General features: G+C 42.3%; 3 protein-coding genes across 9 annotated transcripts; 2 read left to right on the top strand and 1 right to left on the bottom strand.

Moving 5' to 3' along the window:
• Positions 1 to 27,721: 27,721 nt before the first annotated feature.
• LOC116794106 (UAP56-interacting factor-like) lies at positions 27,722 to 39,655 on the bottom strand. Of its 2 annotated transcripts, none has more exons than XM_032702471.1 (9): positions 39,530 to 39,655; positions 37,274 to 37,417; positions 33,496 to 33,638; positions 32,071 to 32,195; positions 31,148 to 31,229; positions 30,681 to 30,724; positions 30,525 to 30,599; positions 29,758 to 29,869; positions 27,722 to 28,997 (listed from the first exon to the last, which is right to left on the bottom strand). In XM_032702471.1, exons 1-9 carry the CDS (start codon positions 39,609 to 39,611, stop codon positions 28,902 to 28,904), a joined length of 903 nt encoding a protein of 300 aa, XP_032558362.1. In that variant the 5' UTR covers positions 39,612 to 39,655; the 3' UTR covers positions 27,722 to 28,901. The 2 variants fall into 2 exon arrangements, with proteins under 2 accessions (XP_032558362.1, XP_032558363.1); XM_032702472.1 differs by having other exon boundaries at positions 30,681 to 30,721; positions 39,530 to 39,627.
• An 8,093-nt stretch (positions 39,656 to 47,748) lies between these two features.
• Positions 47,749 to 94,097, top strand: LRCH2 (leucine rich repeats and calponin homology domain containing 2). 6 transcript variants are annotated; one of them, XR_004359691.1, is made up of 23 exons: positions 47,763 to 48,031; positions 62,596 to 62,740; positions 64,731 to 64,857; positions 66,348 to 66,453; positions 66,556 to 66,692; positions 66,901 to 67,034; positions 67,640 to 67,727; positions 67,910 to 68,021; positions 68,333 to 68,430; positions 68,524 to 68,591; positions 68,807 to 68,911; positions 70,770 to 70,847; positions 72,858 to 72,926; positions 74,336 to 74,384; positions 75,364 to 75,480; positions 77,856 to 77,900; positions 78,287 to 78,337; positions 79,348 to 79,405; positions 80,675 to 80,787; positions 81,863 to 82,000; positions 82,284 to 82,361; positions 83,481 to 84,006; positions 94,079 to 94,097. XR_004359691.1 is itself a non-coding variant. In XM_032702464.1 (22 exons), the coding sequence occupies exons 1-22, from the start codon at positions 47,764 to 47,766 to the stop codon at positions 83,598 to 83,600; spliced, it is 2,304 nt and encodes a 767-aa protein (XP_032558355.1). In that variant the 5' UTR covers position 47,763; the 3' UTR covers positions 83,601 to 89,551. The 6 variants fall into 6 exon arrangements, 5 of the variants coding, with proteins under 5 accessions (XP_032558360.1, XP_032558355.1, XP_032558357.1 ...); XM_032702464.1 differs by lacking the exon at positions 94,079 to 94,097 and having other exon boundaries at positions 83,481 to 89,551; XM_032702466.1 differs by lacking the exons at positions 78,287 to 78,337; positions 94,079 to 94,097 and having other exon boundaries at positions 83,481 to 89,551.
• A 5,362-nt stretch (positions 94,098 to 99,459) lies between these two features.
• On the top strand, positions 99,460 to 121,621 carry LOC116794105 (interleukin-13 receptor subunit alpha-2-like). Its single transcript, XM_032702470.1, has 10 exons — positions 99,460 to 99,639; positions 109,438 to 109,587; positions 113,024 to 113,175; positions 115,238 to 115,391; positions 115,918 to 116,038; positions 117,381 to 117,565; positions 118,635 to 118,792; positions 119,605 to 119,749; positions 120,223 to 120,325; positions 121,251 to 121,621. Exons 1-10 carry the CDS (start codon positions 99,630 to 99,632, stop codon positions 121,291 to 121,293), a joined length of 1,221 nt encoding a protein of 406 aa, XP_032558361.1. The 5' UTR covers positions 99,460 to 99,629; the 3' UTR covers positions 121,294 to 121,621.
• Positions 121,622 to 129,155: the final 7,534 nt, after the last annotated feature.

Here is a 129,155-nt window from a genome sequence, read left to right on the forward strand (position 1 = left end):
TTCGTTGGGTGGAGGGTTGGTGCTGGTTTCCAGAGTACGTGAAATAATATTTCAACTGCTGGAGTCCAGGCAAATAAACCTCGAAATACATAAAGTATATCTAGTAGATCTAGCTATCTACCAATGTTTTGAGCCTTCTTGTTTTGTAAAGTATTTTATACGACTTAAATTTATTGCGTAAACAAGCTGTGCACAGCAATAAATTCAAAACACTTGGTATGAAGTGAAACATGTCTCAGTGCTGCAGAGCAAGATATGCAATCATTGCTGAGGAGGAAAGCACACTGATTTTTTTAGAAGTCACATCTGAAATTAGCCATAAAATAATTCCATCATACTAGAAAGCTGCTATGGGTTTGATCTGAGCACAGCTCTGGCATTTTAGTGAGGCCATAATTTCTGTAATTTACATGTGAACTTACAAGGAATACTTAGAAAAAACCTGAACTAGGACATTAAAAATACCAGAGTTCAAGCAACAGTTGCAGAGAAGGTGGTGAAGAACCTTCTAGAGAAATAAGATATTAGTCTACAAAGCACTGGGACACTCACATTAAAATTCTTCAGTGATAGCAGAGGGTATGCAGTGCTTGCAGGAGGCACCCAATTTCCAGTGGAGAATACTTAATATATAAAAAAACCCCTAAGAACAGTATATCTGCTTCTGCAACAGAAATCATTCCAGTGAAATAGTATGATTGCTAACAGCTCATTTTAAATACAGAATACAAAAGAAAAAAATAATAGGGCATATTTTATCAGGTGTCTCATCTTCCAGAAATAAGCATAAGAAGATCTGGAAAAAATGAGGGATTTAATACTATTCTAAAAAAGTACCTGGAAAGGTATACCAATAACATTTTTTCAAAGTACATAAGTTTTGTAAAACATATCTGAAAAATACTGTTTTGTTTCACAAGACATTATTCCACCTCAGCTGAAATTCTACTGTTCTAATCTTGCACCAGAACCAAACAAAAAACTATGTTGTTCTAGTATAGGTATCTGAGGATTTTGAAATAAACAAATTAAAGTTACTATGGCAAAACAAGCAGCTAAATTAGATAAACTGGTACATTTCCCTTCATAGACGTATTGCCCAAAGTATGTAAGTCCAGATAAATTTTACTTTTTATTTTTTTAGTTTACCTTTATTTCAAAAGTATGCTTTCTCATTTTCACCCCAGTTATCTTTTTTCAGTAAATCTAAGAACTCTGCTTCAAGACACATGAGTGAAACACAAAAGTTCCTGTCTTCTTGCAATTTTAACCACTACTCACACTTCCAAGAGCATGGGCACCCTAAATACAGCATTATCTTTGAGGGGGTGAGAGGAATTAAACCAAAATTTTGCTATCAGCTTATCTTTCTATGCATAAAAGCTCAGTTCCCTCAACCAAGCTCACAGAACTCCAAGATACCAGCTTTAATTTTGCTATATGTAGGCAAATCCCATAACAGGTAGGAAAAGCAGCAATATGGAATAAGACTTGAAGACAAACTCAAACACACACAACCCTATGAATATATACAACAATCTATGAAATCATAACACTGATGGTTTAATTAGAATTATATTATATAGCATTATATTATTCTGCTCCATCCCTCCAACAAAAGATGTTGTCTGATGGATTTTCAAACCATGAAAATCCCCTGAAAGATCAAGAGATCTGAAATATGGCAGCCCTGCTACGTCAATTTAGGTAACAAATAAACCCAGTTCTATTACAGGGTCATACACTGGCAATTTGTTTTCCCATTCCTAAGGGCTTTTATTCTCATTCTTCACAAAGATACACTTTTAAAGATCACTACCTTCAAAGGCATATTTGTAAATAAAAAAATATAAATTTTAAATGGAAAAACACCTGTGCCTTGCCACAGTTGAAGTGAAGATCACACTCCATGTTACCTCACTGGGGTCTAGGTACAGGACAACAAGGTTTAAGAGATGCTGTGAGTTACTAAACAGGGAGCAGGCAGAGACACTGAGTTTACTCTAAACTTAATTATATTTTCTGAAAGCAAGAAAAGTATAAAATTGCACAGCAATATGATGCATCATAAACTACACACTACCTTGGCAAAGTTCCCCACAGAATCACAAACCTCAAGTGTTTTAAAACCAGCTATGGCTGCACCAGGTAAAGCAGTCACTGGGAGGGGCATATTTGTCATCCTGACACTGGGAAGACTGTGCAGATACTTCCACAACTCTCTGTAAAATGTCTCTGCATAAAGGAGAAAACAAATGTATACAGAAAAATACTTCTAGGAAGATCCAGACTTCTTCCTGAGCATGTCATGTGTTTTTAATAAAATGCCAAGTTTAATCCTAGAGGCTGTTAATCAGAGCCTTCTTCAACGTAATTTAAATATATTTCATTTCCTAATTTAAAGTTTGGTACTACACGACTTTTTAGACTAAAAACCCCTGTTCATCTTGGTATGAAATATTCATTATGTGTTAATACTATTAACAGCAAATTTCAGGGCTTCCTTGAAATATTACTAAGCTTGGGAAATATGCAGACTCTGACAGAAAGAGGCAGGTTCCCCTTGTAGCCTGGGAAAGAACCAGGTGAGAAAGAGGCTGCACTTAATAGTCCTGGCAAAAACAGAAGTCCAGAGACAGCACAACCAAAATTCCCCAAAGTCCAGTTTAGCCTCTCATAAGCACACGTGGAACAACAAAGTGACAAGGATGCTTCAGGGAACAAGATGTGAAATCTTGTGCCTTCCAGTCAACTGAGCAAGCAACACTCACTGAAATATTTGCCTATAGATTAGCAACTTTCATTAAAACACATAAAATCCAACTGTGCTGTGACAACCCCCCCGTTTCAGAGCTCTCACAAGGACTGGAACAGGCTCCATGCACCTCACACTGCACTGAAAACAAAAGCAACAGTGCTGCTGAAAAATCAGAGGGGATTTGTTGTCGTTGTTGTTGTTGTTGATGTCGTTGTTGTTTTGGGTTTTTTCTCACAGCACCAAAGCAAGACAAGCTCCACTTATAACCTGACACAGTAGGAGTAATTGAAGAAGATTATGGGATTCCAAAGGTTATGCTGAAGTCAGGAATCAGTCAAGTCTATTTTCCTGTAGCAGTGCAAGGAGGTTACTTGAAATAACAGACACAAGGTATTATCAAAAAAAAATCCCCCAAACGCTAAAATAAGCTGAACAGTCATGGCTCAGAATGCAAAAGTCTGCCAACTATGAGGCAATCTCACTTATTTTTTGAACAGAAAATCAGTCATTTGCACACACTATTCAGAGAGGCAGGTGAGGCAGTTTAGCATAATGACAGCCAGAGGTCTGATGGTTTTGTATCCATATCTGTGTGCATCTACATTCTGTTTCTGATATAGCTGAAATTGTTAAAATGTTATACCTGCTATTCATATTAACAAAAGCTAACCTACACACAGGTAACCTAAGTCAAACTGTACTTATTTAATGAGTTGTAACATGCTTTTGTCCTAGACTAGAGAGCATGTTTTATTATGGGACATGTTGGAGTAAGGAATAGTATTATAAGGTTTGATTTTGTTCACTCAGGGGACTTCCTAAAATGCTAAATGAGATTAAGAACGCGTGGTTCAGAAACAGCTCTCTGGTAGCATTGCTTTAGCCCTGGATAACATGCTGCCTTCACTCACTTTTAACCTAGTGTGCAACCTTCAAGCAAGACCAAAATCAAATAACTAACTAATCTTTTGAAGGCTTTTGAACATTGTATTTTTGCATTTTGGAATGTGTGTCTCTAGGTTTTCTGGGATCAGCATATGCCCTTGAAACAGGTAAGTTTAATACTGCAATAATTAGTGTACTTTAGGCTATTTCTTTTGTAGTTGCTACTTGGATCTTATAAAATATTATACAAAATAATTGCATCAGTAATAAGTAGCATTTGGTTGTGCTCAATTTCTTTTTTGTTTGCATTTGGTGACTACTTGAACTATTGAGTTTTATTATATAAATGCTTTGGAACGTGATTGTTCAGCTTAGACAGGCAACAGCTTGCCAAAGCAAAGCTTAAATTTACAAATGTAAACATTATATATACAGGAAGTATTTCTGTATATATAATTGGCTTAAAAAAACAACGTACATTGTTTGACTGATAACAATGAGGCAAGAAACCTACATTTTCCAAGGTCATTGGCAACATACGGAGCTTCAAACTGATGTTTTTGTAGTAAATGCAACTATTACATACAGAAATAAACCTACCTCTGCATTTGTGAGAATAAAGACAGAAACCACATTTCAAATTTTTCCTGGCATGTGATTCACTCAAACTCCTCTGTTCACTGAGCCTTGAGGTGCTTTTGTTGTGATCCAGAGAAATTATTCCTATGCCCTCTACAAACACATCAGGGCTTGGAAATGTTGCTACTCCTGCTTCATCTCTGAACTCTTCTCTGATATTTCCATTCAAAGAGAAATTGTAGCAGATATTCAGGAGCACATTTACACTTATTTTACATGAAGCCAAAACAGCACAGTTTCCCCATTAGTATGAGAACCACAGTCTTTGTACTAGTTGTGATTTTCTCTTTTTCAAGCCAGTAAAATCTGGGATTTAGAAAGTAGCCTCTTGCACTGTGCCTTGAATACAGTTAAACCGTATTGTTCCACTGATTCATTGAAGTGTCTGTATTTTATGTTCTATTCACTTTGACCCTCCACCCACATTTTAATTCTGACACAAACATTGTATGCACTGCATAATACATCACATAGGCAAGAGGTCTTCCATTTTAAACAGCTTAATGCAGCTGTTGCTTTTATTTTACAAACCAGAGCAAACACGCAGGAAAATGCTATATTGGTCCTTTAATTTCTAGTCAGCTAATATTAACTTTAGTTAAGGGGCAGTATCCCATTGTTTAGTTTAGAGGACAGGATCCCAGTGCAGTTTCTCTCTGAACTAGAGTGGGAGTTTAATTTCAGAAGGCTGCTGGCACAGACACTGCAAATTTCTTTTTGTCAAGTAATGTTTCCAACAACAGATAATACCTCTGAAATATTTTGGCATCAGCTGAACATATTCCAATGGCCTTTCCTTTTTTTTATTATGTCTCAAGCAGCTCTAGTTCTAAATGTTTATGAAATAATCGGTTTATTTCATGGTGCAACTAATTTAACAAATTGCTTTAATTTTTTTAGTCAAAAAACTTTTTCAGCACCATGCAGCAAAAATGCAAGACAGGTTTCTCTGGACAGGTTCTGCTCTTGTCTTCTTCAGTAATTAATGCAAATGTTGCTGAGAACAAAATGTCCCCATCAGTTGGAAGTCTCATAACAGTAATGTCATTCATACATAGGAAGAATTTTGAAATGTGTCTTCCTCCCATCAAACTGAAACTGAGTGTAGTGTTCTGCTATTATGAGATTAGTAATTAACATAAAAATAAGTTACAATACAGGATGTGAGTTGTGAGCCTTAATTTATTCCTCCTCAGCCTATAGCTGGAACAAACTCTGTGAAATATCCTGTATTAATTTATTGCTACTGTTTAAGCACAAGGTGAGTTACAGCTGAACATTACCAGAAAATTACTGATCTGATCTTGGATACTGTGTAAGTTCCAATCACTCATGCTGGGTAATGATGAATAAAGGATGAAACAGGCACACAGAGTTCATGAGATTTTTCAGAAGTAAGGAGACTGTCCTGTCTTGGTTGGGTTTTTTTTTAAAGAAGAGGGTGATTTGTCTTGACAAAAGACATAGTCATTCTTTAAGGGCAGAGGAGAATGGAGGAGAATTTAGGGGAAAATGTTGGCCCAGAAGTTGATGAGTGTGAACTGGCTAGAAATTAGAAGTCTGCACATCAGAATGGTGAGAGACACTGCAGGGTAGCAGGTTTGGGAGGAAGAAACTACTTGTTTTTAAGGGAAGGCTTTCTAAAAGTGTTGTTGCCCATGACTGGCTATGATACAGCAAAATATTATTGATCTGTAATACAGCATCACCATTTGAAATCCCAGTAGTGTTTTGCAGTGAGCCTTGACACAATATTCATGGTTAGGATATTTGAAGCAGAGGTAAGTTCTGGCTGCTTTCCTCTGAACGAATTGCTGTTTCATTTTGTAGAGCTTTAACATGACTTGACCTTCTTGTACTCCTATTAATATACTGCTTGTACTTAAAGCATAGGGAAATGTTCAAAAAGCTGGCCTGCAACTGGTACAACAAAGTAATTAAAAGTAACACCAGATGAGCTGAAATCCGTCCTGTTCATTGACCATAATGTCAGAGGTTGCTCAGTGACGAGAGCAACTGCAGCAGAAATGGTGTTTTTCCTCTCCCTTGGGAAAAGGGCAGCATGAGTAGGATGAGTGTGACTGGAATGGCTCGGGGTTATGTTGTTAATTTAACTATGCTGGGTTCTTTTGCTTGTGATAAGAAGGTCCATTTATGGAAACTTTTGCCTTTGATGGTGTCAAGTTGCCCAGACTTCTAATTCAGCTCCCTTATGATGAACTTTATGCTGTTCTGAGAAGAGCAGCAGGAGTGGGCCTAAAGCTTTACTGCTTTATTTAATTGGTTATTATGAGGTCACTTATTGAAAAAACTCGAGGTATTTTTTTTTTTTCCCAAAAAAAACCCATCTATTTCAAGATAAATATTTTTCCCCACAGTTAAGTGTAGAATAGCAGCAAGGTCACTTAGAACAGCAAGCCCAGGTGGCCCTGTCTCTCTCATTGCTAAATCTTGGGTGAAATATGTGCTGTCGGCCACTGAGATTAATGGTTCTATTTGCTGTTCAGTATATTTGAGAAACTCCTATTATTAATGTAATTTGGGAAGAATTTAAAGTTCTCAAGGCCTTTTTTTCAAAGTCTTCTCTGTATGTGTGATGGTAAGGCTCTTTTTAGCATCTTATAAAAGGCAACATAATGTGGCAAATTTATCCTGGTGTAATTGTGCTCAGAACTATCTGACTGACATATTTCTCATTCAATAATTGTTCCTTATAGCTCTATTTGCTCTCACTTTACTTGCTTTAATTAAAAAAAAATTATCTGGAGATCAGAGATGCATAAAGTCTTGCTTTGGAATTTGTAATATATTCCCATTATCCTTGATGAGTCATGTATTATTTTCCTCATTAAGCAGAAACATGATTTTATGTCACTAGCAGTTTGAAAGCAGTGTTTGTCTTGCCTTTGGGTGTTCTCATAGAGATTGTACAACTGTAAGGTATCATAAAAGTTTCTCATGTCTCCTTTTAATGGGACAATGTCTATATCAGTTTATACACTTTTCACTTCCAGCAGTAATGTTCGCTGAAATTTTAACTGTTTAATCCCTTTGTTATGCTGGTGTAACAGGCAATTGCATTATACTCCAAAAACTGTACCTTAGATTACTGAACATTATAAACACAAGATAGTATTTTAGTAATTTTAGTGAATTCCTTTAAATTTGTAATAAATGCATTATTACGAAGTATGCTATAAGATTAAAATCTCATTAAGAACTAAATTTCCACATGTGCTGACATTTTTCAGTACTCTCGTGTACCAAAACAGCAGGTGACAAGGGTAATTTGGATTTATTTTTTTTTTACATATAAATTGGATATAATATATTCCTTCATTCTTAAGTTTGTGGTTTGGCAGGTTCTTTCACCAGTTCCCTCATTACTCTGGGGTGGATCCCATCAGGGCCACAGACCTGGGAGTGTCACAGCACATCCATAAATACCTCCTGGATTACAGGGGCTCCGCTCAGCTTCCCACCCCAAACCTGCAGCTCTGGGGTCTGGGTATCCTGAACACAACTGGTCTTGACATTAAACACTGAGGCAAGGAAGGCATTAAGTACCTCTTCCTGTCGAGTTGATATTAAATAAGCAATCTTTGACCCTTTACCTGTGCTTTACAGCTCAGATCATAGTCTAGAGCCACATTTCTTATTGCAGCTTGTGGACAACCTTCCAAATTTTTCCACAGTGCTGCGATATTCAAAGTAGGATTCTTTTTTTTTTTTTAATATATTACTCAGTGTAAAAAGTTATTTTTCTTCTTCCCATTGTAAGTGAGCTGCTTAAAAGTTCTTTACTGCTATGGGAGAGTTTGGGGGGAATTAGGAATGTGGCCATATCTGACTATGCCAGAAAGAGAGTTCCACCTTCTAAATGAGTAAAGTCTTGGAATCAAAAAATCAAGAACCCACATTTCCCTGCAGCAAATTTTGAGTTGGTTTTGAGTTGGTAATTGGACTAACGTTGAGATGGGACTATTCTGGCCCTCAGCATTCTTTTTTGTCTGTGTTTGCTCTGTCCTCATCTGAGGCTCTAAACATTTTTGTGTTGCTCAGTGTTTGGTATTTAGACAATAAGTCCTAATGAGGCCCTTCAAGTTCTGCTGTAAATGAAGTGTCAGAGCAACAAACACCTTTAAAAATATGTTTTGCTTCCTTCACTCTCAACAGAGTAGGAGACAAAAAGTTACCACCTGGGTTCTGATGCATTTACTGCCTTACACAAGATGGTCATTACTGTCCATCAGAGGCAGCTTTTTCTGAGTTTGTTCAATTTCTTTTTAATATGTTGTTGTTTACAAAGAGATAAGCAGTCTGTAAATGTAAATCCATGAGTTTTTTTAGAATTCTTACCTAAACAACTAAGGCTTCTCAAATCATTGAAGGTCATTAAAATTTAATGCTGTGTAAAGTTCAGTGATCAATGTATCCATTTAGTAAACATACCTTTTTGTACAAGCTTTTAGCCCTCATCTCTTGTTAGTATTCAAGTGGTAGCATTACTGAAGTATTCTAAATATATGTTTTAAATGAATCTTTTAAAAGCTTTCTCTGGCTTTTAAGTTTATACTCTTTAATAAGAGATCTTCTATTATGTGATGCCATGTTTTGCAATGTTTGTTTATATAATGCTTTTCTGTCATTGTATTCTGTACTTTTTTTCTTTTGATGCATTAAAAAAAATGAATTGTTAAAGATGTTTCTAAAATGGAAAGCTTTCTTTTGTTTGGCCACAATATGAAGAGGACACGATGAACAAGTCAGATCCTTTTATAGCTTAAGTTTTCTTAAAATTTAAGTCTGATAAAGCTAATTTTTTGCACAGCAATATTCTCATTAGTTCTATCTGTCTCTTGTTCCAGATAGACCAGTCTACCCTTATACCCCTCTGTAATACCCATGGCCTTTTTAAGTCTTGCTACGTAGACAGTCTTCAGCTTTCCTCATAAAAACATTATCAGGCTTATTCCAGCCTGATGGATAGGTAGCCTGATATAGGTAGATGTTTTCTTCACAGACAGTCTTAGCATGATATTGGAGCTGAAAATAATGTGTAACTGTCCATTTAAATCTGTCTTATCTCTTTTTTCATGAGATTCTCTGTTCTCAGGGTTCTGTCCTCGGTTAAGGCTTCTCAGCACTTGTGATTGGACTCCATGAGTCAATGTACCCTATGACACTACCATGCTCTGTGGAGAGAATGATCCAAGAGTTTGTGTGCTTTGCTGTCCACACCCTGTGCACTATGAGCTTTAGGAGTTGTTCTTCTGCCATCCTGCATCCTACAGGATCATGCACTATGCAGCACTGGGGAATGAGCACCCCCTGTGAGGGATGTGCTGGTGAGAACATTCTCTGCAGAATGGTCTATCCTGTAGGTAACACTTCCTTTAATCTGTGCCCAGGCTGCTGCAGGCACTTGTTTACTCTTTCTTCTTCTACATCTGACTTTTTGTTTAGGGTTTGCTTCTACTGAGATCTCATATTCTCTTGGTTGGGTTTTCTTTAGCAGCTCAAAATAGTGGAGGCAGCAGTGCCTGGAGCCACCTGAGAGCAAGATATCTTGTTCTAAGCTTTAGAGATAAGCAGCACCTGTATTCTATCCATTCACTTCCTTACATTGCTTTCTAGATCAAAATCTGTGCATTTGAAGGTCATGAATTACTCTATGTGTGAATGTGCAGTTGTTGCCTCTCCCTCTGCTGCTGCTGTTCTTGCTAAATAGAGCACTCCTTGCTTGCTTGAATTTGAGAAGCTGTATCAGTGTTTGCAACATGGGTAGGATTGGATTCCCTCAGAAGGAGCTTTACAGAGATATAGACCAGGCTACAATCCCTGTGTGGATATATTCTGTCAGTGAGGAATGCCTGAGGAATCTCAGTCCTCTATTTGTTTTCGTTATTATTACCTATCTCCCTGGGTCTTGCACCACAGACAAAACCTTGCACTTGCACAAGCCAAAATCTTTTTCTAGATGAACTGATGTACAGGCCCACACCTCAAAGAAACAGCTTTGTACTGAAGGCTAAGAACTTCCTTCTGAAATATTTTGTGCCTGAGGCTGCTGCGTGCTTCTAAATAACTGCCTGAAGAGCTGTTAAGCTGCACTGCTGAGGGAAACAAGGAGGAGAGGGAGACCTCAAGGGAGAAGATGTGAGATCTTGCCAAAATTTTGTTTTTACACGTCATTCTCCAGTCAGAACTCTGTTGCACCATCATACCACTGGAACCCCTGTGTTCCAGTGAAGACTCCTGTGTCTTCAGACCAGAGATAGGTATGAACAGACTGAGACATTTATGGTTAACATTTCAAGTCAGCATCAGGATAGTTTTCCAAGAAAAACAATATTTTTCATTTATTATGCAGAATAATTGCTGCAAGTAATAACTCGCATTTTTTTGTGTATGCTGTTGTTCTTGAACTGGGCAAAGAGATTCAGTGGCAGAAAGGTTTTCTCCAAGTCCTGTGTTGCTTTTAGGACCTGTATGAAGACTGCCATTCATGATCAGTATAGGAACATTTATCACCACCTCCAAATGAGTTTTGGCTGATTTTCTGGCTCATCTCTTAGGAGAGGGTTAAGGTCATCAGTGTGTGAGGGTTAATATAGTGGACGTTTTCCAAGATGGATATAAAGCTCTCAATAAAATAAAAATGCAAGCACAAATAAATAGAGGTGATCAAAAACTTGATGAATTCTACCAGTTCTGTTACCTTCAGTATCCAGCTTCATAAGAACTGTCCTGAAAATTGCAGTTACGCACTGGGCAGTGAGTTGTTTATCCCTGGGTGGTTTTCAGCATTTTCTCCTAAATTTTTAATAGTCCTTTATAGACTCAGGAACATGTTAGTGGCTAGTTTGATTTGGGCTTATCTCTGCTTTTATTGAACTAATACCCAAACAAGTGAAGTTTCTGTACACACTTCAAACAGCAATCCATAAAGGAAGAAAGATCCAAACAGTTTTATGCAGCTTACTATAACTGATAGTCCTTGGGAGAGGACTAAATAAATAATAGCAGACTGAATCACTTTGTAAACTTCATTCAAGAAACTTTAAAATGCTAAATAAATCTCGTTCTCTCTGAGTTGATGGTTTGTTTTTTCCCCTTGCCCTTGCAGAGGATGTAAGTCTTTTCTAAGTACAGCAATAGAGTTAGTCTGCAGATTACTTTACCCAAAACAAACAGCCTTTGTTCTTACCTTTTAAGTCTGCAATCTGGTAGGGTAGATGTGCATGACAGATTTTTGATAAATAAATGCATAATAAAATGTGGCTAGACTTTATTTTTCCCCAATGCATTGTAGTATCAAAAAGAGCTTGGCAGATACTTTAACTTTGCTCTGGCAGGTATGCACATAATTATTCATCATCCTTGCAAATGTAAAAGAAAAAAAGCAAAACCACAAACAAATCCACTTTGTTGCCAGTCAGGATTAAAATTGAAGCTTTCCCTGTGGTCAGGAAGAAAGGAATTACCTTTGCTGGTATGAATTTCATCACCTAGCTATTCTACACATTTCATTCACTCAAATTCTTCAACTGTTTTGAAAATGCAATGCAGGGAGGCAGAATTTTTTTGAAGCCTCCATAGCTCTCATTACTTTCTACTGACCTTTCACTCAAGGACTGTATCTCCCTCTCTTTCTTACTGCTGCTGCTGTAATGGGGACTGTCACATACTGAGAGCAGAAACATCTGCATTGCTGTTTTCTTTAGAATTCTGCATAACCAAAATTTAAAACTGTATTTCAAGGACTGAACAGATCATTAAAAACAGCAGAGAGGGAGAGAGAGAGAGATGGGAATGGCAAAGCCACGAAGGAAGCTGGAGTGGAAACTGTTGTTGTGTGAGGAAATCAAGAAGAGAAAGGCAGAAGGATGTCAGGAAGCAGCAGTGATGATCAGGGGGGTGGTCAGAGAAAATGGAGAGGAAAAATCTGATGCAACAGCTGCATGAATGGCTAAACCTACAGTGAGCAACAGCCTACAGTGACACAGGGCTGAGAATCAAGTGTAAAATAGCAGGAGAAGGAGACTGAGAGTTTTAAAGGATGACCACCAATGTCCCAAAGTAAAAGTGTTGTTATGATAAATAGAAAAAGAAGAAGTAGGAGATCAAACTAAATGAAAATAAATGGGCATTCAGCAGATTACCCAAAGAATTTGGGAACTTTGGAAAAGAAGAGAAGCTTCACTTAAGGGAAGTTGGAGATTAGTACAAGAGTTAAAAGAAGGTGGGAGAAAAAGTCGCTGTCATAAGAATCAGGCAACAAAAGAAGGGACGGGAAGAACACAAACCTGTATGCAGAGTGGGAGATGCAAACAGCCTTGGGCCACAGCTGCTCTGAGGATTCCAGAGCAAAAGGAAGTGTACAGGTCAAACTGAGGAGAGACAACTGGCAGAGACTGTCAGGATGGATATTTTGTGACTTACTGCATTATTAGTCCAATTCATGTTACTTCACTTCTCTTTGTCCTTCATTTTAATTCCCCATTTTACTCCCTGAGGCTCTTAAACCAGATGCTTTTCCTTCTCATCTTGCCTTAGCCCAACATTTTCACTGACTCAGCTAGAATCCCATTATCTGTACTGTTTTAATTTGGCTTTTTAGCTCTAAAAAAAAAGCCTGATGCTATTTTATGATTTCACTTTGTAATTTTGGGGTTTTTTCTTTCTTTCTTTCTACTACAGAAATAATTACCTTTTTCTTCCAGTAATAGTGAGACTCCTAACTTTTTATAAATCAAAGCAGGCCTGTGATACAATAGAGGAATCCAGAAAATGCTGTTGGCAAATACAAAAATCCAGAGTTTAAACAATAAGTATTTTTTTTGTTGGCAATAGTGAAACCCTTAACTTTTCATGAATGAAAGTCATCCTCTCTAATACGAGTATCCTTTTCATAAGCAAATTACTACTGATATGCAGTTAATCTATTAAATGATTTGCTTTAGCTCAGAGACTTCATCTTTTATGGCAAATTATTTTTGTAAGAGACCAAAGCTACTTCATTAGCTTTCCAAAATATGAGGCAATTATTAATTAGCTACGTCTTTTCTTCCCTTACCAATAAATAATCTAATGCACGTTTGGTTGCAGCAAAGTCTCAGCTATGCAGTGAAACCTTCTAGCTTTGATTTCAGAAATTAGTTTTCTGTGTAGAAAAGAATTCCTGGGAACTACTGAGCAATTGTGACCTCTGCTGGAAGCCTTAAAATGGATTCTGATAGATAGCAACCACTGGAAATCATCATTATTTAGACACTTTAGGCACTAATCTGCACTGTACTAGGCACTGTACAAATGGATTAAGAGATTGTACCTACTCTGAAGAGTTCACAGGATATATAAGAAAGGAACATTTCACACAAATGAAACCAAAGAGGTCATCATTGGCAATGCCTCTTAAACTGCTTGTGCTCCCTCTGAAATAGTATAAGATACTGATGAATATTCAGCATGCTTATGGACATGGTTAAAAGTATTCTGATAAGCCAAATACTCCAGATAAGAGTCTGAAACAATATTCCTTTTGGTTCTGTATTGTTATTTCTAAATACAGCAGTGAAACAGAGGAAAGCTTTTGTTCAGGAAGAAATTCAGTACTGAGTTTCTGATGGAAAAAACATGACAGTCATAAGTGTATGACAGAAAGAGGCTTTTATGGAAGTACAAGGAATTATATAATCATTGATCTGGGATTGCCTTGAGCCACCATTCCTGATTCCAGCCCAGAGCAAACCTTGAGGTGCTCACGCCTCCAGTGCTTTAAGTGATGTGAGTTCCATTACGTGCATCAGCATGAAATGTACAATAAAACCCAAATTCCATTTATATTCTTGGAAGGAGACATTTACATTTGACAATTTACAGCGAAGAACGAACTGATTGGGGAGTTTTGCAAAATGCAAATGAATTTATGGCTTTTCTTAGAGCGGAGCATTTGCCATCCTGAACATATGGTTCATTAAGGCTTCAGCAACTGTTTACTGTGGTTAAAAACAGGGTTGTGGGAATTCTAAAAAGCAGTGCTGTAAGATCAGAGCTCTTGATGTCAGAAGGCCCTGAAGCCAAGGCTGTCTTGCTCTTCCCAGTGCATCCCTGCCTTCTGTGATGATCCGTACAATACTTTGACTATTATGTTTCAAATGTCTTTATACTGTGATTGTGTCAAAATACAGGTGTACTCATAAGAACTTTTTATGTGCAAGTGTCATAGAATGAAAAATCGACCTGCATGGAACTGGTTGGGAAATAGCATTAATTTAGCACAAACAGTGGCCCACTTCTTGGATGCCCAGTCCTGATTGCCACACTTGAAGGAACCAGTTCACCATCCAAATTAAACCTTTAGGCACTCTTTGAATAAATGGGTAAACTTCTATTGCTTTTGGCCAAGTGATGAGTTTAGCCCTAGACAGCTCTTTAGCAGAAGGGGAAAAGAGGCAGGGAAGAGTTGAGACATGGGATGTCTGTCTGCAGTAGGGAAAGAGTACTATGAACCCTCTGCCTCTTCTTTATCCTTCTAGCAAAGCAACTGGGAACTGGTGGTGTCATTTCTTTAAACTCCTGGAGAGAGAAAATATTTCAGAGAACACTTAAAGATGACAGAAACAAACAGGGAATGTTTCTCTTTCCTCCAAGAGAGTAAGTCTTCGGGTAGTCCTTTTGATGAACTTAAATGAAATATAAACCAAATGCCAAAATAATCACATACTTTATTTCCTATGGATTTTAATCTCTTCTACATCCTTAGTTTTCTCAATGTGTCTGTTTAACCCTTTCGGGCTTTTGCAGGGACCTTCAAGGTGCTTTTTTTTGTCATACCCTTAGTAATCATGCTTCAACAATAGGCTCTGAATTATTCCAAATCCTTTCAGTTCAGGTGCAGAGCTAATATAAATCAGGTGATGAAACTGTGAATCATGAGGAATGTTAAATTATATTCTTGTTTGTTAATTTGCAGATCATACAATTTTATTTTATTTTTAAAAGATTCCTAAATTTTCCTGGGGGAGAAGTAATATCCTTTACATCCTCGTGGAAGAGCTGGAATAGAATTCAGTCTTGTAGGAACTCATTTCAATCTACAAAGTCTGTATATAAAGTCTTAGTGAAGACCTAAATATCCAAAGTACATTTTGAAATGGTGGGAGTGAAATATTCACAATTGAGAAAGCTTTATGACTGTCAATAACACAATTGGCATTCAATCCTAAGCAGGTGAGAATGAGGGGTGGAAGGAAGTGCATTTCCCAATTTGTGGGTGCCTTGCCTGAAGCTGAGTGCTGCAGGCAGTAAGTACAGACTCACCTAAGTAATATTTTATACATGATGCTACTGTCCCTAGTTCCAGTAGCTTTTTTATTACATTAGTATTCTGAGTCCTCTGCACTTCCTTTGTGGAGGAAGTGCTCTCTAACTTTGGCAACAGCAGTTTCCCAGCTCTAAGCCTAATAAAAAGGGAATGCGAGAGAAAAACCTTTCATCTGTTGTGTTTCTGCTGCTGGAGAGCCAGCAGAGGGAGCTTAAGCAACAAACCCTCTTCCCAGGGCTTATTAATAATACAAAGGTACATAAACAAATAAAGGAAAGTCTGCCATGATAGCCTATTCCCTGTAGGAAAAGGGAGGAAAAAGCTGTTGATTAGAAAATGGTAAAATCAGTAGGGAAAGGAAACTTTTCTAGTAGACAAGAATGCACTAAAACTAACAGCAAAAAAAAATAGTGTTTTAAAATCTATAAATCTCTGTCAAATTCACAGAGAATAAATGGTATTGCTATGTTTTTAGACTTTTCTCCATATCCAAGAAACTCAGTCTTATTTGCTTTTGCTTTTCTATGAACGCTCAGAATTTTAGAAAGTGAAGTATCAACTTACTTTACACATCATTGTCTAACAGGTGCTGGACTTTAGGAAAAATAGGTTTGAACTGCGCTTTTTAACGCAGCACAATAATGTCCAAGAAAGTCCTAAGTCCTTTTATCTCCTTACCTATCTCAGCAAGACAATCTGAAAGTAAGAGATGAAAAAACAGGGAAATAATGTCCACCTGTCTTCTTCAAGGGGCTACATGAGGCCCCTCAGTTGACTTGTCAACTAAATTGCCTTTTTCAATTAAGGCAAGGAAATACTGTGCTCCAGGGTGACTTGGCAGAGCAGTGAGAGGTGAACTCCAGCTCAGTTTGTGTGAGCTATTAGAGAGTGTCTAAAGGAGGGCAATGAGGATGGTGAAGAACCTTGAATCTGTGTGAGGAGTGGCTGAGGGCACTTGGTCTGTTCAGCTGGAGGAGACTGAGGGGAGACTTCACTGCAGTTACAGCTTCCTCATGAGGGGAATGGGAGGGGCAGGCACTGAGCTCTTCTCTGTGGTGACCAGTGCCAGGACCTGAGGGACTGGCCTGAAGTCATGTCAGGGGAGGTTTATGTTGGATATTAGAAAAAGGTTCTTTACCCAGAGGGTGATTGGGCACTGAACAGGCTCCCCAGGGAAGCGATCACAGCACCAAGGCTGCCAGAGCTCAAGAAGCATTTGAATAATACTCTCAGGCACATGGTGTGACTCCTGGGGGTGGTCCTCTGCAAGGTGAAGAGTTGGTACACAGTGATCCTGGTGGGTCCATTCCACCTCAGAATATTCTGTGACTCCATGATTCTGTTGACTGGCCCTGCCAGTCTCCTGTTCCCCTGGGGAGCCTGAGGCACTTCTTCAGAATGTCATGAGCATCTTATTTCACATGTGTACATTCTGCCTATTGCTGGCATCCTCGAGGAATCTGATTTTGGGAAAGGATTTAAGGTCTGGAAAAGACATGCAAAAAGAATCACAAGTGTGTTCCCAGGTGCATTTTTTATCCTTGTTTTGAAATCTTTGTATTTTTGTGCTCAATATTTATGGCACTATCTGTTATAGAAAGGTTGGAGTTTTAATCAAATTGCATCAAGGGTTTGCTAAGAATTGGTGTCTCTCTAGAAAGAATGGTTAGTATTGAAGCAGAATTTTCTAATAACAACTTTGCTGTTAGAACCCAGCATTGATTCTGCAGCTTGTGGCAGAGCTGTCCACTGAGCACATAGTGAAATGATGTCTTCTAACCCAGTTTCTTTCACTGGCAGCATATCAGAGAACAGTTGCTGAAACAAGTGTCAGTGATCTATGGACTTGCTGAATGTATGGTTTATTTCCAGCTACACACACATCTATCTCATGTTGCCACTTCTAAGTGCCAGGTTTGGGGGTGCTCTCCTTGAAAATGCAAACCTTTCAAGTTAGGTATGCTGTTCTGATTTGGTTTTCATCTCCATAAATAAAATTGGTTTATGGCTTTGAGAACAGGAAGGTAGACCCCTCCATAGAAATTTTCTGAGTTCCTTTCTTCTTCTTGTGGGTCAATACAGCACTTGGCTGCCTGCCTCTCAGCAGCCAGGCAATCAATCCCCTTCAGAAAAGACTTAGACCAATTTCACACTTGCTGTGTACTTAATAATTGGCCCAGTTCATTCCAGTGTCAAAATTATTTATTTTGCTGAGATGATAATTTCTTTCCAGTAGTCCTAAAGTGTCACCTTGTGGCTTATACTGGTTATGATTTTATAACTTCAAGAGAAAACACACCCAAGCATCAAATATAGAATATCTGTAAATTTCTCTCTGGGTATTGATGGGATTAATTTGTGAAGACAAGCTCATTTTATTTTAGCTGAAATTGCATCACTGGGATTTACTTTTGAAATAACTAATGATAATTAATAGCAAAAATCTACTAAGAAGTTCATAATCTCTTTGGAAGTTACTGATAGATTTTTCTATGGTTAGACATAGTCAAATGACTTCAGGATGCATGAAAAAAACAAGACATAACAAATTATTAGATCTTTAAATGCTGATGTCTGAGTAATACATCTTATTTTCACACTTTAATGAAACAAACAGAAATGTCTATTAGGAATTGAAACAGTTTTTCCATTAAACTTTTACAGTTTTTAAGTTTTGATCTAGGAAATTAAAAAATTCTGTCTTAATCTCAATTCAGAATTGTGGTAAGCTCTGGAAATCTGAAATTTTAAATCCTTTAAATAAAAACCTTCAGTTGCCTACACTTACATGTAAATCATTCATTTATAGCATATTAAATCCAGTGCAAAGGAGGCAAACCCTTGTCACTTGGGTTAAATAGCAAGTTGCCGGACTACGTGCCAATATCTGATGATCTGTCTTGCAAGAAACCACAACAAAACAACAAACTTTTCTCCCACTCTTTGATCTCTTATTTTAAACTAAACGTGGAACCTTCTAGGAGGTAGGGAATGTCAGACATAAGTATCCTCTGCAAGTTTACAGCACCAAGGATTTTGAAAAGTCATGCATGTTCTTAGGTGTGTCTGCAATAAAAATGCATTTATTTACATTGCACTGTACATTGCTATAGTTGCCAAATTATTTTGAGTGAAAAAGTATGCACTCCCTGCCCCAGAGCACATGGGAACTAAATTCATTTGCACAAAGGGCAGTGTAATTAATGCACAGACAAGATGATCTCTCAGAGATGAGAGTTGCTAACGAAAAATATTCGTGTTGTTTCAAGGAAAGTGTTGACTGTAACAAGCTCATTTGTGTGTAATATTTTGTACTGGACAACATGTCTTTAAAATAGATTTTTGAATTATGAGCTGTGAATGAGCTAGCACAGATACCCACTCTAGTGATAACTTCCAATGAATTCTGCTTCTGAAGTACTGCTAAGGTAAATTAGATATTGATTTCTGACAAAATGGAAGATTTGTCTCATTGCTGAATTTTGAATCTTACATATTAAATAAGAGGTTGATATCTGATGCTAAAACTTATTGTTCTCTGTGATATATCTGGAGTCCTAAACCGAAAGATTCCACTGCACAAAGTGAGCACAAATGCTCAACTAAAAAAAAAAGTAAAGACTCCACAAAAGCAAACAAACAAAAACCAACAACAACTAGAAAGAGAGGAGGGGAGGACACACTGAAATATAAAACTTCTGGAAGTTTTGCTCCAAAGGCTAAAACTTCCTGGGTTGAGTTTTCTTTGCCTGTTGGTGCAGGAGCAACCAAACAGAAATATGGCCTTGGTTTTCACTAGAGATAATTGTTTAAATATTTAGCCATGTCCTGCTTACGTTAAGATTTCTTTATGATTTCACCCAGGCAAGTGTGCAAAGTGTATATTTGTACCATCTTTCATGATCTGGCAGTTGAGATGCTATGAAGTCAAAGCACGATAATCACATGTTAATGGTTTTTTATATCAATTACAATTCTTCAGAGAACATTTAAGCTTTTTTTGTTTGCGTGGTTTTTTTTAATCGAGTCTGACCGAGGGGGCAAAAAGACCTGATCTCATCTCACAGGCAGGGACTTTGCAAATCCTTCAGTCAACAATTACTTACTAGAATTAATTACCACAACTGTTTCCTCATTGCCCTCCAGAACCCCGATATTTTTTTACAGTTTCCACAAATGAGACAGAATTCTGCTCCTAGAATATTTTACTCTTGTAAACAGGTTATCACTGTGGTTTACACCCACCTGGCAAATAGTTTATTAGCATTAATACCATGTTAAACGTAGTATTAATTACAAGTTCCATGTACTCTTCACAAGCTTTAGGTGTTTTTCTTTATGCTTGACTGTATTCAAATTTCTTGCACTCAATTCTGCTTTTGCTGCCATCCCTGAGTATCACTTGCATTTTTGTGGGTTAGTTGATTCAGATATTTTCATACCCTATATTACAAACATGACCAGGTGCTATCAGGCCTGGCCTAGTGCTCTCTGAAGCCAACAACTACTCTGACATTGGCTGTAGTTCTTTTCATTCTAAAAATCCAGTTATATATGTGTATCTCTTTTTTTTTCAGTTTTAAGTATTTCAGTTGATAATATAAGGTTTGGAACAGTACGGCTGGATGCAAATTGCAGCCAATTTTAGCCAAATTAAGTGTGCCTTTTTAATCTGAGAGATCTTGAAGGATTTTCAATTGTTCATTTAAGTGTCGGTAAGGGATTGAATCAAGTCAAATGCTGTGAATGTTCCTTGTGTTTAATTCTGCCACAAGTCTTGTTTCAGATATTTGTTGTGATAAAGCTAAAGGTTAACCTTTTTATCATTTTTGTGGTGAAAATATGTTTCAACATCACCGAATAGCTCTGTGGCCTCAGTAGTTAACAATGGTCCCAAATAAGTCTTGCTGCTGACCACGGAGAACCTATTTGTTCTAGGATGCTACCTCCAGGTTTTTACCTTTCTGTTGCTTACCAGACCAGAGTTCTTACTGCATTTTAGGTGTTTTCTTTCTTGTTCTGCTTTCTCTTGACAAAGGAATAATGTGTGCACCTATAAGACAAATATGACAAGATATGGAGTTAAAAACCGTTCTGCATGACATGTTTTACCTCCATCCAGCAAAGGCACTTTAAAATTATACACATTGTTTCAAAACAAAAACATTTAGGGTTTGCTTTCCAGCTGGTTCTGGGTATGGGGAATGGTTGGACATAAAGGAGAAAATGACATTGCCCATTTTCTGCTCTTTCCTGTTGAGTAAAAGACCGTGTCACTGCTTGGGTAGATGAGCCCTCCTCCGGCGCAGACTGCAGGGCTTAGGTGTAAATAGATGTTCACCCAGCCAGCTCTGCTCTTCTGGTGCCTTGAGTGACGACTCTTGAGTGTTTCTCGGCTTGAATTTCCATTTTGCCAAACCAGGTGTCAGGTTATTTCTACTGTGAGCAGCAAATTAACGCCGGTTGTGATCGCTCTGTGTTCACACACACGTGGATTCCTCACTGGCTGACATGTTGAGGTGTTTTGAAGCTGGCTCCCTGCCAAGTCTCCAAACCTCACCACAAGGTTTCTCCCTCCCCCCCAAAACCAAGGGAAAAGAAAAAAACCAAGAGAACCAAAATGAGAGGTAGCTAAAGCAATATATATAAATATATTTACACTTATATTACATTTATATACAATTGAAATATATGTACAATTTCAAAAGGAAAAGGGAAAGGGAAGGGAGAAGGGAAAAAAAATAATAATAAAAAAAATAGATATACACACGATCAGAAACTCAGGATCTAGCAAACTAAAGAATTAACAAAAGAATATCTTACTACTCTCCTTGGGACAACAGAAAATCGCGCTGGAATGACCACCGGCAACCTCCGCCGCCCCAGGTCGACAAGGCCTTACCAGGCCTCACTAGGCCTCACCAGGCCTCACCAGGCCTCACTCCCCAACACGGCAGAACCGACAACAAGGAACCCGCACCCTCAGAGCCAAGGGAAGGGGGTGAAGGCCTCTTCTCCTTTCTTCTTATACTCCTGGCTTACATAAAAATCATAGAGAATACCGAGTAATATGGGCACTTCCTTGGTTAAAAACTGGTCACTAAGGAAGGCCCAGATTAAACTACTACACATCCCACTTGCTGCGTGGCTGTGGCTGAAAGCAACACAGAATTCATTGTGACTAAAAATCTGCAAATCTCCTTTGTTGAAACAGGGTTTCTGAAAAAAACAAGAGATATTTCTGAATCAAGAGCTGAAAAAAAACCATTACTGATAGTTTAAGAGGAACGACTTAAAAATTAATGATGTAGCAAAAAATAAATCTCTTTCTTCGCTCTTTTGTATTCATCTTCTTTTTTAGCATTAATATTATAAACCCTGTGTCAGAATATGTTATAAGATTCTGCTGAAAGTCATTAGCAGTGGTATAACAATACTAAAATTATTTATGTCGAGGGACACAAAGTTAAATGAGATAGACCTTGGGTTCAAAGAGAAGATGTGGGTTTATGTAAATTAAAACAGATTTTTACTGGCCACTAATCAAGAGTTTACCTGTTTCCATTAAAACTACATTGAGTTTAATCAGTATGCTTTCTAATGCACGCATTTCTCCCTAAATAAGAAGCATATTTGTCATGAATATTTAAATTGGATTTTAAATCCATGAAAGTTTAATTTAAATAAATAGTGAGGTGGCTTTTTCAGGGTTGAAAGTTAGCATCCTCAAATCCTATCCAAAAGTTGTAAACAAATTTTCAAGTTAATGGTCTCCAGAGGCTTTTTCTTAGCATTTGGGATTAAATGTCTTTAATTACAGGAGGCTTAAATGTAACTACAGTTAATGTAATGCTATCTGTACATAAAAATTAAGTTTTTGTTTCTTGTAACTAAATAGAACTACTAATGAATAATGCAAAAATGGGAAGAGTATGGAGTATTTTAAATATAAAACATGTTTATAAGGCAATAAGTTGTCGGACATGTTTTACCTTTCTCGCTGTAATTACTGAGTAGGATATGGGAGTAATTTTCTTTATATATAAATCTGTCATGATATATTCTTGACTTTCAATGTGCATGCAATATAAACTTCAGCTTTATTTTTGTAATTCCTATTCTTATCTCACAGAGGTTTCTAGCTTGTTTGTTTTTCATAATAATAAATAATGAATTGCATTTTCGACACTGGTATGAGTATAGGTTAAGAAATCAGACTTTAATAAAATTTTTCCATTGATTTTAATTTAAGAAGAGAATAATAAGTTGTTTTAAGCCAAAAAATTATATGCTTACTTATTTGTTGAATTAATTGGAGAGTGTGAATCCTTTTTGTAAAACTGGGCATAAGTAGAGCCTCAGCCCTCATTGTAGTTCCTTATCAGTTTATTGATAAATAATCCCATTCTTGCTAGCCATCTGTTTATTGTTCAGACAGCTGTGCTCCACTTATTTTCTGACATTTTCCAGATATTAATGATTCAGACCTTTTCCTTCCTGCTGATTTTGTTTCACATGTAGACAGCTTTGACAGTAAACCGCACTTGACTTTATTTGTTTTCAAGCAAGCACAGGCAAGTGAAGCTTGAACCACATATTTGATTCAAGTATTATAAGCCAAATAGATCATTGTGGGAAATTAATCACGATTATCTTATTTTTAATATTAGTCCCTGAATAATTTTCACACATCTTAAAACAGAAGGATAATAGATGTGCACATTAAGTACATATAAACCCTCTTAGCCAACTCAAGTCCTACTTGAGCCCAGCACACATCCAGTGAGAAGTGGACCTGCTACTTTTGGCAGAGTTTATCCTTTATGGTGACAATAGAAAAGGCAGCAAATACTCCAGTCAAGGTTGTACAGGGTGAGATGGGAGTTCCTGATGTTTGACAGCAGTCATATATACACCACATATTTGAGGGAGGAATCCCCTTGCTAAGCTTTGGTGCTGGACCAGGGTTTTGGAAGAGCACAACACAGGCAGCTTTATTCCCTTTGGACTGGGTTTTCCCCGCTGTCCTGGCAGTTGTCAGGACCAAAGCTGGTTTCTAGCACACTTCAGAGCAGTGTTTGAGCAGCAAGAATTCGTTAACTGAACCCAACCTTTTTCAGATCTCTGTGGAAAAAAAGCCTTGTGTATGTTGATTTCTGTGACTGTATACATACACAAACACACAAAAGTGAAGCAGTTCATGCTGTAAAGAGAAACCAGGATACAATAGGCAAGGAACTGGAAAATAATGAACAAGTATATAATTTCATCTTTTCCAGCCGTTTAGAGCACATACTCTCCTAATTCATCCTGTTTTTTCACAGGAAACAAGACACACCCCCAACAGCTCAAATTCCTGTGAGTAGCTGATGTTTTAAGACATTTGAAGCAAAGCCCTTAATAAAATCCTGGTTCTGTTGAAGTTGATTTGACAGTTATCGTGGACTTGAATAAAGCCAGAGAGATACCCCTATTATTCCAAAAAAAGAGCTACTTTCTCTTTGACCTTCAAGGTCTGCCTAAGATAAGCCAGCAGCAATGAGGCTGTATTGAAGATGTTGTATTGCTCATGATGTTCTTTAAACAAGCACAGCAATGCACGTGGAAAAGGCTGTCAGCAGGCTGGTTATCACCACTTGTCACTGTCACAGAGGTTTTGCATTGCTGTTTAGTCACTGAGTCAGTTAACTGCTGCTGAAAGATGAAGGGTTGGATATAAATGATGTAAATGTTCATGAATAGATGCATTGTACCGTGATACTGTCTGCCACTCAAATTCACAGAGTGTAGAAAATGTTATTCCTTGCTAGAGGAGCTTGGTTCCAGCAGTTTGAGGGGATTTCTCATTGTTAAATGCTAATGAATCCTAACAGACAAGATGAAGTGCAAAGATTTTACCTGAGGAGAAAGTAGCAAACATGGGCAGGGATGAACTTTGAGAGAGGACAATCACACTACAAGCAAAGGAGATCTGGAAAGCCATAGAATTGAAGGCAGAATTCCCTTAGGCTTTAATGTAACCAGGGTTTCGCTCTTGATTCCTAACCTGGACACTGGCTCCTTCCATGTTTTCACACGTATTCTTTCCTCCCTTTCCTCACCTTTCAGCAGTGGTATTTGCACATCTTTGAAACAGAGCAGTACAGCTGCTTCCATTCCACGGCTGAAGGATTTGGCTTCTCATGAAACCACAAGCAATGCCATAAAATAGGGGGTTTGTAATGTGAAAAAGCAAATAAATTGTAAGTCAGTGATCTGAGTCAGACTATCACCTCAGCATAGACAGTAACTGCACCTGTTTTAGCATCCATATGAGAGTAAAACACTTAGTTTGGATTTATTTCATGCAGGACAATGCAGTGGTTGATTAGCATCTCTCACCACCTCTCTCCATCAGTCTTCCTGCATTTTTAACAGTATCACACAGACAAATAAAGTTTCAGGAGAAGAAACGAAAAACATTAGCTAGTGTGTTTGTTTACAACCAGAATGGCAGAAAGACTTCATCTTCCAAAAGGGATTTTCTTCATAATTCAGACATTCAAAGGGTGTCTTTAGGCTGAAAAGATATTGTTTCCTTTCTCAGACTGTTAGAAAGGTTTCTTTCCTTTAACTTTACTTTTAAACAAGAGAATTCAGGAGCATAGTTTTTAAATTATGTGTTCATACAAGAGAGGCCATTTGTTCTGTTTTATTAAAGAAGCATGTAGCACTTACCCTTTTCCACAGTATTTCTTGTGCACCGAGAGAATCCAAAGACAACTTTGGAAAGCTGGAAGTGCTTTGCAGCTGGCTCAGTGTAAACTAAGAACTTCTGATAATTCTGCCCCAAATTCCACTTGCTGAAAGATCTTTTTGTAGAAAACCTTTTAAATCAACTTTCCTTTTCTTTGTTGTCTATACACATTTCTTCTCTACCAAGCAATTTTGGCTTGATAAACTGCCTTGACATTGTTTGTTAAATTGACTTTTAACTGTTTTGATCAAGACTTGGCTTAGGTGTAGAATCTAGCCCATTTCCTGTTAAAATATCAGCCTGACAGAATTTATAAAACTTGTCTTTATTCAGTAATTATATTACATAACATTTTTATAGGGAATTTATCTTTTAAATTCTAAAGCATTTTATCTGCTGAGTCATCATTGCAGAATTGGCCAAAGCTGAACAGATTTCCTCCACTGACATGAATGATGGTATAAGAATCAGACAAGGAATGGCAATGGACAGGTGAGAATATTCTTGCATTCCTACTCTTGAATAGCATCATTAATCTCCAGCTTTTGACTCATGGGTCCTTCCCACAAAAAGAAAAAATAAACATAGGTTCATTACTTTTTACTTTAATCATTATTTCCAAACTATTTAGAATATATTTAAGAAACAGAGAAAATGCTCTCAATTCTCTTTATTTTTGTTATTTAAAACAAACAAACAAACCAGAAACTACTGAGGAAAATAGTCCTTTGTATGTCAGAAAATCCCAGCAAGTTTAAAGGCAGAGAAAAGGAACATTAGATTTCATAAATGGTTCCTGTAAACGTACCTTCCCCATCCCAGTGATTGGAATTTGATTTTTCCTGTTGACTGCCTCGTTGCTGTTGTGAGAGGAGTACAAAGTGCCTAATGCAATCATAACTTGCCATCTCGTGGCTTATTTGGGAATTACCACAGTTAAATTTCTTAAGAATCATTTAAGGATTACATTCATTCCTTTAGGAGAGGATTCCTGTTTGCCCCTTCATCACCCCTGACATGGAAAGACTGGATACCTTCAGTAAGGGTTGAGACCCTGGAGGGTCCCAAGGCTGGACCAAGCTGGAGGAGCAGGTAATGGGCTGCCCACGTGGACATGGAGAAGGAATACAAGGAGGTGTTGGAAGATCCCAGACCACAAAAACAGCCATTGGACCAAAAGGGTGTGCAGGGCACATGAGATGATCAGGTGCACGGACTATTACTCTGGAGATGGCTCTGGCTGGCCTGACATACAGCAGAAGTCACCGAGCTGCCCCCCAGCCTGCACAGAGCCATCCCAGCAGGGAGCTGGGCCAGCAGCTGGCACTGCCCAGGCAGGGAATGCTGGGACACCTGTCAGGCACAGGGTGAACACAGGCCATGTATCCCTGGAGACAGCTGAGGAGGCAGCTGAACTCTGCCACTGATCTCACTAATGCCATCCTCTCCAGGCCCCCTGCACAGCTCACCCTGTGTACAACAACATGGATAATTCTGTTGGAGACAATTATTCTGTGGGTTTAGTATTGTGGCAGAAAGGGGTGTTTTATGTCTGACACTGTGGCCTCTCCCAGTGTGTTTTTAGTGTGATCATTACACGTTTGGCTGCTTACAAATCCAGTGAAAAGCCTGTATGCAAAGTAACCCAGCCCTGCAGGGAAACCAAACTAGGAAAAAAGTATAGTTTTTATCACTTAAGCCCTCAATATTAATTTAAGGAGTGCTTAAAAAATTGTAAGGTACGGATTGTTGAAAAATATCTCTTCAGAGAATAGAATCAGGGTGTGCTCTGAACAGCTGAACACTCAGCTGTTCTTTGAGGACTGAACTGCTCCAGCCCTTTACAACCTGGTTGAACAAGTGTTCAGGTTTTCCTAACGAGTCTACCAACTTTTGGCCATATTTATAGTCAAGAGGCAACTGCAATCAGGGATACTGCCATTTGTGACCGTGTTTCTTGTCATCTTCCATGACACACAGATTGTTTGCATGCAGGGGTGAGATCTCCTCCAGAGTTCATTAACCTGGCAGTCGGGCTGCATTTGTTGTGTTTTGAGCACACCCGGAGCCAGGACAACTGTGATAATTTTGCCAATAATGTTCAAAGCAAAAGAGATCACAGTAAAGATTTTAGAAAATATGTATTGAACCTCACAGTGCTTTGGAGCCAGCTTTGCAAGCAGCAAAGTGCCTGCATGGCCAGGCCAGTGCCCCACTGGTGGCAGTGCCTGCCTGCAGTGCCTGATGGGGACCACAGCTTCCCCCAAAGCACCAACCCATGCAGCTGCACATACAGTGCCCTGCAGTGTCACTCTTGAGAGGCTGAACTTGCACCAAAAGCCTGTTGAAGGAAGGGAAATAACTGCAGGTGACATTTGACAAGTTAGTTTTTATTCAGTGCACTGGACTCGTACATCACTGCTTTGTCAACTAACAACATTTCACACATTCCTGTAAAACCAATGCCAAGTCCAGTCTCTTGTTAAAGATGCTCAGTGTAAAATGTAATGCAGTCTATCAAATATTTCCTTTCATAAGTACAGCTTAGAGCCCAGTAACAGGCTGTGTCCAGCGCTTCCAGTGCTGGGTTCCAGCAGAGGGTGAAGAATGGATCAGTTACTCAGGGTTGGTGCAGGGCTCTGTTAACAAATGTCTAAACCCAGTTCATTAACATCTCCGAGTTCATCATCAGAGTGCTGCTGCTCGTTTGATTATGCCAGTGCTTTGAGCATGGGTGGAGCTGCAACTACAAAAACCCTAATGCAGAATGACTGCAGCGCTGGAAAACCTGCTTTAGGCTGGGGCAGTCTGTCTGTGCTCCATACTGAGGACAGTCACTCCAGCAGCAGGCACGGCACACCTCACCCCGTCCCAACTGGGCCAGCAGCAGCAGTCAGAGCAGCACAGCAACCCACAGAGAAACACAAGGTGCTCAGGCCTGACTGTCAGGGCGAAGCGAGACATTTTCAGGGTGGAGGGTCTTACACTGCAAACACTGGGCAGGGATGCCTGCAGGCACAATAAATTGGGCAGTTGGGTGGATGCTGGGGATTGCAGGCAGCTGGAGCATCCCCACTGGTGCCACTGCTGGGGCACATCCCTCAGATCCACACATGCTCTGCTCCCTGTCCCCCATGTGGGCAGGCACAGCATCCTCAACCCTGTCCCACCCATGGGACAACAAAGGGAAGGCTCCATGGCTATGGCCTGGAACTGGCACCCCCTCCCACTTGCAAGAGTCACCCTGGTCAGCACAGGGTGCCCTGGCAGGAGGACAGGGATGGTGCCAGCCCTATGGCTCCCCAGCAGAGCTCTCCCAGCAAATCCATCTCCGCTCATACACCTCCACCCCACTCATGTCCCACCTGCCCTGTGCTCCGGCCCCAACTCTCAACCTGCCTTGTCCCTGCCCTCCATCGCTCATTCACTGTGGGTGTAAGGAAGGAGACGGCACATTGCCAAATCAGCTATCTCAAAGGGAATCTAGCGACTTTTATTGAGCCCCTGCCAGGGCCTGGACTGTTGGGGGCAGTCCCTGTGACGAGCACGCGGTCCTAAGGCATGGTGACTGTCCGTCCGGCGCTCCTGGCTGCTGTAAAGCGCCTCTTATTCCTCAGACCAGAGAACCTCTCATCCAGCGTCAGGCTGGTCTGCAGGGGAAAGGGAGAGCGAGTCAGTCCCACGTCTGGTGGCAAAGCACAGCCCAACTTGTAGCGGGGTATTGATTAGAGCCCATCAGTCAGGATGGTGTTTCACAGCTGGTTAGTCAATTAAACCACGCAGCACACAGAGACAAGGAGCTCGACAGACTGTGTGCGGCTGGAAAACCTCCAAGCAGCTCCCAGCCCCAAGACACCGGGCGTCCTCGGCCAGAACAGGAGCAAGCAGATGGCATTGGAGCACAAGGCATCAGGGAAAACCAAACCGTCCAGACAAGAAACGCCGGCAATGAAGAAGGTGGAGCAGGATTTCTCAGCTGCCCCAGGGCTCCTGGACCATACTTCAGTGTGAACTGGGGCACCGAGAAGGTCACCAAAGCAAAGAGCGAGCAAAGCCCAGAAGTGCCACGTGTCTCTGAGGAATGGGGAGCACTGACACTGAAACAGTCCCCCCTGGCCAGGATCACCCGCCAGCAGGATCTCCCCGCTCCGAGCAAGCACACGGACAGGCCTTGCAAGACAGGCCAACAGAATGGGAAAAATTGGGCTGAGTCTGTAGTTGCTCAACAGTCTTCTCAAGTGCCTTCAGTTTTGCCAACAACCTGGCCAACACGGCCACAGGACTCTCCTCCTGGGCCATGTTAGACCAACCCAGCTGGCAGCCCCAGAAACCTGAGCGTGGTGTTAACAGCTCAGTGGCAGGGCTGCTGCAGGGCGCCAGGTGCCGCCTGCGCCGTCGACAATCCTCTACCTGGTTGGCCATGGCACGGAAGTTGAATCTCAGCATCACCCCCTTGGGCTGGGGCTTGGTCACCCGTGCTGGGGGTCTCTGGCTTCGCAGGAACGGGCGCTTGGATCCAGGCCTGGGGAAAGCACAGATCCGCAGTCACTCAGGAAGTGAAGGCAGCTCGCTCCCTCTGCTCTACAAACCAGCACGGAGTGAAGGAGACACCTGCACACCCCATACGTGGTCCCATGGCATGTCTGACCCCTGAGAGAGTCAAAAGGCTGCCAGAAGAGCTGCTGTGCAGGCAGAGTTCCAGCACTGGGGACCGTGTCACATCCAGGCTGTCATGGGGCACTCTGTGCTCAGGACAGTGCATTCACCCGCCCTTCTCTCTGCCCCCAGTTGGGTGCTGGGTCCTGCAGCTGCACCAGCTCAGCCCTGAATCTGTTCCCTTCCACCTTCTGTGCTGCTTTTACACAGCATTTCTGTGACAACCCACAAGAGCATAGCCAGCCTGACACCTCCCATGAGCTCCAGCGCTTCCATTTCTCCTCACTCTGCATAACAAAGGAGCAGCGTGGTAATTACAGATTACCGTGTAATTACAGGTAAATACAGGAGATCTTTATCTCCTTCAGATATGCGGGGAAGGGAACCAGACATCATTTGCTAACCATTTTGGGGCTGAACCATTATACACTCGTTATAAAAGTGAAGCTGCAATAAACCTAAGGGGATTTGCAATGGCTTTTGTAGGGCTCCCACCCTAACAAATCACCTCATTTACTTACCCGCTGCTCTGGCCCGCCTGGGGATTAACCACAGAAACCGTCAGAATTGCTCCCGGGCTGGGTTTCACTTGCCACCTGCCGAGACAGGGAGATTTATCCAGCTTCAAGCGTGAAAGAGCACGTCGCGTTTGCACTGTGCCTTTGTTCACCAATTACCTTCTCATCCTTGGCGGTTTCCCTTCTCCTTGAGCATCCATCTGCTGTGAAATATATTTTTAAAAAAATTACTTAAAGAATTAGCTCTCAGAAACAATGACTTCTCTTCTAGGATTTCATTTGGTGTATCTGACGAGCTCCTTCCTTGCAAGTTGTCAAGAAACTTGCTAATTTGGGGTTTCCTGCTGTCACAGTGATCTGTGTGGGGTGGCTTTACTTTGCCCTGTTTGTGTTGCTCTATAAACCACAAGGTTTCTTTTTTATCACCCACCCAGGATTTTACTTTCCAGCTGCCAGAATATTAATCTGCGTTAAAAATCGCCTGTCCTGCAAATACTTTCCTAGCAATACATGCAATTTAAGTGATCCATCTCTCTTCACTTTTGGAAGCAAAGATACAGCTGGGCTGGTAGAACTGAAGGTTTGTCACTCCCAGCAGGCTGCAGAAGAAATGTCTGGATACTGACCCCTCTCTGGAAGCGGGCTTTGGAGAACCACTGCTGCGCCCGCTTCTGCTGGAACGCTGGTCCCCTGTTTAGCCGGAAAGGCCTGATGGTAAAGCAGAGAGAAAAGGACAGAGGTGAAGATGATGCCAGGCCTCTCCTAAAGTTTAATGCCAAAATACCTAACCCAAGCTGGTCTTAAAAAGCAGCATAAGAAGCAAACGAGGCTGTGTGTTACCCAGTTCAGCCCAACGGGCTTTTCTGCCAGCGAAGGATTTCAGAGGAAATTTGATTTTCTGCTCAAATGAGACAACAGCTTGTGTGTTCTGAACTCTGCCCATTAAAAATAAAATAAAAAAACATGGAAGAAAATAATAGAAAAAAATCAGGTGAAAAGGGGTCTCTGGATGTCCTTCAGTTTCTACTCTGCTCAGAGCAGAGAAAGACAGGATTGCAAGGAGCTTCCTTTCCAGCTCGGAGAACACAAGGTTCCTGATGAGACAGGCACCAAGGCAGTGCCTGCCTTCCTTGCAGCTCCTGGGCAGAGAGTCTGCTGCTGCAGCCCCTCCCTGGGACAGACATCCTCTCTCTGCCTATCCCTTATGACTGGAATCTGTATTTCCTGCCTTTATGAAAATAAAAGCTATTTCACCCTTCAAAAGTGTTCCCCAAAGCGACAGAGGAAAAGTTCAATAAAAACACTAAGGTCTCATTTTCCGTGCTTCCTAAAATGAAATGACAGATCTAATATCTGCATTATTAGCTATGAACTATTAACTTTTTTTCACTGTTTTCTTTCCAGGTGCTTTCCAGGGGTATTTTTCTCATGCTGTACAAGCACATGGCTGTAGCCACTCCCAGCTCACACACAGCAAGAGCAGAACCCTACGAGCTGCAGAGGGAATTGCTAAAAAGGAAACAAACCCAGTGTTACCAAAGATTTTTACCTTTTCCCTGGGGTCTGGGTGCTGGCAGCATCTGCTCTGAATCTCTTGGGGCCTGGAGATGGTTGTGCCTGGTCCTTCTGCTGCCCGCTGCTGCTTTTAGCAAAAGCACTGCTGTTCTTGTTGCCCTGAAAGATTGGTGAGAGCTCAGCAGTAGCCACCCGTGCCACAGTCTCACTACATGAACAGGGAGTGAGGGCAAGTGACAGCCCCCAACTGTCCTCTCTCCACTGACTACTGCTGCTGCCTGACTCAGCACACTCAGTCTGTGTGCCTTGTTCCTGGGCATGAAAGTCCCAGGAAGAGCGTTTTCTTCTAATGATGCAGAAATTAAAAAAGAAACACCAAAAAAATCAGTCCATGGAGAGCAAATCTCACAGAAGTTGAGCATTAGAGCCATGCTCAGGTTTCCTTTTGGTCATCACCTCTTTCTTGTTTAGGCCAAGCCCTGAAGCATGAGGCACATCAGAAGACCCCCCAGCAGTGTCTCTCCTCCTGCACTTCCAACACAAACTGCCCCAGGCTCCAGCCCATTTATTTCTCTGGAACAACCACCATCACTCTCACTGTCTGCTCAGCTGTGATTCCATATTCTTCCCTCTTGGTTTATTTCTGCAAAGTGGAAGCTACTGTAGAATTATGCCTCCTAGCAACTGCTTATTACTTTCTGTAAATACCCAGCCATGCTCAATATCTGAGTCATCCTGGTCTTTATTTTCAGGAATAACCACACTCCTGGCACATGCCTGCTTAGTTAGGGCTCTCTCATTTATACCCCTAGGACACAGCCACTAAATGTGCCATCACGTTCAGCACTTGGGTTTTTTTGAAAAGCTTACTGAGCACCCATGACCTGCTAATTGAGTGGATTTCCATCAGTGCAGAAGAAACTAATTGCCTCTCAGGAGGCCTATCTGCCACAGGAATAACTGTGTCTTGTGGGGATTGCCCACTTGCTAATGGAAAGTGTGTCTCTGAACCAAAGTCACCTGACAAGTGACCAACATTCTTTCCTTTGACTTCATGGGAGCTTGGAAAATGCTCTGGGTGGAGAAAAAATAAGGGATCTTAATACACCTTCTTTAAACAATAATAGTAAGACAAGATCCTGTGGAATTCATTTTTATGGAAATATTTTTAAATCTTTTAAGGACACTTTCAAAGAAAAACCTTTTTTTGCAAAACCCAGGGGAACTGATCAGTAAAATTATGCCAAGTCAGAAGCTTATAAAACCAACTGGAAGACTGCTATTCCATATGCATGTCTGTCTGCACTCATCTATGCATACAAATGCTGTGCAGAGGCATATAAAAGATGGTGCCTTTACCTTTTTATGTAAATTGTTGTTTGGGGTGATCCAGGTTCATAAAATCAAGCAGATTTCTACATGACATTTGGGAAAAGCTGTCCCTTCCTTATTCCCCTACCTCCTGAGCTGATGCCTGGCGATTTAAAGGGCTCACTCCATTGAAGGCAGCAGCTGCTCTTCTCTTTCGACCAGGCAAAGTATTCCTGAATTGTCTCCTATTGTATTGTTGCTGTCCAAACCCTCTTCTGAAACGGTTAGGTCCTACAAAAAAACAAACAAACAAACAAAAAAACCTCTTATTTTAGTGTCTTTCAAAATTTGAGTTATGATTACAGTTTTGCAAATGGATTACAAGGTTAACTTAATACGACACAGGGGTATCTATACAAATAGTGGTGCAAGAATCACATTAATTCATTCCAAAAAGTATTAAATAATTAATCTTTCCAATGTCTCGCTGACATTCTTAGTCTGTGTAGGACTGACATACACATTATTTGATGTGAAAGAATAGAGAAGACAAGAAAAGAGAAAAGCTTTCCACAATTTTGATTCTTCATAAAGGCAGGAACACCCACATCAGGAGACCTGTCAATCTGTTGTCAGAGCTCACTTTGCTGTGAATTAACTACGAAACAAAAAAAGCCTTTTGATACAGATACACAAGTGACTCGAGCATCCGGGAGCCAACCCCACAGCAGCCTGGAATAGCTCTGAGTGCCCACATTATAGCACCTGGTAAGTGAAGACTGAACCGTGATTTTTATGCATATATATATTTATTTTCTTTTAGCTTGACATATCCTTACTGCACCTATTGCAGAGGACACCTGCTGCTGCTGTTTTACGCAGTGGTACAATCCACACACACCCACTGTCCGTCTCCATTTAACCTTTTCCCCTAATCCTGTCGGTGATTTTGAAGTGTGCTGAAGCATTGGTGAGTGAGAGGAAAGCACTCTATCAGACCAAGGCACAGTGCTTTCAAGCCTAATCACTCCACAGGATGAATTTCTGTAGTCATAACGAAACAGAAAGTTTCTGAGTCGCTGTGTGAGCTGACGCAGGCGGGCAGCCAGAACAACCACAAAGATCGCAGCTAAAATGCAGAGAGGGAATTTATTTCCATTACCTCACTAACCAGTGGGATCAGCAGGTTCCTGAAGCAACACCTGGGCAGAGGCACGTGAGCAGAGTTAAGTTTGGCCCAATATTAGATCATGACAGGTTCACACAGTTCATCCAGGGGTTTGTACATGCAGACTTTACCACCGTGCTGCGTTTCGATCTTCTCTGTACCAAGGCAGGGAGCAAACCTTCCATTTTTAAAAGCTCTTTCCCCCCACCAGTCACTACACTGGTGAGATGTGCACATGTACTCAGGGGTGTATAAATCAGGCACAAAGCTGTGCAGGGCAGAGGGCAGTGAGAGCACACTCAAATCCTGGACCATAGAGCAGAACCTCACTGGTACAGACCACAGAGTAGTTGGCTGCATGTATTGATCTTACACCACTGATTGCTACATCACAGCAATTTATACTGACTTGGAGCAATTAGAAATGAAGTGTCCTGAGGCAGCAGTGTCACTGCTGCCAGGGGCCACCACCACAGTGAGGAATGAAGGCTCCAGCCCCAGGGTGTAACACTGGCCAGTACCAGCCTCAGCTGCTTACACTGGAACACAGGTAAAGATGACCTGAGCTGCACAGGCTCTAAAACAGAAGGGCACCAGGGCATGCCCACAGGAAGCAGCTCCCAAACAGCACGTTGGGGTGCTTTGTGCTCTATGGCTGGAGATGCTTTAAGAACACACACAAATGCAATGAGGTTCACAAGCTCTGTGGGGTCAGTAGTTATTTCCTCTGCAGAAGAAGTGCAGGTCTGTAAATGTTCCTCTCTTGACAAACATTGAATTTCGGCAAACTGTTTCTTTTCGACCAGATGTGGACTTGCTGTGTTTAACAGTCTTTTGATTTTTCCTCCTGCTTCTGTCCCCCCAGTTTGTTTTTGCCCTGTTTTGTTCTCTTCAACCACCACCCTGGGCTTGCCCCTCTCTCTTGCCTATTTGCCGGACTGCTCTCCTGCAGGCCACCAAGCCTTGCAACACAGCTCTCCTGCACCCTGCAGAGGGCATATCCTCCACAGCCAGAGACTGAGCTCAGCTGCCTTTCCTGGGTATTCCATCAGGGCAATGGAAGAGACTGCTGCAGAAGGCAGCCCTGACTAGAAAATCGTGCCCCTGTCAGTCTGTTCCTATTAGAGAGCCTCTGCTCAGCAGTGCATTCAGGCACCCCTCAGCCAACATAAATAACTCATGACAGAGCCATCAGCCTCTGAGGGGAACCCTGTGTACACCAGTTGGGGATCAAGGCCTCAGTCTGCCATGTGTGTCCTGAAGTGTGACACACGGGAGGCTCCATCTCTGCAAAAAGTCTGGTAGGTATTTAATAATGAAAGAACATTTGAATAAAACCCCACAGCATCAGCAGCTGGGGAAGAACCCCCTCCCAACCCCCATGACTGGGTGCACACTCAGAGCTTGGTGCTGAACACACCTGGGTTGGCCAAGAGGCATCTCTGCTCAGCCAGTCCAGTCTGGGGAGAAGTCCCTATGGATGGCTGACTCTTTTTCCAAAGAGATTTGAAATTCAAATTTCCTGTCATTAAAAATCATCTTTTCCCCACTGGGGAGATGGCTTAATCCATATTCCAGGAGGTATAACAGCATTTTGCTTGCTGGTTTAATCAGCATAATACTCTTCTCCCTCCTGTCATTACAGTGCTGGGCTCCTCTGATTGTCATTTTGATAATGGTTATCTCATCTCAGCCCAGGAGGGACTGCATTTCAGCAGGGACTGAAGTGAACTGAGCCCCTGAAGAATTATGGGTTGAATTCCCAGTTGTGCCAAGTTTCCCCAAATTGCTACTGAAATCAGCACCACACAGCATGGTGGGTCTCTGCTCTTGGCAGGGCTGAATTCAGACTCAGTGAAAACCCATGAAACACTAAAACTAGAAGAAATAATTCTATAAAGGAACAGAAGTTCTCCCATTTAACGAATAAGGAAAAAAAGATTTGTTTGATTTATTTGACTCTGGATGTAGGAGTCACTTGAGTAGGGAAGAATATCAAAGCCTGTGTTTTGACAGAAAAAAATCAATTTGCAAAGGGCAATTATCATCATTCTGTTTTGAACTGGAATGATCCTTGACAAGGCAATATGTGAGGGAAACCAAAAACGTGAGGGTGGGAGGAAGATCAGAGACAAGCAGTGTTGCTCCCAGAAATTCCACTGTCCTGATGTGCCACTGGCACTCCAATATAAGATTTCAAAGACATTGCTGCAAAATGTCATTAAAATCTTCAAGGAAGGGATTTAGCAGTAATTAAAAAAATTGATAAGAGATGGCATTTCATGCAGCAGATCACTCTGGGTTTGTAGGTAAAAACTAGTGGAACAAAACAAAGTGTGTGATCACTCAGTATTATAAAAAAAACTCACCATGCTTGGCAAAAGTGACAATTTAGCTCCAGTAACTGAGCTATCAAATACAGTTACTGAAGGGGTAATTTGGGTAATTTAAGTCTGCTCTGGGAAAATGAGGATTAGGAAGAGGCATAATTAAAATATGCAAAGCCAGGGGGAATAGAGAATAGATATTAAGTCACTTTAAATTAGCAATTCACGAGAGAGTGGAAGGGAGAGAAATGGATGAATTATGCTCTGAAAGGGCCCTGATATTCCATTGTTGCACAGAGAAAAGCTAATCAGAGCCCGAGCACATCTTATACGTGCACAAAAATTAGACAGAAGGATTTAAGAGCTGTATTTTGTCACAAAAGTGCGTTTTTCAGCCTGGCAGGGCTCTGCCACCTCAAGTGCCCATCTACCTTGCAAATTCCTCTGCTTCCAGGCACCGTAACGGGGCCGCCCGTACCCGAAGGCTGAACTCCTGTTCTTGACCTGCTGGCTCCTGCTGTCGCCCAACGTGCTGGAATCTGTTTGCTCTTTCCTGTGCCGCTTGATGATGTCATCTAGAACGAAATGACAGAGAATTCCATAGAACCTGCACTTTCTACAAACAGGGATTCCCTCTTTTGGTGCTTGCAATTGTCCAAGCTAAAAACGGAGCTCGCTGCTCTGTGAGCTGCACCGGCCAGACAATAAAAGATTAAGCTTAGCTTAGAAAGTATAGGATCAATTTACTCAGCCTTTGCAGGCTGGAGATTAGAGTATAGCAAATGATTTAAAAATGTGCTACCATCCAGCATGTCCCCACCACAGGCAGGACAGAGCTCTCAGTGAGCTGGTCTGAAATCAAGGGGTTCTTCTTAATTCAAGCTGTTCTGATGAAAAGGCAAGGCAAAAGTGGAACATCACCTCTTCATTAATTCCTACTTTCCAACAATTTCTTCTTTTAACCTCAAACCTTCCAGAAAATACTTAGCAAGTAATAAAGTCACATCTGTGAAGCTCCAAGCTGAATGTTTTAACAAATTAGCAAGGAATAAAATGTCCAAAAACAGGCCCAGAGAGCGGCTACTCCAGCTCCTTAAGGTATCAGTGGAGTGGAAGGACAGAAGTGCCATTAGCTTTCAATGGGTGCTTACCACGAACCATCACACCCCCAGCACTTGTCCCCTGTCATTTTCTATCAAGAAACTCCTGCATCCAAATGGATACAAAGCCCAAGGAAAAGGAATGAAAGCAGAAGTAAGAATAGACTGTGTGACTGCTTTTGTGATTTCTCTCTCAATTCTGCCAGGAAGAGAGCAGGCTGGGAGAGGCCAGGCCATGCTTTTAGGATGAATGCACTAATGTTCTCAGCTAAATGTGCCTTTAGGACACGTGTGATTTGGGGCACAGGCTGATCCGAAGCACATCAACAGCATCCTGGCACACTCTGCAGGGAGGTGACCCCAGGCACCCAAGGGTGGGCTGTCACAGCATGAGGAAGAGCTTGCTGGGAGCCAAGAGGAGCTGAAAGCTCCGGTGCCTGGTCTGTCACCTTTCAGTGTATTTTTTTTTGTTTAGGTATGAGTTGTCACCCTGCCTTTTGTGGCCATGAATATGATGGAGTTAACAGCGATGTAATGGAATACTATGAAAGGCTGGAAGGGGTCCTGAGAGGTCATTAATGGTACACCTACACCTCGAGGCAGAATTAGATCTATCAGGGCAGCTTTAGAGCAACTCCTGCAGTTTTTTGGGACTGCTAACTCCAGTAAGGCCAAATGTATCTGAAACCATGGAAAAAGCACCTGTCAGAAAAAGTTCTTCATCAGGGCTCTTGCCTTTCAATTCTCTCTTCTACCCTGAGTAAGCTGTATTCTGGATGGAATATGGATTTGGACCACAGGAGATCTGATCAAGGGAAGCACTAAGGGAGAGCAAAAGCAAAGGGACCATCACAAAATTTTTTGTTAAAAAAAAAATTATTAGCAAAGAGAAAAAGGGTGTGCAATACCATGGGAGAAAAATAAACCAAAAATGAGGGAACCACTGTTGCTATAACTCTTCACAGAACCATTAAAACACGGGTGCATCAGCCAAGGGATCAGTTTGAGTTTGCAGTGGAAAATGTTCTGCTGTTCCTGACAAATGGCTCGTTGCTGGGAAGAAATGACACAAGGTTTCAGTTAGGCAGCTGACCCAACAGCAAAAGGTGCTGGTGGACTTTCCTCCCACAGCAGAGAACGCCAACACGATAATCCACCAAGATCTCTCGTCCATGCGTCAGAATCCAGGCCTCGGGAGTTCATGACAGGGCGGTTGTTTATGCACGGTTCACATTCCCGGTGCCAAAGGAATGGCGAGCATCGGAGCGAGCAGCTATAAATAGCGGCACCGCGAGGACATGGCTCCTCTCCTCCGGCCACCGGGGGCTGCTTTGCGGGAGCCCCTCCCGGCCCGCTCCGTCCCCCGAGTTACGGGGCTGCTGCCAGCACAGCCCAGACGGGGGTTCGCGGGGATCCCGCACACGTCCTCTCCGTCCTGCCCGGGGCCATCCGGGCAGGGGGACGCGGGCAGCGAACACCGCCCCATCCCGCACAAACCCACCCGCCGCGCCCCCGCACGGAGCCCCCCCATCCCCCGAGCTCCCTCAGCCCGGCCCCCGCAGGGCCCCCCGCGCCCTCCGCACCTACCCAGGGACATGTCGATCTCCTCGGCCCCCGGCTGCGGCCCCTCCGCGGGGCCCGGCGCGGGGAGCGGCCCCGCCGCCTCCATGGGCTCGGAGCGCCTGAGCCTTCGCCCCGCGCACTGCGCCTGCCCGGAATGTGCCGCGGCCCCGCACCGGCCCCCGCCCGCCTCCCCCGGCCCCCGCCCGCCGCTCCCCGTGTCCCCCGCCCGCCGCTCCCCCGTCCCCTGCCCTCCGCCCCCCTCCAGCCCCGCGGCTCGCTGGACTCAGCCCTGCCTTGGCTCCCGGCCCTCCGCACTCTCCCCACCAACCCACGACATCTCCCCCGTCTCTCTCTAAGCACCGCTTTCCAGCCGCCGGGCTTTTCTCCTTTGCTCTTTTCCCTTTCTGCCCCCGAACCCTTCTCCTCTGGGGTGTAAGCCAGCAGCACATGTATCTTAAACGTTATTTAAGCAGTTATTTCTGAGCGATGTGAACGACGGAATGACCTCGCCTCATTCTGAAGATAAGAAAAACAAGGCGACTTTCTGCAAACAAAGATACTCTTGGCTCGTATTCGTGTGTGAAGTACGTTCTCTGTATTTGTGAGCGCCTCGAGGAGGAAGCACCCGTTCGGAATTGGTCTTTCACGAAAGTCAGATTCTTCAGGGGATCTTTCAGTCTCTGCGTCACGTTGGTTGTAGCACCAGGGCTATTCTGCAGTTTGAATACAAACTGTGAGCTAAACCATCTTCCTCTACTTTTAAAGCCAGATGAAAAAAAAAAAAAAAAGAGGTGGGGGAAACAATCCCTGCTCTTCCAAAGGGCTGCTGTCCATCAAGTGAAGAGCACGCTTTTTTCTGAAGTTTCCATGTGATAAATGCTCTGAAATAATCTCCCACACTACATACATAATAGGGGCCAAATAAATCTCGAACCAAGGCCTGATGTTTAAAGTTTTCAAGACAGTTTCTTTTTCCCAGCTTGCACTTCAAATAGGAGAGAAATTTCTACATGCAGATGAATCAGGGCAGAGAACCTCCTGGTACGTGTACAGCTCTTAGCAAGATCAAGTGCTCCTGAAAGTGTTGGTTTAGGGAAGTGTTCTTTCACGAAAGAACAGAACAGTGTTGAGAGAGCAACAAATAACCTTTGCTGCCTTTTGCAGTGACACTGCAGAATTATCATTAAAGCAGTTTAATGCGAAATGTCAGAAACCAGGGTCATGATCCTGCAATCAATTTTGCAATGTTCTGTGTATGCAAGGTGTGCTGGGGGTGGTGTACTCTCTGGGGAGCCCTGGCTCTAATCCCCCCTAGTCCGAGAGCTTTCCTCCAAAGAGCATCCTTAAAATTTCTGAGCAATTTCGCCAGAGCAGCCAGGGAAGTTGTGGCTACTGGGAAGGGGCTGGAAGTATCCATGTAAGCCCAGCATTTAGCAACAGACTGTGAGAGGAGGTTGATAGCAGTGTCGTTTTCTAGCACTTACTAAGGAGGGTGTTGGAGGAGGGCTCTGGGCAGTGTCCTGAGCTGTGAAGCAACAGCTGCCAGGAGCTACGAGGGAATGACTGCAGGAGGGGTCTGGAGTCTCCTCTGGGTACAGCCCAGCCCTGTGCTGAATGACCCAGGTTTCCTCACAGGGCAGCAGCTGAAGCTGGTCATGCTGTGGGACAGTGTCATGAAAGGTTTCGTGGCTTTCTGCAAAACCTTGCACGGCTGTATCTTCAGAAAACCTGAAAGCAACGGCTCAGAGATTTCCAACGGCATTTCTATTTGATCATGTTTAGTGAAACAAACATTTGAGATCAAAGAAGGGAAAAGGCAGAGTTTAGAAATGCCAACTTCTAAAATATTAGGTATTTTCAAAGGACATTTTTTTCATAGAACTACAATACAGCTTTTGCAACAAATTCTGCTTCACCAGGTGAGAGGTTTAATTAGCTGCTTTCCTTCAAGTGCATAGCATTGAAAGCAGTGATAAAACCTTTCCAAGCCATATTTATGCATCTGGAAAGTATGAGCTGATATGTATTCTGTTATCTCTCAACTGCCAGTCTGACTCTTAACATCTTGGCAAATGTCCCATTTGCTTAGTATGTCCACGCACTGCCATTATCTCAGTTCTGAGCAATTTCTCACATTAACAGTGTAGGTGACACATGCTGGAGTTGGTGAAAAGGCCTGAAGAGCCAGAACCTCCTCTAAAGCATAATCCCCCTGCACTGGAGAGGGCTGCAGGTGTCTGGCAGACAGACTTGACCCTACATCCTAAGAAAGGAATGTCAGGAATCTGACTTTCCCAATGGAAAGGTAGGATTAGTAAAAGAACAATGAGAAAAGTAAAGAAAATTGCACTTTCCTGTAGAACTGGTTTGTGTTGACTCACTGATACTGTGGCAACAAGCCTCAAGCTGAGCCTTCAGAGAACACTGGGGCATCTCTGCCAAAGGTGCCAGGTATTCCTTCCCCTTGTTAGGCACAGGCATAACCAAGTTGTTCACAAAGACCAAGTGTTAATTAGGGTCACTGGGCCTTTCAATTTATCAGATGCTCTTCTTGTCACATAATGAAACCCCAAGGAACCCCAGAAGGCTTTTAGCTGAAACTAAATAAAAATAGAACTCAGTGGGAGAAGGGAGCACCTGTCAGCAATCCAACACTTGTATCATCTGAAATGTTTTCTCAGCCTCTCAATAGATTTAGTTAATCTTCGACATGTTAAATAACTTGTGATGATTTGTTGTTGCAATAAATCTTACACCATGATCTAAAAATTAACCACTGGCCACTTTGTCTGTTGTTCCCAGGGGTACCTCACATCACAGTTATTTAATGCAAAATTACAAAATATATGACTATTCTCTTTCAGTGAAATGCACCCAAAACTACATGACTTGATTGCTAATAAATGCTTTTTCTTGGAAAATAAGGCTGGATGGCTGTAGGAATGTGTATCAGTGGAAGATTAGCATCTGCATGTACATATCTGTATCTGAGGGTATGGAAGCTCTCCAGCCTCTCCCAGACTTGCTCAAAGCATAAACAAGCGTTCATTTTAACGGGCCAAAACTGTGATCTCTTCTGTGACACTCTGGATTTTGCCCACAAGGGGGGTGTTTAGGCCTTTTAATTCGTGAGAACCACAGGACCATCAGCTCTTCACAAGGCACACGGGTAGCAGCACAGCTTCCACAGCTTGCTCCAAAACTGGTGAACCACCACTAAAAAGATCTTGGGTTTTATTGTTAGATGCTGAACGTGGCCTTTGAACCATATGTCACCACTTGAAAATCATCTTCTCGAGAAGATGGAAGAAAACAAAACTCTTCTTCAGGCTTTCTGAAGAAAAGTATTTCTTTATTTTACCAATTCCCAGAATGAGCTACATCGATGAATGATAATTCAGTTTTTATGCAGAAGTTCTGACTGGATGGTATAAAGTGGCTGAGGTGCACACATCCTTGAGCTCTGCTCAGGGAAAGCAACTGCTCAGCCACAGATAATGACAAATTCCATGCTTGGCTTCTTATACATTTAGCACATGCAGCCTGCCTACAGTAAAACTGCAAGGTATTTAAAGTGGTGTTGGCTTTTTCTCCCCGTCTGTCTCTCTGTATGTGAAATAAAATTGCAATCTCATGTGAAACTACTCTTATGATACCCATAAACTGTACCTCTGGACTGTGCAGAAAGTCCTCAAAGTCATTCCATAAAAAAACCATGTGCACAGGATGACAGGGAGTTGGTAGCTTCAGTGCAATCTGTAAATATAACCAGTAAATGAAGATCCACAGATACACCACATGCTGCTCGCTGTCATGGAGTAGTTCCAGTTTATGCTGCTTTTAGGGCTCTCTCAATATTAAAGTAAACTTTCATTGAAAGGGCTACATTTCTAATCCCACCAAAAAACAAGCACGGTAAGTATGGTACTGCACAGCAAACAAGTTATTCAAAATGGAATAAATGCACAAATCCTGTTTGAAATCAGACCAGAGTGATCCAGTAAAGGACAAAGGCCTCTGCAGCACCACAAGGAGGTATTTCCAGTGCATGTAGTTGGAATAGGTGGTGCTTGAAATGACATGCTTGAGGGGAGGTGCTGCCCTCCCCCCTGCCTTCAGAACTGTATTTTCTGGTGCTCAGGGAAGCATTGCTAGCTATGCAATGAATAGATGCTCCCAGGGGGAGAGGTACCAGGAATCTTCCCATTAATGGATCTCATCTCTTGTTGTGGTCTGTACAAAAAGACTGTTAAGAACAGATATTGCTCCCCAAAGCAGCTAAACAGAATTCTGTTTGCTTCTTTTCTGTTCAAGCATCAGAAGCTGGAGTATTTTGAGCTATTTCTAGCTCTTTAAAATTTCAGGTAAATGACTGCCCTTTAGCATGGACAGAGTGTCATTTGCCTTTTGACCTAATTAGGTTTATATGTATAGTTTGCTTGCTTTGCTTTCAAAGTGAGTCAAATGATGCCACTTTAGTATGAATCTTGAATCCAGGTATTTGGAGATTATTTTAACTGCCTGTGGGAAGCTGTGGACACTTGCAGGTCTTGAAGAAAAATAGCATATCCATGAGGAATAGAGCATGCACTGAAATGCAAAGTAAGTGCAAAGGAATTGAAGAGGCATCAAGGAGGTGGCACGAGGATCATGGGAGTGTTGAAGTAACAGTCACTGTATTATCTCAGTGCCTCATCCATGGGGGAGGACTGAGGCTACTCATAAAGAAGCATAGCAAGAACAGCAGGAAAGCTCTGGAGTTTAATTGCTTAAAGCAAGAAAATATCCGGAGGATGCAAAAAAAGGTCAGTGCTGACATCTCAGGAGGATTTAATTTCTCAAAGCAAATGGCAATCTAGATTGAAAAAGCCCTGCTGTGTGTTCAGCTTGAGTACTTAACTCAGGAACACCGAAAGCTTCAGGGGTCTCTGTGCTTTCGACAATCCCTGTTGCTTGGCCTCAGGTGCCCAGAGCTCGTGTTGCCTGGCAGAGGCGTGCAGGCACTGCGGGGGTGTCGAGGGAGCATCACACTGCACAACACCCTGGGCAGCACCTCAGCTGCATCACTGTGCACTCATGTCCTTCCCCCGTGCCCTGCCCTGCCCTGGGCCACAGCCTGCAGCACACACTGCAGGGTGTCGAAGGTAATGGGGAGAGATCACAGACTCCACTCTCACTTTCCCTCCTGTCACAATCAATATTACACCGACATTGCCAGTACAGATTGGCCTTGTGTGGCTCTCTCCAGAAGGCAGGGCTCTGGGGACATTTGGAGCTGTGAGCAGTGATGCTGAGCAGGGGTGACAAGAGCTGTGGGAGCAGCACAGGCAGAGCAGCAGGACGGGCACGCAGCTCTTACTCACGCTTGCTCTGAGCATGGCTTGGGTCAACTGTCCTTGCAAGACTTGTGAGCAACCACATCTTGCTCTCCATGTTGGAAGTTAGATAGATCAAAGCCTGATCTAGATCTCATTCCTCTAGGCATTAACATGAGCTGTAAAAGCCTGCTGGTGTCATATCTTTATGAGTTTTTATCTCGTCTGGAGCAGATATGGGTAACCGCAAAGACTTTCAAACTTGAAGCTCTTCATGGAAGTGTGGGATTTTCAGAAATCTTCAAACTCCTGAAACATCAGCTCTGCCTGGCATGGGACCAAGAAAATATCTTTGTTTTGTGCAGTCTCATGACAACATCTGAGCATTTCCACCTCTTCTTGTATGCACCTTAACTGCCAAAACAAATAAGAAAATGCAACCATCTCTGTTTTATAGGAGAAACTGAGGGATGACACAGCTCTGCCTTACTGCTTACTATGCCAGGAAGGTTGTTTTGGGAAGCCTTCTGCCCAAAAGACTAGTGACTCTGGTTTTACTTATGGAATTACAAAGAAGGGGGGGCATGGGGAGAAAGAACTGTTGAAAGGCTGCGAAATCCAGTATAAATAAAAGTAATTAGATTTTAGTGCTCCAGACATATGTTCTGATTCTGCAGCTATTGGAGGTGATAAATGACCCCCACAGGTAAATCTGCTCCACCACAGGAACGTCCAATCAGTTTTCAAGCTTTTGCCCCAGTGAGCAGCAATTTGCTCGAGACAGTTTGCAAACTGGGGATTTTTGGTTAGGAAAAGCCTCAGACATTGCTCCCAGCCTGTTGTAGGGGACACTCCAGTGCCTTTGAAGATGTGAGCATGTGTCTGAGCAAACTGAGTGAGCTGGGTTTGCTCCTCAGTAGGAGCCCCTGCAGGCACAGCGAGCATTTGGTTAAGGATAAAAAGGCCCCCTCATCCGTGAGAACTCCAGCGTGACAAAATGGTGTTTTGAGTCTTCTTCTGACAATTTGTCAGGCCTGTTTCATCCAGAGAGAGCTGAGCCCCTTTCTCTGTCTAACTTGGGCTCTGAACAGCAAGTGGCTGAGTGATGTGGCTGAGAGGGAGGACAGCAAATCTGCAGTTCTGAGCTGGCCCCGTGCCAAGACACCAGCTTTGGAAACTCAGAGCAACTAGTTCTAACATTTAGTAGAATTTAGATGCTGGAGCTGGCCCTGGCTGCTGCTCTGCCTCACTCCTGCCAGCTGCAGAGGCACTGTACCTCCTGCTCCACGTCTGCAGGCAAAATCATCCCACACACTTGGCCCGACACCAGTCTGGGTTTATTCACCCTCCACCCTCTCTGGCTGGAACCTCAACCGAAGGCAGCACTCAGCAGTGTTTATAGAGGTTTGTCTGATTTTCTTGCTGTGAACCCAAGGAACAATCAGCTTTTTCAGGGCGAGAGCAGGAGCTCTGGCCCAGGCAGACTGATTGGTAGATAAGTCATCTGTAGGCTTGAATCCCACAGCCCCCACAAGTAGCCAAGGTTAGAGGAAGCAGAAAGCCACAGTATTTGCAGGTGACAGTGGGAGCCCTTTCCCCACCACAAGTGCATTTTGCACACAGGCCTTGTTGTTGGAAGGGGCATCTGTTTGCTGGGACACGGTGATCCCAAAGTCCATCCAACACTGCACCGAAGGATTGAACCCTTCACTCTTTAGTACCTTCTTACTGATCCTGGCTCATTTGGTTCTGCTGAATTTCAGCCAGAGATCACCCAACATAGTATTTCAGGGCTGTTCCTCTTTCGACTGATAATTGTCTCTCAGAGACATGTTGCTGACTGAAGGGCAGTCTCTTCCATGCTGCTTATAGACAGAATTTCCCTTAGATCCCAAAATTAGGCATGATGTATGCATGCAAAAAAACAAAACCCCAAAACAATTCAAGAATTCAGGGCCTTGAGGAGGATCAAGGCACAAAGGCAGATTCTGCTTATTAAACCCACAACAATTCCATTAAGAAATGGGTCTATGAGCCTTTCTTTGGCATTTCCTAATCATGCCTCGAGAGTAATTTTTCACAGATAAGTATGTAGACCTAACACATACGGATTGCACGGTAACAAAGGCAATTATCCATCCATATGGTGTTCCAGCAGTTGTGTAGCATTTTACTCACATAACTGGGCCCCGGACATTGCAACCAGCTTCTGATTTATGCCTCACCACTTCCCTTTCACATTCTGAGTCACAAGCATTCGCGTCTCTGAGGCTTTTGCGAGTGTTCCCTAACCCATTTCAGGGTGACCCCCGCACTCCCATTCCCTTTGTTCTGCCGTGGACGACTCCTGGCTGTATTTTCCCTGCCACCAGCGGGGATCCGCAGTCCCTGGCCGGCGCTGTCCTTACGGGTTTTCAGGGCAGAAGCGATGGATGCTGTGATGCACCTGGCGCAGGTGACCTTTGGATGAGGAGCGGCCGAGGATCTGCGGTGCCGCAGACCCGACCCCAAACCTGAGCGGTGCCTCAGGGAGCGGGCACAGCCGATCCGCCACGGGCCGGGCAGGGACACGCTCCCACCGGCGCCGGGGCTGCCCAGCAAATGTTTGCCATGTTCTGTCAGCTCCGAACCGTTCTCACGGCTCCCCTCAGCCCGGGCCCGGCTGCGGGACCCCCCGTTCCCGGGATTTTCCCATTCCCGGGATCCCCCCGCTCCGCTCCCACCCCGCTCCCTCAGCGCCGGCAGCGCCCCCTCGCGGCCCTCAGGCACCGCCTCGGGAGGCCACGCCCCCTCGCCCCCGGCTCCGCCGCGGATTGGTGGGAGCGGCCGAGGGGCGCTCAGAAGCCCCGCCCTCCCCTCGCGCGGCGCCCCCTGCGGGCCCCGCGGCGCGTGCGCAGCGACGGCGGGGCGGCCCCGGCCGTTGTTGTGGAGGGGCCGGTCAAGATGGCGGCCGGGCAGGGGGGCGGTGGCGGCAACAACGGGAGCGGCGGCGGGAGCGGAGCGGCGGGGCTGGGCATCCCCGCGCACCTCACCCTCTCCTTCTCGGCCGGGCCGCACTGGGGCGCGGCCGCTCTGCCGCAGCCGCACACGGTGCGCAGCCTGGAGCGGGCCCTGGAGGAGGCGGGCAGCTCGGGCATCCTCTGCCTCAGCGGGAGGAAGCTGCGCGACTTCCCCGGCAGCGGCTGCGACCTGAGCGACACCACGCAAGCGGGTGAGGGGACTGCGGCTGTGGCGGGGACGGGGCTGCGGGGGCCGTGCGGGGCGGGTGCGGGCCCGGCCGTGCGGGCGGGGGGCGCGTCCCCGCTGTGGCGGCCGGGGACGGGCAGTGGGGGGTGCGGGCCCTGCTGCGGGGGCTGCAGCGAAGGGGTCCCTGTGGTGATAGGGCAGCGCTGCGGGAGCTGTGGGAGCAGCTGGGGGGTGACACGGCAGCGGCTGCTCTGAGTGAGGAGCCTTGGTCCCGCTGGGTGAGGGCAGGGGGGACAGTGGGGAGGCCCCACGTTTGGGGGGGCTCTCCCTGGAGGCAGCAGGACGGGGTCTGCAGGATGTGGGGGTGCAGTGGTGGGGGCTCCCCCTGCGCGCACTGGGGGCGGTTCTGCCGCGGGTGTCTCGGGGGAGCGTCCCTGCAGCTCCCTGGGAGCGGCACCCGGTGCCTCCTGAGGGCGAGCGGAGCGGGGGGTCCTGGTGGGGGCCTGGGGAGGTGGGGGGCGAGGGGCCCCAGCAGCGAGTGGCTCTGTGTGAGTGTGAACGCTCAGGGCTGTGTGTGTGCGTGTGTGACTGAAGGCACAGGGCTCTGTGTGTGTGACTGAAGGCACAGGGCTCTGTGTGTGTGACTGAAGGCACAGGGCTCTGTGTGTGTGACTGAAGGCACAGGGCTCTGTGTGTGTGTGTGTGACTGAAGGTACAGGGCTCTGTGTGTGTGTGTGTGACTGAAGGTACAGGGCTCTGTGTGTGTGTGTGTGACTGAAGGTACAGGGCTCTGTGTGTGTGTGTGTGACTGAAGGCACAGGGCTCTGTGTGTGTGTGTGACTGAAGGCACAGGGCTCTGTGTGTGTGTGTGTGACTGAAGGTACAGGGCTCTGTGTGTGTGACTGAAGGCACAGGGCTCTGTGTGTGTGACTGAAGGCACAGGGCTCTGTGTGTGTGACTGAAGGCACAGGGCTCTGTGTGTGTGTGACTGAAGGCACAGGGCTCTGTGTGTGTGTGACTGTGAAGGCACAGGGCTCTCTGTGTGTGTGTGTGACTGTGAAGGCACAGGGCTCTGTGTGTGTGTGTGACTGTGAAGGCAAAGGGCTCTGTGTGTGTGTGTGTGTGACTGTGAAGGCACAGGGCTCTGTGTGTGTGTGTGACTGGGAAGGCAAAGGGCTCTGTGTGTGTGTGTGTGTGACTGTGAAGGCACAGGGCTCTGTGTGTGTGACTGTGAAGGCACAGGGCTCTGTGTGTGTGTGTGTGTGTGACTGTGAAGGCACAGGGCTCTGTGTGTGTGTGTGTGTGTGACTGTGAAGGCACAGGGCTCTGTGTGTGTGTGTGTGACTGAAGGCACAGGGCTCTGTGTGTGTGTGTGTGACTGAAGGCACAGGGCTCTGTGTGTGTGACTGTGAAGGCACAGGGCTCTGTGTCTGTGTGTGTGACTGTGAAAGCACAGGGCTCTGTGTGTGTGTGTGTGACTGTGAAGGCACAGGGCTCTGTGTGTGTGTGTGTGTGTGTGAAGGAGGGGGGCGGCCCCAATGTCCCCTGTGTCGGTCTGTCCGTGCCATCAGGATGGGGACTTGCAGTCGGTGAGCACGGAGCGGGGTGTGCAAGGTGAACGGAGCTCTTTCTTCGCGCTCTGGGGAATCAGAGCTCCGTGCTGTGGTTGGTTTGTACCTTCAGGGCTGTGGGATCCCTGGCAGTGGAGCTGTATCACCTGGGCTACTGGGGTCGGTCCTTCTCCTCAGCTCAGCAGGAAGATGGTTCCAAGCACGGGTGCGAGGGTTGTGTGCACATCCAGCGGTGTGTGTGGAGAGCTTGGGGTATTCACCGTGTTGGTAAAGGCTTGGATATGAGTGGGCCTGCATTCACCCAGGCTTGTGGGTGAAGGAAACATGGAGGCCTTTTTCTCTACAGTTCCTAGAAAACAAAGCTACATTTTCCATGGGGGTTCTACCATACCTTGCCTGGTCTCTGATGTGCTCATGGGTTTATTTGCTGCTGGGTTACTCGTTAAAAATGGATCGTTTTGAGCAATGTGCTAGAAGAAAATATTATTGAGAGGCCAAGGATCTTTTATTCACAAATAGTAGTGGCTTTCTGAAATGTTGTTTGGGTAAATTAATGCTGTGGGGTTTTTTGTTTTGTTTTGGGGCTTTTCTTTCCCCATGGGTTATGAATCACTGGTGTATTGTTTTGAATAGGAGAGTGCCCACTGTGGTACCTTAAAATAGAAAGAGGTTCCATGAAATAATAGAAGCTGGAGTTTTCCTTGTAGTATCATAAAATGTGTTTAGTGATGTAGTTGGTCACTGCTGTGTATAAATACTCAATAACTGAAGCATTAAGGAAGAAGCATTGTAGGCATATAGGCAATCTGTTTTTAAAAAGGCTTTCTGTGTCCTGAAGTGGGTGCATCAAGGATCAGTGTTTTTTGTTTGCTTTGAATTATTACTGTTTGCATTTTGGCAGTTTTTTGGTCATTTTATTTTGAATCTCGATGTTTGAGTAAGAGCTGTCTGCAGTGATCTTGTGTTTCTGTTTTAGGATGTAGTAGAGGCCAGTCAGTGGCATCAGGATTGAATTGTTGTTGTGAACAATGGTGTGAGAATGTTTGTGGGCAGTCTCTGACAGAAATAGCTTTACTGCTTGCTGCTGTAGGATTCCCTACTGAAATAGTTGATGTGGGCCTGTGCAAGTGCCATCTCGTAACAATCCTAATGTAATGTAGGCCTGGTTTATGAGTGGATCCTGAGAAATACAAATTTTAAATGTCTTTCAAAAGGCGCTTTCAAGCAAAAGATTTGTATTCTCTATTTTAACTTGATCTGTAGAATTTTTTTGTTGGTGGGTAAATGGTGTTCTGTTGGTGAATCTTGGACATCCTTAGCAGCGTCAGTGTGGCCTGGAGCTTAGTGGGGGATCAGCAGCTGCCTCAAAGGCAAGAGTCATGTAGTTATTGGCATTTTTGTAGCAGTTATCCCTGTTACACATGGAAATATTCCCAGGGACAAGGTTCTAGGTTGAGGCTGAGCCTGGGATATGGGGGGTTGGGTCAAAACTGTTTGCAGTGTTTCACTTTCTGTTCCAAGTCAGTGACTGAATTTCAGTTCTGTGGTACTTGAAACAAAAGTTTAAAAAATCAGCCTCTAACCAATCTGGATGTAAACAATTTTTTTTCCATATTGCCAACCCTTATGCAGTAGGATCTGCAGTGTTACTGTAAACCCAGAATATTCTGCCTTTATATCAGTAAAGTCAGCAACAGCAATGCTGAAGCACAACTGCTGTTGATTTATCAAAAATAACTTGGGATTTTATTTTGCATCTAACTTACATAATGGTTTGCCAATACTTAATTTGCAAATACAGTGACATATTTTTTTCATCTTAAATTATAAGTAAAAATTATTGCTGAGCTGAAAGCATAGTGACCATATCTGACTGTTTAGGTCTTTTTTTTTTTTTTTTTTTACCTGTGAATTGTCCTTGCAGCACTTTGTGCAAGAAATCCTTATTTTATTATTTACCTGAATTTGTCTTCTGGCTGTTCAAACAGATCTTGTGCTGCTGTTAATGAACTTCTGGAAAAAAATAAAATCATAGGCCTTGAGATATCAAGAGGTATCTTGAATATTCTAGTCATTTTATGAACATGTAGTTTTGCTTCTCTCTGTGTGAGCAACATTAGGCCCCCTGGCAGTTAAGTAATTGAGTCTATCACATCAGTGTAATCATGGTCTGCTTAGCTGGAGAGTTGTGTGTTTGCTGGTTTGTTTTTTTAAAGATGGGTTCCTGTGCTGTGTTGCCATGCTGAACTAAGCCAAGCTGTGCCTTTAGTGATTTGCCCTCTTTTAGTGAGCACTTTTTACAACACGAATTTAGCAAATATGAAAGGTGCTTGACTGACAGCTCAAGGTACGATTTGTGTGCTCTGGTTAATGCAGTGGAGCCATCAGGCTTCCTTGGTCATGGCTTTGTCACAGCGGATCTGATTCCCACTTTTTAATTCTGAGGGAACTTCCAAGCAATTATAAGTAAGTGAGTGATTGCCTATAAAGAGATTAACGATTAACTTTGAAATTTCTCCTTTCTCACCACCTGCTTCCTCTTCATATCTGAGGAGTAACACCAGAGTTCAGAGTGAGCCCTCCTGTCATGGTCAGTAACAGCCTTGGCAGGGCAGGAGGAGTTCCCACCTCGAGATCCCTGTGTGTGTCTGCTGAGGGATGGGAGGAGACAGCCTGTCACAGAGACCATTATCAGCATTACTTGCATGGCTCTGATTTTTTTTTATTTTTTTTTTTTTAATCTTATTTCTGGCTCTTCTAAGGTATATAGTCATTCATGTGATTACAGATTAAACCTAACAAGCCTACAGCTTAACACTAAGTGGGAAATGCACAGGAATGTTAATTTATAATGTTGTTCTGCCTTTACAGTATACACTTCTGAACCAGGTATGTTTTCCTTTCTGAATAAAGTTATTGTTGTTTGTGGTGCCAGTGTTGACTGAATGAATGATGGCAGGTAACTGAAGAGCAACAGCAAACTCCAATATTCAGCTAAAGAAAATAATATTCATCTATGATGTATATCTTAAACCTAGATTACATTCTAGAAATCAAGCATATTGCAAAACATGGTTCTTCAGTAGGGACTCCTTCAGATTTGAATGAAAAGAGAAACTCTGGTTTGATGGTTTCTTGAGAGGAAGGGGTTAGTGTTTATGTTTGGAAATGCATCTGATGCAAAACCTGGAAGTGACAGAGTTTATAAACAAGTAATTGTGGAAATTCCCCACAATGTTTTCAGAACCTGCCCAGTGTTTGGGCTGAGAGGAAATGAGTTGTGTGTGCTTGAGGCTTTGTTGCTGAAGGCCAGTGATAAGGATCATTGTTAAGGATACTTGGTGTGATGGGCAAGTGGGGAGAAGTCTAAGTTTGGTGAGTTGAAGTTAAAACAGCTAATTATTAGTTTGCCTAGAAGGATTGCATTATGAAGAATATCACTTATATCTTAATATTAAAAACCCCAGATTCCATGTCATAGCCTTATCTGAAATACCTACAAGAAACATGTGATGTGCAATTTTTTGACTTTTTGTGTTCTCCATCCATCAGAATTACATCTGCCATTGCACTGACTATTTTTGTGCCTTGGAATATCCAGCATTTAGTGCCGTAATATTTCTGCCTTTGGTCAACTAAGGAACTTTTGTTACTACGTACTCCTACTTTGTTACTGATTGTTTGCAGAGGGTGCAAATGTATTTAAATCACAGAATGTATCGCAAAACCTCCTGTGATAAAGTGGAGTAGCCTTTACTTTTTGAGGTATTCTTTTTGGTGAAATGTGTCTTTGTGTCTTCCCATGCGTTGTGCAGCTTGTTAGAGCAGATACAAAAGTACATATTCATTTTCCCAGCATGGCTGAAATCTGTCCTTAGCAAAAAGGGAACAAAATCAGGGCTGAAGGCTGGAATTCCCCGGAAAATGTTAAGATACTTGGTACTTTTGTGTGTGTGTTAAAATTTGTACATGACAGTGTGAAGAGACTTCTGAGTTCACTACTTTTCTCTGGCTGTCCAACAGTCTAATGTTCATCATTCTTCCATCTAATCTGGGATTGTTTGCCACTTGCTGGGGAAATGTGCTACCCGGTCTGTCAGATCTAGAGAAGGCTGAGCACTTGAGGTGAAAGAAAAGAGCTCAAGTCTTATTCTCTGGTACAGACGTAAAATAGTTTTATGCTCGGCAGACGTGATCATCACACACATGTTCCCATGTGTCAGTGTATGATTTCTGAAAAAATGGTTTTGTAGTTACAAGGCTGGAAGGAACCCTGCAACCCTGGCTCTATCAGCTGCTGAGCAGCAGGTGTAGCTGCACAAGGAGGAAATCCCTGACCATCTGGGTGTTACACCAAACACTCCTTGAGTTTGTCACTTCACCTCTGTTTCAATACGTGGAAGCAGGATGTGAGGGATGAGAACTTGTGTTGAAGACTGACCTAGAACTATAAAAGGTTTATGGAAGGGTTTGCTTCAGCTTATCACATGCAGTAATGAGAGATATTATACAATTATTTTGAAGCTGATAGAAGTGGCTACAGCCATTCTTAAATGCTGCCAGGAGGTCTGGCATGAGTAGGACAGAGTCAGCAGGAGGCACCAGCAAATAAGAACAGATGCTGAAGTTGCTGTAGGGGGAGGCCTCTGTGTCTTGGGAGAACGTGCTGCAGTTGTTGCTCGACCCTGTTCACTCAGTGCTCACGAACTGTTGGTCTGCCCAGTTTCTTCAGGGTTATTTTTGCCTCACTCTTAGTGCATTTGCCTTGTTTTCCAGTGTCCTTTATCTTCCAGTGGTCTAACTTACTTGAAAAATGTTTCTGCTCAGTTTATCCAGTGACAAACCATTTTACCTGCACATAAGCAGTAAACACTGGTCCCAGTAGGTCAGTTGTAGCTTTCTGTCTCTGCCTCATGTCTGTTTAGACTGTAAACTCCTCAGGACAAAAGCCTTGGATGTATATTACTAAGCATACAGAGACTGGGGTAAGAATCTTTCCTTGGGAATTTTCTGTACACTTTAGATATTCCTTAACAAATCCAGACGTTGCTTCATTGCTGAATGGTGATTATGATGATTACCTTCCCTCGTATTACTTTTCTGTGAAACCGAAACTTGGAATTTAAAAATTTGAAAGTCAAAAAAGAAATTGTCAGAATCAAACCAATAAGTAATGGCCAATTTAAGTGGGAGGAAGATGCCCTGTGCTCTAATACACCAGCTTAATAAGTCTTGCTGACTCATCGGGAAAATACATTTCGCTCTTTCTGGTAGTGAGGCATTTTAATGATTATAGTCTAGACTAAATACTACAGTGCCAAAACAAAAAAACTTCCTGTGGGATTTTCTGCTTACCACTTCAAACTCCAAGAGATTTGTGGAGACAGGGCACCTTCAGCAGTGGAGAGGAAGATAATCCTTGACATGATGTAATACCCTTTTGACAGGATATGTGATTTTACACCTTCATATGCCAGTCTGAGGAGCGATCCTGGTGTTGTGTTCTTTATTTTCCATTTTAATCATGCTGTGCTAAAACAAGTGGACTCAGTGCAGAGTTGTAGCAAAGTGCTATCTTGTGTTGGAAATGCCTGGATCTTCCTGATGTTGCAACGTGGTGAAGAATTCCCTGAATCCATCCATCGGTTTCATCCTGGTGTTACAAAATGTGGAATATGTGACATTTACTTAAGAAAGGATGTTCTTTGATCTTTGTGTACTTTCAAGCCTAATCAATAAGAAGGAGGTGGCAGCTAACAGGCAAGCTCTAACTGATGTCCAGGTCTTAGAAAAATAAATTACTTTTTGGTAGAATTGCCTTGTTAAGATTTAGGGCTTGAGTCGCTTCAGTGATCTCAGACCTAGGGCGAGGTTAACAAAGCTTGGGAAGAAGAATCTCCACTGATAATGGACACAAAGAATGCAGAATTTATGAGCCACGAGGACATGTGGCAGAACTCCCAAGATAAGGAAGAAACTAATAAAGCCAACTCAGCAACTGGGCTGGATCAGCTCCGATGGGTAACAGGGAATTCCGGCAGGGGGAAGTTGCAGCCACTGACCCCCTGTCCATTGTAGCCTGGGAGACTGGGTCCAGTGAGGGTGGGCTGAACAGTGGGTTCCTCAAAGATACCTCGATTTCAGAGCCAGTGTGTTGGATCTGAATCATTTTTCCTCTGTAGAGTCAAGTATAGGTCTGTTCCACTTCATGAGAAAGAACTGTGGTTCAATCTGACAGGATCCTTTTTTTTGGTGGTGGTGTTGTTTAGGTCTACAGTAATAGAAGTGTGATTTTAAAAAGGATTTCTTTTCTTCAGAAGTTCTGTTTAGCTTGAAAATCCAAGAACTCAGAATCTGTCAAGTAGAGTTTCTGGTTGCCTGTACAACCCTCCCTCTGTGCTTGATGAGAAGCTTTAATTACACAGTTGTACACAGTTTCTTCATTTGTCATTTTAACCACTCAGACCGAGTCTGTAACTGAACTTATGGACATGGATAACCATAAAGCAGGTATTTCTAAGCTCTTCAGTTGTTGGATTTAAAACCCAAATGCCACTTTGATATTTCTTTGTAATACCTCTGCACAAAACCTGAAGCTATTCCCTGCTGTCAGACACCCAGTTGAAAAAAAGTAAAAGCTGCTCTTAGCCACCTCTGGTCTTGGGAGTGTTTTTCTTTCTTTCAAACAGAAGACAGCCTATGTTTCTATTTGATTTAAGAGCACAACAGATAAAAATCAAGTTAAATATTGCTACATAAGATTTTAAGAATAGACATTAACTGTAGCTTTCCTTGTGACAATTTGTGGTCAGCTTAGTTTCCTGAGAGGTTTTTGGCAGGTATATCAGATTCTTTGTTGTGCAGAAGAGCTGGTGGGTGCTCAGTTTGTTCTGTGTAATCCTTCACCACAGCTTTTAATGTTGGAGAGCAAACATTGATTTGTATGTGAAATACATAGTTACAGGCAAAAATTATGTTGCTGTAATTCTTGAATGTTCTTTGGCAGTAAGTTTGAAATTTTTTGGTCTGTTTTGCAGCTGAAATGGTTTTTGGTTTTGTCAGTATGCACAATCACTCTACATCTGGATGTGTTTTAATTGTTCATTTTGAAACATAAGTAAATAAAAAGAATTCTGTTATTTATTATTTCATTAACCAGGTTCATTTTTCCTTTGAAGGGAAAATGTTAAAACATTTCTGTGTTTAGCAACACTAGTCATGCATTAGGATTTGATCTGTGAACCTGCAAGTAGATGTGTAGAGTCTGAGGGAAATGCTGGAGATCCTAGACAGGCATCCCATTTGAGCTGAGCTCAGGAAGAGTGAGCTCAGGAAAGGAACTTAAGAGTTCCTTTCTACTGAGGTTCCAGAGAATCTGGAAAGTGTAATAAAATCAATAAGATTGGAAAAGACCTCTAAGGTCATCAAGTCCAACTGTTCACCTGACACCACCGTGTTCAGCACTAACCCATATCCCCAGGGATGAATTGGTAGTTTCAGAAGCCTGGTTCTGTTTCAGTTGTAATGGAAAGTGGTAGGAAGCTTGTGCAAAGGACTTGCTTGTGGTCAGAGAGGGGGAAAAAAATCTCTTGAATAATCTCACTTCTTCCCACCAAATCCAGTTCCCAGTTTCTGGCTTAGTGCTGGGGTTTTTTGTCTTCCCCTGCACCAGTTAACAGTGTAGGAGCAAGGAGTTTAAAACATCACTTTCTTTGGTAAACTGGATGCAGGATCCACATTGTGGTTTTATTTAGGTGAATGCAATTTGTTTTGTAGGGATTTTTGTGGGTTGGTGGTTTGTTTTTTCCTTTTTTTTTTTTTTTTCCCTCTTCTTCTATAATTTTGTATCTGAAAGCTCCAACTGAAGTTTTGGTTCATTAATGCCACCATCAAAATTCATGGCTGGCAGAATTAAGACCCTTTTAGGAAGTGGATAGACTCACACTTGGCTCTTTTAATGCATCTTTAGTTTTTCTCTTTACCCTCGTCAGGAACTGATAATTGAATTACCCAAACAGTGATAAGGTAATTACATTCCTGTAATGCAAACAAACTACAGTTTTATATCCTGTAATTACACAGGTTGAAAGAGACCTTCAAAGATCATCTGGGGCAATCTCCTGATGGGAACAAGTCCAGGTAAAGCAGGTTGCTTGGGGCCTTGTGCAGTTGATTTTTGAGAATTTCCAGTGATATTTCAGTCTTTCTGAAATGGGTTTTCTGGATTGTCCTAAAAACCTCAGTTATGTCATCCTCTGACTGAAGAAAGCTTTGTTACATAAACAATGAAATTGGTTTCTTCATGCTAAGTGCCATTTCTGTGCTTAGTAATGGAAGGCAGATCTCTTCCTGCCTTTCTTAGTTTCTCAACAAACTGGAGAAGAGCCTCAAGCATTAGCAGAGGTTGAAAAGGACAATTTTCTTAAATTTTCTTTTTTTTTTTTGTACTTGTACAGTATTTCCATGAATTTTTTGAAGATTAAAAGATAGAAACAAATATTAGTGATTACACCAAAGACTAATTCTTAGACTGTGTAGGTATTCTGTGCTGAAATACCACATCAGAAACTGGAATTAAACATGCAGGTGTTTCTGTAGTATCTCTGGTTGAGACTAGTTTTTTCTTCTCCAGAATTATCATCCATGAAAGACTTAATAAGTTTTATCCATGTTCTCTGTGGTGATCTCAGATTTATGTTTAGATTGGCTGAAAGTGTATCTTTGGGCTGAGGTCTGAATGTTTGTTTTTATGCATCTGTTGACTTCTGTAGGACTAATTATATAGTTACAGTTGTGCTTAGATGTTTTTGGCTTAGACTTTGGTTGGCTTAGGCTAAAGCATTGCTAGAAAAGCTGGCTAGGAAAATGTGTATGTGTGACAAGTTAGGAGAGCAGTTCTGGATTTTGCAGGGTGGGGGATGTGGTTTTATTTAATCCAGTTTCTAAATAAGGTTTTGAAGCACTTTGAGCAAACAAAGCCTAACACCAATATCCTGGATCAACAGCATATTTTTATGAAAAATATTACAATATCAAGAGGAGGTTCAAGTGTAAATTTCTCAGCTAAGCCTTGTTTTCAAATTCAACATGCAGTGTGTGTAAAGTGTGAATATAAAACGACTGTACCAGTTTAAATAAAAGGCCAGTCTGTTCTATCAGCATGTTTCTGGTGGTAAGCAGTAATGCATGCTTAGGGAAAAGTGCAAAACCAAGGCAAATGGGATGTTAATACTATTTAACTACCTTGCTGCACACTGCTGTAACCTGACAGCTTGAGCTTTTTGTTTTTCCTTTTGATCATGGCTTAAATTTATACAAGATAGCTTCTTATTTCTAATAGCTTCCCTTCCAGGCTGACTGATTTCCTAAAATTCTTTCCTTTTGATCTTCCAGTATATTTTCTTTTAGTCACTGTCTTACAGTCAGTAAAGACATTACCTTTTTCTGTCAAAAAAACCAGCTGCAACCAACTTCTTCATATTTTTCTAGTTCCCTTTTTAAATTTAACCTTAGTAATGGTGTAGTTCTCACATTTATTGTTCCTGCAGAGATAGTGGATTGAAATACCCTGTGATCCATGAGCAGGCATGGAGAGTGTCTTCTATTTAGTTGTCACATAACGCTCCCACTGAGAGTTTTCCAGCCTAAACTGGTTAAGCAAAGGATTCCTACAATCTCAATTCTAGAGGAGTTGTCATCTTAAATCATCTGTGGTTCTGCATTTAGCAGCTTTCCTTGCTCCTCCAGTCTATTAACCCTTACAAAACCATTCTCAAGTGCCAGCAGCTTGCTTATATTTCAGTTGAGATGATTTCTCATTTTCTCATTTCACTGGAAGCCTGTCTTGTTTATAGAGGAACACTCTACTCCAGAAGTTTCTTACCGTATTTTCTTGGCCATCCATTGTGTTTTTAGTCTTCAAAAAATACCTAAATTGCATAAGCTTCACATTTACATTTTATTTAGCATAATAGACAATATAATCTCAAACTTTTTGCTTGTGAAAATATTTTTGGAGTAGAAACAATTTTTTAGTTTGGATAAAAATAGCATTACTTGTTTTTAAAAAGCTGTAAGTACATTCAATATAAGAATGTTGTGGAAAGCCATAGACACTTGAATCTTTCTCCTTAGAAAAATCTGAACCCCTGGGGCTATTTTAATACTGCTTTGGAATGAAAAATTGCTTGGCAGAGAAGTCAGGCAATCTCCCATCACTTTATTTACCTTTTTATTTTATTATTGGCAGATAGTGCATGCCATTTCCTATTTTAATAGGACTTCTGGGTTTCATAACAAAAGTGTAATCCCTGCCCCACAGCAGGGCAACAGAAAGCATTGTTTTCAGCAAAGTGGTTTCTGCAGCAATACACAAATATTGTCAGCTTGGTATGTGTTTGCTCCTACTGTGAAGTTGTGGTTTTGTAGGAGGGTGCACTGAGGGGCTTCAACCAGACTGTGCCAATGGGATTTTTGTCAGGCCAAGCTGGAAACCACAGCTGGTTTTATATTGCCTGGTGAGTACTGCACCCCTGGGCCACTCACTGCCCAGAGCAATCAGTTGATGCATCCTGTAGTTGTTGTCTGTCCTGCCTCTGGGTTTTGTTTCTGCAGAAGAAACAGCAAAGCTGGTTTTTAACCTGTCTCTTACCCAGACGTGTGGTTGAGATGTGGCTGGATGCAAATACAGCAGCAAAGTTTTCGTGGTGCCCAGGAGTCTTTCAGTTCAAATAAAACCTCCAGTGCTGCTCTTGGGGTTGGTGGAAGTAGAGTGGGTTCTGTCATCTGTGTTTTGTGCTAGACTTCAGTTCCCTTTGCAGCTGCTGCTAAAACCAAATCAGGAAGAGGCTTAGAGCTGTTTTTTTCAGAATGGGGTTGTATCAAAGGCTGTTCATCCTGTGGTGGAGGTTGTAGAACCCTGCCAGCAGTAAAGCTGTACATCTTCTCTGCATGCAGTTGTCTCGATCTGCTGAATATTAGAACAAGAGAGCATTTGTTTAAACTAAAAGAGGTTTTGCAGAAAACTTTCATGTGAAAGTTGTCATTTTTCTGTAACATTTTGAAAATTGATGTGATGGGAAACAGAAAACAAACCTCACCGATTGTGAAAACTTTCTCAAGCTGCGCTAATTTTTTTAATTAGTGTGTTTTAGTTGGGCTGTTCAGTTTTAGTTAACTTTATTTTCACACAGTTCATTAAGAATGTCACTCCTGCAACGTAGCTCTGTCTCTTTGTGCCTCTTGCTGCTAGAGTTTGCAGAGTTCAGCATCAGCAGAGCATGCCCTGATCTACAGGAAGACTTGGTGATACTTCAGCTTGAGAATGTTTCTTAGAAATGATGGAGTGGCAACCAGTTAGGTCACAAAATGTCACATATTCTAGACTTCAAGAGGTAAAGTTGAGGCTACTGCCACTGGAAGGCGATCTTGGAGTCATAGAATCATCTCAGTTGGAAAAGACCTCTGAGATGGTCAAGTCCAGCCCGTGATCCAACCCCACCCTGGTTCCCAGCCCATGGCACTGATGCCGCATCCACACTCTCGCCTCAAACACCTCCAGGGGTGGTGACTCCACCAGCTCCCTGGGCAGCCCATTCCAATGGCTGATCACTCTCTCTGTAAAAAATTTCTTCCTAATATCCAACCTAAACCTCCTCTGGCACAGCTTAAGACTGTGCCCTCTTGTCCTGCTGCTGGTTCCTGGGAGAAGAGCCCAACCAACACCTGGCTCCAACCTCCTGTCGGGTACTTTTAGAGAGTGATGCTGCTCATGGCTGGTTTGTCAGGCTGTTCAACTCTGTTTGAGCCTGACAGTGTCTTTGAGCCACTTTTCCAACTGCTTTCTAGACTTTTTGCAGAACTACATGTTTGTTCAAATGATAATGTGATGGGAACTGAACAGACACACAGTTATTCCATGTGAGTGTTAAAAACTGAGAACTAAAGCCTGAAATAGCAAGGGATCTGTATTGCTTCTCTGTTAAAAGAGTTTGTTCAGCATTTCTGAGAAACCACATCCTTTTGAAATATCTTGGGTTGGGAACCAGAGTTACTTTCAGAAGAGCAGGCAGTTGTTCTCCAGTAAATATCTCCAGTAAAGGTCTTCCCAGGTAGTTTGGGGGACTTCTGATGATACAGGTTTTGGTAGTTAACTGATAATTTCCAGGATTCTTAGGTCACATCTCATTTATATTTTCTGGACCTTTTCAAGGCCAACCAGAGGTGCTGTGTATATTGGTAATGTGCTGTTTTGTCCTAACTTCTGCATGCAGATTTGCATAATGCAGTCATGCATTGTCAGAATAACTCTAGCTCAAGTATTATGTTTCTGTTGTCAGAGATATCTCCTCTTGCTGCTTTTAGGGAAGGCTAAATTGCATCCTGATTTTTATAGGTAATTGGTTTTTGCAACTTTATCCTCTCTTTAGCTAAATCCTAAATATGTAGCTGGAGAAAGTCCCAGTTATTGTGCTTGCAATAAAGACTATTTTTTAGATGAGAATTGTAGTTCTTAAAATAAATGTTAAGGCTTTCTGGGGAACTTGGCTTTAGCATTGCAGATATATTGTACAATGACATTAGATTCTGATGTAGCTGTCAAACAGGAAAAATAACGTGGGCTGGGTTTGTACCTTGACTTACTGTTGTTCCTGGAGTTGGAGGGGAAGAAATCCCAGAACTGCACAGAACAAAGACTTGATAGAGGAGGGACAATCCTAGTTGATATTCAGTGTCATTGTAAATGTAACTGTGTAGTGGGAAATGTATTTTTGAATTCCTGTCATTCTTCTATTTTCTGTTGTAATTGCATATTAAGCAATAATCTTTTAGTATCTTAAGTCTCTTTTGTGTATTAATTATATGCAGCAGCATCTGCTAAAACTGAATTATTTTACACTTCTTGCAACACCTTAATTTTTAGGAGTATGACAAGAATATCAGTGAGAACTTTTATCTCCTCTTACTGCAGGGAAAATTTTGACTAAAAAAGGATTTTTTCTTTTTTCTTTGCTTGTAGATCTTTCAAAGAACAGATTTACTGAAATTCCTCCTGATGTCTGGCTGTTTGCACCACTGGAAACTTTAAATTTGTATCACAACTGCATCAAATCCATTCCAGAATCTATTAAAAACCTGCAAATGCTCACCTACCTTAACATTAGGTGAGTAATGGTGGTTATTTTTGATCCTGTATAACTTATCTCATTGGGGAGTTGGCCTTTTACTTCACCAGGTCATTGGGTTTGCTTTGATGTTTGCATTGAGTTTCTTTTTGATGTTATGCAGACAGACAGTGTTCAGAAACTACAGGTGTAAAAACTTGGTGCTCTCAAGAGCATTCTTTACATCCACTGCTGTATTGCTCTTTTTAAACTTGGGAAACATATGGTTGGATCTTCTCACAAGAACAGAAGAGGGATATGAGCTCTGGAAGGAGAGGGAATCTAAAAGAACCCACCTGACCTTGTTTTCCACAATATTCCTTGTTTCTGGTATTGACTACATAAGTCCAAAACAGATTTCTCAGTTAAGAGCTATTTAAATCCCTGAAACCTGCTGTGTCTCAAAATGTGCAAATATCAGTCCTCAGAGTGATAATTCAAGCGTGATGTGCTCTGTGGCAACTCCAAAGAGGCTTAATGTGATCTAAAACTGCAGCATTTTCTGAAGGAAATTTGGCCCAACTTCCTTCAGCAACAACCCGTTTCTCTTCTGATGGTGTCTGAGGTGCTGAATTCACTTCTTTGCACAGAGAAGGTTTGTAGTTCTGACTGAGCTTTGCATGTTCTTTCAAGAATTGACTCTCCTGACCATCCTTTTCCCAGCTGTGCTTTGTCAGTCTCTCTGCTCATGTCCAGGGCCTGTTTTCCCAGTGCAGGAACACGTGGGCTGTGGGATTGGGGAACAGGCTCAAATCCTGCCCTGCTGCTTCAGGTGCTTTGTTACAGAAGAAAACCACATGATCCTAAATTCTAATTTTGGAATCAGATGGTGGAAAAAAATGTATTGTGCAATTCATAGTAAAGCAGGCAGCTCCTAAAAAAAACCCAAACCAAAAAAAAGGAGGAAATCTGTTGAAGTGGCACAGGGAACGACTTTCATTGCCACGTTTTTATAATCCATTCAAAAAAATGCACTTGCACATTATATTTTTTATTCTTATGTTCTCCAACTAAAAAAACCTGGCATATCTGCCTGAAATACAACATAAAAAGAGACTTAATGCATACCTATATCAAAAACTTATTTGTGTTCACTTAGAATTAACAGAATAATACATTGCTTTCGTAGAGATACTGTTGGAAGTTTCATTTTATGGTATAAAAACTGCAGTCTGTCTTTGATGCTGAAATGTGGCAAGGACATAAATTTATTTTTGTTGGTTTTGCAGCCCTATGAACTGCAGTCATGGAGAACATCATCTAAAAAGGTTGGGGTTTTTTAATAGGAAAACAGTGCCTTGGGTTTTTTTTTAATAGGAAAACAGTTCCCTGAATGTCAATTAAGCACTAAAACTTCCAGTTTTTTCGTAATGTTGTGTGAACACAAATATCACCACTTAAATTATTTTTTGTCAAAAATAGAATTAGTTCTACTTAAATCAACAACAAGTACTGATTTTTTTTTTTTTTTTTTTTTTTTACTTTTCTGTGTGAAAGGAATTGCTTTCATACCACACTTGAACAAGCTTATTTTCCAGTGACTTCTTTTAAATTTACAAGTACCTTATTAGAAAAACTTGGTGTATTTCTGACAGTGGAAGTCCAAGAATGTTGGTAGTTTTTTCGATAAGGATTTAAATCAAATAGTGGGTAACAGTGTATTTCTTGTGTACAGAGCAGATACATGTGATGTCAAACATCATTTTTTTTAATGGATTTCTCTGCACATTTCAGCATTAGATTCTCTCCTAGCACATACTCATTTCATCAAGCAAAATTGGGACCTAAAATTCACATACCTGAGAGAGGCTGTATCTGGTGAGGAATTCTTGGTGGAGATTGTAGCTGAAATGTAGATGAAATCATAATAGGTGGAGAATGTCTTCTGTCATAGGAGAAAAGTTGTGCAATGTGCATCTCAGACTCCCTTTAAGGCTTAAAAAAAAGGATTATAATCCAACCTTGCTTGTCCCTTTGTCTTTCTCTCAAGTCGAAATCTTTTGTCGACGTTGCCAAAATATCTGTTTGATCTTCCACTGAAAGTTCTGGTTGTCAGTAATAACAAGCTGGTCTCCATTCCAGAGGAAATTGGGAAGTTGAGAGATCTGATGGAGCTGGTAAGTACAACTGCGAATCTTTATACTTAAAGTAAACTTATAAGCAGTGTATTTTTCAGTATAATTATAGATTAATATTTTTAAAATACAGAACTACAAAATTTAAATTCAGCTACTGTGTTTTATTGGGTTTTGAGATGAAATTAAAGGTAAAATATATTGTATTTGAAAAATAAGGTTAAACAGAAATCAATATGTTGGGTCAACTAAAGCTTAAGGGAGGGGCTCATAAATAAAATTGCTTTTGAGATGATTTCATTTGAGTCCCTTGTATGTTGTTAAAAATGATGAATTTTCTGTTTACCTTCTTTACAGTAGTCATAATTCTATTTATTTGCTTTGTATGTTATGAGGAATATTATTTCCAGCTACAGAGTTCATCTCTATGTATTCTGATACAAGTTCTGTCCTTCAGTCATTGTTGTGTTGTTCTGTGGGTTGGTTTTTTCCCCCCCCTCACATTTCTGCTCTTTCTTTATTTTGTTTGGGGTGAATGGAATGATAAGCAATATTCACAATCTGTGCAACACGTGGCATACTAAGATTTTGTGCTTTGTCATCCATTACTTTTTCGATATTTTGGGCTTTTCTGATCATTGCTCCCTGTTAAGCTCCTATGTTTTGGAGAACTGTGCAGAGTCATTCACTGACCTGGCACTTGCACTGGGTCTGATTTTTTTTTTAATTTTTTTTTTTTTTTTTAATATGTATGGTTTCTGTGGTTATTGCAAGGCATCCTTGTCCTTATCCTGTTTCCACAGTAGCTGTGTATTCCCTGGAGAGTCTTTTAATATGATCTTATTTCTAAGCTATAAATCAACATTCTTTTTTAACTTAAAAATACTCTGAGACTTTCAGAATATTTGTGAGGCTTTTCTTGTGTCCTTTACTCTTTGGTGAAACATTCCCTGATCTCCCTTCAATGTCAGAGGATTTCAAAGGTTTAGAAAGATTCCTTAGCAATGTGATTGTTTAATCCCTCTGGTCTACATAAATTAATGTTAAATTACTGTCAGAAATAGCTGTAGTCTGTGTACGCTTGGTGCAGCTTTGTCACCCCTCTAGTGCTTTTATCGAAAAAGTTGGTGAGCCCCTGTTGTTGCTCTCTGTAAATCTTTAGTTGTTTGGGTTGACTGAAGGTTTTCTAAGGAAAAAGAGTTGTTAGAACAGGAGCAGAATGACAGTCCCTTGCCAGCAGTAGCACAAGAAGATTTTTTAGCTGATACAGGAACTACACCAGGAACTTGTGATTCATAGTCTGCAGTTTTAATCTTAAAACCAGTATTTCATCATTCATTGATGTGACTTCTTGAATTTCTGAAACCTGAATCATTAATAGTGAAGAAACAGTGAGATCTGTTATGGTACCTCTTCTCTGTGGAAAAACCAAGGAGTTGGGATTTTTCTTTTACCATAGTTTTGATAGCAGAATTCCTTTGTGTAATTTCATTTAAGATGTTCACTTGATGTGTTAATCATGTCTTTCTTAGGATATTAGCTGTAATGAACTTCAGGTCCTTCCCCAGCAAATAGGAAAATTGCAGTCACTTAGAGAATTGAACATAAGAAGAAACAATCTCCATATGCTGCCAGATGGTAAGCTACTCATCTTCTTTCCATTGATGTAGGTAAATTAGGTGAAGTGTTAAGAAGATAACTGATTCTTTTTTGTTTGTTTGTTTGTTTTCCTGAGTGCAGAACTAGGGGACCTTCCCTTGGTAAAGCTGGATTTTTCGTGTAATAAAATTACAGAAATTCCAATTTGTTACAGAAAGTTACGTCACTTACAAGTTATACTTTTGGATAACAATCCAATGCAGATACCACCAGCACAGGTTAGTATTGAAGTATTCTAGTACAGAAATTTGCTTTATCATCTTAGGGGAAGCTGTTCTAAGTTATACCAATCGAGTTTTCCTGTTTTTCAGCTCCTACTGGGAAGTTGTGGGTACAAATGCAGTGTACAAAGTGTTTCTTGGGGTGTATTTTCCGAAGACATGCAGTGTAATTAAGATTTTTATTTGTTCATTTGTTTCCCAACAGATATGTTTAAAGGGTAAAGTACACATATTTAAATTCCTCAGCATCCAGGCGTGCCTCAGAATAGACAAAAAACCAGATTCTTTGGATCTTCCATCATTAGGTAAACGAGTCCCCTCCCAGCCACTCACAGACAGGTGAGTAGTGGGGGTTTTGTTTTATTTTACTTTGGCATTTGTTATTAAATTATCTGTTTATTACAGATAATACCTATCATTTCAGTACTTTAATTGTTCTTTATTTAGGTGCCATAGTATTTATTTTCTGTAACTGGAAACTTAATTGGCTCATCTGAATTGCTATGAAAAGTTTTCATTGTAATTGCTAAAGATGTAGAAATCAGAACAAAGGTGTTTAGCAGACCAAAGTTTTTAAATTTATTTTTTGGAAATCTCAGCTATTTTATTCAGAACAGAAGAGGAGAATTGCCCATAAATGTCCTGAATATAATTAGTCTGTTGGATGGAAAGTCTGCCTCCCATATATATATTAAGGGAAACTAACTAATACCCACAGTATTTCACAAATATTTTTTATTAAATTTAGTTGAGGTCAGAAAGTGAGGGATGTTTTGTTGGATTTTTGTACTGACTACCCCTTGTGCAAAAATTCTGTATCAACAACTGTAGCTGAGTATAGAGAGCATATTTTGAAAAGGACGTTTGTTTTCTTTTAGGAAAGGGACACTACTGTTTCTTTCATTCTTGTGTGGGTTTTTTGTGTGTTATTTTTCTTACTGTAGCATGGAGGACTTTTATCCCAATAAAAATCATGGACCAGACTCTGGCATTGGAAGTGATAATGGGGATAAAAGGTTGTCCACCACAGAAGTGAGTATTGTTCAGTTGGGTTTGTAATTTCTGGTTTTTAGACCTTTCCTTTGTATTTTGTATCAGTTGAGAAATTCCTGAGTTGCATTTAATATTCTTTGCGTGTCTGTACAGTTGAGTTTAAACCATATAATAATATAATTTACATGTCAGTTCTGTACTAAAAGTGAGTGTCTTTGCAGCCATCTGATGATGATACAATCAGCCTTCACTCCCAGGTATCAGAATCAACAAGGGAACAGACATTAAGGAATGACAATCATGTCATGGGAAGCAAACTCGATCCACAGAAAGGTAATACCTGTTGTGCATCTGTCATTTTAGGTAACAGAAATACTTTGCTTGGGTAATATAATGTAGGAAAACGGCACAAAATTATATGATCATGGGTTGGCATTGTATTTTCATCATTTCAGAAAACAATGTAATAATCACAAATAGACAAGGCTAGAGAGAAAGGAAAGATTATTTCTAGCTTAAGGAGACACAATTTCTATGTTTTATCTGTATCTGACATTTTTCATAAGTGCTTAACTCTCTTAGGAGTAACATTTGGTCGAGAGAACTGTTTAATATCTTTTCTGTTCTTCACAAATCCTCACTAGACCAGGAGGCCTATGACTACATTGATCCAAATGCAGAAGAGGGAGCTCTTCCTGAGCAGGGAGATGCACAGATTGGCACATTGCTCTCCTATGTCAAGGTACCATAGATTGACAAAAGAAAAACTGTTCAGCAAGCTTAGTTTTATTTTTTCTTAATTCTAAGGATTTTTTTTTTTTTCATTCTGTGTAAGGAACGGGGAAAACATCCTGAGAAATCTCAGAAAATAGAACAGAATGAGGACTGGGGAGATGAAAAAAGGTAAATCTTGATCTTTTTGGGTAGGTTTTGCTGGTGGTGACAGGGGTGAGAGTGGTTTTCTTTGTTTCTTCCTATGGAAGAAAGAAAACTTATATTGAACACCAAGTACTTGGACAGAAAATAAGCTTAAAGGCAGTGCTGCTTACTTGTCCAACAACGAGCCATTTCTGTGTCTTGATTCACTGAAGTCAGGTCACTAATGTTTAATTTTTCAGGCTTCAGAAAGAACAGCTGCTGGCTGAAGATGATGATGAACTCAAAGAAGTGACTGACCTGAGAAAAATAGCAGCCCAGTTACTCCAGCAAGAACAAAAACACAGGTATTACAATATTAGTTGGAATAACTTGTGTTAATTTATTCTGTAACCTCTCTTTACCCAATAGCTCCTGACACCTTATCTTGAGAACAGTTTTTTCCAGCTGTTAAAACAGTTAAAGTTTATCTGACTCTGTCAGATGGCTGTCCTGTGTTTCTTTTCATAAAATCACTGTCTAAAGAAGCAACAATAAACCTCCTATGGAGAGGAAGAGATGAATGTGAAAGTGTCTTGATTTCCTGATTTGATGTATGTTAACTTCTTTTATACTTTTTTTCTTCAAAGCAGTAGACTTAAGTGGGCTGGTTGATGCTCATGTAACATGATCATTGGTAACATGTTAAAATTACTTTCTGAGTTTGTATGAATTACAGAACCTGCATACAGTTTGCTTGTGACTGGTTCTTTTTATTCAAATACGAGCTGATTTAGGTGTTACTTCCTCCATTCGGTCTGATGTGAGTTATAAATATCCTGTGAACTGAAGGGGAAACTTGTTTGAACATTGTTCTGCCAAATGACAGTATGTCTGTGTTATAAATACATGTAAAAATAAATCATTTCAACTGCCTGCCTTTCTCTGCTTCATGTTGGGCATCTCAACAGAATGATGCTTGAAAAAGAGCTGTAGAACAAGCAGCAGATTAAAGGAATGTAGTAGAACAAGTTAACAACTGTGTAAAATGTAGAACAGGAAGGAATACCTGGAGCTACATAAGATGTGGACAGGTGAGGGTAGGAGCAATGTTCTGTATGGTTCCTTTACCAAGCAGGCAGATACTGTGAGGCACTTTGAGATTAAGCTCTTTTAAGGGGGCTAAAAGTTGTACCCCACAGTAATGGATATAACTTCACACCAGCTTAAATACTATTTTTGTTTCTTTGGGATTTCTGTGTAATTATGAGACTCTGCACTGCCATTTTTCTTTGAAGAGAGTTGAAATACATGTGGAGCCCTCAGGGAAAATGAGGTCCTGATACTATGAATTGCAGGGCTTAAAAAATTCACCAGCATTTTGTATTAGGTAAATATAGTAACAGTAGTGTGTGTGTGAAATATATAATAGGCTTTACTTAAAACTCCATGCTCTGCATTCAAGATTTGGTTGTTCACATAAAGAAGGGTAAAACAGGAATGAAATGTTAATGCTAATATATTCTTATTACCAAAAGTATGCAAGTAAGACCAAGAATGCTAAATTTTCTCATATTAATTTATTACTAAAGAGAGAATGAGCGTGTTTTTCTTATCTTAGGTTTTTATGTGATGGTTATTTTATGTTGCATGTGGGTCTTGTTTGATTAAGTATTTCCTGGTTAACTAATCATTTGAAATTCCAAGCCACTCCTCTTCTGAAGCACTGCAACTTAAATTTTACTCCTCATATGTTGTTGTGTCTTAATGCAATGATGTTGCTGATGGTTCTTTGTCTTGAATCATGCAGATGTATGCAGTCTTATTTGTTCTTGTTTTACTTCTTAATTTAGCATTTATATTTTAAAATTTGCTTAATTGTCGTTAGGTACACGGGGACAGAATCACCCCTATATAAAATTTAGCCCTGGTTTTGAATCCATGTTTTTTAAACAGCAAGAAGAATAATATTTAGTATTTAGTGAAGATCCTGTGTTTATTTGTGGAAAATGTTCAATCACTAAACAGAATCCTCAGAAAAGTTAAACATCACAAAATAATTCCTTACTAACCGTGTTTCTGTTCGTTCAGTGCGTGCTTTTGCAATATTATGCAGTCTCTTTTCTTTTTGCTTGCTATGCTAATGACTTCCCTGTCCTCTCCCATCAACCTATCCTGCTTCCTCCTTCCGTCTTTGGCTTTGGTGTCCATGAAATGTGAACACAGACGAAGGCCCTTAAGCTATAGAACTTCATTCAGTGAGAAACTCTTCCAGAGGACAAGGGCGGCAGGACGTGCATCCAGGTATAAAGGGTTTGTAGAGCCTCAGGTTGCCAGGGTTCAAATGACAAAGGGAACAGTTTGGGCCATTTCTAAAAGAAAAACAGAGCGAAAGGATTGGTTGAGTTAGCCTAAGGGTTTGTTAGCAAAAATAGTTTGCAATACGTTTTTTGTTCTTTAGGATAAAATACCGTTAAAGGGAAATACTTTAGAAGTCACCTTGCCCCTCATCAGGCAACAGTTGTGGAATGTCAGGAGTGAGAGACCAACAACTGTAATGCTTTATACAGACAACAAGTGTTCAAAGTCAGCTTTTGCTAAGCATTGCAAAGCAGTTCTCCCATTACTAAGGCTGTATCTTAAAAATGGTAATCACCACCTGGCATATTCCATCAACACGTTCACAATAAGCTTAGTTCATAATAAGCTCAGTCATTAATTATATACATGCTCCATAGAAACAGTGTGTTTATATCTAAGTATAAATGAAAAGTCTGTTTATACATATATATATGTTTGAATTTGCTAGAATAGTTTTTCCTTACATTTCATGTAATGAGTTTAAAAAAGGAGTGGCCTGTGTTACATACAGTCATTGCATTTACACTGTCGTGTCAGTTTTGGTGCAAGTTTTGCATCAGAGTCAATTTTTTTTCTCTTTTAATTTTAGTGGTCTCTTGCTACAATGTCTCTGAGAACATAAAGCTAGTTTAAATAGGGATTCTCTCTAAAAAATAATGACTTTAAAGTAGCATGTTTATATGCTGGTTTGATAACCAATGCTTTGAATATTTTTTTTTGTAACAGTTTTCTCAGGCTCCAGTATAATTTAATTCTGGAATGCACCCTCAAAACTAAGTTTCTGAAGACCAAGTATATGGAGCAGATGCTGCAGACTGAATACAGCAGACTTGGTTTACAGGCTTAACTTCTCATAATCCCATTACATTGAGGGTCACACAGTGAGAGACTTAAACTGCAAATGAGATTGCTGAGCTCAAAGTTATCAAATAATCAGAGAAGTTTGATTGAAAAATCATCAGTCATTTACAGTTAATGACTGTACTGCCCTATGTAATGGTAGTGAAATATAAAAAGGTGCTTACTGTTTTACTTTGTTCTGTTGCATAATTGGTTGTGTTCTGATTGTTTCTGATTCTTATTCCATTGTAGTTCTCTCTATAATTTGGCCTAAATATACTTTGATCACAGTTCTGCACATGAAGTCAGTGTTGAAGTGTCCTATCACTACCTTCAAGAACTCAGAAGTTTTCATTCAAGTTACTTTTCAATGTTTAGTTTTAAGTGTTACTGATGGTTTTGTTATTTTTAACACTTAAAACATCCACAATAGCTCATATCATCTTCCTGTGCACACAGACCTGTGGTATGTATTTGTTTCAGATGAAAAAACATTTCTGAATCTAAATTTAGGCTTTTTTTACTCATTACCATTTAGAAAAATGAAATCTCCATTGGTTCACTTCTGTGTTAGACTTTTCTTTTGTTTTTAGTCAGTGTTTCTGCATTTTCCAGCTCTCCTTTTTCCCTGCATTTCCTTTGCACTTGCAGTGTTTCTTACTAAGATACCTTCTGACCTCCTCCTACTGACTGACTTTTTTTATGCTCAATCTGTGTATCCTTTCTGGTCTGCTTTAGACTGATTCTCTTTTGTCTTTTAATTTTAGTGAGCAATGGGGCTTTCTGTGTTGAGGGTAGCATATCTTTACACAGGTGTGAGATCTGTTGAAATAGTCTGTACTTATGGAGACAAATAAGAGGGAACTTCATTTTGGTTTGAATTATCAAGTTTTGCTTCCTTAAAATATGGAACTTGAAATAGTTCAAGAGCTAGAAAGAATATTGTTGATTCAAATAGAAGCAAGAATGGGCATGAATTTCATATGTGTAAACATATCTTAGTTTTATGGAAGATATTAATGCTGAAAACTTTTCATTTACAGGAAATGTTATGCAGTGAAAGTAACATATTCTAAGAAAAAGGTTTTAAATATGTATATTTTTTCTTTCTAGGCTTCTTAATCACTCAGTTTCAGTAAACACAAGGAACAGGCCAAAGCAGCCAATGGAATCTGAAAAATGGTATTGATATTCTTAAGTGTATCATAACTTTCAATATTTTATTAATTACATTTTTGTTAATTGTGTTGCTGCTACCATCTTCTGTCATAATGTTTTTAGCTCACGGTGAGATTGAAGGTACAAGAATAATCTATTCTTGAGCTTCTTTCTCTTAGACAACAAAAAACCCAAACCTGTTCTTTTGAGCCTTTAGGAAAGTTGGTGTCATCCTGAAACTAATCTGTAGCTCTGATGCTGCTGCTGATTATGGCAGCAATTCAGGTGCCTAAGGATAGACATTCATTTCCAGTTTAGACATCCAGTCCCCGTCCAGAAGGTTGTATCTCCTCCTGTAGGTGACAGTGCTGTGCAGATGTGTCAGATCCTGTGTTACACAGGGTTGCACTGGAGCTGTGCTCAGGCATCTAAATTTTCCTCCTTGGCAGTTCTTTTGGGCTTTTAAGAGCAGTTGGAGAAGTGTTATTGGGAGTGCAGCCTAAAAACCTTTATTGTTTGTGCAGCATGTGTCAGTGAGGAATCCATTGTCTGCAGGAGCTGTGCTTTTATGCTTTTCCTTTGAAATAAAAAAAACCCCAAACACAAAAAAGCCTCCACAGAAAACAAAAAAACCCCACAAGCCATCAACAACCAAAAATACCCAAAGCCTTGTCTTTAGGAAACTGGGAAATTACAACTTCCCATTTCCCTCCCTACGGAATCCTAGATGAGTTTTTTAAACAGTTTGGTCAAGAAATAATCAATTTTCATACTAAAGAGGGAGAGCTTACTGGCATCCTCCTAATGAGAACCCCATTCAAAATGCCTTTCCATACACTGACCAGCTTTTCTAAGCCAGCAGTTGGAGAGGGAATGAAATGGTTGTTTGTTAAAATGATAGAAGTGAATTTCACAGAAAGATTTAGAAGAGAACTTGAAATGGCTTTAAATGTGAGCATTTTTATTTTCCTGAGAACAAGGAAGTGTGTGTTTCAGACTGTATTTTTTTGACATTTTGCAGTTTCACTGTCCCATTTTGAAATGTTTTTCCCTGCTTCAATAGTATAAGCTGCTTCTTTATTGTGTAGAACTAACAGTGAAATGAAATATGTGAGTCTTCCACACATTTAAGAACAGATCTTTTGTCAGCTTTGCAGAAAGTTTGTCACTGGTTGCTTTAAGAAACAAAACAATGAAGGTGCATTAGTAAATCTCTAAAAGATAACATCCTTAAGAAGCAGCTTCATGTGAATTAAAGTGCTGTAATGTGTAAGGCCTATTGTCAACTCATGGTAAAGGAGAGTGAGATGATTTGAGATTCTAAGCCACATTTTAAAGCTACTTTTTAAGTGTTCACTTTTTCTTTTATATTTTAAAGTAATGTGGTTTTAAAAAGTAGTACATTTCATAATGCTTCCCATCTTACTTTTTAGTGTCTCAGCAAATGAAGTGAATTCCCCAGTGTCCCCATACAGCTGGCAGGTAAATACTCAAATGGAAATGTGCTGGCTTTATATTTGAGTGCTTTTTTGGTTTTGTTGTTGTTATTTGCTTGGTTTGTCTTTATGACAGAAAATGTACATGCATTTGTATGGTTGCTTATGCATATAGTTATTGAAGGTGTCTAATTATGGTGGAAAATATAAAACCTTTGAAGAGCTTATGCCTCGAGATAATTTGAGTTGGATGTAAGGGAGACCTTTTGTTTTAATAGCATATGGTACCAGCTTTAAGATCTTGAAACTAATGAGACATAAGTTTTACTTGGTTTTAGTATTTCTTTCCATATGCATGTATTGCCTCACCATAATGTTCAGTTTGGTTTATAATGTAAATTCTAAATGGATTGAATTATGTAGGCCTTTTATTCTCCATACCTCAGTGAGAAGCTTGCATGATATGATAAAATTCCAGTTAAGCTGTAGAGAGTACTTTTTTATTATTTTAGGTTTTAATCTATCAGTTATTTACAATGGCTTTAAATGCCTTCATATTCCAATAAGAAGCAGTTGAAAATGTTTTAGCCTTATGAAACTGTCTGATCAGATTGTCTGCTTTCAGTTTTCATAAAGTAGACAGTCATATTTATTCATTATTATTTTAATAATCCATCTACTTTAGCTGTCTCCTCAGTATATTTGCATAACACAGTACTTTGAGAGATTTTTTTACAGCTTGTTGAGGTGTATAACCTACCTGCAAAAATGAGTCTCAGTGCAGAAAAAAGTGTCATTTTCTGAGGAATTATTTCATAGAGTCTTTTTCTTCCATGAAGTATATTTTGGAATTTGAAAGGAAATAAGTCATTTCTACCAGAGTCACCATGAAGACTGGGCACATGTTCAGGTCACAAAGTTGGATTGAGAGAGGCAAACAATTAATAGTTGTAGTTCATAATCATTTGTGCTAATGCCAAGAGATATATTTACCTTTTACATAAAAATATTTCTGACCTTTATAGCCACTGGAAAACCAGAAGGATTCAGTGAATGAGCAGCATTGGCCAGAAACACAGCCAGTGATCTGGCAGAATGAAGAAAGAAGGAGAAGTAAACAAATTAGAAAAGAATATTTCAAGGTAATGGGGGGAGTGAGGGCGGGTACCACATTTTTTTATAAGAGTAGAAGAAACTAGTAAAGATATCTAAGTAAAGATAAATCCTCCAAGGTTATGATGCTTTTAAATTTGCCTGTAACATGAATTTTTTTTATTTTATTCTTTTGATTTAATGTGTATATGTATGTATTGAGAGTGCAGGAAAATCAAGAGGGAGAACAAATTGACCAAAGAATTTATTTATCCTTTAAATAAAAGGAACTAATTCACAGTTGTCTTCTGATAAAACCAGAAACTAATCTAATCTTGTCATTGATCCTTCACTGCCTATTTGGAGGAATTTCTATTTATCTATCTATTTATTTATTTATCCATTTATCTATTTTTAGTGAAAGGAAAATACATATTACCTTTTTTTTTTTTTTTTTTCGTGGCATGGTTGTAAGAATGATTTATGTCTTCTGGTTCTCACGGTATTAGTTTGAATTTCAGAAGGGGAATATTCTCTGTACTCCTTTGCTGCTGTAGTTCCCACCCTCGGTCACCAGGTGCCAGTGTCTGCTCACTGCAGCACAGAGGGGAAGTTGGAGCAGGGCTGGGTAACATTTATTTTGGGGTATGTAGAGAAATAGGAGATTTCTGAGCAGTGCTAGGTTGAGTTAAAATTAAATTTGCCACTTATGAAATTAGTTTCTTGGGTCTTTGCCATCAAATATCTTTGTGAAATGCCAGGGAACTTCAAAGAAATTAAATTCTTGTGAGAACAGAGCGAGCCATACAGCTTAGATACATTGTTGTGATTACAGAAGCTTTTTCTTTTTTTTTTTTTTCTATAGAGTTTATGGAGCTGTATTCTCTTTCCAGGGTTTTCATCCTGAAATTAATTTTGCACTACAGCCTTCAAGGAGAGGCAGAGAAATTTCTAAGTAAAACAGAATTCAACCATTTGACTTGTTCAGCAGCTGTGCTACAATACAGAAGTGCTTCCTCTTAACTTACAAAGATGTCTTTAAATGCCAGTCAGTTTTGAGCTCTGTGAAGGAAGCAGAAGCCTGAAATCAAATTACATACAGTTATAGACATGTCTCAAAAGTGAATTAAACAGGCTATACCAGTAACAAAATATACTGTATCACTCATAGTTTCATTTGCAGAAACAAGGCAATAAGCAAGTGAAACAGAGTCTGTCTGCCATGGCAAACTGGGAAAAAATAAGAACCACTGCTGTTCTGAGAAACCAGTGACAAAACAGTTCATATTCTGTCCATGTTTTCATGGCAGAAAAGTTGATTGAATAATCATATCTGTAGTGCCAAACACTAATATCTTAAGAATACATGCCAAATTACTGCAGTGGGTGTCACTAGAGCAAGGAAAACTGAGTTGGATCAGCATCTAGATGTATTTATAGAGCATCTTTATTATGCATATTCTGTATTTTTACTGTGCAGCAGAAGGGTATGAAAAATGCCCATGAGAATCAGAAATCCTTTTTTTGTGGCATTGCACTGAAGTAACCTGAAATCTTTGTTTTATTAAATATGTAAAAAAAAATCCTACAATTGAAGACAAACTTTATTAACCAAAATGCCTTTTTTTAATGGAATAGTTTGTAGTTGTTTTGGATCCTTGCTACATGTTAAACCATGAAGAGGGGTAGGCTGACCATATACTCTCAACACAGATCTTTTTTCTGATGATGTTTTTAATTCTGTCTGCATGAGTTCTTCCCTCTTTTTTTGTACTTTTGCTCTGCAGACAATGAAATACACTTATTTTCTTAAATTCTGCTTTTGTAAATGTCTTCCTTCAATCCCTCCTTCATTTCCTACATTTTTAGCATAAAGTAGGGAAGTGGGACAGTGATGAAGGCTGTGCACAACAAATCAGACAGACCTGTGGGAAAGGTATTGTCTTGAATAGATAAAAGGATGTGATCAGTTTTGAAGTTGTAAAGATAATTTTTTTTAATTTAATTTTTTGCCGTATCAACTCAACCTCAAAGTGTAAGCAGTTTTGAAGCCTCTTTTAACAAAACTTATTATGAAAGTAAGTTTCATAGGTTGCATAATTTTTTCTAAGAATTAATGCTTCTTAACAACATTAGCAGTTGTTAAGACCTTTTCACTTGGATCAACTGTCATATGCAGAGTTCACACTATGAAAGTATTTACTTTTCAAATGCTCTTGTCTCTTCAACAGAATGAAGATCTTGTCTAACCTAGGAACTTCATGTTCCTGTTCTGGTTGTTTCTTTGTTGCTCCTCTGATTCTGTAACATGGCTTTTTTTTCTCAGCAGCTTCATGAGTAATAAGTAACATCTGAGCAATACCAATTTAGTTCAAATGAAAGCCATACTTCCATTTTGAAGTAATAAATTGTGTGTGTTTTGCAGTATAAGTCTTCCAGAAAGAGTTCAAGTGGAAATGAAAATGATGAGGTGAGATGTAGTAATTGTGTGAAATATTAAGAAAAGATTTCTTCATTTGTCTTTTTTGAACAAATTAACTTTGCATTCCAAAGCCATAGCAAAAATAAGTATTATACTCCTTTATTTGAAAAAAACCCTCGAGGTTGTCTACTGGGAAACAGTAGGACATTAGCCTGCTTTGGTAATGGCAAAGTTAGTTCTCCTATCAAGCAGAGGTAATGTAAAATATTTGATGTAAACAGTGTTTCCTTGGCTTACATGTTTTAAAATTTAGTTGCTGCCAGTTTGTAGCATACTTGGCAAATGTTACATGTCTCATGTATTTCATAATTTCATGTTTCTTGTTAAATCATCATTTTCATTTTTATAATTTCATCTCTTTGATTTCTTTTTAGCAAGACAGTGATAATACTAATGTGTCCCCACAGTCTCCTGTGTCGTCTGAGGTACAACTTTGTGGTTTTGTTTCTCATTCAACAAACATTTCTTTGTGTGCATTGATGTCACCAGGTTTTTCATGCAGATATAAAGCTGTTCCCTTTGAAACTACAATTAGAAGTATTTCATCATAATAAAGATTCAAAAACAGCTAAACTAAAGACAGATATTGCAACTTGTTTTATCTTTGCAACTCTCTGATCTCTCCTAGGGCTCTTCTTTTTGTTGTGAGGAAAGATGCTTTGCTTTGTGTCCCATATCTTTCCTAATGAAAATAGCTAATGAAACAAAAATCAAGTTTGCCATGTTTTTTAGGTGTTCCCTATGCACTAGTCATTGAGAGGATTTAAAGTAAAACTTGTGGTTTAATACTTTATGTATCACTGGGAACCCAAAGGCACTGACACCTCTCAAGGAGTCTCATCCTTTACAGTTGTGAGTTGCTGTCCAAGGAGTCTCACTGGGACAGCACTGCAGTGCTGAGCTCAAAATAAATATTGTTAACATTTCCACCTTATGTCCATAAGGAACCTGAGGGAGCAGAATTAGAACATCTCCAAATACAGTGAAATGAGTTGAAATAAGTATATCTCATGTACATACCAAAATGTTGAGTGGATCTCTCTCTTTAGATGGTGAAATGAGAAAAACCTGATCTTCATAGTTGGAAGTAGATATTTCTTGAGAAATGTTTTGGTGCTAAGCATTGGGGGAATATTTGCATCTGCTTACAGCTGGCTTAGAACTCTGTTCACAGAATGGTTTGCTGTAATTTGAAATATTTTGCAGTAGTTTTAGGTAGTTGGTGCTGCTTTTCCTCCTCATAATGAGAATTTTATCTGCATGTAGGGTGGTTACTTTCATTCTGTTTATTTTATGCTGTCCCTTCCAAAAGACTGTACTACAGTTAAGCAGAAGGACTCTCCTTAGGCAAGAATAATTTAAACAGTATCTTCATGGGAACAAAAGTTAATTCTTTTAATGATTGAATGAAAATTGACTTTATCTCTTTTAACAGGATTATGAAAGGACAGATAGTAACACTCATGGTCCATTTGGTCTCAAACCAAGGTCAGGTAAGCTGTTGTTCTCCAACATAGTGTGGTAGAACAGAAGTTTATGTCCCAGGCTGCAGTGGACAGTAAGGATGGGAGATGTCACAGTACAGGAATTCCCTCAGTGTGCTCATCACTGCATAGTACTGGGAAAAGCATAGACAGCTGCTTTGGCAGATAAATAATTGGAAGATCCTCAAGTTGCACAGTGATTTTTTAATTCTCTTTTTTATTTTTTTTTTCTCCCACTGCTTTATTTCCTGCATATTTACTCCTGTTAAAGAACAGGGAAACGGCATACAATTGTTCTTGAGATCTGGTGGCTGAAGCAGGTTTTAAAAGTAGAGTATTTTTATAATTTCTCCTGTGAAAGGATGCCTTGAGCAGAGCTCTGGCAGTAGTTTTATGTGCTTTGTTGTACCCTGACTCTTCCAAGTCTCAACCATACCCTCATAAGCAAGTTCTATTGTCTAAAGCAGGCTTTCAGTCCTCTGAAATCTAGGTAGAAATACTACAATTTCTCCCATCCCCCAGTTACAGTTGTACAGTTTGTATTTTTGATTCTTAGATCTCTTGCTAAAATCCAGACTATTAAAACCAACATAGAAAGTTCTCAAGGTGTAAGTTTTGAATTTTTTTTTTCTCAAAAGCTTGGCATAAACTAGTTAAGGATACGGAAGTATTGCAACAGAAGAGTTTGCATTTGTCAGTAGCCTATAAATTAATAGTCATTTGAAGGCTTTCTGACCACAAAGAGTAGTAAAGTGAATGTCATTATTTAACAGACCTCCTTTTTAAAGAAAACACTCTGAACTTTTAGATGAGACATTTCATATTTTTCAATTAGTTCTTTAACAAGCTATCCCTGTGTCTCTGCATATGCACACCTAACACATGCACATATGTGTGTGTGTATATATTTTAAGTCTTTGATTTTAAATTATATCAGGGAGTTCTGTTTTTAGACTCATTAATGACTTTATACATCATTAAAAGTAAAACACAGTGAAAGTACTTTCAAAGCTAGATTGAAGAAATTCAAATGGATTTGTGTATCTCAAACTCATACTTCAATATTTAAATTAATTCTGTCTCCATATTTTCTAATTATCCATTTACACATAAGATGATCTCTGCATTTTATTAGACGTTTCATATTATCTTTCCTATCAGGATGCTTAAAAATATTCTTAGAAGTTCTGCAGTTTTTATCCTCGGTTATAGATTTTTAATAATTGAGTGTTTTGAACCTGTATTCTGGTAACTAATTTCCCTAATAATGTTCCTCAGCTTTCAGCCGTGCCTCACGCCAGGACTATGGTGCCGTGGATCCTGGATTTACAATGAGGAGGAAAATGGAACATTTGAGGGAAGAAAGGGAACAAATCAGACAGCTTCGCAATGTATGTACCAGGTTTTACTGTGCAGTGCAGTGCCTTTAGTTTGCTCTGTACCACAGTGGTGTTTCTTTCTGAGTTTCATGTAACAGGCTGCACGGGTTCTAATTTGGGTCCAACCAAAATGCCAGCCAGGAACTAAATTTATTTGTTTATTTGTTTATTTATTTTTTAGCTAAGAAACAAAGCAAAACGAAAAATGATTTATTTTCTTGGCTCTCTGAGGTTTTAGCTTTTTTTTAGGGAGACAGTAAGTCTGCTTGTGTTTGCTGCTGTTTGACCTGAGACTTGAAGAAAAATGATGATGGTTTTCTGAATAGCCAAATGCTTTTTGAGTGTAGAAAGCCGCTACAAGTTACACAACACTGAATGGGATCTACATCTCAGATTTCCAATAGGTAGTTTTCCGTGTAGTTCTTTTCTCAAGATATTTAACAGTTATAGTCAACTGAATCATAGCAGTTCAGCACTTATTTGCAGTGTGACTCCTGTGAAGGATGTTTCTGTTTGTCTGGTTAACTTCCTGAGAAGTGAAATCTTGCTGGGGTGGAGAAGGTCGTTGTTTACCTTCTCCATTTTGCAACACAAGAGTGGAAACTTCTTGGCCACCTGCACTATTTAACTGTCATCTGTACAAGGGAAATAGCCATTGCCAAAGTTGTGTTCCCCTCCTTTTTTTTCCTCCTAATAAAATCCTGTATGATTTCAATGCACAGATTCTGCACACTGATGACATATTCAGCATAACATTTCTGTCCTTCAAGTTCTGTGCTTTCCTGTTACAAATAGTGAGCTCATTTTATGGGTTTGAGAGCTGTGTATCCTGGTCGTTGTTGATAGAATGTCTTTCTCAATATATGTTGTTGTGTCATTTAAAAAAAAAGCAAAATGAGAAAAACTCAGCAAAACAAAAGGTAATAAGGAGAAAAGTATATTTATACTCAGTAAAGTGTAAATCGACTCCATTTACTTTCATATTAAAACGTTCCTTTTAAACTTCTAAACGCTTTAAAATACCCTGGAGTTCAAATTAAAAATTAGCTAATGCTGAAAGTAACTTCCTTATGGCCTTTTTTTATAGAACCTTGAGTCCAGGTTGAAGGTGATTTTGCCAGATGACATTGGAGCAGCGTTGATGGATGGGGTGGTTCTTTGCCATTTAGCCAATCACATAAGGCCACGATCTGTTGCCAGCATTCACGTCCCATCGCCAGCAGTGGTAGGTCATTTGTCTCACTTCTCTTACCTCTTGCATGAAAACAAGCCTTTTGTATTTCAACACTAAAACATCATGAATCATGATTACCATATTAATTTGCTAAACTCCCCTCTTCAGTTTTTCTGGAATGAGCGTTAAACAAGGCTCAGATGTTTAGTTTTGGAGCTATTTTTACATCCTGAGTCTTCACAGAATGTGTTTTAGCAACTGCAAGTGAATTTACATCAGAAATATACAGTCCTTCACAAGTGTCTGATGAATATCTAACATCCTGTCTTTACAGCCTAAGCTCAGTATGGCAAAGTGCCGAAGAAATGTTGAAAACTTTCTCGATGCTTGTAAAAAACTGGGCGTTCCACAGGTACACTGATTGCTTTATTGGCTTATTAATTACCACAGGAAATGTCAGCAAATGCTCAAGTTGGGAGCTTTGGGGGGCTTTATTCAGGGAGCAGTAGTGGTTATAGCACTGACCAGGGAACTTGAAGCTATGAACAGAAATTCCACTTCCGGCCCATGGCATGAGCTTGAGGAAGCTACTTCCTGGGTTTCTGTCAGTTCCTCACAGTAAAAATAATACTGATCTCCTTGTGAAATAAATTGTTACCTAAACTAAAGAACTGGTGTGAGAGGGTGATGTTTTAATATTTGAAAGTCTTGAGTTTAGCAACTCACTTTGCATGAACTTCAGGAAATATCCTGCACTTACAGAAGTCTGTAGCCTATCTGACTAGCTGTCTTTTTTTAGCACAGCCATAGTTACAGTCCATTACTTGTGCTTATATTGCCCAAGTTTATCCTTTTACCTCCTTGTATGAAGGGAAAAAATTAAAGATTCAACCATTTCCTGCGTATCATGAGACAAAAAACTCCCTTGATTCCTTCTTAGTGCAACAAGAAAATTATTTCATGGATTTAGAAGCCTGGGCTACTGCTCTGCCACAGCTTGTGTCTAGTATGGAGTCATGGGCCATTAGAGTTAGAAATGGAGATTTACCTCCTAAATTACTTGTAACACCAGCTGGCAGTTGGGAAAATTATCCAGCTTATGCTGAATTTTGAAACTGAAAGATGACTTCCTTGGAGAACGGATCATTATTGACTCTATCAGCACTTCCAGCTTTTCCCAAGGGAAAAAATTGTATTAAGTCTACAAAACAAGGGAAGGGAGAAGAAGGCCACTGAGCCAACAGCACCCATCAGCTTGTTTTTATTGAGCTGCCTATGAAAAGAAACAGTCTTTTACTTTTTGAATCTAACAGTCTTTTCTGTATCTTCTGAGGTTTTCATAGTTCAACACTTTACCCAGATCTTAACTGTAACAAGTTTCTGCCCATTCTGTTACTGTAGAGAGCCACACACGGAATTTAAGGGCAAAGATGTTTCCTCTTAGCAATGTGTGACTTCAGAGAGAATGTGTTTGTTACAGCCTTGGGCAAAAATGGATGTGACTTGTTAAATGTACTGTGTTATTTTGCAGGAGAGACTTTGCCTGCCTCATCACATTCTGGAGGAAAGGGGTCTGGTGAAGGTTGGCCTCACAGTTCAAGCTCTGCTTGAATTGCCAGCGTTGAAAGTATCTCAGCTCTCCTCTGTGTGACGTGACTTCTTGGAAGCTCGACAACTTCCCATTTGCTCTGTTGCTATGGATTGCTCTGAGGCAGTTCAGCCTCCTATGTGGGAACACCCAAGCCATCAAAAACTAATATCTGTCCAGATGCTGTAGAGAGCCTTACTCTGGAGCTGTATGTGAAAACCTTGGAGTCAGTTCACAGTTGAAAGACCATAATTAATCTTTTTTTTTCTTTCATAATTGGATGTACAAAGAGGTTGTGGTAGCATCAGGTTCTCTTTCTGGTTAAGTTAAAAGCTGCCATTTTAACATCTCAGTGTTACAGTTAAATGCTGGATTTCTTTTTTTACATCGCAAATGTTTGAATTATTTGAGAAGTACAAAGCACACCCCCTGTCACTTTAATCTCTCGAGTCAATCATTTGATTTAAAGGTAAGACAAAAAATGTAGCGATGGTGTGATGGTAAAAATGAGCAACTGATCACTTGTAATCCCCTTTCACTCTCTGAAAGCTTAATATTTGCGTTCTTTATTTTTTGCACTCCTGATTGTAACTTACGCACTTCTAACATTGCCAGTATTGAGTCTGAGTGTCTGGTGATTACACAAAGCAGTAGACAATGGGAAAAGGACACGTTTTATTGAGTTTTTCCAGTCTTCTAGGTTGGTGCCAAATATTTTTTTTTTTTCAGTTGTACTGTAGATTGTTTACATGTGAAGTGCCTGTGTAATTGATAATTCTTAATAGTCTTAAACATTTTTGAAATTTCCTTGTTTAAAATAGATGAAATGGAAATTTTTTAATATTTTAATAGTTTTTTTGTAAAATCAGTATGTGAAGATTTAAGTAATACTTCACATTTTTGATGTTGGGTGTTTTAAGTTTGTTGCACAATTTACTTGGTTATTTGTTGTCTAATAATTAGAAAATACTGTAAATACTTTTTATTTATGATATTTAATTTGATAATACCTAATTACTTTTGGTTTAATGTATTGTTGGACAAAAAAAAAAAAAGCTGTCTACTTTTCTTTGTTTGGGACAAACAAATACAATGAATAAGACATGAGGACTAGTGATTCATACAGAGTAATTTAGGACATTTTGATAAAACTGCCAAAATCTCAGGTTTACGCTGTGATGTTCAGGATTTTGTGTAATATTGCTCCTGATCTCACATTACATTTTTACAACAGCTATATCCATAATTTAGTTGGGAAGTATCAGTGTTTCTCTTTAGTGTTTACTGGGTTTCTTGTGTACTTTTACACGAGTGTGGCACAGCACTCTGGTCAGTTTGTAGAAATGTCACTGTGCTGAGACATGAGATTTTTCTGCATAAATGTGAAAAAGAACAATTTCCACTGTGGTGGTTTTTCAAAACTTCTGAGTTTATGTGTTTGTTTGCTTCTGCACAAATTCTTGGTGTTTTGAGAACATTCTGAAACCATACACAGTTGAGTTCTTCTCTAACCAAATTGCAAATAATTCCATAAATTTAATAGGAAATCTGTTTGTGTTAGTTTGTTCTTCATTGATAGATAGCTCAATTAAAAAAAATGTTTTGACTGTCACAGATTTTCTATTCTCGATTATTATATTCTATTTCAATTATTATTTTCTATCTTCAGTTATATATTTGATTATTTTCGATTGAGGGACGTGTTTGCCAAGCACTTAACAAGATTTGATTCTGTTCTTTCCAATTGATCAAGACCCTGTGTAATACAATTCATAAAAGAATGATGGAGGAGTATTGTGTAGTCCTTCTACTGTAGTCCCTAAAGTCAATAGCTGACAGGAAAAAGAACCTTTTTCTGATGACAAGTTTAAAAAAAAAACCTCAACCTATTTTTAAATTCTTTAAAACAAACTGGTGTATGTATGATAGTTAAAAACCACTATTGTTTATATAGGGTTTTCTTAAAATACAGCTCATGGAGAGGCTGGTGTATAACTCAATTTGCAAAGTCCTAGGTGTAAATCTTAGATAAATATGTGCTTAAGGAAACTGGATTGCTTTGACCTTTGAAGTATGGTATTTCAAATCTCTCTTAACTGGTTTTTGAATCATTCCTTAATACTCATTTTAACAGCTTCAATCTCTGATTTCATTAAAGGCAGTATCTAAAAAGTCATGCAAAAAATAAAACTAAAAAGTAATATAATTCACTAAGCAAAATGCTTGCCTGCTCCATTTGAAGAACCCAGCCATTCAAAAAGAGTAAGTTCCTGTCTTTTGTTTCATTGCTGTTGCTGATACCAGAGCAAAGTTCTAGTTCAGTGTGAGCCATAGAATTGAGAACTATAAATTGTCACTGTCAGTTATCCGTCTTTAACTGATCTCCACTATTTCATTGTCACATTTAAATAAGTTTTCTGATCTTAAAGTAGCTTTTTTCTTTCCTGAACTAATTTTATAAAGTTACACCACAGTGTAAACGTTAAGAATTCTCTCGATGTAGCATGCCAGCCACTTTCCTCCTTCCTACTTATGTTTTTTAAGAAATTGCTCCAGTGGCACTGACGAACTAGTGTAGTTGCAGAATCCCTGCTCCAAACATTTACAATGTTTGAGGTGTTTTGTTTAGGATGTGATGCCATTACTAATACCTGCTACAGCTGATAGGATTCTTAAAACCAGAGGCCTCCTCAGTTCCTGTTGCAGTTGCTCAGTTTTTACTTAGGACATGAAAAAGAATCAACATTAAAAGCTCCAGGAAGCTGCCTTAAGTTTTCCTGATAAATTTAAGAGTTAACCAGGGTGCTTTTGTTATTGTGAATGCTCTTCAAAGCTACTGCAATACTGGTGTATGAACTGTAAATTAGGGAGTGAATCAACACAGTGACAGGGCTTCTGGCCTGGTGTATTTTTTCTGTGTTTTATGTCATTGGATGCAGTATGTCACATATGAATGATCTTTCATTTAAGCAATAATGTCCTGGATATGGTGAGATCTTAAAGCAGTGACATTTGTTGTTGTGAAGTGGGTGACTTCCCACACAGTATGTCAGAGATGTTTCCCATCTATTCTCTGGCACTGCTGCTCCAGTGTCTCAGCTGGGGCACTGCTGGGGATGCAGGAAACCATCTATACCTACCTATCTGGAGGCCTTCCAAAATCTGACCAAGAACTATGATCATAAATATAGAGGAATTCATTTGAAACAATAAATAACTATGACATGAGTCATAAGAATTTTTTTAAAAAATTTTTTTTTTTTTTAAATCCTAGCCTTACTGATCTCAAGGCAACTTTTAGCCTTGACCTCAGTAAAGATTTTCACCTTTTTCATTTATGGAACACCTAGCTGGAATCCATAGCAAACATGGCTTGAACTTGTTTGACATGAGCAAACTTCAGTGTCAAATTCTTAACTAAAAATAGTGATGTCTGGTATGTCAAAGGAATCTCTAAAATGTTACACTGATTCATTTTCTTTAATACAAATTTTCTGATATGCCAAATACAGTATTTGGATGATAGGAAAAATTGCATTGAAGCAGAGCTTTCATACAATGGGAAACTGTGTTACCTTGGTAAAATTGTAGGTGAGGACAACCATCAGTTATTTACTGCACTAAAAACTTTACTTCAAATATCATTTAGTGGCAGTTTCCTCAGATTTTTGACATAAATGTGTGACCAAATTCAAACCAAACTGGACATATCTGTTTTCACTAGAACAGAACTTCCATCTGTCTTGGTATTGAAGAGAAGGAAGAAGATCTGGCATTTCTTCCTTCTGCTGGTTCCTTAAATGCTTGTTTGAAAGGGAGCTGATCTGACTGATTTCAACAGAAAGCAACCTGAGGGTGTTTGTAGCACTTCCTGCAGACAGGAGATGTGGTTTTGTATTGGCAAATGAAATCTCTCTGCTTCCTCAATAAATCAGGCTAGTGTCTGTGTTTCTTTGATGAGGATCTCTTACTTGAAAAGCAAAAGCAAACAAAACACCACCCCAACACACATAAAACTGGGCTTAAAACAAAAAGAGTTTGTTCAGACCAGGAATGGGAAAGGCAAAGTGTGGTTGGCCAAGGACATAACTCACGTTGTGCTCTCATGTGAGGGAATGAAAACAGTGTCACTGGGTTTGTTCTGTACTCAGCACACCGGGATATGTGTAATTCATTTACAGAGGGAAAGGTGAAGTGTGTGTTTTTAATGGGGAATTTTATGGTACAGATTCGTTTTGTAAAATAAATGTGAAGATAAATTATTCCCTTCCTGTGAAGAAAGCTTCTGCTGATCTTCACTGTTAAAATAGAGAATATATGTGATTAACTGAATTTTAGTTTAAAACTGCACAGGAGCAGTTCTGGCTCTTGTGTTTCTTACATAACAAATTACCACTTGCTTTATTTGTCTTTTAAATATTTCACGTAGTACAATTTGACAGCATCTTAAAATTGTGGTTATATGAAGTATTTGTTTCCTCACTGGTTTTGATTATTATTTTTTTTAACATGAGAGGCAAAGGGAGGCAGAATTGCTGTAAGGTGCATGGAAGGAATACAAGTTATCATAAAATCCTACAATCAGGCATTTTTAGTTCAAATGTTTTATAGCTGACTACATTTTCAAAGAAGAATTTTCAGTGTGTTTTTTACATACACATTTGAGAATCCTGCCCTTCAAATAAGCAAAAACCAAAAAGTTTTCCCATGATTACTGTAGTATCTTAGCAGATTCTGAAGGAGAAGGATAGCTCAGACTGACAGCAAATTTAGTTGTTTTGGGTAACTTTTCATTTTGGCAGTGTTAAGTTTGCAGTTGAACTTGATTGGTTCAAAGGTCTTTTCCAACCTAAACAAGTCTGTGATTGTAAGACTTCAATGAGACCAGAACTTCCCTCAAAAAATAGTTTTATAACTCAGCTACAACATTAGGTGAATTCTTGGCACTGATGAGGATTTCCTCACTTCTTCCAAAATTGTATGAAATAAGGCAAACCAAACTTTTTTCCCCCTGATAATTTTATGGAGGCAGATTGTAAAATACTGAGAAATGCCACAAGGATACTTTTTTGCTTTGTTCCATTTTTAAAACAAATGAACCAGTGAAGTATTTCCAAAATGACTGTATTTGTGTAGGGTCTGGTTGTGCCATACCCACCGTGGGAACTCCCAGTACCTGTTCAGTACTGATGTGCATCCTGGAGCATGTGCAAGACTGTGCTCTTCACATGCAGATGTTGATCCAGTTGTGTTTCCTGAAGGGATGTGTTACATGAAGCATTGCTGCAGCCATGGGAATTCCTGGCTGTGGCACCAGCAGTAATGCCAGGCTGGGATTCCCAGGAAGGGCATACAGAGTTGTATTGCAAAAGGGTGGTTTGGTGGAATACATTGGGAATAATGTGAATACTTTTGACTATTATATAATGTCTAGAACAAGGAAAATGTGATCGATTTACAGTTACCATTCAGTTGGTATTCAGTTATTTTACTTTGTAACTCATGGTTATAAAACTCGGAAAATGCAGTGTAACCAAATGGTCAATATGTAAATGTGTGCAGGACGTAGCAGAAGAAGTTCTGAGGCACAGCTGGAGAGTGATCATTTAAAAATACATGCTCAAATTGTGTATATACTTGGAAAATTTTTGATAGTGCATTTCAGTTTGGTTTGCATTTCATGTTCTTGTAAAGTGCATCTTCCACACTTCTGAAGATTGTCTACTTGTACTATACTGTATTAAGCCTTTTTTTTAGGATTTCCATTATTGCTGGAGCTTCCAACATACATGTTTCTTTTGAAAAAATGTTCTTACTCTTACTTTTTTGTAAATAGTGTTTTGTATTAAATTTGCATGGATAAAACCCACATTTCCAAAACCAGTGTACATACGCTGTGTATAAAGTACGAACTGTTTCATAACTTCCATGTAGTCAAGTTATTCAATTTGATTTCACTTCAGGTTTTATATATTTGTAGTAAATAATGAGAATCTGTTGTATGTTCTCTCAAATGTCTGCGTTGTCATTTCGATAGATAAGTGACCTGCTTGGTTACATACAAGGAAATATGTTCCTTGACAAACTAAAGAAATACTGACTCCTGTGCCAGGGATGTGGGACACATCCACACATGGAGTATGTTGGGCTTTGACCAGCAGGGAAAGCAGTGGTGAGAATATGTGAAGATCAAGATGCCTTCACTTGTAGCCCTGTCTCTATACACTTGCACACTTTCCTGTCTTACACAACATGAAAACCACCCGATGTCTTCTGCCCTGTCTGCTTGGAAAAACAAGAGTTTTTTGAGTCTTGGTAATGATAAGCTTAATCTAGTATGGAAACTCCTCCTGACAGAGGTGATCTACTTCCCTTCTGTTCCCTGGCAATAGCACAGATAATTTTCTGTGTGGTTTGCAGTCATTAATTAGCAGATCCAGATTAGGGAAACAGAACTGCCAGGGTTTGGAGCTGTAGTTAAGTTGGGTTATTCAAATGGGGGTTAAAAGAGAATTTTATATGATGAAATTCATCTTACCTTAATTTCTTTTTGATTATTTAAAAATGTGGACAATTTTATTTTTAGACTTGAAAGTGCTCTTTTTTAAGAGGTGTTTTCCCCTGTGAGACCCTGTTCTTCACCTGCACGCACCCAGCTGCTCTTTGTTTTCTGGTGAAGCACATTTTGGCACTATAAAGTGGAAATTGGGGAACAGCATTACAAAGAGAGTGAACACCATTCCTTGACAAGGGCATCTCAACAGCTGGAACTTTTTTTGCTGTTAGCAGTAAGGGGTTTGTAGTTGAAATGTTCTGAGCCTGTTGTTCAGTTTTCAGCTCTAAAAAAAACTTTGCTCTTATGAAAAGGCTTTTTGAGTGTTAAAGGGGAATGATACCGTGTTCAGAACCCTCTGTTCTGCACTGAACTCCGTGAACCACGAGATTCCTGTCTGTCCTTGGCAATCTTCATGGGGAAGGTCACTCTTGAATAATCAAAGTAAGGAAATAACCCTCTTTGCTTCCCACGGTAGAGAAATGTGAAAGTCACAAAGCTTTGCAATGTAATTTTAGTGTTAATTTGAGCTTGGTACGTTTGATCAGTGTGCCACAAACTCATATGTTCTTTTATCTTTTGATTATCAGTTGTGGATAATATGTCTCAGACATGTCATGAGGTGTTAAAAGTTTGGTAAATAGCAGGCTCCATCTATAAACACAGTGTAGACGGTTCACAGCACCTGCTCTGGTGAAGGTGCTTCTGGCTGGCAGGCTGCAGTGGTTCCAGCAGTGTGTGAGGACTAAAGGCACCCAATACACTTGATGATCTTCACTGCAGTGCTCCCACCACCAGTGATTCCTCAGGAGCAGTTCTTAGGTTCTGTGTAGGTCTTGCTGACTGCAGCAACTTGTGCAAGTCCCACCAAGCTTCTGTTTCCTAAATCAGAGATGGTGAACTGCTGCTGATGGAACTTTTCTGTTCAGACTCGGATCTCCCCCCGCAGTCTCAGGTACCTGCAGTGTCTGTTCTCGTGCTGTGTCTGCCCTTACAGCTTCCCTTCAGGTCCTGATTGCAGAGCACTTGGACACGTCGCTCTCAGCAGCTGCAGGTTTGCATTGGCTACAAACCATTGTAGCCTTTTAACTTTCTCATTAAGATTGTCCACGCCAGTGGTGGATGTAACTACGGTGCCCCAGGCAAGTGTTGCTGTTCTGATACTCTGACTTTGTGGAGACTGTGAGATTTGGGGGAAAAAAAATCAACAACTGCTTTGTTTTTTCACAGGGTTCTGTTTCTGATTCTGTGTTCAAACACATCAGTCAGGTGGCTACAAATATCACTCAAAGGACTGTTAGAACCTTTCCAAGAATATTTTTTAAAAAGGGTGAAAGTTTAATGTGGGAATGACTTTAGCGGATTAATTCTGTTGGAAAATGTGTATGTAGTTATTAGAGGTTTTAATTAGTTAGGCCTCATTAATAATGAAAATCTCATGCTAATAATATTCTGATTATATAGCCAAAGAGTAAATTATGCTAAAAATACAAATACCTAGTTTTCACAGCTTATAACACATTGCCTTCAGAGCTGAGCAGTGCATAACTTCAGCACAATAGCTCATAGTTACTCTCATATAAGAGAAATGAGAACTTGTTAACTTTTCTGAAATTCACAGGTGATTGTTAAAGGTTTGATTTTTTTTATCATCTTACCATAATTTTCAATGTAGTGGGGAAGCAGAACAACTAGACTGTATCTGGAACTTCTTTAGGGTTTTTTTAGCTAACATTTAAATGTGACAGACTTACTGGAATACTTGTATTTTTCAGCAATTCAATAAACATCTATCTTTGGAGTATTATAATTGTGGCTTTATTATAATTATTTCATTACCAGAATCTTGACAACTTTATGAAAGGCAGATCCTGCTTGACTAACCTGATGTCCTTTTACGACCAGGGATGAGGGAAAGGCTGTGGATGTGTCTGCCTGGACTATAGTGAAGCAAAGGCTTTCTATGGTTTCTACAGATGCTGTTTCCCATTCTCCTGGAGAAACTGGTGGGCATGGCATCCTGGCATGTGGCAGCAGGACCAGGGCAGTGATTGTCCCTCTGTGCTGGGCACTGGTGAGGCCACATCTCAAATCCTGTGTCCAGGTCTGGGCCCCTCAGTTCATGAAGGACATTGAGGGGCCGGAGCAAGTCCAGAGAAGGGCAACAGAACTGGGGGACAAGTCTGATGAGGAGCAGCTGGGGGGCTCAGCCTGGAGAAAAGGAGACTCAGGGAGGACCTTCTCACTCTCTACAGTTCCCTGACAGGAGGTTGTAGCCAGGTGGGTGTCAGTCCTTTCTTCCAGGTAACAAGTAACAGGATGAGATTAAATGGCCTCAAGTTGTGCCAGGGGAGGTTTAGACTGGATGTCAGTGAAAGTTACTTCACTGAAGGGCTGGTCAAGCACTGGAAGAGGCTGCCCAGAGCAGTGGTGGATTCACCATCCCTGGTGTCCAAAAGCCATGTGGATGCGGCACCTGGATATGGTTTAATGGTGCACACAGTGGTGCTGGTTGAACTGGATGACCTCAGGCATCTTTTCCAACCTTAATGATTCTGTGATTCTAAGATGAAAATTAACTCTGTCCCAGGCAGTGGCATACTGCCAGTTTTATCTTCCATGAAACTGTTGGAGCTACGTTTCCTGCTCTTCAGCAGTTCAACAAAGTTTGTTATTTTTCTCCTCATGCATTTACAGATATTTTTCTGCTACAAAGTTAGTGGTTTTTTTGAAATCTTTTTGCTGCTTGAATGAAAAATACTTAATATCTTAAGAGTAGACATTAGTTTCTGTTAATAAGTATTATGACGTTTCAGATAGGTATGAATTCGTGAGCTGATGCCACATTGTTCATTTCATCCACTTGCTTTTGATCTCCAGAATGCCATATTCTCCTATCAGGAGAAGAAAAAAGCAAAGTGATAATAAAAACTCTGTTTCCTAACAGAAGCCTCTAAGTGCATGAACTTCTTAAGAATATTTGATAAGACAAACCATCCCACACTAGGTATTCTTCAGCCCCTGAGAAACAAAAGTGAAAGAAAGCAGGATTATCTCTGAAAACTTTCAGTGGTTTAATTTAGAAAAGGATAAGTAGTATTGAATTCACTCAGAAATAGTGTTTATGTTAAAGCTATTCTCGTCCACTAATCATTGGATGATGTGTCTAGTTTGCACATTGCACTGTGTGCTGAAATAGTGAGTTCATTCTGTTCTTTCTCTACTAGACATTTATACAGTGATGAAATTGAGATGCTTCTGCCAACAGTGATAAATTGGTAATTTTTGGCTCAAGCAACATAAACTTCTTTTTCCCAGGAATATCAGTTCAAATGATGTTTATATTGTTTCTGATGAAATGGCAGGGGAATTCTCTGTTTCTTTCCTCCTGTATATGCAAACTAAGGGTTGCAAAAGAAGAGAGGCTCGATTCACTGGTGTGGTCAAGAATTATCAAGAGATAATTCTGTCTGCCACCTAATCTGTTACTGTGTTATTGCCCTTCTGTCAGCTGTCCCAGCTGTCAGCTGGGCTGTTTATCCAGTTTTGTAGTACTGCCTGTATATGGCATCATCGAGACTTATTTGTGTATTTGGGAGCTTCAAAATTCCCTTTGCCAATTTTTCACTCTTGCTGGTGGCTTAGAAAGAGCCTTATCACACAGGCTGGGTCTGACTGTGCTCTTTTCGATAACTTACATTAACATTTTATTCCAAGTTCTTTCACTGCAAGTTTAAGAGTTTTGTTTGATGCATAAATTGAAATGACGAACTTTGTATTTAGGAAAAATACTTGATTCTTTTAGGATTTATGTGCCCCCAAACTGCAATTTCATTTCTTTTGGTCAGATCTTCTGGCCTTTCAGATATCAACAAACTGCAAGGAGTTCTGTTTTTATTGAAAGCAAATTCAGAGTTGCTATAATGTACTTAGAAGAAATGTATAAAACAGAGCAGATCTTATCACTTCTGTTCTTCTGTTCCCTCAGGTATAGATGGGGAAAGAAACCTTAGCACCATCTGGGTTTTTTCACTTGGACTTCAACATAAACCAAGAAAGCCTTATGCACAGAAGGGTAAATTTAGGTTCTCTAAATAGGAAATTTTTTAAAGCTAAATTTATTGTTGTCTTTTAAAAAGCCACAACAATTATGTGTCTAAATTGACAGTTTACTCAACAATGGTAAAAAATGTAGGTATTTTTCGCTTTCTGACAGGCTGCAGCTGCCTGTCAACATTGCAACTTGACTTATCCTGTGTTCACTGCTGAGTGCAGGTTGTGCTGTGCCCACAGACATTGAACCCCCTTTATTTTGGTCATAGAGAACTGCTCCTGCACTCTGATCTCCAGGACTACAGAGCATTCTGCTCTTTGCCACTGTTGCAGCTTGTTTATACAAAACACCTTTACTTGATGAAAGTAACCACTGAAGCTGTTACCCTTTCGAGCTTATAAACATGAAAAAAAAAAAAAAACAAGCAAAGGATGTGGCAGTGACACACTGTGAAAAAATACACACCTGGGTGGTGTTCAGGGCCACCTAAAGGGGGTTCAGTTCTCCATCAGCTTCCAGCAGTGCCACTGAGTGTGGACAGTCTTGGGATCCCTTCAGCAAACCAGATGAGCTCCAAACCTGCCTCCCCTACAGCCCTTCCTCAAGAGTGGATGACAGCCTGGGGCTAAAACCTGTCTTGCTTAGATTTTAACCCAGTTGCCTGGCTGTCAGTGTGTTTGGCCCATCTCTGCCCAGGAGGATGGACCAGACGATCTCCTGCTGTCCCTTCAGCCTTGGCTCTGCCCTGCAGTGCCCTCTGCCCTGCCCTGCCCTGCCCTGCCCTGCCTGCTGGCTCTGGGCTCCCCAGGGAGGGGCCTCAGGAAGCCCTGGTTGGCCAACAGCCTTTAGACAGCTGTGGATGGTGGGTTGTGCCAAATCCCATGATTTTTTTTAGGAAAACAGCTGGGGAGCACACAGGTGCTTCTGTCAGCTGGCAGAACAGAAGGTGGGATGTCTCTTCACAAGTGAGTATGCTCTGATATTTCCAAAATGAACAGCTGGATTGATATGAAAATGTATCTCTGTTGCTGGTTGATTTGTCAGGCCTGCTGTGATTTCGATGGACCAAGGGATTCCAAAGGGATTTTTACCCTGCCCCACGCTGTTTAGTCAGGCTCACAGTTTTGAGTGGTCATGAAAAGTGCTGCTGCAGGCCAGAAATGTTTTAAACAGTGTGGGAGACAAATTTCTAATCAAAATGAGGCATTTGAAATTGGGCTGTCAAAAGTGATTAAGGCTGGGGAGTTGGTTTACTTGCCTCCCCCCCAGCAGGAAGAAGACACTGGTTAACTTGTATTCTGCTGACCAGAAATTCCTGACCTCTGAAGAATGTTTTCTGTGTCAAACATTCACACACATAAAACCTAAAACTATGGAAAAATTTTTTTAGTGCTTGATATTCTCAGACTATGAAACAGGGAGCGAATGAGGGACAGATGCTGTGGGTTGGAAGATAAGCCAAGGCTGTGGCTTGTCTGCTTCTTCTCAAGCTCTATCCCTTTTGTTCTGGGCAACCCCCTCTCTTTTCCCTCCAACCCCTTCTCTCCTCTCTTCAGCACACACACAGCCAGCACAGGATCCCCAGTGCTCACCCCTCTGCCCCAGGCAGGGCAGGGTGGGCACCAGGCTGAACTGGCAGCTCTTGACCCAGCAGAGACAGGAGGTGCTGCTGTACATCCCTACCTGCAATCCCAGCCTCTGGAATTAAAGGCTGGGAGCAGCAAAGATACCCATTTCAGAGGCTGAATGTCTGTGAAGACCTTTCCTGCTTATCCTGTTCCTAACAATACATGGGTTTTCTTCGAACCCTGTTAGTTAAATATAATTTGGTGTATAATGAGCCGTATCAGACAGTTTGGGCTGAGCCAATGCATGGGTCAAGGGACTTCATGCCTTGAGGGACTTAGTGAGCAGTAGGATTTCACTAAGGAAGTATCACAGGATGCCTCTGTTCCTGCAGCAGTTCCCAGGGGCCTTCTGCAGAGATAGGTGCTGTAGGACTGGGAGAAGAAGGCAACACTTTAATATTCAAGGCTGTAGTTGGACTGAAAATTTACTGAGTAAAGTCACTGCTAAGCCAACTTCTGAGGAATTTATGAGAGCACAACTCAGTTTCAGAAGAGTGCAGATTGCTGCACCCACAGGATTAAGGAATGTCTTTCACAAAAGCAGGCAAACTGCTGAAATCCTTTAATTAAAATAAATATTTTTCTTTTCCCTATTAAGACAAATCTTCCTCCACCAGGTAAAATCTATCTTGTAAGTGACAACTGATTAATGTATCGGTGAAGGATTTATTAGTATATTTCTTGAAGCTTGTTGAAATATTTCTTTTTCCTGTCGTACATCTTCATAGTATTACTCAAATCTGCAAAGGCAACTCTTAAAAACACAGGGCAAGCCCCAACAACAGAACGTAGCACTCGTGAAAGTCGGAGAAGGGAACTAGTAGGAAATAATATTATGATCTTTGGGCTTAATCCTGCACACCCAGAAGAGCCTGTGCCCGCAAGAATTCTGTATTTCTCAATCATTAGACTTCAGATGTTGGGTGTTACCCAATATTTTTGTTTGTAAAAGCAGTCTTTAAACGGTTTGAACCCTGCCTTCAAGGTGAAACTGGAGAAAATGCAGGTTTTCTCCTATCACTAACTGATCTGCATTTAAACTATCCCAGCCTGGCTTTGTTTTGGAGGTGGTAGTGCCTTTAATGGTGCCCAAACATGAGAAATGCAGTATGAGAACTGCATTGTTTTGACTAGGAGCTACAGTTTTTTGCATTTTCCCCCACTTTGTGTGTGAACATAATCTTTGTCACGGCAAATGTGATAATCTACCTCACTGAGAGTAAACTGTGAATTGTTGCACAGCCTGGCAGGGTGAGAACAACTTGTGACAGTGAGGTGCCATGCTCTAGTCTCCTGCTTAGAGCTAGAAGCAGCAGGATTTCCAAAGCCCTGGCTTGCAGCATCCCTGTAACCTGAAATTACCCTCCAGGGAGCTCAGACACTGAGCACAGAATCATGGAATCACAGAACAGTTTGTGTTGGAAGGGACCTTAAAGACCACCTAGTTCCACCCCCCCCCTTGCTGTGGGCAGGGGCACCTTCTACTAGACCATGTTGTTCAGAGCCCCATTCAACTTCCAGGAATGGGGTTCCACAACTTCTCTGGGCAACCTGTGCCAGGGCCTCAGCACCCTCACAGGAAAGCTTTTCTTTTTAATACCTGATCTAAACCTACTCTCTTTCAGTTTGAAGCCATTCCCCCATGTCCTGTCACTACATGCTGCTTGACAACTGTGTGTTTGAGGACTCAAATCTACCTCCAGCCATCAGAGGGTAGGGCCTTTATTCAGACAAAATATGGATTTTGGGATATGCTTGACTTCCAGGTGCAGGAGTCCTTTGAAGAGCTGGCTTGTCGAGTGTTACAAGCTCTGCCTGCTCAGCAGTTGTTGTCTGGGAATTCAGGCATTTGTTTGCTTTGTGGGTTTTGCAGTAATGTCTCTGCAGGGACTGAACCAGTAAGTCATTGTTTTATAGCTCTTCGGTAGTGCCTTGATTCATCTTTTCACTGGACTGGGAACTGCACATTTTCCATGAGGTCAGATTTTTGGCTCTGGCAAATTAGCACTCCTTTATCCATGGGGAATCAAACATTGTTGATTTACATCAAAGATGTAATTCCTTACATTTTTGGTTGCTGCAAATGCTGCTCTGTGAACTTCTCCAGAAGACAAACCCAACACAGCCCCTATTAAAAAGGAACTTTGGGAGACTCGTGTGGGAACAGCCCACCCAGGGCTCTGGCTTTGCTAATCTGCTGTGCTTTTGTAGAGCTTTGAGCAGTGTTACCTTCAGGTCTGGTCACGTTGACCTAATCCTTCATCAGTGCTATAAATTGCTGATAAATTTTCTGGCAAAACCTTCTGGCTCCAACATCCCAGGGAAACCTCTGACTGGAATTGGGCTCTCCCACTACCAGCATGGCAGGGGACAGCTTGCCTTTCCAGGCACAGCTGAGCAGGATTAGCCAGACCACCCTGGCAAGAGGCTCTGTTATCCCATCCTCACCTTCCCTGGCAGACCACAGTCCTGCAGCAGCTGCTGGGGAGAGGCACCTTGCCAGGAATGCCTTGCAGAGAGCAGAGCTGCAAAGCAGCTCATCCATCTCCCCTGGATTACTGTTCCTCTGCTCTCCTTTTCACTGCTCCCTAATGGAGCCGTGTCCTGGACCATACAGGGATTTCAGTGCTAACACAAGAGTCTGCTCTGCTCTTTTCCCCTAATCATATTTCCTGTTGCAGAACAAACCTGTGTAAAAACATCCACAAGAAAAATTATTCCTGTGAAATCTAACCTCTTCCTGATTTCACTGGCCAGCTGGTGCTGGGGAGGACCAACCAGCTGCATCTGCAGCTCCCTGGAGAGCAGTCCTGCCAGCAGGTCCTTCTTCAGCATGATAACAGTTTATAGCTGGAGAGCCAGCATCTTCCTCAGGACGTGAGGTCTGAGCTCTCAGTGAATCAGCTCCATCCCACCAGTGTCACGTCTGCCTGTAGCTGCTTGAGGCAGATTTTTCCAGCTGCTCTCTGTTGCTTGTCTGAAAGCAACAGTCATCTGGTCAGGACCTTGGTCAAAACATATTTCTCAGGAGAATAACAATGGAGCGAGGTTTTTCTTTGGTCAAGGAGCCCCATGCAAACAACAAAATTTCCCACTGGACAAAAAGTGTTTTATTTTACAACACTTTTGTTTGTTGGGGTTTTTTTTCCCCCACAAATAAGGAGGTCCAGCTGTCATCTGGCTGTGGAGACCTGTCTGTGCATAGCTGAGGTGCTGATGTTGGTCCAGGATGTGCAGACCTGCAGCAGTCACCACGTTGCAGGTGATGGGAGCTGGGAGGACCTGCAACCTCCCAGACCAGCCAGGATTGTCAAGGTTTTCCCATCTGCTCACCCAGAGCCCCTGCCCAGCTCTCAGACCCCAGAGCCCCCAGCAAGCCCCTTGCTGCCCGGGTTTGCCTGTGGCACTGTCCCTGAGCTGGGGTGCCCAGCACCTCTGGGAGCTCCCCACAGCCAGGCAGGAGTCTGCTGGAAATTCGGTGGAACCACGAAACTCTTCAGTTCCCGCTAATCAAGGTTTTCCTGATCAAATTGCACCCTGTGGCAGGAAAATCCCTCACACATCGTTGTGGAGCTGTTTACTACAACCCATGAGTGTATTGTGCTTACTCTGCTCCCTGGGAGGGGATGTTGAGCCAGATGCCTGTGAGCACTGGTGGTTTTCCCTATTTCTTCATGTGCATTCTGCACATAAAACACTTTCAGGCTGACTGTTCACATGCAGCTGCTTGAATCTTACTCTCTAGAAACAGGAACATATGCAGGACTTTTTCTTCTGTTTTACTGTTCCAGTTTTTGCTTTTTAAGAGCTAATAAATATTTTGTGTTGTGTGATACCTGGCTCAAAGGAAAATCCTGATGCCTTATGGTAAGCCATAACTACTTTATATTTTAATTTTATTTTTTGTGATTGTGTGTTTGAAACTCAGTGTAGCTGTTCAAGTGTAGTGCCGAATATGGATTGACACGTACCATAATTTCTATATAAATTTGAAAGAGTTTTCCAGCACTTCTTTATTTTTAAGTGGCACTGGTATTTGTGTTCTTGAAATAACTTTTGTTGTATCTGCACAGAGTTCATGGGGATGCTTAAACTATGTATTTTCAAACAAGCATGTGTGTATTTGTGTGTATGTTTACACCATTGTTGGACCAATGTGTCTCATCCCTTTCCAGCCACATTCTGGATGTTCTGAAATCCTTCCTGTGTCATTCCTAACTTAAGTGTCTTATATTTTTTTCTTTCATGGGAAGATTTAAACACCTTTTCATATAATTAACACTACTTAGGCTTGTCCTAATTCAGCACTGGCTTGCTGAAAAGAGCTGTCAGCAGATATCATGGAGGGGCTGTCTGTCCTCCCCAGGCAGTTATTTTGGGTTGAATGTCAAAGATCTGCACGCGTAAGGGAAACCAATAAGATATTTATGTGAGCCATAAAGGGCTGCTGTTTGCATTGGTGATTCCTGGTCACCATATGGGATGGGGAAGGCACAGGAGAGGAGGCCAGCACTGCTGTCCCCTCACACTCCAGGAAAAAAACACCTGACCCCTGGGAAGATGCTATTTTAAATGCTCTGAGTTGCAGCTCAGGGTTCAAGGATGATTCTCTGATGGTTATTTGGACCTTGCCCTTTCCCCTGCCTGTGCCAGCTGCCCTGCTCATGCCCTGACCCTGCACTCAACCCTCTGGAACTGGCTCCAGATCCTGCTCATGGCAGCAAAGGCAGGATTAGACTCTGGCTGTGAGGTGCCTCCAGGACTCACCAGCTGAACTGTGCAGGAAAGAGCACTTCTCCCAGCCAGGAGCACTTCTCCCAGGGGTACTTGGCTGTCCTGGTCTCCCTGTGGGATGTGCCTGCCCTGCATGTGCTGGAGCCCAGTAGGGACTGTGGGGTGATGGATGCTCAGCCCCCGGCAGATCCTGCCCTGCCCACGGCAGTGGCAGTGCTGCATCCCCACTGGAGACAGAGGCAGGAGGTAAAAATTAGGAGAGTGGGAATTGCCAGGTCCCCTGGCACCCCAGGTCAGGGCATTCAATGTACAGAATATCTGTCTTTTCTCTTGTTAGTCCCACTGCATGGTGATTGCACCAGAAGACCTCTGCCAACATCTCTGTTAACTCTCCAGTACAAGACATTGGATGCAGTTTAAAAGGAGAAGGGAAGGGAAATTTATTTTGCTTATCCCAAGGGCTTGGAGGCTTGAGGAGGAAAAATCACTTTCAAAAGATGAAACAGGAGAAAGCCAGGAGTCTGTCCTTACTTTGAGAATGTGAAGGAAGGCCTGAATGGTGACATGGAGCATTGGCTCCTTTTGCTGCCTGTGCTGGTGCCATCAGAGGCAGCTGCTCTCTGCACACTGGGGATGCTGCTTTGCCCATCATGTTGCTTTCCCCATGCACAGCCTCAGGGCCAATCTGCAGTGTCTTGCTCTGCTGCCAGACTTGTTTTCATAGTTACTGTGAAAGCCCTTCATGCAAAATGTTTCTGTTTAAATAACAACTTCAACCTCTTTTTTTTTTTTAATATGTCTATTTAATTCTGGAACAACCTGAAAACAAGATTGGAAGTAATTACCACAGGGCCAGGACTTGGACTCGATGATGCTGATGGGTCCCTTCCAACTCAGTATATTCTATGATTCTATGGTTCTACTTTTACCACAAAAGTAATTACTTGGGGGGCAAATGCTGCTGGGAAAAAAAAATGGTACAAGGCAGGTCAGGTGGCCAGTGGAGATATTGGTGCAATGCCTGCCAGCAGCACATGCTGGAGGGACACTGGGATGAGACCTGGGCATTCGTTGCAGGCAAAAGGCTGAGTGTGGCCCTGGCAAGAGAGTCCCAGTGATGTGTCAGCCCCCCTCCAGTGTTCAGCACTGCAGCAGCTGTTGGATTCCTGGTGCCGTCACTCTGGTGACACAACTGCTCTCATGGAACGGCACCAGGCTCTGGGCATGGTCCTGCACTCAGGTTTGCAACAGCACCATGGCAGCCAGCCTGGGAGCTTGCTCTGCACAGTCCAGGAACTGCAGCTGGGTTCAGAATTGCACAGAGATTTAAGAGCTGTGCCTTTCCAGGTAAACTCATTTTTGAAGCCGGGCTCAAAGCCATGTGGTGGGAAGATTTAGGACTTCCCTAAGGCAGCCTCTGGGCCAGGTGGGGGACCAGCTGTATCCATCTTCCCCACAGCAGGATTTGGTGAGAGGAAGCAAGTGGAGGTTGTTTTCTAACTGTTAATGAGCACCTACATGGTCAGAGCCCAGGAGGCTGTGGTTGGCTCCTGCCCGACCTGTGGGGCAGGCAGGGGGAGACAGTGTGGATGAGAACAATTTATCTTTGGATGTTTTCATGTTCTCTGCTCCAGATGGACTCAGAGCTCAGTCTCCTGGGTTAGAGGTGTTATTTCTGTCTGCTCTTGCCTGAAGAGCAGGAAGTGGTCCTGGAGCAGCCCTGGGCTTTGCTGCACAGGGCCAGCAGCTCCCACTAACTCTGGGCAGCACAGATCTGAGTCTGCAGAGAGGGAGGAACAGGAGCAATAGGGGAAATGGCACCTTTCTGGGAACAGGGATGCACAGATTTTCCCTGTAAACCCTGTATCCCGTGGCAGAGCCTGCCATAGCCACAGGACCCAGTTGCAAGCAGTGCTCGTGGTGCTGGGACCAGCCAGGTCTGCCAAGAGCAGTTGTGTAGCAGAGCTCTGCACACAGACAGTGGGTCTTTGCCTGTCCCAGCTCCTGCTGGGAGCTGTGGCAGGGCCTTTCTATTCTGGAGATAACTTTTAGCTTCTTTTACATCTCTCTCTGGATGTATTTGTGGCATGTTCATCAGAAGTTTTTGCTCTGCCAGCTTTATAACTTCATTTCAGTTATTTCTGTAATGCCCTGGTGCATTTAGCAGCAGAATTTGGGCTCTGGCATGCCAGGCTGTGCTTCTGTCCCCTTCCAGCTTGCTGGTCCCCAGCATTTCCCCAGCCTACCCTGCACACCCCCGGCCCCTGGAGCCTATTTTTGACATAGGCTGGTTCCCAAGTGCAGCTACACGTGTTGGTTGCTGCAGTTTAATTCCTCAACACACCTTGTAAATCTTTTCCACAAAAGTTTTACGTGCTCTGGTGTGCCAGAGCAGAATCCAGTCACTGAGTCCTGTATTAGAACTGACACTGTGCCACAATAAGAACAAAATTATTCTCCCAGGCTCTGCTAAACCCCCAGCCCAAGCCCAGCTGCAGGAGAGGGAGAGTCAGAGCAAGTCCCTGTGTGGGCAAAGGGCATGTACAGGTTGTGGAAGAAACTGCTCAAGGAGCAGAAGATGACTCAGTGTGAAGACAGGATCCAGCAGGATGTGGACACTTTGGTCAGGGTGTGTTCCCAAGGTAGGAGACATGTTCCACACAGAAACCATTTCACTGGGAATTGCAGGGAGCTGGTGATGGATGTGTGTAAGGGGTACCTCATACACAGCCGGGAACCTGCCATGGAGTCATCTGAGAGGGAGAGGGAGTGCGTGTTGTTTAGCTTTCAGCTGGATGGGTCTTTCTGGGAACAACACTGATTACAGAAAGCAAAGATTCCAGCAGAGCCAGCTCTGTGGTAGCTGCCTTGTTAGCCTACATGATACAGGCACATTCAAACAGCTGCTGTCCCCTTCTAAGATGCCATCAAAGCCAGGATAGTAGCCATCAGCAAAGAAATATGGAAAACTGAGGTCTCCACTCACCAAAAATGTAAATATTGACACTGTGCATTGCTAGAGAGTCTGGATTCTGTCCACCATTTCCTGAAAACCCATGATAGCTGTAAGTGTTTAATTCATTAGTGCAAAGAAGGGGTTTCTTTTCTTGCAACACTCAGTCTGTCTCCACTGCCTCCTGCTGCTCTTCCTAGCACATCTCCTCACGGTGACATCCCCTTTCCAGTGCAATCCATAACACTATGCTGGAGGCCACAGGTCTGTTCAGAATTACCTAGTCCTTTATTCCGGTGCCTTGGAAAGAGCTTGTTTAATGCAAGTTCTGTAAAAGAGACTGGCTTCCCTGAAACATGAGGCAGTTAAGAGGCTTTTACAAGCCATCGATTTTCCATGCCACTGGCAATTTCAAAACCATCCCTTTGGATCAAATGACTCATGCTATTCGATACCAAATGGTCTGTTCATAGCTGGAGCCTTTTAGTTTTTATTTTGCTCAAATAGAAAGCTGCTTCTAAACATAGACCTGCATTGCAAAGTTGAAAGCTTTTATTCTGAACTATCACATCCCCGTATTTTAATCTAGGATGACAATGGATTGCTTGACAGAACCAATGTAGCACAAATGGGATGAATATATCAAACATATTTTAACCAAAAGAGATTTGGCCCATTTTTTGCATTTCGCTCCATTAATGATCTTTGCCAACCACTTTGCCATTTGCAATGAAATGTTTCAGCAATGATGCTGCTGTTCCTTTATTTCGTCAAACAGAAGCAGATTTTTGCAGAAGCACTTTTTAATTTCTGCATGCAGCTGCATATCTGTCAGAGTCCAAGAACCCAGCTCAGGGGCCTCTCTGCTCTTTGGAATTTCTTATTCAGCCTGGAGGCACTTTTACAAGTCTGCTTTCCCTGGGCTTTAGTGCAGAGCAGCTGTGAGGCTCTGGGACCTGACCAGGCTCCTGGAGGAGGAGGAAGCTTCTGTGAGATGTTCCTGAGCACATAATGACTCCAGGAGTCAGTCACCCAGCTGACAAATCCCAAAAAATCTAATTCATGAGCAAACCAGAGGAGTCAACTTCCAAATACAGTTGCAACAGGGAAGGCAGACAAACAGGAAACAATCCCTGTGGTTTTTTCCCATTGCTGGGCACAGAAGTGTCTTGCTGCTGATGCCGTGGGGCTCCAAGGAAAGGTGGGCACAGGAGGGCAGAGTAGTGAGGGGCTGAGCCCAGCCAGCAGTGATGCCACCAGCCACAGCACTTGGGGACAGCTCAGAGCTTTGCCAGGGCACCCTCCCAGGGCTTGCTGGTGAGCCAGGGCTGGTCTGGTTTCAGTTACATCTTCTTCCATGAGCCTGTCATCACTTCATGACGGAGTCTTTTGCAACAGAACCCCATTTACAGAATTGTCAGTAGGTTGCAAATTGCCTGCCTGTCCCTGCCCTGACCTCCAGGCCATAAGGCTCTGGTCCAGCATGTGCAGGGATTTGCCCTCGCCTGTCCCACAGCTTGCTGGGGCGTTGCTGACAGCTACAGTCGGTAAGGTTGGTACAAGCCAAGGTCTGAGTATGTGGCCTTTATGCAGAGGTGTGCCCTGAGCCACTGATGTCTCTCCTACACATGGGCTTTGCTGGAATGGGGCATGGATCCTCTCCAGTGTGCCCTCAGCTGAGCTCCTCCAGGACCAGCTTGGGGTTTGCACTGACTCTGGCAGGGGCAGAAACACAAGCATCAGGTACCAGAACAAAGAGAGGAAGAGAGAAGCACCCGTAGTTTGCAAAGGGAATTGTTTTGGACAGGAGAGTGGCCAGAGGAGGCTGGACCAGCAGGCACTGTTCAGCACCAACCTGCACTCACTGGTCCCTCACAGTGCTCCAGCACCAATGGCTGTATTGTGGAGCCCTATTGTTGCAAATCCCAACTACATATTTTTTCCAACCCAATTTTCTCAGGAATTGACCCAATTCTTGCACTCAGGAACTGGCATTCACCCTGCTGGCAAATGGTTCCCATTTGTTTCAAATGATCTGCCCAGGATGACCTTTTCTGCTTAAATAGCTTACACAACAAGAATACATGAATGTTAAATTCTAATCTTACAAAACTCTGAAAGCAGGGCCATTTACCAGCAGCAAGGGACTTTTTCCCCCCATCCTTTTCAGAAAGCAAAAAGGAAAAAAACAACCAGCACTGTGCAATTTCAGTGAAGGGAGAATTCACTCACAACCCCCTTATCCTCCAAGTTCACAGGGCTCAGGGTTAGCATGACTCATTTCTGCTACTTTTTGCTGTGGAAAGATGAGAAGGAAGATCACCAATGACAGGTAAACCCCCCATGGCCTTCTGGGGTTGTTTCCCAACCAAATGCCACTGCAGATCAGGACAGTAGTGGGTCATGAGCTTGCTGGTTCCACACCTCAGAGCTCCCTTTGGCACCCATCAGGACTAACTGGTCCTCACAGTTCGAGTGCTCTTCCTCACACTCCTCTCTGTTTTCAAAGCCATGGTGTCACCCAGCACACAGCCCCTGGTGTCTGTTCCTGGAGGCAGTTTTTACAGCCAGACATAGGGGATCACTTTTTACCTTTGGCACAGTAAGAGGTTGAAAGGTTCTGAAATTTTCCTTGCAACTGCCTTGGAAGTCCCAAAAGTTCAAAAGTTCTCTTTTGAACGGTCGTGCTCTCCCCATTGTCACCTACTGCCACAGCATCTTGTTGGAGCCAGAGCCAAATGACTGTGAGGTGATGGGAACAGCTCCACACCCGAAAGGTGACTGTGCCCCCTGAGGTCTGCACAGCCAGGGCAGCAGGCTGGCAATGGAGAGGATTCCTGACAGGTGGAAAGGGCTCTGATCCTGCCTTTGCTGCTCCAAAACATTCCCATTGACTACAACTGGGGAGTGATAAGTCATTCATTCGGGCCTCAAATCGAACAGCGACACCGTAAGTCTTGGTGCTTGGAGGAGAGTTTTCTTCCTGACAAGAAGCACTCCTTCAGTTCCTGACACTACTTCTCACATTCTTTGCATGTCTGAACTGTTTCTCAATAAGCCTAAATTTGCCCATGGGAAGATGCAGCCTGAGCCACAGCCCATTGCTTGTCAGGGCATGGGCGCCACAGCTCCGCTCTTTCTGCAACGTCCTTCTTTGCCCCTCCTGGATGGGAGCTGCTGCAGCCAAATTCCTTCAGCTCACACAAGGCAACATGGAGATGGCTGGCCCATGCATTGCTGGCCATCATCCTTAGTACAGCAACAGGAATCATCAGGTTGTTTTTCAGCAAGACGTGTTCGGTGAGAAAATCCTCCCCTGGGGCAAACCAGGTGTGGTTGAAGCCGCTGCTCCTTGCACAGAGTTCTCCAGGCTGGAGCCAAGGCTGTTCTTAACCTCTGTCTGTCAGAAAACGTCTTGTGCTTTCGCTTGTGCTGCCATACCTCTCTGAGCTGCTTGTTCCAAATCCTAGCCATAGGTTGCTCCCCGTCTTTATCTTGTATAAAGTTTGGCCCTTTCACTTTCAGCTGTGCCTACAGAGCATTGGTGGTGATCTGTGTAGCAGCAATTAGCTTAAGAAAAAAATTACATGTAAAAAAGGTCATGTTTCCTGCAGGGCGATGCAGGAAGGGAGGGATGAAGTAGATGGTGACAGGTATGGCCATACAAGGCTCGTGTGATATGCCCAGCCCACAGGAGAGGGGTGAGGGGATGGAGAACTCTCTATATTTTCTGCAGAGCCCTGAGAGCAAGAGAGGCTGGACTTGCTCCAGAGCCATCAAGCTCATGGGAAGGTACCATGGTGGGTCACACCAGGGCTGGCCCTGGGGACCCCCAGCTGGAGCCCCGTGGGCTGAGGCGACATGTGGGGCTGAGGGGGGATGCGGGGCCGTGGCTCCACTGCCGGGCCCGCCGTGTGTCACCAGGGCACAGAGCCCACCCTCCTCCTGCCATTTGGTTCTCATCTCAGTGAATCATTTCAATATTTCAAGCACATCTTTGACCCACAGCAGCACAGTAACAGCAACAGCTGGCACCAGCACTTCATAAAGCCCAGCAGTGACCCCTCAGGTGCCGGCTTAGTAAAGCCTCTGATCGTGTGGCAAGGGCAGTAACATTGCAGTGAGGCACCTGATCCCCGAGGAGAATAGAGGAGTCCCCTTTAAAAACCCCAAAATTTCTATGAATTACAAAGTTTTGAGCAGAGCATCCATGAGGCAGCTCAGCATTCCAGAGGCAGATGGGCTCCCATGCACTTGGAGGCCCAGGTAAGAGCTCTGATGATTTTAAATCTTGCAGTGAAAGCCTTTGTTTATTTTGGCTTGCCTTGTGAAACCGTATGAATACATTCAAAGTGACTGTATTGGAAATTAAAAAAAGCTTCCTCCACCAACATTCACACGCAGCCCTTGGATGCTGCTGCTCACCAGCTCTGGATTACAGCTGCTCCTTTCCCCAGCTCTGTCAGCCAGCTCTCCACATCACCGAGTCCTTGGACTGAATTTGGAGACCCTTCTGAGACAGAGACTTATCCAAACAGCCAGGTTTGTACTGACACAAGTTTTATGTTGTGTTTGATATGTTAGGATGTAATTTTGGTCATTTCTTCTGACTGAAAATTCTCCATACATTCTCATTTCACACTGAAACAGAAAAATTGCTGTAGTAATAATTGCTGTAACTTATGTAACTTATGTGATAAAACATTTATACATATGTGATTGACTTATGTGATGTAACAATTACAATTATGTGCTGGATTTGGGGGATTTGACATTAATTTAAATTGAAATTAGCTGTTAAAATTGTTGTGTATTTTTAGTTGCTGCCATGTGTTGCCAGCTAGAATTTCTGGTTAATTTAAAACACACACACACCCCTGCCAGCACAACCTGTCTCCTCTGGCTCCTCTGATTCACTTTTCTCAATGTTGGCCCCAGTCCTCAGATTTCTAAAGTTCCCTCTGACTGGAAGTTCTGTCATTCAGCAGAGCCCCGTTTCCACATTGACACCCTGTGGCTGCAGGTGCTGACTAAGCAGCTGTGCCAGAGTATGACCTGGGAGTCCACTTATCTTAGCCAAGGTTGTGGAGTCATTGTAAAGTGAGTTTGTAACCTGAATAGATCTCAGAGATGCGGTGTCTGCTCACACAGATGCCAAGTTCTTACACAAGAGGAGCTCAAGCAGTGGCCTCAAGCTTTCAGAAAGATTAATATCTATGTCTATAGATATTTATATACCTATATCTGTATCTATATCTATATATTTCTCTCTCTCCGTCCCCATCTATCTATACCTGTACCTGTATCTATATGCAAAAAAATTAAAGCCCACGTGCCTAAAAACCTGTAATCCAATACTTTCTGGCATAGGGAAGCATGCTGAGCTGGCAGTATCCACAGGCAGTAATTCCTAACCACCTTCAGCCTGAAATCTGAGGGAAGGAGTAGTCCCTTTCCTGGAAACTCTGCTCCTCTCCCCCTCAGTCCCCATCTCCCCTTCAAAAATTATTATGGTAACTAAGAATTCTCACAAGCATTCCTATCATTCCTACCAATTCCTGAAAGAGGAAAGACAAAGGCTGGTGATAGTTGCATAAGATATGTCCGTTTATTGGATAAGGGCAGGCTCAGTCATTCTGGTTTTGATCTTTTTTTATGAACATGTCATTGGTCCAAGGCACATCCTGTTGTAGGGGGTCAGTCTCTCAGTTGAATCACTCTTTCTGCAGAAGACACTCAGCAGGCAGCTCGGTGACTGAAGAGGCTGTGCTTAGCTAGCCAGAAACTATGTCAGATGAAGCCAAAGCCATCCCTGTGTTGTCATCAGCAAAAGTTGCAAATAAGAGTCCCCTGGGAAATGATTAATCCGACCTGGTAAACGAGTGAAAAGGCGCTTGTTGTCAGTGCTCAGCCTGCAGAGGGAACACCCGGGCTCCGCGGATGTGCTGAAGCCTTTGAACTCCGCTTTGTTTCTCCAGCCCCCTCGCACACGTGCTGCAGGACCAGTCCTCCGGCTCCGGAGGAACCCCGGACCTCCTACCTCCAGATGGCTCCCCAGAGGCTCTACACTCTCTCCGTGATGCTGCTGTGGGGCTGTGTGGTGACCTCCTCCTCCTCCCACACCCCAGGTAAAACCCAGCGTGCTCTTTGTGCCCCTGCCTAACCCTGCTTCATGTTCACTTGGGCTCTTTATGAAGTTAATCCTTCAGCCAAAGCTTCTCGTGCGTGTATGTGTGTGTGTGTGTATGTGTGTGTTTTGCAGTGAATGGCTGATTTATGCACCTGTAATCCATTGTCTAAACATATTTTATGTGTTTAGTGGATATTTTTCTGAGTGAATTTGAAAGGAACAGAAACTGCCTTTGGTACACAGTGAATATATTGTTTGATACAGAGATATCAAATATAAATACTGCTCGGATACATCAATGCTCCTGAGTGTGGTCCCAGCTGGACAGACTGTGCTAGGTGTAAGAAACACAAGGCTTAATCATAGTTGGAGAATAATACTTTCTTCTAAAAAGTGTTTCTATGCAAGCTGTCATCCATGGCAATGGCTCTTCAAGCACTCTTTGCTTCAAGCCCTCCAGCACCTCTTTGCTGCACTGCACCTGCCAGCCCCAAGTCTTTTGGCCTCTGTTAGCTGGGGCTTTGCACCCAAAAACTTTCCTTCTCCAGAGGGATGGTGAGCAGGTCTGGCCCTCCCTGCCACACACAGTGCAAGATGCAGAGGTAAAAAACTTGTCCAGGAGGCCACTGAGAGGCTCCCTGTCCTACCAGGCAGCATGGACAGAAATCTGCCAGCAAACATGCCACTGCCACGCTGAGCAAAGCACACTGGCCTTAAAATGGGTTTCTGAAAACATGAGACTCACCTGCAGCCTCTGTGAGCAGCACAGAGAAGTGCAGACATACAGCAGGGACGTATGGGGGGCACCTGACAGGCTGCAATTTTCCCACTGGCAAAACAGGCGGAAAATTGCAAACCCTCCTGCTGCTTGCACCACCTCAGACAATGGCACGGCGTGGAGCAAAGTGGTGGGAGGCAGCTGGGGATCAGCAGGGGTGTGTCACCAAGGCAGTGATGTTGGCAGGAGCGTGCCCAGCAGCCAAGGAGGGGTGGCCATGGGGGCTGTGACTGTCTTGCCAGCACATCCCTACCTGAGTCACCACCAGAAGCCTCAGGGAGACAAGTTGTTAATTAGTTTTTTTCAAGAAACATTCAGGAGCAGCTTTCCTTCAAGGCTGGATAATGAAATAGAGTGTTTCTAGTCCTCTGTCCTGTCTGAATGATGTGAGTGAGACTGGTAATGTAATGTATTATTGTGAGAATGAGAAACTGCAAGAGGCAGTGCTGACATTTAAAAAACAATCAGATTCCAGAATGCAAGTCACATTCCAAAAAGAAGCTTTTCTGTTCCCTCTGAAATCCAATCAAAATTTATTTTGCAAGAGTTGCTGTTTACAATAGCAATTGTTTAGGGAAAATATGGCTGTTTTGCTCAAGATCAGGATGTAAATAAATTTCAGAGCATTATCATTTCCAGTCAGAAATTCCAGTTTTGACCAATCTAATCCCCTCTTGACAGCTCATCACCAGACTCATGAGAAAGGCTTCTAGCTTTTTGCTTCCTTGTTTGCATTGCTGCAATTTATCCACTCAGGAGGAGCTTCCCAAGCATGGGAGAGCTCAGCTCCCAGCCCTGCCAGCAGGTGTGGAAGTTCTCCCTCCTGCTGGCCCCCATGGCTCTCAGCCTGGTTTGGCTGCTGGGAGGAACATCTCTGTGCCTTTGTCCCCCTCCCTCCTCAGTCTGGCTGTAAATGGCCATTCTGGATGAGCCACTTGTTCATTTTTAGCAGCTGCAGCTCTTGGAGCACTGTTCCTGCAGACTTGCTGTCCCCAGTCTGCTTCTGGTGCTTTTGCATGTCTGCTAAGCCCTGGGAGGTGTGTGAGATGCCCTCACCTTGCCCCCACTCCCATGCTCATCAAGAGCCCAGTTTGAGCACCCTTTGCATAGGCAGAGCTGCCCGTGCCTCTGTTTCCTCTCCTCTGCCCACACTGGGAAGTCTGTGCCTGTCTCAGTGTAGCCATATCAGATCCTCTCCTCTGCAGGAAAATGAATACAAGATGCTGCATGTGCAGGGCTGTGCCCCACTGGAGCTGGAGCAAGCCCACTACTCACCTTGGAACACAGGGCTCACAGTTGTGGGAGGGAGAGTCCTTGTTACACAGAAAAATACATAAAATCTAATTTTTCTCTGAATCATTATAGTCTATTGTTCCCGGCTCCAGCATCGTCCTAAATACATTGCCATGATCTCCTACTTTGACATCTCCTGTAATAACAAATCTCCCATGGAGCTTTACATGCTGGGAAAAGTGGGATCTTAAAACTGCTGCCTGGAGTGTGTTTCATTTTGGAGAATTCCCACAGAAGAAACAAAGCCTCCAGCGATGTACCCTGCAAACTTTCCAAGGAGCACGTTAAAGTTTGATTTATGTCACCATCTTCCACTGAAAAATATTCTCAGCGTCTGCTTTCACACTGGATTTATAGAAAAAAAATAAAAGGAAAAGTGGTGTAAATCCTGATGAAGACGTGAAAAAGGTGTCAGAGGAGCCAGTGACCTGGAGGCCAGATTCAAACAGAGAAGTGGTGGCAATGCTGGACTGACACTACCAGGAGATGGGCTCCAAATCACTGTGAAATAAAGTGTATCATGCAGCAGATAGGTAGAAACCAGATGGATAATCTCACCTTTAGACAGCGGAGAAAAATGACCTTAGATGTTACAAAATTTGGCTTTGTTTGAGCTAATAAAACTGAGTAGCCAAACAGCTTTTTTTGTATGAATGATGGCTCCACACAGAGCTGGATCTGCCCTAGTATGGAATTAATCTATAATACAGATTTATTAGCATATAGCAGCACCTTACAATACCTTGGTAAAAGCCAGGCTGACTGTAAAGGTACATTTTTGCATAGCTGATACATGTCCAAAATAAGAATGATTTTAACTTTCTGCTTTTTTACCTTTTTTTTTTCATTAATCTTTAATATACTTGAAAGTAATATTTAAAGCAATACGGATGATTTGTGTCTGTTACAGTTAAGGAATATAAATCCCTCTGACAGCATGCTATGATCTGTCATCCTGTGTTGATGCATGTGCTGAACACAATGTTTGCAGATACTTGTCCTGAAAGTTGGTAAATATAATGAGTTAAAGGTATGCAAATACAGGACATGAAAGGTCATCCAAGGACAGTTGCTTTGCTTAAAGCATCTTGGAAAAGAATGTCAAAGAAGTGGCATTCTCTGGGCCTTTCCAATGGTCCTTGAGTATTTTCTTGGAGCATCAGCAAAAACTGGTTTTTGGGGGCAGAGCTTGTGCAGGTTTGTGGAGAACAGGCTATTAAATAGCCAGGGCTGGACCTGAACCAGCAGCACTTCACATCCAGCAGCTGATTTTGTCATATCATCAAACTCCACAACTGTTTTTTTGTTTGTTTTCTTTACTCTGACATTCTGTTTTACTCTCTGCTTTTTTTTTTTAACGTAGTTGCTCCCCCACGAGACCTTGAGATCACCGACCCCGGACTTTTAGGTCCTCTCGATATAGAGTGGAAACCTCCACCCGATGTACAAACCTCCAGTGAATGCACAGTAGAATACAAGTTTGAATATCGCAACACTGGTGATACAGACTGGAAGGTAAGAGTTAATCCTCCTAAATCCACCCTGTTGTTCTGCCTTCAGTTCCTGCACAGGTTTATGTTTGCCTTTCAAGGAGGCGTGGTACCAAAGCAGTTCCAGCTTTCCATGAAAAAGCCAGGCTGTTCCAGTGGTTTGAACCTTTTGCCAAACAGGAATGTGTTTTGAAATGTAACAGCAGCAGCATCCAGAGAAGGGGCTATTTCTGTCAGAGGGCGGGGTGTTTGCTGCCTAAAATAATCCAATAACATTTAATATCATTCTTCATTGTAAAAGACATTACACTTTCTAAAACATCCTTACAGGGCTGGAACCAAAACTCAGTGTCAACAGATCCTTAGGGATGCAAAGTGGTGAATAAATAGAAGTTAAGTTTCATTAATTATCCTAATGTTCTAACATTCCCTTTACCCAAAAGGGACTTTCCAATTACCATTTACTTTTGTCTTTCAGATATGGTTGACTCTAACTGAGCTCTGTGATAAAATTGTCAGTCTTCTCACGTTGATGTGTAGTAGGGCAGTGGCAGACAGGCATAGCAGAGGAAGGGTTGTAGGAATATATTTTGGGAGTGCTTAGAAGATGAAAGCTGCTGCAGGGTTAGGAAGGTAAATGGAGTGGGGAAAGGAGAAACCCAGCAGGAGGCTGTTTGGTTGGCACAGGGTACTGAGGAACACATGAAAAATGTGGATGTGCCTCAAGAACCCAAAACCCAGTTGGTATCCTGAAAGGAAGAAGGGTTTTTTTGCACAATCCTAAAGCAGGAGTGCTACAGGTCTTGCCAGCTCAAGACACCAGGCAGAGAGGGGAGCAGTCAGTGGGCTCAGCAGAGCTGTGGAGCACAGCTTCTTGCTGGAATGGTTTCTGCATATCCTGCATGAACATCTGCTTCATCTACCCAAGGCAGGAAAGCCAAGGCTGCCAGGCTGTGTTTGGCTGCCACAGAAAAGGGTTTTGGCCCAGACATCCCATGGGAGCCTGCAGAGGTGGAAAATCCTGTGTCAGTTATGGATTGCAGTTGTGAATGGTGCTCTTCAACCTTATGTTGGTCATGATGCACCTCACACTCCCAGATGTGCAGCACTGTGAGTCTCTTCAGATTCTTCTGGGATGATTGGAACTGGGATGTAAAAGAAAAACAATTGCAGTTTCAAAAAGCTCATCAGAATTCCCAAAATCACAAGTTATGAAAGTGTCTTATACAAGGCAGATCTACAGACCAGGAAAAAAAAAATCGCCTCTGGTACCTTGCCAAAACCTTGACCCCAGATGAGGTCATGAAGAAGAGTTAGCCTGAAAAAAATTCATTGGACATCAGCAGAAGCAGATGTCATCAATGTCTGCTAGAAACCTGGTTCAACAGGTTCTTACCCTTGGGGACTGCTGGGCTGTGCCACCACAGTTCCTGCTGCAGCACACGGATGCATTTGATCCCATGTTACTTTGTCCTACTTGGGCTAATGTGACACTTCCATCATTTGTAGCCCTTGTCAACTTAGTTTCCCTTGCATAAAGTAAAGGGGAGTAAGCTGAGGAAAAAAAAAATAGAATAACCTTCAAAAGAGGTGCTCAAAAATCCCCCAAAAGACAAAGCCCCGTGGTACTCGGTGGTGAGCCCGTGCTGCAGTGCCTGGCTGCTGGTCCATCTTTGCAGGGTGTGTTTGTGCTTTCCACAGGAACCAGCCACTACAAGACACATTGTTCCTTCTGTTTCTAATTATCTCAAGTCATGAACAAATGCTTTTTATCTGGATTAGTAGTGATGTCACCATCAGATCGTCCCCAGTCCTCCTTGCTGCTGGGGATCCCTTTAAGCAATCTGCTCCCTCTTGTCATTGCTGGTGTCCTGCGGGTGGAGGGACTGAAAGCCAGCAAGGCTGGGCACAGCAGGTGGTACAATAGAGCTGGAGAAGCCCCGGGCGAGTGAAGCAACTCAGAAATGTAAAGAGACATTGGAGCACACAAAGGAGCCTATTTGCGGCTACAGTGAGAGCAAAGGTAGCTAATTCTGCAGCCCACTTAGCAACAGAAGAGGTGCTTAAAAAGTCTGTCTTTCAACCAGGTTATTTTTACTAGGAGGCTAAAATTCAGAGTTGGATTTGACCTCAGCAGGACTGCTGAAGTGAAGGTGCAGACTCTGCTCCAAGGACAGTGTACCAGTGGTGTGGAGGTGCAAAGTGACTGGATTTATGCTACCTTTCAAGTCCCACTGCAAGGTTAGGAGCAGCCTGTGATACCTGGTGCAGTTTTGTGCTTTGCATGAGCCTGTTGCATGAACCAATGCTGGCCTGAGGGTTGCTGGATGGGAAAGACATTGCAGGGCTTATTGAGGAATAAGGCACCAGAGCATCTCTGCTTCCAATGGCTGTGGTTGTGGTTACTGAGTACCTGGGGATCATTTCCTTCTGTCTGCACCCCAGTTCTGCTCAGTTGCCCTGCAAGAGCTCCACTGCTGAATAACAAGATCAGTTGAGCATCTTCCTGCTCTAAGATGAACTGGCCTTTATAAGAGACAGAGCACTTGGCAGTAAAATTATCTAATAACGTTGACTGGCCTTTTTTTTGCTTTCTTTTCCTTTCTTTTGCTTTCATTTGCTTTCTTTTCCTATCTTTTCCTTTCTTTTACTTTTCTGTCTTTCAACTGTAGCACACAATTGTTCAAAGGCATAAAATGGTACTTCTGCTTGGCCTGACCAGTACGTTGCTGAATAACTGGTACGTTATTTCCTTCTCATTCAACAGGAAAACTGGAATCACAGGTCCAGAATTTCCACTGCATCTATCATGACTGGGAATACCTCAAGTGCACTTGGCAGCCAGGTCTCCTCGCTCCTCATGGAGCACATTATGGGTTATACTATTGGTATGTATCAGCAAACTAGAAAAATACCCAGGCAGCAATCCAGTGAAGCTCTCAGGGTACTAAAATGCCACAATAAATATGCTTTTATGGCTGGCAATACTATTGCCCAATCCCCCTAGGATGAGCTGAAACAATGTCCCAAGCAGCACGTGCCTTCTGGCAAGGGAATATACTAAATCCCTGCTTACTTTCTTAAAATCAGGCTCATGCTGACCTTTGCCAGGTCACTTCCTCCTTTCCTTTTACTCACCCCCATGGAGTGTTTTCTGCATGTTGTCCACCACAGAGACTTGTGCTTTCCCTTTGCTGAACACACCTGGATTGTTCTGGCTGCACATTTCCCATGGTCACAGTGCATGTATAGGATAGGATTCAGCATGAGCTTACTGAGCTTCAGTGAACCCTAGAAAAAGAGTGGGGCTTCTTGGCCACTAAGAGTTCTGGTCTTCAAATATATTGTCATAGCACATCTCATACAGGCAAACATGCTGCTGAAAGGTAATAAAAATGCATGTTTCTCAGCTGTTTCTATTAAACTGCTGCCTAAATTCTGTCCTGCAGGAGGAACATAGCTAGAATTAGTGGTTTGGGACAAAGTGAATGCTGTATTTGGTCTTCATTTGCTATGATACTATGGGAAGGATGGCTAGTTAGCCTGGGTTTCGTGTCATTGGGCTATGTGTAGAAAGGCATAGCTGCATTTTAAAAAGAGATTCCATGTAGATGTTGGAAATAGTCTTCAAAGCAGAAGCACTGACTCAAAAACATTTTGCTAACTGCAAAAATCTGCTTGAGGAGAACCATGATTCATGCCTAAAAGGAAAACAAACACAAAAACTCTCAACCTTTATTTAATTGCTGTAACAAAACCAGACATTTGGATCTGGGACCCATCGTATAACAAGATCGGGTGGGAACAATGGCATCCTTTGATCCCTGTGAGCTAATTTTTATATTACTAGTATATTTTGACTTGGCAGGGGACCCTTCTGACCAGAGTCAGTGGCTAATGGTGCAGAAAGGGTCCTACAGGAGGATGGCTGTCTCCATGAGCAGGGGCCAAATCCTTCCCTGGCTCCAGTCACAGTGTGGCACCTCGTAAAGCCTCCTGTGCTCCAGCAGTGGGCTTGGGGAGAGATTGACACACCCTACAAACCGACCTGGGAAGCCATCTGTGCATGTTAATTTGGTTTTTTCTCCTCCCCATACTTTTCCCGTAGTAGGAGTCCAGGTGACTGATGCATGACACTGTGCTTTAGATAGGCTGCAAACAGCAGTGCTTGAGGCTTAGGTAAAGAAGGCCCTTGTTTTGGTTACTTTCTGTTTTCTTACACACCGTTAGGTACGAGGGGCTGGACCAGGCAGCACAGTGTGATCACTACATCCAGGACCATGGTATGAACGTGGGCTGCACTCTGCGAAACCTGAGCCAGGCAGAATACCAGGATCTCAACATTTGTGTCAATGGTTCAGCAGCAGCCACCCCTCTACGGCCACTGTACAGCACCCTGCGCCTCCACAACCTGGGTAATGAAAGCAGCAGGGCTCTGGGGACCCCACATGGCCACCACACACCCCAGGCTCACACCTTGTGTGAGGGGGCTCCAATAGATGTGGGTGGGTGGCTGTAATGTGTCTGGGTGGATTTCCCCCCGGAGAAGGGGCTCTGCGGGACTTCAGTGTCCAAGAGTGTTTGCAGGTGAGCAACACCACTCATTGCACACCTCGGAGGGTCAGAGGGTCCCTTCAAGTGCTGGGTTCAGCAGCTGGACAGCTTGGGACATAAATGGCAGATGGCAGAGCAGCTATGGGTTTTTTGGCTCTAGCAGCACCATCACAGAAATATCTTCATTTACTCCTGATGGAATTGAAACCACTGCTCTGCTCTTTGCAAGCACAGGAGAGCTCTTTAGGTGTTGCTGTTCAAACCAAGCTAGGACTGGGAGGAACTGAGTGCAAGGTGTGATGGGGTCTGTCAGAACAAAGGTGGATTTCAAACCCGTCAGAGACAGGGAAAGGAAGCAAAGCACAACATGATGTGCAAACCTTACATGTGCTTGGTCTTTATTATGGGCTGATGCATTCACCCACATGCCAGAGAAATAAAGGGCTAGTCCTCCAGCTAAGCCATGGGCTAATGAGCAGGATTTTTGAAATCAATTAGTGCTGCCGTATACTTCATATGTGGCTTTGGGCATCTGACATAAACCAGTCTTTCCTGGGATTCAGAGAGTGTCAGGCCAACACTGCTGTGGTGTGTAAGTGCAGGGGCCAAGGCCAAGGGAGGGCTGACTGGCTGCAATGTGAGGGGAGCATGCCAAGCACAGGGCTCACACCCCAGTGTTTCAAAACCCCTGCACTGCATCCCAGAACAAGGACCTTGTCCAGCCTGTGTGCCGAGTTAAAATAAGTAACACACCCTCCAGCCTCTGTGACATCCTGCTCCTCCAGCATTGTGGCTGAGAGCAAAGGGAGCTCAGAAATCCCATCCACGGGGAAAAAGGGACGGAGGGCGGTGGTGATTAACTGAAGCCTTTCCACCAGGAGCTGTCTGAGTGCACCTCTTGACCTTCTCTCTTTTTGTCCCCCCTTCCAGCCAAGCCCTCCCCCCCGAGGCAGCTGGTGGTGTCCGTGTCTGCAGCCGAGGAGCTGCGTGTGGTGTGGAGCCCCCCGGGCGGCCAAACACCGCCCCAGTGCCTGGAGTACGAGGTGGAGGTGGCAGAAGATCTGGGGGAGGCCAAGGCTGCCTGGGCGGTAGGGACAACACACGCTGTGCCACGGGGAGGGGCAGGGGTGGGGGAGCCCTGCTGATGGCAGCGGGGAGGCACCAGGCTGCAGGCAGCGTGTTGTCAGCTCCTCACTGCCCGGCTGGTGCTGCCGGAGGAACGCGCTGACCGGCTGCTCCGCTGCACATGTTCCCACTTAACCCCCTGACCTCCAGCTGCAGCGTTTGCTTTAGCAGGAAGAGATCCCAGCAGGAGTCTCCCAGAGAGCACTTTCTCAGATCTCCTGCCTGTTATCTCAGAAAGCTGTTGTCAAGGAAATTTAAAGGCTGTTGTGGTTTGTTCCCTTGATTATGATGGCACAGCTTGGTCCAATAAAACTAGAATTTGAATTTCTCAGAAGAAGTGGCCTGGGACAGAACACACCTTTTATGCATGGTGGTTTTTTTCCTTGTGCATTATCCAGGTGCAGTCTGGAGAGCAAAAAGTAAAAGGACTAATTAATCATAGGGGACAACTGAGGGACATTTTTTCTTTAATTGCCATATTCTACATATGAGTTTTCTTAGGTAATTGAAAGAAAGATTCCCTAAATTAACAGGCATAAATGGCAACATACATGATGGCATCCCCAGAAAGAGTTCGCAACATATTTGTCTTCACTGTCATCTTGTTGGCATCAGCCAGTCCAAAACTGTTATGAAATTATTTAAAATTGCCAGAACATGATCAAAGAGTTTGCAGAGCCTGGACAGTATGTTCAGGAACATCAAGTCATGACAGAGAGCTACTGGTGGTGGCACATAATTCCTTGACTTTTATTCTCTGTGCTTTGTTTCTCAGCCTGTGTTGACCCAAATGGAGACTGCTTGCACAATCCCCAGAGCAAATCAAAGCCACGTTTCATGTGTTCGTGTCAGGGGCAGAACAAATATTTTTTGTGCCGACCAGGGCTTTTGGAGTGAATGGACACAGGAGTGTTTCTCTGGTATGGAACCCAAAGTAAAGTGTTTCTTTTACATCCTTTATAAAACCTGTTTGGGACCAAGTGCTGATGACTGCCCTGGGTATCTGCTGGTGTCCAGCACTGGAGGTGGGATGCTGGCTTAGTTACACCCTCGACCTACTCCAGCACAGCCATTCCTACAGCTTTGCCTCTCCAGGGCACTGGGCAGGCAAACCTCAAAATATCAATGCTTCTGCACCAGCAGCTTTCCCCAGGGGAGAGGCACATAGTGGTAACTACATATATACACAGGAAATAATTACCCTAAAGGAGTATGTTACCCTATACAGTACTATATACCTGGTATATATCTGTAATCATTCAATCAATAAATAAATAACAACATTGATGGTAACAAATGTGGACACAGTGAGTTTGCATCTGAGCCCACGCTTTGTAAGAGGTAATATAATCCATTCTAGCATTTCTTTATTTGCTGTCATTTATCTTTGCAGTGTCCAGAAAAGAGGGCAAGCAGCTATTTATCCTCATTCCAGTCATTCTGAGTTTGTCAAGTAGCCTCATAATATTTATGTTGATTGGCCAGTGCAAGAAAAGGTAAGCACCAAGGCAGCCTCTCCAAGCAATGTGCTTTTTTGTGGGTGTCTAGAACTATTTATAACTACAGTTATAAATGAAACAACATATTAAATGTCTAAGGGACAAACATTAATAGATGCTGTAAGACTGGACACCAAATAATAGTTTATTTTCAGTAAACAACCTTCCTAAGTGTGTCTGTTTCTGATATGAAATGCCTCTACAGCAACCCATAAACTCACAGCAGAGACTCAAACACTGCTCATAGGAGCCCCGACTGCTTCTGTTAAATGCAGCAGTTACTTGCGTGCACAGCAGCATAAATAAAGCCATTATCATGTCCCAAACCACTCAAGAGCAGAGATTTGTACTGGCTGTGTTAGAGAAGTGCCATTTTAATGGCTAAAGCCTCATTCTCTATGCACTCCCATCCCAGTTTGCATTCACATCAATGATGGTGCACGGGGAAAGCAGATGCAGTGGATGAATTTGCCTGTATCCAAAGTATTGGTACTGGATACTTTCTTCAGGTCTGAGGGGTCATTTAGAGAGAACTGATCCCTCGGGACTGATGATTATTATCTTTTCCTCGTGGCCATATAATGTAAGCAAGTGGGTAGCTTTTCTAACATACCTTTTTAAGGCATCACTCATGAGGGAGAACTGGCTAGAAATACTTCTGTGTGGTCATCAGAGATCAACTAACACCTGTTTGGCAGTCAAATGCATTGAGTCTGACACACTCTCCTTCATCTTTGTTTCGCACCCACCTTTCAAATGTTTTGGTGTGTGAAATTTGAAAAAAGTGTAGATGCTACTAAGAAATCCGTGGAAAGCAAATGCTTCCTGCATTGCCACTGGGATGGGACAATGTCTGACAGGGATGCTGTAGCATGTCCTCAGCTCTCTTGGTACTGGGAATAACAGTCTGTGTCCATTTCAGATCCGCAGAAGGAAAACCATCAGAGGCGTCTGTGGGATGTTAACTCTGCTTGGGACTGCTGTACCACTTGTGTTGGATGGGTTGCTCCTGGCACATCATCCCAAGGGCAGCTGAGAAGCCCTGAGCTTTCCACAGCCCTCAGGGGTCTTCCCCACCTGCTGCCATTTGTGAAGCCGGTTGTTGCAATTCAAGTCCTTAATGGACCCAGAGAAATTGGAGGAGTTTTAAACTGACCCTGCAGGAAAACTGGAAGAGTTTTAAGCTGACTCTGAAGCAAGCTGTTTCTAATAACCTGGCAAAGGGGAGAAAGGAGGCAGTGGAAATTGCCATGAATAAAGATAACACGTTGTTCTGTGGGTTTGTTTGGGTTTTTTCTTCTGTAAGGATTTTAGAAATCTGTCACCAGGACACACATACTGAAGGGCAGCACCTCACACACAATGCTATATGCATGCAAAACCTGCAGCTAGCCACTGCACCCCGCCTTGCTCTCACCACATCTTCCTAGTCCCAAATAGGGTGAGCCCTGCTGAGAGCATCTAAATTCTGAATGTGAGCTACTTGAGCTATTTATTTCATTAGCTGATATGCCTTATCTGCTGAAAAGCTGAAGTGGGGAGGCCTTGAGAGGAACTTCTGCTATAAAAAGGCATGATCACAGCTACTGCAAAGGGCAGATGCTTCAGAATAGTGAGGGTTAGTCCAGCAAACGAAATGTGGAAACTTCTCTGGGGAGTGGACATTTACCAGAATTCAATGAAGCAATCAAGGTGTTTCTCAACACCATGTATTCAGCTGATGAAATTGCTGACTGATTTTTAAGGAAACATTCCCTATGATGATGATAGAAAAGAAAATCATCACTAGGTAAGATACTCTTTTCCAAGCCCATTCCAGGATTTTTGGTTGAAGAACTTACCAAGACAAACACAGAGGTTTTGTGTGCTCTCATTTCATCTGAAAAACCCAGAAAACGTATTTTCTTGCAGAAGCATTTATTCAAAATGGGAATTTCTAATGAGCAGTGGAAGCTCAGAGAGAAAATCAAGTTTGCGTCAATCAGCTACGTAAAGAGCCACACTAATCCAATCAGGCACAAAACATCACAGCAAGTGCTGCCTTACACATCCAACTGCAAAATTATTCAATCCCTATCAGCTGCTGCCACTGCTAAGTGGGCAACAGCCCAATGTCATTTGGGGAGCAACCAAAGAAGGAAAGAACCAACAAAAAAAAAATTCTGTGCATAGACTGGAGAAAAAATGAAGTTTCATGGTTGTTGCAATTTCACTGAGACATGACCTCTGGCTCTCCTGTCTCCTGGGGCTCCTGGCCAGCCAGCATAGGATAGTTTTACTTTTAAAAACACCTGTGAGCATGCACTGGGCATTGAAATACTGTGTTTTACCTTGATGAATGCAGCCCATTAGAACTGGAGAAGGGAACTGGACTTGCAAAGCATTTACTGATTTAACAGAGAAGGTGAAAGGAACCATAAGAGAGGGGAAAAAAGCAAGAATAAAGCTGGCTTGGCCCAGAAGCAGCTCCCAGCCCCAGTTCAGGGAGGCCTGTCCTGCAGACATCTCCAAAACAGGCTCATCAGAGCAATTCAGGGGTGGTTCATGCAACAGTCCAGACGCAGAAGGCTCAGCACAGCATCTCTTCCTCTGCGCCACAGGAGAAAACAGCTCTTTGCTTGGTGCCCTCCTGCCAACTGCTGGGTCCTCTTCCTTCCCTCTCTGGTCCCCAGCAGGTGTTTTGCACATCCCTACACCACGGCTGCCCCTGGCCAGCTCAGGGCAAATATTTGGCTTTGACTCACTCTGGAGGACGGGCTGGGTGAGCCTCCCTGCAGAGGGATGGGCCATCAGGCAGGACAGTCTCAGCAGGACCAAGCCTGGATCTCTGCAAGACCAGAGTTGCAAACAGAGTTGCTCAGCCAAGCCCGTTCTAGGGGCCTGGGTACTTTCAGGAGGAATTTGGCATATCCAGAATTGGGTAGCATTTGGGTTATGGGTTTTCAGAACCTCTGATGTTCTGCCAGCTTCTTAATGGTTGAAATGTCTACTAAAACCACATGAGTGCACTGTGAATGTCCTCAAGAGGAAAAGTAGGGCAGGCAGCTCCACACAGTTGTCCTGGGCACATCTGGTGTGATCTCACCTACTTCACCAGGTGGCAAGGCTGGGCACAGGCATTTAGAGTTGGACAAATGCTGCAGCAGCCCCGACCTGCTGGATGGGTTTAAGCTAGGTTACAGTTTCTAGTCCAATTTTGCCCAAAAAATAGGTAAGAAGGGAAGAATTAAAGCTCACAGGTGCAAGCAAGAGATGGCAAAGGAATGGATGTTGTCCATCCACAGCTAGAACTCACCTCAAAGAAGATCAGAGCTATTTCAGTAACCACAAAATATAAAAGTTAGGCTGAAGGCTGCCTAGAAACCTGCCTAGTAACAGAGTGATAAATCAAGTACATCTGCTTATGGTATCTGCACACAGCAGCTTTACTGAAGTGTTTAGGGAAGGAAAGCTGGGCTTGGCCCTGGTGCAGGGCTCCCTGCTCCCCAAACTCATCCCTTCAGAGGGTCCTCACTGCAGCAGCAGTAAAACACCCCCCACCCACTTTCTTACAGAGTCATGTTCGCAGCATCTGCAAAATTTAGTCCTAATAGGTGTCCAACAGTCTTCCTGACATCCTGAACCTCACTAGAATTTCAGTAGGACGGGTTTTTCCTCCCTGTGTTTGTAGCATTAACACTGATTATGTATTTATTTCACACAGCAGTCTCATTACAGTGTTTTAGTTCATTTGCTTTAGTCCATAATTAATATTTTTTGTAAAGCACTTTTAAAATCCCTCCTTTGACATGCTCTGCTCTTATTGTTCCCAGCTCATGTCTGGATTCCACATTTTGTCACTGTCAGAGCTCCACATGTCTGGTGGGGCATGTCTTTGTCTTTGCATACCCTTGAGTTTAGGGCCTGTCTTTGACTGATAAAGTCTTAAAGCCATTTGCTGAAGAATAAAAACAACTTTTCCTATGGAGCTTTTTTGTCCCTAGAGAATGTCAATACTTGTCAAACATATGAAAGCACAATCCTGTGCATGCTGGAGGGAAATGCAAAATCAATTTAGTCTGTCATAGTCTAACTGCTTTTGGGAAGTAGAAAAATGGGGAAGATGAATGCCAAGGTCTCTGAACTCAAAAATCACCCTCCTTCTCTCACTGAGGTATATTTTCAAGATGCCAGCAAGAGAATAATTTGAAAACTAGTTTATCATCTGTTTCCTCATATCCATCCTCATACTTTTTGTCCTTTTTCTGAGTGGCCTCTGAATACAAGTGTTTCAACCACTAGAACCTGCCAATAGCTGAAAGACATAAAGCAAGGCTGGCATCTTGCTTTACAAGAGCACAGGAACACAGGAAGTTCCACTTGAACATGAGGAGGAACTTCTTCACTCTGAGGGTGGCAGAGCTCTGAACAGGCTGCTCAGAGAGGCTGTGGAGTCTCCTCCTGAGATATGCAAATCCACCTGGCACAATCCTGGGTAAAGTGTACTTGGGGACCCTGCTTGAGCAGGGAGGTTGGACTAGATGAGCTCCAGCGTTCCCTTCCAGCCTTACCCATTCTGTGATTCCTCAGGAACTCTTTACTCCTCTGGCGCTCGAGGAAATCAAAAGGTGGAAGTTGTGTCTCACCGGCTGAGGCATCCCTGCTCCCTGCTGAAATTTCCCGTCTCGTACAGGCGCCTGGAACTCCATGGCCACTGGGTGTCAGCATCTGTGCTTGGACGCAGAGGAGGAGGAGGAAAGCAGGTGCAGCATCGGTGCCGCCAGAACTTAGCGCTTAGTGCACGAAAGTAAAACAGAGGGGATAATGGCTCTGTCACCGTCAGAAAGAGGAGTCTTGTGCCTTTTGTGTTGCTGAGTGAAGAAGTGTCACACTTTTGTTCCATCATCCAGCTCTGGGCTGATTGCCAGGTAACATCACCTTGTGCCTCGTGGCATCATGACCACGGCCCAGCACTGCTGCTCTGGCCAGAGCTGTGTCAACCAGGGCATGTGCCAGCCAAAAACAGCCCCTGCCTCTGCCCCCACACTCATGCCACTGAGCACCCCCAGAAATATCACACCAGCTCGAACTGGAGGCCCTGCTGGGTGTCCCTGCCTCGCTCTGGCACCAGCTCCTGCACCCTCACCGTGTCTCACTGCAGAGCCAGGACTGCCCAGGGAGCCTGGGAGAGGGGCTGTGCCACCAAGAGGTCCCCACCTGATACATGAAGCCCACAAGAGAATAGTCCTTGCCTTTTAAATGATGATGTTCCAGCTCTTAACTGTCGAACTGAAAATACGTCCCAGCCTTTGGGACTCTCAAATTGACCGTGGCTGCCCAGAAGTTTGTGCCCCTCATGCCAATTTATTTAGAAACGCTCATGCTAAGAAAACAATAACTCTGTTGCCTGCCAGGTTCAGTAGAGTCCACTTTTAACAACAGAGAGCTTAAAAGGCCAACAGCACAATTTATTTTACTGAAGCAGGAGCATGAAGTTCCCAGCTACAGCAACAAAGAAAAGCATTAAAAACATAAGACAGTGCAAGCACAAAGCAGGCTCAGTCCTGAAAGCTGCTCACCAGTGTTTTCTCAACAACATCAGATAATGGCAGCCCCAGCAAGGGCATTACCTCAACACTGTGGTTCTCCAGAGCACACAAAAATGCTGTTGCAGGTAAACAAAACATACTTACAGGACTGCATGCAGTCAGGCTTGGGCTGGCCAAGCTGTTTGATGTTGATTCTGGATGCTTCCAAGAATGCAAGTGAAATATTGCTTCATACAACTGGGGGCTGGGAACACACAGCCTTCACGATCCCTCGGCTTCACGTTGTCCTGTTTGTGGGAGATGCACTGCCTTGACACGGCCTCGCCTGCCTTCCTCCAAAATTGTGTTGTTATTTTTCATGGCTTTGCCAGGACTTATGGAAGGACCATAATCTAAAAATAGTGTTCTTGCTTCCAGATGTTTTTTCCTCCCACACTGGGATGTGTCACTGGGCAGGTCCTGCTGAGCAGATGCCTGGCTTGGTGCCTGAGCTCTGCCAAACGGGAGGCTGAGGACAAAAAAGGTCTGAGCTGGGCCCTCCTGCTGTACCTCTAGAGCATAAATTCCTGTGTGAATGCAACACCTGAGCCCTCAAAAAGCTTTTCAGTTGCTGTTACTGCTGCCTCAGCAGGAAATGCAGTCCCAAACCTGGAATACCCCACTTGTTAGAAACCTGCTTTTAATTCCTACCTTATTTCTACCCTTTCTGTATACCAGTGTTTTCCTCTGGCCTAAATAACTTGTCCCTCCTTATCCAGAACAAGCACTCCCTGATATCCTGATGCAGAGCTTGCTTTGCCCCTCTTTAGCTGCTGGGAGGAACAAGCCAAGCTTTCTGCTCCTCATTAACAGGGCTCTCTCTGCCCCTGCCTTGACTTGTGTCCCCACACTGTGCCTGTCACCAGGGCTACTGCTCAGGCCCAGCACACACTCCCACCTATTTTTTTAAAGCAGAAATGCCAACTAAGTACAGAGCAACAGGTACCCTCCAGGAGTAAAGTTTTGGGTAAGAAAAACCAGCATTTGCCAAGCACGGTGTGCTGCGTCACCCGCGGTGTGGCACAGGGGGAGTAACTCATCCCAGCACTTTGCTGACTGCCACCACGGGACACACTGGGGGAGGGTGCAGGCAGTTTTCTCTTCAGCCACACCTAGAGAAGGTGCAAGAGAAAAAATGGTCATTGGGGGTCAGCCCACCCGTGTGCCAGCCATGTGGCTGAGCTGCAAAAAGAAGGGGGAGGAGTACTTAGGTGAGGGGACCAAACCTTGCCATGGCTTCGTGGGTGAGACACTGCAATCCATGGATCCTCTCTGAAGACATTTTGGGACATGTGCCTGTAGAGAAGGAACCTCCAGCACAGCTGAGATCTCTGCTGGGCATTTGCACTTACCTGTTGCTTTCAGCAGCGTCATGATCTTCGGGAAATGCAGGCCCAAAAGGAGGGGCACTGAAGTCTTCCTCTCCAAAATGTCACAGAAGAGCTGTTCTAGCTGCCAGTCAGGGAAAAGGACCCTGATTAAAAGCTTCAGTGTCTTTGATGAGCATCTGTCAGTGGCATCCACTGGTCCTTCTGCAGGAGAGACACAGACATCAGCAGCACACACAGACATAAAGTTGCTCTAAGTTTTAGCAAGTGCAACCATGCAGTGGTCTAAGAGGCACTAGTTTACACTAGTATACGTTGGATAATTTGGCTGCATTTTAATTAAAAATTAATTTCTCCAATTTATACAATTCAAGCACAGGAAAGTTCAGAGCAGTAGATTTAACATGCCTCTGTGTGGTGCTACCTGATTCATTTTTCAAGTCACCTAGCCCCTAAGTGTTGGTACCCACTCAAGTCACAAAGCAGCAGCTGTCATCCCAGGACACTTCTGGGGAAATTGCATTTATCTGCTAAGAGATCTTTTGGCTTTTTGGGAAGCAGAACATAAGACGACATTCATGAGGGATGTAATTGCTCCACAGTCTCAATTTTCCACAATAATTTATCATCCATTGGCTGCATAATTCTCTTGCTGTCATCACCCCAGAGCAACCAGAGTTACTGGACCTGTGTCACCACTACATGCTTACTCACTTGCCAAGTCCCCTACAGATCCTTGAAGCTGTGGCCCAGGAGGACAGGCTCTTACAACCTTTTCTGTGGTTGTAGTGCTCAGCAAAGGGTGAATCCCACTGGGCACCGTGCCGGGACAGGCTGTGCCAGGTCCTAAAACAAGCACTTTCTTGGAGGGAGCACGTAGGAGGGCTGCCCAGAGTGGAAACCCTGCTGCTGCCAGACTCTCTCCCCATGACACACCCTCCTGCTGTCAGCAGAACCTATGATTTAGGACAGTTTTAAGGAAAATATTTCTGTGTGTAGCTCACGCACTTGACTGTTTGTTAAAGATGTTGTGGTTTGGTTCTTCAGTCAGTGAGTTTGCCTCACTGCATCGATTGTCTGTCTCATACAGATCTAAAATCTAAAATCCCTCACCTGAAGACGCTCCATCTCCACGTTGTTTTGGGATTGCAGCCTCCCTACACAGCCGAGAGGGAATGACACATCACCTAGATATTTTGCTGACTTCTGACAGCCTCAGAGCATGGGATTCAGTTGTGGGTAAAAGAAAACATGCAGAAGACCTGAGACTTAAAGAAAAAATGATGGAGAGACAGAAGAGTCAATAAGAACTTCATGGTTAAAAATGAAAAAACAAAACCATTTTTTGATACCTACACTCACCCACACTAGAACAGCCCACATTTCACAGTGACACTTACAGGTACATTTGATCTCCCCATCATAGGTTTTCTCCCCAGCTCTTCAGCCACTCCCATCTTTTCAAGGATGACTAGAGCGTGATGATACCTCCTGTGGCTCTCTGGGGTTTCTGGGGTGTGTGTTCATGCGCACAGATGTGTACATACATCTCATCTGCCCATCTCTGTCCTTCTGCTGCACCTGCCCAAGGCTTGGCAGTCTTTGCCTGATTTTTCCCAGGAAAAAGCTTCTGATGCCTTTTCCACCCCAGTTTGAAATGGAGACAAAGCCAAGTGCAGTTCTTGGCATGCAGCTATCCTAATGATACTGTGACACAGGGAGGAAACCCATCCAAGAGACATCTGCTCATTTATCACATGACGGGTGCTGCTTTTGGAACACCAGATTAGCATAATTTGTCTGCCACGGTATCAGACACTCTTCAGCAGCTCAAAGTTAACCAACATTTCTGCAGAGCTCCTTGGGTTTGCTATTTTTTCTTTAAAATATGTTTCTCCTTTGGAATTTGGGTTTCCATATCCAGGACCCTCA

The sequence above is a fragment of the Chiroxiphia lanceolata genome, chromosome 14, assembly GCF_009829145.1.
Source record: "Chiroxiphia lanceolata isolate bChiLan1 chromosome 14, bChiLan1.pri, whole genome shotgun sequence".
Taxonomy (NCBI): Eukaryota; Metazoa; Chordata; class Aves; order Passeriformes; family Pipridae; genus Chiroxiphia; species Chiroxiphia lanceolata.

What these genes read in the sequence shown, in the direction of transcription:
- LRCH2 (XM_032702464.1), top strand. Translation starts at nt 47,764, where the DNA reads ATGGCGGCCGGGCAGGGGGGCGGTGGCGGCAACAACGGGAGCGGCGGC. An exon ending in TGAGAGATCTGATGGAGCTG is followed by an intron (nt 64,858 to 66,347) that starts GTAAGTACAACT and finishes TGTCTTTCTTAG; the next exon opens with GATATTAGCTGTAATGAACT. An exon ending in AAAGGTTGTCCACCACAGAA is followed by an intron (nt 67,728 to 67,909) that starts GTGAGTATTGTT and finishes GTGTCTTTGCAG; the next exon opens with CCATCTGATGATGATACAAT.
- LOC116794105 (XM_032702470.1), top strand. An exon ending in CTGGTGATACAGACTGGAAG is followed by an intron (nt 113,176 to 115,237) that starts GTAAGAGTTAAT and finishes TCTTTCAACCAG; the next exon opens with GTTATTTTTACTAGGAGGCT. An exon ending in CTTTCAAGTCCCACTGCAAG is followed by an intron (nt 115,392 to 115,917) that starts GTTAGGAGCAGC and finishes CTCATTCAACAG; the next exon opens with GAAAACTGGAATCACAGGTC.
- LOC116794106 (XM_032702471.1), bottom strand. Translation starts at nt 39,611, where the DNA reads ATGGAGGCGGCGGGGCCGCTCCCCGCGCCGGGCCCCGCGGAGGGGCCG. An exon ending in CAGGCGGGCCAGAGCAGCGG is followed by an intron (nt 29,870 to 30,524) that starts GTAAGTAAATGA and finishes TGCTTTCCCCAG; the next exon opens with GCCTGGATCCAAGCGCCCGT. An exon ending in TCCGTGCCATGGCCAACCAG is followed by an intron (nt 28,998 to 29,757) that starts GTAGAGGATTGT and finishes TTTCCCCTGCAG; the next exon opens with ACCAGCCTGACGCTGGATGA.